The sequence below is a fragment of the Camelina sativa genome, chromosome 8 (genome assembly GCF_030686135.1).
Source record: "Camelina sativa cultivar CO46 ecotype springtype chromosome 8, ASM3068613v1".
NCBI classification, from domain to species: Eukaryota; Viridiplantae; Streptophyta; class Magnoliopsida; order Brassicales; family Brassicaceae; genus Camelina; species Camelina sativa.
In genome coordinates, this window is record NC_141887.1 from 10,742,080 (window position 1) to 10,877,896 (window position 135,817).

At 35.7% G+C, this 135,817-nt stretch overlaps 18 protein-coding genes, 1 non-coding gene and 5 pseudogenes across 35 annotated transcripts; 15 read left to right on the forward strand and 9 right to left on the reverse strand.

The window, feature by feature from the left end:
- Nucleotides 1-12,335: 12,335 nt before the first annotated feature.
- LOC109126046 (uncharacterized) lies at nucleotides 12,336-12,895 on the reverse strand. The gene has a single exon (XM_019229112.2). It carries the CDS (start codon nucleotides 12,811-12,813, stop codon nucleotides 12,547-12,549), a length of 267 nt encoding a protein of 88 aa, XP_019084657.1. The 5' UTR covers nucleotides 12,814-12,895; the 3' UTR covers nucleotides 12,336-12,546.
- A 5,614-nt stretch (nucleotides 12,896-18,509) lies between these two features.
- On the forward strand, nucleotides 18,510-20,601 carry LOC104706984 (uncharacterized). Of its 4 annotated transcripts, none has more exons than XM_087462474.1 (8): nucleotides 18,510-18,647; nucleotides 18,836-18,922; nucleotides 19,010-19,205; nucleotides 19,306-19,460; nucleotides 19,555-19,797; nucleotides 19,884-19,978; nucleotides 20,079-20,244; nucleotides 20,392-20,601. In XM_087462474.1, exons 2-8 carry the CDS (start codon nucleotides 18,851-18,853, stop codon nucleotides 20,467-20,469), a joined length of 1,005 nt encoding a protein of 334 aa, XP_087318600.1. In that variant the 5' UTR covers nucleotides 18,510-18,647; nucleotides 18,836-18,850; the 3' UTR covers nucleotides 20,470-20,601. The 4 variants fall into 4 exon arrangements, with proteins under 4 accessions (XP_087318600.1, XP_087318601.1, XP_010421528.1 ...); XM_087462475.1 differs by having other exon boundaries at nucleotides 19,567-19,797; XM_010423226.3 differs by having other exon boundaries at nucleotides 19,654-19,797.
- A 215-nt stretch (nucleotides 20,602-20,816) lies between these two features.
- On the forward strand, nucleotides 20,817-22,742 carry LOC104706986 (putative L-cysteine desulfhydrase, chloroplastic). The gene is made up of 2 exons (XM_010423227.3): nucleotides 20,817-22,342; nucleotides 22,566-22,742. Exon 1 carries the CDS (start codon nucleotides 20,925-20,927, stop codon nucleotides 22,335-22,337), a length of 1,413 nt encoding a protein of 470 aa, XP_010421529.1. The 5' UTR covers nucleotides 20,817-20,924; the 3' UTR covers nucleotides 22,338-22,342; nucleotides 22,566-22,742.
- Nucleotides 22,743-30,125: 7,383 nt separating this feature from the next.
- Nucleotides 30,126-31,112, reverse strand: LOC109125917 (uncharacterized). The gene has a single exon (XM_019228718.2). It carries the CDS (start codon nucleotides 31,110-31,112, stop codon nucleotides 30,126-30,128), a length of 987 nt encoding a protein of 328 aa, XP_019084263.2.
- A 9,060-nt stretch (nucleotides 31,113-40,172) lies between these two features.
- LOC104706987 (zinc finger CCCH domain-containing protein 3) lies at nucleotides 40,173-41,452 on the reverse strand. The gene is made up of 5 exons (XM_010423228.3): nucleotides 41,239-41,452; nucleotides 41,103-41,164; nucleotides 40,863-40,926; nucleotides 40,626-40,694; nucleotides 40,173-40,525 (listed from the first exon to the last, which is right to left on the reverse strand). The coding sequence occupies exons 1-5, from the start codon at nucleotides 41,366-41,368 to the stop codon at nucleotides 40,416-40,418; spliced, it is 435 nt and encodes a 144-aa protein (XP_010421530.2). The 5' UTR covers nucleotides 41,369-41,452; the 3' UTR covers nucleotides 40,173-40,415.
- A 119-nt stretch (nucleotides 41,453-41,571) lies between these two features.
- LOC104706988 (shaggy-related protein kinase alpha) lies at nucleotides 41,572-44,930 on the reverse strand. 2 transcript variants are annotated; one of them, XM_010423231.3, is made up of 13 exons: nucleotides 44,692-44,930; nucleotides 43,953-44,124; nucleotides 43,771-43,863; nucleotides 43,622-43,681; nucleotides 43,255-43,527; nucleotides 43,094-43,168; nucleotides 42,938-42,994; nucleotides 42,710-42,850; nucleotides 42,570-42,620; nucleotides 42,383-42,478; nucleotides 42,198-42,281; nucleotides 42,000-42,102; nucleotides 41,572-41,886 (listed from the first exon to the last, which is right to left on the reverse strand). In XM_010423231.3, exons 2-13 carry the CDS (start codon nucleotides 44,073-44,075, stop codon nucleotides 41,804-41,806), a joined length of 1,239 nt encoding a protein of 412 aa, XP_010421533.1. In that variant the 5' UTR covers nucleotides 44,076-44,124; nucleotides 44,692-44,930; the 3' UTR covers nucleotides 41,572-41,803. The 2 variants fall into 2 exon arrangements, with proteins under 2 accessions (XP_010421533.1, XP_010421531.1); XM_010423229.3 differs by having other exon boundaries at nucleotides 44,614-44,927.
- A 7,471-nt stretch (nucleotides 44,931-52,401) lies between these two features.
- LOC104706989 (nuclear envelope-associated protein 2-like) lies at nucleotides 52,402-55,067 on the reverse strand. Of its 4 annotated transcripts, none has more exons than XM_087462478.1 (6): nucleotides 54,892-55,062; nucleotides 54,508-54,710; nucleotides 54,235-54,342; nucleotides 53,062-53,523; nucleotides 52,860-52,961; nucleotides 52,402-52,773 (listed from the first exon to the last, which is right to left on the reverse strand). In XM_087462478.1, exons 2-6 carry the CDS (start codon nucleotides 54,673-54,675, stop codon nucleotides 52,606-52,608), a joined length of 1,008 nt encoding a protein of 335 aa, XP_087318604.1. In that variant the 5' UTR covers nucleotides 54,676-54,710; nucleotides 54,892-55,062; the 3' UTR covers nucleotides 52,402-52,605. The 4 variants fall into 4 exon arrangements, with proteins under 4 accessions (XP_087318604.1, XP_087318606.1, XP_087318605.1 ...); XM_087462480.1 differs by having other exon boundaries at nucleotides 54,898-55,034; XM_087462479.1 differs by having other exon boundaries at nucleotides 54,848-54,947.
- A 5,525-nt stretch (nucleotides 55,068-60,592) lies between these two features.
- LOC104706990 (serine hydroxymethyltransferase 2, mitochondrial) lies at nucleotides 60,593-64,524 on the forward strand. The gene is made up of 16 exons (XM_010423233.3): nucleotides 60,593-60,900; nucleotides 60,983-61,033; nucleotides 61,123-61,209; nucleotides 61,305-61,426; nucleotides 61,526-61,602; nucleotides 61,687-61,811; nucleotides 61,924-62,016; nucleotides 62,147-62,239; nucleotides 62,352-62,549; nucleotides 62,658-62,762; nucleotides 62,917-62,982; nucleotides 63,117-63,194; nucleotides 63,524-63,635; nucleotides 63,759-63,869; nucleotides 63,972-64,167; nucleotides 64,251-64,524. The coding sequence occupies exons 1-15, from the start codon at nucleotides 60,814-60,816 to the stop codon at nucleotides 64,118-64,120; spliced, it is 1,554 nt and encodes a 517-aa protein (XP_010421535.1). The 5' UTR covers nucleotides 60,593-60,813; the 3' UTR covers nucleotides 64,121-64,167; nucleotides 64,251-64,524.
- A 3,680-nt stretch (nucleotides 64,525-68,204) lies between these two features.
- On the forward strand, nucleotides 68,205-68,594 carry LOC109126080 (uncharacterized). Its single transcript, XM_019229159.2, has one exon. The coding sequence runs from the start codon at nucleotides 68,205-68,207 to the stop codon at nucleotides 68,409-68,411; it is 207 nt and encodes a 68-aa protein (XP_019084704.1). The 3' UTR covers nucleotides 68,412-68,594.
- LOC104706991 (uncharacterized) lies at nucleotides 68,547-70,115 on the forward strand. The gene is made up of 3 exons (XM_010423234.3): nucleotides 68,547-69,045; nucleotides 69,254-69,402; nucleotides 69,830-70,115. The coding sequence occupies exons 1-3, from the start codon at nucleotides 68,937-68,939 to the stop codon at nucleotides 69,905-69,907; spliced, it is 336 nt and encodes a 111-aa protein (XP_010421536.1). The 5' UTR covers nucleotides 68,547-68,936; the 3' UTR covers nucleotides 69,908-70,115.
- Nucleotides 70,116-70,440: 325 nt separating this feature from the next.
- LOC104709448 (cell division cycle 20.1, cofactor of APC complex pseudogene) lies at nucleotides 70,441-71,895 on the reverse strand (annotated as a pseudogene).
- A 594-nt stretch (nucleotides 71,896-72,489) lies between these two features.
- LOC104709450 (kinesin-like protein KIN-14G) lies at nucleotides 72,490-75,867 on the reverse strand. The gene is made up of 9 exons (XM_087462481.1): nucleotides 75,562-75,867; nucleotides 75,231-75,480; nucleotides 75,099-75,139; nucleotides 74,891-75,025; nucleotides 74,596-74,811; nucleotides 74,431-74,502; nucleotides 74,138-74,206; nucleotides 73,809-74,016; nucleotides 72,490-73,436 (listed from the first exon to the last, which is right to left on the reverse strand). The coding sequence occupies exons 3-8, from the start codon at nucleotides 75,117-75,119 to the stop codon at nucleotides 73,837-73,839; spliced, it is 693 nt and encodes a 230-aa protein (XP_087318607.1). The 5' UTR covers nucleotides 75,120-75,139; nucleotides 75,231-75,480; nucleotides 75,562-75,867; the 3' UTR covers nucleotides 72,490-73,436; nucleotides 73,809-73,836.
- Nucleotides 72,721-73,620, forward strand: LOC104709449 (agamous-like MADS-box protein AGL93 pseudogene; annotated as a pseudogene). Its single transcript, XR_015564182.1, has one exon. The product of XR_015564182.1 is annotated as an agamous-like MADS-box protein AGL93 pseudogene (transcript).
- A 2,484-nt stretch (nucleotides 75,868-78,351) lies between the features above and the next one.
- Nucleotides 78,352-78,828, forward strand: LOC104706993 (B3 domain-containing protein At5g26805 pseudogene; annotated as a pseudogene). The gene has a single exon (XR_015563735.1). The product of XR_015563735.1 is annotated as a B3 domain-containing protein At5g26805 pseudogene (transcript).
- Nucleotides 78,829-79,148: 320 nt separating this feature from the next.
- On the forward strand, nucleotides 79,149-83,350 carry LOC147939913 (uncharacterized). Of its 2 annotated transcripts, none has more exons than XM_087461447.1 (3): nucleotides 79,149-79,434; nucleotides 79,685-81,364; nucleotides 83,124-83,350. In XM_087461447.1, coding segments are annotated over exons 1-3 (1,686 nt in total). In that variant the 5' UTR covers nucleotides 79,149-79,429; the 3' UTR covers nucleotides 83,125-83,350. The 2 variants fall into 2 exon arrangements, with proteins under 2 accessions (XP_087317573.1, XP_087317572.1); XM_087461446.1 differs by lacking the exon at nucleotides 83,124-83,350 and adding an exon at nucleotides 82,134-82,465 and having other exon boundaries at nucleotides 79,685-82,061.
- Nucleotides 83,351-83,841: 491 nt separating this feature from the next.
- Nucleotides 83,842-89,376, forward strand: LOC104706994 (putative pectinesterase 52). Of its 3 annotated transcripts, none has more exons than XM_087460454.1 (9): nucleotides 83,842-85,303; nucleotides 85,412-85,520; nucleotides 85,627-86,052; nucleotides 86,263-86,710; nucleotides 87,269-87,425; nucleotides 87,918-88,077; nucleotides 88,194-88,424; nucleotides 88,775-89,025; nucleotides 89,109-89,376. In XM_087460454.1, the coding sequence occupies exons 4-9, from the start codon at nucleotides 86,650-86,652 to the stop codon at nucleotides 89,272-89,274; spliced, it is 1,026 nt and encodes a 341-aa protein (XP_087316580.1). In that variant the 5' UTR covers nucleotides 83,842-85,303; nucleotides 85,412-85,520; nucleotides 85,627-86,052; nucleotides 86,263-86,649; the 3' UTR covers nucleotides 89,275-89,376. The 3 variants fall into 3 exon arrangements, with proteins under 3 accessions (XP_087316580.1, XP_087316581.1, XP_010421538.2); XM_087460455.1 differs by having other exon boundaries at nucleotides 84,369-85,303; nucleotides 86,263-86,662; XM_010423236.3 differs by lacking the exons at nucleotides 83,842-85,303; nucleotides 85,412-85,520; nucleotides 85,627-86,052; nucleotides 86,263-86,710 and having other exon boundaries at nucleotides 87,037-87,425.
- A 700-nt stretch (nucleotides 89,377-90,076) lies between these two features.
- LOC104706995 (solute carrier family 40 member 3, chloroplastic) lies at nucleotides 90,077-93,693 on the forward strand. 2 transcript variants are annotated; one of them, XR_015564183.1, is made up of 12 exons: nucleotides 90,077-90,606; nucleotides 90,703-90,928; nucleotides 91,027-91,090; nucleotides 91,206-91,420; nucleotides 91,519-91,695; nucleotides 91,779-91,853; nucleotides 91,942-92,043; nucleotides 92,462-92,569; nucleotides 92,664-92,810; nucleotides 92,904-93,010; nucleotides 93,102-93,215; nucleotides 93,294-93,693. XR_015564183.1 is itself a non-coding variant. In XM_010423237.2 (12 exons), the coding sequence occupies exons 1-12, from the start codon at nucleotides 90,434-90,436 to the stop codon at nucleotides 93,588-93,590; spliced, it is 1,809 nt and encodes a 602-aa protein (XP_010421539.1). In that variant the 5' UTR covers nucleotides 90,077-90,433; the 3' UTR covers nucleotides 93,591-93,693. The 2 variants fall into 2 exon arrangements, 1 of the variants encoding a protein (XP_010421539.1); XM_010423237.2 differs by having other exon boundaries at nucleotides 92,458-92,569.
- A 158-nt stretch (nucleotides 93,694-93,851) lies between these two features.
- On the forward strand, nucleotides 93,852-98,140 carry LOC104706997 (putative RNA polymerase II subunit B1 CTD phosphatase RPAP2 homolog). 2 transcript variants are annotated; one of them, XM_010423238.3, is made up of 9 exons: nucleotides 93,852-94,185; nucleotides 94,292-94,923; nucleotides 95,012-95,227; nucleotides 95,445-95,819; nucleotides 96,059-96,691; nucleotides 96,797-96,987; nucleotides 97,068-97,331; nucleotides 97,594-97,740; nucleotides 97,828-98,140. In XM_010423238.3, the coding sequence occupies exons 1-9, from the start codon at nucleotides 94,076-94,078 to the stop codon at nucleotides 97,930-97,932; spliced, it is 2,673 nt and encodes an 890-aa protein (XP_010421540.1). In that variant the 5' UTR covers nucleotides 93,852-94,075; the 3' UTR covers nucleotides 97,933-98,140. The 2 variants fall into 2 exon arrangements, with proteins under 2 accessions (XP_010421540.1, XP_087318609.1); XM_087462483.1 differs by having other exon boundaries at nucleotides 93,922-94,185; nucleotides 95,012-95,307.
- A 219-nt stretch (nucleotides 98,141-98,359) lies between these two features.
- LOC147939914 (threonine--tRNA ligase, mitochondrial 1-like) lies at nucleotides 98,360-100,522 on the forward strand (annotated as a pseudogene). The gene is made up of 9 exons (XR_015564184.1): nucleotides 98,360-98,648; nucleotides 98,751-98,988; nucleotides 99,083-99,142; nucleotides 99,348-99,437; nucleotides 99,590-99,659; nucleotides 99,773-99,901; nucleotides 99,985-100,210; nucleotides 100,290-100,386; nucleotides 100,464-100,522. The product of XR_015564184.1 is annotated as a threonine--tRNA ligase, mitochondrial 1-like (transcript).
- An 804-nt stretch (nucleotides 100,523-101,326) lies between these two features.
- On the forward strand, nucleotides 101,327-102,855 carry LOC147939915 (threonine--tRNA ligase, mitochondrial 1-like). The gene is made up of 7 exons (XM_087462485.1): nucleotides 101,327-101,431; nucleotides 101,535-101,627; nucleotides 101,702-101,794; nucleotides 101,894-102,115; nucleotides 102,226-102,297; nucleotides 102,392-102,463; nucleotides 102,565-102,855. The coding sequence occupies exons 3-7, from the start codon at nucleotides 101,762-101,764 to the stop codon at nucleotides 102,658-102,660; spliced, it is 495 nt and encodes a 164-aa protein (XP_087318611.1). The 5' UTR covers nucleotides 101,327-101,431; nucleotides 101,535-101,627; nucleotides 101,702-101,761; the 3' UTR covers nucleotides 102,661-102,855.
- Nucleotides 102,856-103,594: 739 nt separating this feature from the next.
- Nucleotides 103,595-109,504, forward strand: LOC104706999 (protein SEMI-ROLLED LEAF 2). 2 transcript variants are annotated; one of them, XM_087462486.1, is made up of 18 exons: nucleotides 103,595-104,023; nucleotides 104,449-104,596; nucleotides 104,761-104,835; nucleotides 104,937-105,052; nucleotides 105,173-105,287; nucleotides 105,434-105,562; nucleotides 105,666-105,907; nucleotides 105,995-106,191; nucleotides 106,293-106,729; nucleotides 106,821-107,201; nucleotides 107,300-107,449; nucleotides 107,540-107,618; nucleotides 107,702-107,826; nucleotides 107,915-108,106; nucleotides 108,231-108,365; nucleotides 108,450-108,575; nucleotides 108,670-108,864; nucleotides 109,064-109,504. In XM_087462486.1, exons 2-18 carry the CDS (start codon nucleotides 104,462-104,464, stop codon nucleotides 109,187-109,189), a joined length of 2,955 nt encoding a protein of 984 aa, XP_087318612.1. In that variant the 5' UTR covers nucleotides 103,595-104,023; nucleotides 104,449-104,461; the 3' UTR covers nucleotides 109,190-109,504. The 2 variants fall into 2 exon arrangements, with proteins under 2 accessions (XP_087318612.1, XP_087318613.1); XM_087462487.1 differs by having other exon boundaries at nucleotides 103,725-104,023; nucleotides 104,457-104,596.
- Nucleotides 109,388-115,401, forward strand: LOC104707000 (lon protease homolog 1, mitochondrial). The gene is made up of 19 exons (XM_010423241.2): nucleotides 109,388-110,101; nucleotides 110,431-110,496; nucleotides 110,892-111,077; nucleotides 111,182-111,247; nucleotides 111,399-111,440; nucleotides 111,554-111,676; nucleotides 111,761-111,859; nucleotides 111,939-112,004; nucleotides 112,077-112,163; nucleotides 112,272-112,311; nucleotides 112,487-112,658; nucleotides 112,827-112,951; nucleotides 113,065-113,195; nucleotides 113,296-113,400; nucleotides 113,558-113,671; nucleotides 113,746-113,913; nucleotides 114,024-114,125; nucleotides 114,197-114,859; nucleotides 114,955-115,401. Exons 1-19 carry the CDS (start codon nucleotides 109,670-109,672, stop codon nucleotides 115,135-115,137), a joined length of 2,970 nt encoding a protein of 989 aa, XP_010421543.1. The 5' UTR covers nucleotides 109,388-109,669; the 3' UTR covers nucleotides 115,138-115,401.
- Nucleotides 115,285-119,898, reverse strand: LOC104709452 (uncharacterized). Its single transcript, XR_015564185.1, has 6 exons — nucleotides 119,265-119,898; nucleotides 118,900-119,018; nucleotides 118,441-118,499; nucleotides 116,725-118,338; nucleotides 116,446-116,557; nucleotides 115,285-116,212 (listed from the first exon to the last, which is right to left on the reverse strand). It is a non-coding gene; the product is annotated as an uncharacterized LOC104709452 (transcript).
- Nucleotides 119,899-123,515: 3,617 nt separating this feature from the next.
- On the reverse strand, nucleotides 123,516-124,501 carry LOC147939916 (uncharacterized; annotated as a pseudogene).
- Nucleotides 124,502-135,817: the final 11,316 nt, after the last annotated feature.

The following is a 135,817-nucleotide window of genomic DNA, read 5'->3' on the forward strand; positions in this document are numbered from 1 at the left end:
CAAAGATCCGGCGAGAAGCTTCGGGGAAAACACGATGCTCGGCATGTTGCATCGGTCGATGCACTTTGTGCGTCGGTCGATGCAAGTGCGAGGACGGCGCGTAAAACCTAAGGGTTTTCGTGTTATGTCGAGCATGCGTCGGTCGATGCAGTACGAGTGTCGGTCGATGCATCCCTTGTGTCGGTCGATGCATCCCCATGTGGTATCGGTCGATGCATGTGGTGTCGGTCGATGCAGAGTCTTGGTTTGTTATTTGTTGATTGTTGATTGTTGGTTGATGGTTAGAGATGTCTCTATTGCTTGTGTGTATAACCCAGTAGATGGGAGGATTGCCTTACTGAGTGTTTTTAAAATACTCATGCATTGCAATTTGTGTTTGTGATGCAGGTAAAGGCAAAGTGTGAACGTGGAATCAAGGCAATGAAGAGGAGGATGTTCTAGGGACTCGATTGAATGTTGTCTGGAATTGCTAGGTTGCTAGAGTTGGGTCTTTAGAATTTGCTAGGTTGTTGGTTCCTTGTTTCCTGTTGTTTGATATTGGAGTATGGTTATATTTGATTATTGGTTATTATTTATTGGATTATTGTTAGGATATTGGTATCTGTTATTTCCGCTGTTGGTTGTGCTTGTAGTTAGGTGGCTAGTGGATATGGGACCACTAGTTGTAGTTTATTATTATTATTATTATTTATTATTTATTATTTTTTAAAAAAACGGGTCAGATCGTTTCAGTTTGGTATCAGAGCCCTTACGGTTCTAGGTTTGGGTTCGCTATGTTTCCGTTGTGATGTTTGGGATTTGCATGTCTTGATTGATTATGTGAGTTAGTCAATTGTGTGTGGCATGCAGTCCTAGAACATCCTCTTTGAGCCTACAGTGTGATTCCACGGTGAGTATATGTTTTTATGTTATGTATAATTGCGTGCTTAGCCTTCTGTTCATGGTAGTGTAGATGGTTAGAGAGGATGCTGTTGCTGATTGCGGTTGTGTTCGTGGATGCGGACGTGGTCGTGGACGCGGACGTGGTCGTGGTCGCGGACGTGGTCGTGGTAGGGGCAGAGTCCCAGTGGTTAGTGAGACCGAGGACCAGAGTGTGACAGCTGAGGGTATTGGCGAGTCGCAGGGTGTTCAGGAGGATTCCATGAGTGTGGCCGGAGGGGGCGGTGTTGATGCTCCAGTGGTCGGTGATGCTAGGGTCCCGGGTGTGGGAGTCCCTGGTGTTGATCTTGCGGGCTTGTTAGCACAGTTGTAAGAGCGGTTGGCGGCAGTGGCACCGGCTCAGGCTCAGGTGGTGCCACCAATAGTGGCGGAGGAGCGGCAGCCAGTGGCAGAGGAGCGGCAGCCAGTGGCTGCGGATGTGGGCGGACATAATCGTTATTTGTCCATGCTCAAGGAGATGAAGGGTCTCGTGACTGTGCAGTTTTCGTGACATAGGGGTCCACCATTTGATTGGTGATGCTGAGTTGTGGTGGAGATTAGTAGCTGCAGTGCAGCGGGAGATGACTTGGGTTGACTTTGTGGGAGAGTTCAACTTCAAGTACTTTCCGAGAGAGGCGTTGGACCGGTTGGATGAGCAGTTCCTTCAGTTGTCTCAGGGGGCACGGTCAGTGCGGGAGCTAGACTTGGAGTTCAGTCGACTTCTATGTTATGGGGGTCGGGCTATGGAGTTTGAGGAGGCTCAGATCAGAAGGTTTTTGAGGGTCCTATGTGATGATTTGAGGGTTCACTATAGAGGGCAGAGTTATGATACGCGTGCAGAGCTGGTTGAGACTGCAGCAGGGATTGAGGAAGATTTCCGAGCACAGTCAGTGGCGGTTAGTCCAGCAGTTCAGCCTGGTAGGGCTCAACAGCAGGGTGGTTCTAGCAAGGGCGGTAAGCCTGCGCAGGGAACCAAGAGGAGGTGGGAGGCTACGCAGAGGCCGAGTGGTGCGAGTTGTTTCGGTTGTGGAAGCAAGGATCACAAGATTGCTAGCTGTCCCAAGAGGAGTGCTCCGACGACAGCGGCTCGTTTATGTTTTTGTGAATTCTTAGTAAGTTCAGATTTTATGTTTGTCTGTGATAAACTGTTAGGTTCTCAACGCATGAGGTTTGTGTAGAGACCTTGTTGGTGGGCGAATTTAAGTCCCATGTTATGTTTGATTCTGGAGCTTCTCATAGCTTCATTACTCCGGAGTGTGCAGAGAGCGCGGGAATCAGAGGGGATCCCGGGGAGCGTACAGGAGTTGTCAGAGTTGCGGGAGGCAAGTTCCTGAGGGTTATTGGACGAGCCAGAGGAATTGATATTCAGATCGCAGGGGAGTCATGGCCAGCGGATTTGCTTATCAGTCCAGTGGAGTTGTATGATGTGATTCTCGGGATGGATTGGTTGCATCGGCATATGGTGCATTTGGATTGCTATCGGGGTAGAGTGGAGTTTGAGCGTCCAGGAGGGAAGTTGGTTTTTCAGGGTATTAGATCGACTTCGGGGAGTCTTGTGATCTCGGCCATTTAGGCTGGGAAGATGATCGAGAAGGACCGTGAGGCTTATTTGGTTACCATATCTATGCTAGAATCAATGGAAAAGTCTATGGAAAGCGGTATTCCGGTTGTAGAGGAGTTTGAGGATGTGGTCCAGTCGTTGCAGGGGTTACCACCATCTCGGTCTGATCCTTTTACGATTGAACTGGAACCAGGGACGATGTCGTTATCCAAGGCTCCTTACAGAATGGCTCCAGCAGAGATGGCAGAGCTGAAGAAGCAGCTAGAGGATTTGTTGAGTAAGGGATTCATCCGTCCTAGTGTATCACCATGGGGAGCGCCGGTGTTGTTTGTCAAGAAGAAGGATGGGAGTGTCCGGTTGTGTATTGATGACAGGGGTTTGAACCGGGTCACTGTGAAGAACAAGTACCCTCTTCCGAGGATCGATGAGTTGTTGGATCAGTTTAGGGGTGCTACTTGGTTCTCCAAGGTAGATCTGGCGTCGGGTTATCATCAGATACCGATTGATGAGGCAGATGTGAGGAAGACTGCATTCTGAAAGAGGTATGGGCATTATGAGTTTGTGGTGATGCCTTTCGGGTTGACTAACGCACAAGCAGCGTTTATGAGTTTGATGAACAGTGTGTTTCAGGAGTTCTTGGATGTATATGTCATCATTTTCATCGACGATATCCTGGTTTATTCTAAGAGTCTTGAGGAGCATGCAGTGCATTTGAGGGCAGTTCTGGAGAATTTGCGGGAGCAGAAGTTGTTTGCTAAGTTGAGCAAGTGCAGTTTTTGGCAGCGTGAGATGGGTTTTCTGGGTCATATTGTGTCTGCAGATGGAGTTTCTGTAGATCTGGAGAAGATTCAGGCTATCAAAGATTGGCCTAGACCGTAGAATACCATAGAGATCAGGAGTTTTCTGGGATTGGCAGGTTACTACAGGAGATTTGTGCAGGGGTTTGCGAGCAGAGCACGACCTATGACTAAGTTGTTAGGAAAGGATGTTCCTTTTGTTTGGTCACAGGAGTGTAAGGATGGCTTTGCAAGCCTGAAGGAGATGTTGACTACTGCGCCAGTGTTGGCTTTGCCTGAGTAGGGAGAACCCTATGTGGTTTATACAGATGCATCTAGAGTTGGTTTGGGATGTGTGTTGATGCAGCATGGGAAGGTGATTGCCTATGCTTCGCGGCAGTTGCGAAAGCATGAGGGCAACTATCCTACTCATAATTTGGAGATCGATGCTGTAGTTTTTGCCCTGAAGATTTGGAGATCTTATATTTATGGTGCAAAAGTGCAGGTGTTTACAGATCATAAGAGCCTGAAGTATATATTCACTCAGCCCAAGCTGAACTTGAGGAAGAGGCGGTGGATGGAGCTGGTGGCGGATTATGATTTGGAGATAGCCTACCACCCTGGTAAGGCTAACTTGGTTGCAGATGCTCTGAGTCGGAAGAGGGTAGCTTCGGCTCAGGAGCAGGAGATGGAGTCTCTGGTAGGAGAGATCGGTGCGTTGAGTTTGAGTGTTGTATCTCAGGAACCGTTGGGTTTGGAGGCGGTTGATAGAGAAAATCTTCTGAGCAGGGTGCGGTTGGCTCAGGAGAAGGACTTGGGGCTGTTGAATGCCTCAAAGGATGTGGATTCAGAGTATCAGGTCTCATATAATGGTACTATCTTGGTGCACGGTCGGGTTTGTGTGCCCAAGGATGAGGAGTTGAGTCAGGAGATCCTGGCTGATGGTTGTTCGAGATTCGAGGACGAGTCTAGTTTGGTGGGGGAGAATTGTAACACCTGCGAACCGAAATCCCGGTTTAGGGATTGCATCGGTCGATGCAGGTTGTGCATCGGTCGATGCAGGGTTGAGTTTATGCGTTTTGACTTAAGTTAAACGCTGCGTTTTGGGTTAGGGAAAACCCTTAAGTCAAGTTTTTTGTCTCATTCGGCGAGTTTAGCCGTTTTTGAGAGAAAAGAAGAGAGAAAGAAGAGTTCTTGGTGTTCTTGAGTGTTCTTGGTGATTTTTTTGGAGTTGGAAGTTGTTCCTGTAGAGATCTGTAGCTGGGATCATTGTCGGAGCGTCCTAGGAAAGTTTTTCTTCCTATGTTTGGGTAGGTTTTCTTCTGTGGCAAAGGTAAGTGCAGGACAATGGCTTATCTAAGCTAGAGCTTCTCTGATCTGCTTGTTTATGTGTTGTTAGGCTTGTTAGATGGTTATTTGGGACGTTAGGAAGCTTTCTTGTGGTTTGGGATCGAGTTTTGTGGTTGCAGGAACAAAGATCCGGCGAGAAGCTTCGGGGAAAACACGATGCTCAGCATGTTGCATCGGTCGATGCACTTTGTGCGTCGGTCGATGCAAGTGCGAGGACGGCGCGTAAAACCTAAGGGTTTTCGTGTTATGTCGAGCATGCGTCGGTCGATGCAGTACGAGTGTCGGTCGATGCATGTGTAACTTGCATCGGTCGATGTATCCCTTGTGTCGGTCGATGCATCCCCATGTGGTATCGGTCGATGCATGTGGTGTCGGTCGATGCAGAGTCTTGGTTTGTTATTTGTTGATTGTTGATTGTTGGTTGATGGTTAGAGATGTCTCTATTGCTTGTGTGTATAGCCCAGTAGATGGGAGGATTGCCTTGCTGAGTGTTTTTAAAATACTCATGCATTGCAATTTGTGTTTGTGATGCAGGTAAAGGCAAAGTGTGAACGTGGAATCAAGGCAATGAAGAAGATGATGTTCTAGGGACTCGATTGAATGTTGTCTGGAATTGCTAGGTTGCTAGAGTTGGGTCTTTAGAATTTGCTAGGTTGTTGGTTCCTTGTTTCCTGTTGTTTGATATTGGAGTATTGTTATATTTGATTATTGGTTATTATTTATTGGATTATTGTTTGGATATTGGTATCTGTTATTTCAGTTGTTGGTTGTGCTTGTGGTTAGGTGGCTAGTGGGTATGGGACCACTAGTTGTAGTTTATTATTATTAGTATTATTTATTATTTATTATTTAAAAAAAACGGGTCAGGTCGTTTCACAGAATCGGTAAAGACTTTGAGTATTTTTTTTTTTCATTTGTTTGCTACATATTTTGGTGAGTAAGCTTGAAGAAAGGAAACTTGAGCCAGGTTGAAGGAGACAAGACACAAAATCTATGTCTTGTCTTGAATGTGTTTATCAACACTTAAACACCAAATCTCTATCTTGAATCTATGTTTTATAGTCACTCAAATCAAAATATGTGTAGATCATGAATCTTCTTTTTTTGCATTTGACAAGTTTTTGAAAAAAAATTCTTAAAAACCATGAGTTTTTCTTAACAATTTTTCATAAGTTCTTAAACATTGACGAATACAAAATTTAATAGAAAAATAATTGATATGAATTTTTCATGGGTTATTACCATTAGATATAGTCTAAAAGCATATACAGTAGTAGTCCCTTGTATGGGTTCTTAATAATATAAAAATAAAAAAATGAAGGAGAGAGATGATAATTGATTCTCATTTCAAAACATATGAGAACTTCTTGAGATACTCCTCTCAATTGTATTAACACTAGATTTTAATTCGCGGTACACCGCGTGAATATAGTTTTTATTATTATTTATATTTTATGTTATATTTGTTTGTTAAATATTGGATGTTTTTCATATAGAGGAATAACTAAATTTCACGGTTGTTTGTGGCTAAATTCCGAGTCAGCTCTTGACATAGACAGGTGAAGCACATGCTTGTGGCCTCCAAATAAGATAGTGAATATTCGGCTCTTTTTTCCTAAAAACTTCATTAGTTCTACTGGTTAAAAAGTAGGATATTAGTACCAAAGGTCAATGATTCAAATATTTTCTAGTCTTCTTTGTGTTTTTCAAGTTTTCTTTTTTTAAATATTAATGTATAATTGGCCCCACCAAAAAATAGGTTTGTGGCCTTAATATTTTCAGAGAAGGCTCTGGCTAAATGTTTATATTAATTTTTTAACCCGTAATATACTTCATTACCATTTGTTTGTTATATTTAGTTTTTTTGTTTAGTGTTTGAAATTCTATTTCGATTGTTAATTATTATAATAGAAAATAAAGGATCTAAATACATAGTAAGTCATTTATAAGCTATGATTAAATCACGTTTTTCTAATGGTTTAATTATTTTACACAATCTTAGTTAAATCAACTTAATTTTTATGTGTCAAATATTCTAGTATCAATAGTGTTGACAAATAATAAAATTAATATTTACCCCGTGTTAGCATAAATTTTATGATATTTTATTAATTCCAATATGTTCTCTTTATAACTCATATACTATATAACCATATTATATAGTATTTTTTTTTAAATTACATATTTATAATATTTTAAACTTTTATTAAGTTTATATATTTTAATTATAATATTTAAATAAATGTGAATTGAAGTTCGTCTTACATTAACAACTTAGATGGCTTAACTTCTATTTTTGGATTTTATGAGATTATTTATGCATAAACATTCAAGTTCGATTGGTTTATGAAACTTCCTACACTAGCTTTCGTTGGCTAGGTTATTTTTTTCATCTACTTTTTTCCAGAAATTAACTATCATTTTTTATGCGCCAATTCACCTCATATTAATAGCTAGGTGAGCAATCTAGTTATATATATATATATATATATATATATAATAAATAAATAAAAAATCTAGTTCTTGCTTTAGGAACAAGTATACGTGACGAACTCTTAAGAATTAAGATGATTCCCTAATCTAACAATTCTAAATTAATGATTCTTAAATTTTCTTTGAAATACCTTTCTTTTTACATTAAAAACAAAACAAAATAAAAAAAAAAGTAAAAAAAAAAACAAAAGAAGAGGTATTCATTTAGTTGCATTAATTGATCTAAAAGATATTTCATAATTCTAAAGTTTTCCCAAAAAAAATAGATTTGTAAACAAAATCAGAATTCTCAAAGGAAGGATTTTTCATTTTACTTTCATTTTGTATTACTAGGTTTGATTATCAAAGACCACATCATATGATAGTCTTTAACCAAAATAAAATCATCATATTACTCAAATCTCACAAAGATCTTCGAATTGAAAGATGTTTTGACGATTAAAATTAAGACGTGATCACGTGAATGGGATATTTCAACAACAATTTCAACCAAGATTTGGGCCTTCTTTTTGCTTTATACAATATGCGATAGAACATTATATTCCGATCCTTTACATTATTCATCTAATTACTAAATTCCTACGATATGGTAAATTAAATAGATACCCCAAAAAGAAACCAAATACAAGACAAAAAGTTAGAATAGAAAAATAAAAATAAAAATAAATTGAAGAAAAAAGGAAGAGAGCTTTATAGATGGTTGGTGCTAATACAAAAGACACGAAGGAAGTCATGTCTTGTCCATTTTGACAGAAAGCGTTTCAAAGCCAAATTGATGGGCTTGATTTGATTTTCAAATCATGAATCTGTTACTTCAGAACAATTTATATACAATTATTATAGCCTACTTATACCCTAGCTTGTCTTTTGTTTCTTGTAGGTCTAAGCATAAATAAACCCTACCGAAGAATCGTTAGACCCAGTGGCAGATCCAGGGTCAAAAACTATGTGGGGCACTAAGGAAGGAATTTTTTTCTTCAGCAATAGAAAACGTTGGGTGCAGATGAGTGGGTTTGAACCCAGCTAATGTAAGGCACCTTTCTCCAAATGAGCTAACAGATACTATATTGTAAAGGCTAGTTAAAAGATTATTAAAAAGGAGTGTGTGGCACGTGCCCCATCCCCTTTAGCTGTAAATCCGCCCCTGGTTAGACCAAACCATGAAATAAGAGATAGCACTATCCTTGGATAATTATGTGTCGTGGTTTAAAAAATGTGAGGTGTTTTGAACGGATGGTCGATAGCATCAATCGAGAAATTACATTACTATTTGGGTTTGTTATTGACTTGAGCACGTTAAAGAAAAGTTAAAAAACGAATAATTATCGAATCTTCAAAAAATATATAGAAAAACATGTCTTCTTCAAATGTGTTAATCTCGATATATGCTAAATATGATAGTTTGAAAAAGACACATAGTAAGTTTTATATTGTTAATGTAACTAGATAAGTACCCATGCTATAAAACTGGTTAAATTTTATTTTATAAAAAAAATTGTATATTTTCTATTTTAAAATAAAATTTTAATATGATGTATTAGTTTATGTATGTGAAGTTATTTCAGCAATATATATTCTATATCATGACTTGAATGTCATTATATATATTCTACATCATGACTTGAATGTCATTATAATACATAATTTTGTAAATTTGGTTTTTAAAAAGCGAGTTATTATATTATGAGTAATTTAATATATTGTCATACTTTTTGTTTTAATATACTTGGTTTCTTGAAATTCTTTCATACTATAGTGACATATTATTGACATTGCTATAACAAATCAATTTAGAGTGTTTATAGTTTCTAACTTTTATATCAAGTTTCAATATTTTAAAAAGATTTCAAAATAAATTATTTAAAATTTATTATATTATATAAAACTATAAAATTCAACAAAAAAATATGAAATTGAATTTAAATATTCAAATTTTGACTCGTTACTCAGTAAATTTTTTAATTCAATATATATTATTTTTAAAGAATAATATTACTAAAGCATGAATATTTTATAGATTTAACAATTTATACTTGTTTAAAAAAATTAACTTATGGTCTATCCAGAAATAAAACTATTTTTTAATTATAATAAATAATAGATAATTTATATGTTTCACAAAATAGACTCATATATAAAAATGAGAGGAAAAGTATAATGATAATTAACAAATTAATATATTAAGTTAGATATCAAAAGATTTTAATATGGATGAATAATTTAATAAAGGAAATTAATATGGTAAGTTAGATGATATCAAATGATTCTTTAGATTATTCTCTTTATGATTTTCGGAAATAAATTAAAGTTGCACCCACTATTTAATTTGTAACCAATTAATCTATAACCTATTTGTAACCAACTTATTAAAATTATATAGTCTAAAAAAACATTGTGTACTTCCGTTTTATTATATAATTAAGCACCATATTCTAAATATCATGTACTAGAGTCTCTAGACATTGACACTTTGTCTATGCAAGAGACAAAAAATCTAGGCATTACGAATATCTCTATTTAAAAGTGAATCTTAGATTGTCTTTCAAATTTAAAACAACTCGAAACCATTCATAGCTAGACACAAAAACATGAATCTCTATATTGTCGACTTGATCGTATGATCTTCAAGTTTGGACCAAACTTTAAACAAACTACAAAAGTTATCAACATTTCTTACTGTTTGCATGAACAGGCTAAATTTTTATTACAGCGATCAGTGTGATTGATTATAGTTTGGGAACTAACTACTAAGCCAAAGGACAAGATAAGCAAATGAATGTGAGTTATGTTGCTTTACTTTTGATTTTTTCATCACCGTTAAACTATGGATTTTTGAATAAGAGACCAGTTTAAACGATTAAAACGGATCCACAAAATACTACACGTTATTTTCCTCAAATATGAAATACTTGTGTTTGAATCTACGTTGTATGGAAGCATAAACCAATAGGCAGAAGTAAAACATTTCGAAAAATAATATATATTAATAAAATTAGGACATGGATACTCTTTGAAAAGATCAATATAATATTGTAATATATAGAATATAAATATTAAATATTTAACTAAAAATAAAGATTAAAATACTCAAAATTCATATATAGGATTTTATATATCATGTATTATTGTATATGTGTATTTTAAATTAAATAAATTAGTTTTTATGGTACAAAATTAAACAGTATATATATCATAAATCAAAATATTTTCAAATTATTTATTTATTAAGTTTCGAAATAAGAAATGTATAATTTTTTTGCGTTCCGTAACTTTTTTTGTGTTTCAAAAAGTTTATTTTCCGAAAACAAGAAACGAATTTTGGAATGACTTCCATGCAACCTAGGTTTGAATGTTTTGCCAAAATCTGTTAGTTTAAAATAAAAATGTTGTTTGAACGTTGTTTGGTTGTTTCAAAATAATTGTTATTTTGGAGCTTTAACATGCATTTTCATAAAATACATAATTTGACTTTAAGTAAAAGAAATACAAAAATATAGAAAACAAAATGCCAAACGTCAAGTTGTGAAAATTGTTATAATAACACTTATTATTATGAAAATGAGATAATAATTTTCATAGATAATTTCGAATATGTTGGTAATATGCTTCTCAATGACTTGTCAATTATATTTTCCCAGTTTAAGTCAATATCTTTCATTTGTTAAGAGTGGGAAACTAGCAAGAATCCAACCCAAAAATAAAGTTAACAAGTTTAAGATGTGATTGTAGTTACTATACTAAATATTCTTCTCAGTTTATATGTGGTCTTCCGTCATCTAGCATTGTGCGTTGTTGATATAATCAACAGATCGAGTAAAACTTGGCTTTACATCTTTGCATTAGGAGAATCATGCATTGTTGTTCTCTTTACTATTATATCATCAATTTATCTCGCAAATCTTTCTTTAGCCAGTTTGACAATCTAACATAATTATATTGGCCTCAAGCCATATTTTTTTCACTTTTGGTAGTATCTATTTTGGACTATTTTCCTTCTATCATTTTGTTTACATCTAAATTACTGTACTTGGTATTTGCCAATCAATATTGTTTAAAAAAAAAGAATGAGGTTGAACCGGACTATAAATAATTGTTTAATCATATACAATTAAATAATTGTTCCATAGCCAATGTAACTCCACACCGGGTTGGTATATATTTGGCCGATGTAATGGAGTGAAAAATAGATGGTTCTCATTGCTCAGGTAAAGCAAATATTAGCCAATCAACATAGAGTTATATTGGCTATGAACGAATCATTCAACAGCAAAGATACTGCAGCTAACACTTCGATGTCTTTTTTATTATTCCTATGTTACTTTTAGTAAATAGAAAGTTGAAGCTAGTATTGTTAACTTCACTCTCAAGAAAAGGTAATGAAACTACTGTTTCCATTCAACTGGTTTGTGCCGTGTGTGTTTTGTATAAAGATGATTTGTATTTATTTATCTATTATAGAGAATTGGTTTGATGAATTTATAAGCTTGCTAATTCATATATAGCAAAAAAAAAAAAGTTACTGTAAAAATCGTCTTATATACTAGCTAGTAGGTCTACAAAGATGATATCTCTTTCCAAGTTTCACAAAATAAGATTAGAAAAAGAGTTAGCAAGGATATTAAGTGACTTATTAAATTAGAAAAAGAAAAAACAAAAGGATAGTTGTAAAAAAAAAATAGGCAAAGGAATCAATGTACCTTTGTGTACAAATTACAATATTTGTTGGAACATAATATCATTGTTCTACAGCTGGCTCCAAATCTTTGTTCTTATTTAATTAATCTCACTATATATATACTCATCCTTACTTGCTATTATTACAGTGAAATTGTAATAAAGTAAAACTGATTGGTCGTACCTTCGAATCTACTCGAAAATATTTGATTCATTCCGAAATTAAGAAGAACAAAAAATTACATATTGGCTACGAAAGTCCATATAATTTTATTAGATTAAAGACTTACAGCTTTTGGGTAGGTTTAACTAAACTATTCAACCAATCGAAAAGTGTATTGTAGTGCAAGCAATGGAAATATAAATACAGCAGATAAATAAGTACATGAGTCAATGTAGTGTAAATTCTTAATTAATTTTCACTAGCTAGACTAATCATATCAACGTAAATATATTACTGCTGCCGACGGCTTGACATGTTTGTCTTGATCATATGTCGTTCAAAAATTGATGGATCATAAATGTAACGTTCCAAACTAAAACTGGTCGGTGAAAATTGCATGTAATAAACTTAAAGCTGTCGAGTTCATTTAAAAATATTAGTGTGTAAAACTACATTTAAGACATTTTATAAACAAATCATCGTAAGGATAATCATCAACACAATATAAAAGAAACGACAATATACATAGCAAACCAAACTAAATAAGCCCTAGCTAGGCCTTCTTCCATTCATCATCGTCATCACCGTCACCATCGTCACCAGGGTGATGACTAGTTATGATGAGATTGGCAAGGAGGGAGAGTTTGGCGTTCGGACTCAGAGACACGAGAGGCATGGAACTTAGCGATGAAAGCAGAAGCTTTACGGTCAATACCTGGTTCAGCCACCCAGTAACGCTTGTCCTCGTCGCTGGCCCATGCCTTTCTTGTGTAAACGACGTCGTCCCAGGATGCATCAGCTTCAACTCTATGATGAGACGACCTTCTTGCTTTAAATAAGCTGAAGAGCGAAAACTTCTTTCTGCCATGACTTCCCATGAGAGACAGAACAAGAACAGCAATTAAGATTGAAGAAAAGAACTGCAAATTTCGTGTAAGGTTGTGTTGGTCTGATGTGTTTTGGTGTGGAGAGATGGATTTTGGGGATGTATTTATAGGGTGACTGAGCCAAAAACAGCTTTATGTGGGGTTTTCATTTTTGGTCCGGTTTGGTTCGAATCTTGGTTGGTCCTTTTTAGAAGTTATCAAACCGAAATAAAGTTTGGTTTAGTTAGTGTTATTTCGTTTACGTTGTCCCACGTACTTTTTAATGTGTCGCTTGTAAGTTATTTGGAGCTATTCTTTTCTGTTTATATAGTTAACAAAATAGCTATACATATTAGGTGAATGATTATTTTTGGTTTAACATTTTTAATCTAGCTCTCGTTAGTTTCTCTTTTTTCTTATGGGCTTTTCAAACTAATTTGTTTTTTTTTCCGTTAATGGATGTATAGTTGTTTGTTTACCTCTGGTGAAACATTGTTCTTCGTCTTTATCTTTTCGAATATATATTGTTTGAATTTTTAAAGACAAACACAACTTACTATGAGTAAAATAGAAATGCTTCATAACATCGCGGAGTCATATTAACCAAAAAAAAAAGATTTGTTGAGTCATAATGTCGTCGAAAATGTAGTGTCATATAATGTTCGATATAATGTCAGAGTCAGTCTCTAGCCTAACTACATGACAACTCCTCCTCAAATGTAAATCACTATATCTCTATTATTTGATTGGTCTGTATATATCTTGTTTAATTCATTTTATTTTTTATCATTTTACATTGTTTTCAGAAAAAGAACAAAAATAATTTGTTCGTTCAATTACCTCGTTAAGTTCTTTGTATTTTGAGTGTGCTACTATTATCTCGAGGTTTGATCCTTTATATACTACATATTGCCTTGCACATATATTAGAATTAGATTTTAAATTCTTTTAAAATCAATATTTAACTGTAGATTCACCATAAAGCTGGGAAAAAACCATTAATAATAAAATATAGCGACTTCGCATAAGATAACATAACTGACTTTTCCTGGAACGTAATGTCAAATACATATATAATATATTCTACGCCCAATGGAAAAACTAAAATAATATCCCTACGTGGTTCATGTTTGTATATTAATTTGTATGTAATCCCTTTTATAATAAAACGGAAATATACAACATTATTTTGTAAATTATATAATTTTAATAAGTTGGTTACAAGGTTATACATTAATAATAAATTAATTAATTACAAATAAGTTATACTGAAAATCTTAAAGAGAATATTCTAAAAAATCATATCATCTAACTTAGCATATTAATATTTTTTATTAAATTATTCATCAAATAAAATCTTTTGATATCTAACTTAACATATTAATTTGTTAATTATCATTATACTTCACCTTTCATTTTTATATATGAGTCTATTTTGTGAAACAAATAAATTATCATATTAATTATTATAATTAAAAAATAGTTTTATTTCTGGATATACCATAAGTTGAATTTTTAAAAAAAATATAAATTGTTCAATCTATAAAATATTCAAGCTTTAGTAATATTATTCTTTAGAAATAATATCTATTGAATTAAAAATTTTACTGAGTAACGGCTCAAATTTGAATATTCAAATTCAAATTTACAAAATTATGTCTTATAATGACATTCAAGTCACGATATAGAAGATACATTGTTGAAATAACTTCACATATATAACCTAATACAACATATTAAATTTTTATTTTAAAATATAAAATATACAAAATTTTGTATAAAATAAAATTTGATCAGTGTTATACTACGGATACTTATCTAAAATCATTAACAATATAAAACTTACAAAATATGTGTGTTTTTTCAAGCCATCATATTTAGCATATGATTTTATTGCATAATGATTTATCCAAAAAAACTTTTAAAAACAATCACATAAATTATATTTTATAGAAAAATTACAATATAAATAAAATGAATTTCAACTCGTATTCTAGCACGGGTCTTAATCTAGTTTCTTATTAACTAGTCTTACATTAACAGACTCAACAGCCATTTTTCTATCTCATCAGATAATGAGCTATCTTGGTGTAATTATTTTTCCACGTTTTAATCATAATAAACAACTGTATTAAAAATATTAACGTAAAATTAAGAAGAAGATCATAGTAATGAGATATTATTCGAGTATCTGATAGGGAAGATGAAGATGAAGAAACGTGGAACCTGCTTGGTATTGAATCGGATGGTTGTTGAGATTTTATCATACAAACTCAATCTCAAAGGGTTCATTGTTAAACTTTTAAAGAGTCTTTGGTCTGTCCATTTTATTCTATTTTATCTTCCTTAATTCCTCCCAAAGGCATCCAAGTTCTCTGTTTCTTTTTTTTTGAACTTTCTTCAAACATTTTTTTAATAATGAGTGTGATCGAATCAAACAAAAGGTGTATTATAATTGTATGTTTCAATAATATCGAAAAAAGATAGAATTATTGTTATAAAAGACGAAACACAGAACTGTTTATATGTTGGTTGTATTTTGCTTTCCTATCCTAATGATGCTTCTAGATATTGCTCTCTTAAAATTTCAACGAAGTGCCAAACTCTTTACCACTCTAAGATTCTTGTCAATATTAGTAAGTCAATGTAAACAGTCAAAAGACAAATGAAAAAGAATCTGTGGAAGAATAAAAACACTAACAATTGTCATTTTTTTTTATATGACAACGAGCGCTTCTTCTTTCATTTTCCATTGTTTGTGGAATATATTCAACAGCTTCAAGCTACATTATAGTATATAAGGATTAGTAATTAAATAATATCTAGCAGAACTTTCTTTCATACAAATATACTAATCTTCTTTAGTAATCTTTTCGCCTATAAACTGTGTATTTTTAAGCTATAAATAAAGCATAAGTAATCTACCACCAAACAAAGTTTGTTATCGAATTTGGCAGGGAATATAAAAGAAAGAAATAAAGTTTGATTCGTTTGGATTTGAATGTGTTCGTCTTGATTGGTTTCACTTTTTTGGCTGATTTTTTTTTTTTAAATAAAGAAAGATAATTATAAATTACCATGGCACGGATCACACCATAAGTCCATAACCATTTAGAACTAGATGAAGCGTGTTATGAATGCCCTATTTACTCATTTCTGGGGTTAAGATACATACACAAGAAGAAGTGATTTTAATATTAGAAGTGCATCAGATTACCAAACATAGAGAGTTTACCTTATTAATTATCATTGCTGTTTAGGAAAACTAGAGACTAAGTTTAATCATAAGTAAAGTTTGACTACCAACGACGGATATAAGTGCAACAATTCTAGGAAATGATTTGTAATTTAATGTAATAATGTAATTAATTCCATATGATACATTCGACCCATATTTAATTTACAAATCATAGAAATAGTATTAAATTTGCTGTATATTTTTTATTAGTTACAATATTTCAAATAAAAGCATACTCCATTAATATATGTTTCAAGGTAAAAGGTATCCACTAAGTTCACTAGCCATTACAAAAGTAACTCATCTTTTGGCCATGACCAATCATATGAACGACTGTAAGTTTCCAACCTTTTAATTTATTTATAATAAATATCAGAAGAAAAATACAGTTTATAGGAAACATACAGTAGTAGCTTAAAAATTAAAAGAAACCCCAACTTGTGTAAGAATCATTTCCTTTATTTTTTACTTCTTTCCAATCAATTATCTTTGCAATGATCATATTATTTTAAAATTTTAGTAGATAACCTAATTTTAATACTTATTCGTAAAATTAATGTAGTGATAAATATCATAAATAAACAATATTTTTGTTCAAGATTTTCAATCAAATAACATAATATTACGTACAAAGAATATCACTAAAGTACATCTGAAAAAACATTATGTTTACGAAATGTAAAATGCAAAAACACTTCCCTACAATTTTTTTGTATGTTTAAGACTTCCCTACACTTACATTTCCCTACACTTACATTAGAATACTACATGTATTGCTCTTAATTAGTGGAAAGATGCTTGGCTCCATCGCCTTACCGGATTGCACTGACTCCATTGCTCATCTGACCACGACAAGCAGTGCCGGTTTAACTAGGAGGGCGGGTACTGCGACCGTCCCGGATACATAGATTAAAAGGACATATACGTATAAGGAAAAGAACATAAAAAAAAAGTTTGTAAGTTTAAGGAGCACAATAAAAAAATATGTAATTTAAAGGGACACAAAAAAATTATATAAACCAAAGAGACCCAAAAAAATTAATAAGTTTTCCGATAGGTTAAGAAGCATTTTTTTTTTAATTTGCCCAGGGATATGTAATATGTTTAAGCCGGCACTGACCACACAAAATACCCCTTGATGAATTCATTCTCATCCCTATGTGTTTCCAAACCAGCATATACTTTATTACTTTATATGGAGGGGGAGAAATATTTTCAGACACTAAGGTAGGTTACTTACTTAACTTGAGCCAATTTATCCGCTTTATTAACAAACTGTGTGAAATAGGATCTGTTCACTAAACTATAAGCTTCCCACAAACTTTACGGGCTACTTCGTTGTTGGTTCAAAACGAATACATAATCGCTTTAACTTTTATATTGTTCTTTAACTTTTAGATTTCCTATATGTAAATATCTTTTTGTTGAGTAAGAAATTTAACATCTATATATACATTTTTAAAGTACATTTTGGGTTTTATCCTTTTATTTGTACTTATTTACAAAGTTAATCCCTAAATATTTTTTAAAAGTAGCATTACTTCAGATTTTATTTCCTAAATATTTTACATAGCATTCCAATTAAAAAAATACAGCATAATCAATGTGGAAACATAAACTATGAGATATTTAACCACACTTATTATTGTGTATTGAAGATATTCATTTCTGAATCCTTTGCAAACAAATAAAACAACAATTTGATTCCTATTTTGTTTTCCAAAACCCATGAGATTTAATTCTTAATGTAAGTAGAATTTCGATTCACATTTATTTAAATATTATAATTAATATATATAAACTTAATAAAATTTTAAAATATTATGAATATGTAAAATTAAAAAAAAATACTATATAATATGGTTATGCAATAGATGAATTATAAAGAGGACATGTTGGAATTAATAAAATATCATTAAATTTGTACTAACACGGGTTAAATTTTATTATTTGTCAACACTATTAATATTAGAATATTTGACATATTAAAATTAAGTTGATTTAACTAAGATTGTGTAAAATAATTAAATCATTAGGAAAAATGTGACTTAATCATAGCGTATAAATGACTTACTATGTATTTAGATTCCTTATTTTTTGTTATAATAATTAATAATAAAAATAAAATTTCAAATATTAAACAAAACAAACTAAATATAACAAACAAATGTCATGATGTATATTGCAAGTTAAAAAATTAATATAAATATTTAGTCGCATAAACGGTCGAGAAATTTAGTTATTCTTCTATTTGCAAAACATCCAATATATAACAAACAAATACGATATAAAATATAAATAATAATAAAAATTATATACACGCGGTGGTTAAATCTAGTTCTCACTGAAAAATACAAAATCAAATTTTGTCACCATATCATTTTTTTTTGTATACGTGCCAAAAATTACTTGGACAGTAATCATTGTTATCAGTTTATTTATAGTTTGGTTATTCCAAATTGTTTGTTTTGGGCCCAATCATAAAAGCTCCGGGCCTGCTAAAGAAAAAAGAAAAAAAAAAAGAAAAAAAAAAAAAACTTCAACCTCGACTCGTTTGGTCTCTCTCTCTCTGCGCTGCGATCTTTCTCTCTCTAGAGACTCTGAGGAGGTAAGCTTCTTCAATCTGCATCATTAGATTTGTGTCGATTTGAGTTTGCGATAAACCCTAAATTATCAATCTTTAAGAAGCTTTACGTAGATTAATCAGTATCGATTTTTGAATCGCTGTGACGTAGAAACCCTAGTTTCGTGAATCCATCAGAGCCAGCTCTAACAAAAAATCACATTGGGTATTAGGGTTAATATAGCGATATGGATACTAGGAGGCGTGAAAGTAAGACGGAATCAAGTAGTAGAGAGAAACGGATTTATGAGAAAGATCAGGTTTATTTCACATATCTCAATTTTTACTGGTTAAGTTATTGTGTGATTTTGGTGGTTTGCTTTATCAATTTGTGTGGTTTTGTATAGATGAATCAAGAGTCTTTTATTGAGGGATTAGCAGAGGAGTTTCGATTGCCAATTACACATAGGGTTACTGAAAATGTTGATTTGGAGGATGTGGAGCAAGCGTCGTTAGATACAAAGATATCTTCGTCCAATGTAGGGTTTCGTCTTCTTCAGAAAATGGGGTGGAAAGGAAAAGGTTTAGGGAAGGAAGAGCAAGGTGTGTTTGTGTGTTTAACAAGAATTCAGAAAATTGGGTTTTGTTTAGAGTTGTTTCATCTTTTGATGATTTGTGTTGTTGTGTTGATTGATATGGTAAGGTATAACGGAGCCTATAAAGTCTGGTATGAGGGATAGAAGACTCGGTTTAGGAAAACAAGAAGAAGATGATTATTTCACTGCAGAGGAAAATATCCAAAGGAAGAAACTTGATATTGAGATTGAAGAGACTGAGGAAATCGCAAAGAAACGGGAGGTATGCGTTCAAAACATGATGCCTTTTAACTTTCGATACCCAAAAGAACAGAAAGCAGTGTATATATATGCCTCTGTTTTGACGGGATTGGTAGTATTGTAAAAAGGGAAAGAAAAACAAAATTACCTGCAGTCTTTTATTACCTGGTTGGTGGCTTTCTACTGCCCGCTTCGTGCCCATTATGACAATCCAGGTCCTAGCAGAACGTGAGCAGAAGATCCAGAGCGATGTTAAAGAAATCCGTAAAGTCTTCTATTGTGAACTCTGCAGCAAACAATATAGAACAGTGATGGAGTTTGAAGGTCACTTGAGCTCATATGATCACAACCATAAGAAGGTAAACAAAAAACTCTGATCCCCTTATCCTTTCTTTTACAGCTTTTTTCCAAAGCCTAAAGCATAGAAGTTGCTGGTGTTTTGCAGCGATTCAAAGAAATGAAAGAAATGCACGGTACAAGCAACCGTGATGATAGGAAGAAGCGAGAGCAGCAGCGTCAAGAGAGGGAAATGACTAAAATGTGCTTAACACTTTTTTTTACTTTCTCTTCCTTTTACATGTTTTGAAAGATTGTGTGTATGCGTTGGACTTAACCCCAGATTGTGTTTTGTACATCTTAGGGCTGATGCGCGTAAACAACAGCAGATACAACAGAACCAACAAGAAGACCCAGAGAATGTCCCTATTTCTACACCAGCTAAAACTACGGTTGCACCACTTACTGTCCAGGATCAGCGAAAAACATTGAAGTTTGGCTTTTCTTCTAAAAGCGGCAGTATATCAAAGGTATTACTTAGCACCTTAGTCGTTGATTTACTGGCTGAGCCTGTTAAGTGCCGGACCTAATAAATACAGTCGGGCTTTTACCTGCTTCAACATATCTTATCCTCTCAGTTACTGAAACTAGTTTTTGAATACATTTTACCTTTGTAGAGCCAACCCAAAAGCAGCATCAAGAAGCCAAAAGTAGCAATTGCATCAGTTTTTGGCAATGATAGCGACGAAGACTAAGTTCGGGAAAATTGTACTCTTATGCAGCTCTTTATTTTATGGTTCTTTACACAGATTTAAGAAAACAGAAACTGGTCTGAAAAACAACTTTACACAAACACAGTCTTAAATTTGTTACATGTGTTTACTCTCTTTACCACTATTATTATTATCAAATCAATCTGAAACTGACCGGTAAAAAAATACCGTTGAAGTGTCCACACCACCACACTCATCAGTGAACAGAACACCATTTAGCACGTGAATGAAGTCTGTTGGGTAGGTGAATCTTTCCAATCACGCGTGAGTCACGTGACCACAACAACAAAAGCCATTTTTTTTCCTGGTCACAGTTTCCAAAATGTCGTCGTGGCAACGCACTTTCACCACTTGTCTTTATCCTATTTTTTGTTTTTTAAGAGAATTAGAAAAGCTCACATTTCTTCTCTTCCAAAGCTCTCTCTCTCAATCAATCAATGGCGTCGTCTCTGTCTCCACCGGAAGAAGCTTCCTATCACCACCGTCACTCCAAACGATACTCTTCCTCCTCCTCTTCTACCAACGGCGTAGCTGTCGAGTCGGTTCCCGATTTCGTCAAACGCCCCAAAATCTCTCTTCCGAATTACATATCTCCGTCCGAGATCGAATCAGAGTTTTCGCACCACGATCCAGCCTTCACTCGGATCAACAACGGAAGCTTCGGCTGTTGTCCTTCATCAATCCTAGCTCGACAACGAGATTGGCAGCTCAGGTTCCTTCGTCAACCGGATCGATTCTTTTTCGAACAACTCAAACCCAAACTCTCAGAATCTAGATCCGTGATCAAACGTCTCATCAACGCAGAGCACGACGAAGAAGTCTCAATCGTCGATAACGCCACAACCGCAGCTGCAATCGTTTTACAACAAACCGCTTGGGCTTTCCGTGAAGGGAAGTACGATAAAGGCGACGCGGTGGTTATGCTTCACTACGCGTTTGGTTCTGTTAAGAAGTCTGTTGAAGCGTACGTTACGCGCTCCGGTGGACATGTCATCGAGGTACAGTTGCCGTTTCCGGTTATCTCGGCGGATGAGATTATAGACCAGTTTAGGATTGGTTTAGAGGCGGGTAAGGCGAACGGTAGGAGAGTTAGGTTAGCTTTGATTGATCATGTGACTTCTATGCCTAGTGTTGTGATTCCGATTAAAGAGCTTGTCAAGATTTGTAGAAGAGAAGGTGTTGACCAAGTTTTCGTTGATGCTGCTCATGGGATTGGTTGTGTTGACGTTGATATGAAGGAGATTGGTGCTGATTTCTATACAAGTAATCTTCATAAGTGGTTCTTCGCGCCGCCGTCTGTTGCTTTCTTGTATTGTAGGAAATCGAGTAGCGGTGCGAGGGATTTGCATCATCCCGTTGTGTCGGATGCGTATGGGAACGGTTTGGCGGTTGAGAGTTCGTGGGTTGGTACTAGAGATTATAGTGCTCAGTTGGTCGTGCCTTCGATTTTGGAGTTTGTGAATCGGTTTGAAGGAGGGATTGATGGTATTAAGAAGAGGAATCATGAGTCTGTGGTTGAGATGGGTCAGATGTTGGTTAAGTCTTGGGGGACTCAGTTTGGTTGTCCTCCCGAGATGTGTGCCAGTATGATCATGGTCGGGTTACCGGTTTGTTTCGGAGTGTCGAGTGATTCAGATGTTTCGAAGCTTAGAACGTTTTTGAGAGAAAGGTTCCGCATTGAAATCCCGACCTACTTCAGGCCACCTGCGGACGGGGAGATTGATCCGATCACGGGATATGTGCGTATTTCTTTTCAAGTTTATAACAAACCTGAGGATTATCATAGGCTCAGGGACGTAATTAACGGACTTGTGAGAGATGGGTTCAGATGCACGTCTCTATCTGGTTGATTAAGGTACAGTATAGATACTTTGCTTTGTTTATTGAATTCGTTTCTCTAGAAATATCATGTTCGAATTGTTATTTATTCATCAACTTAGAAATTTGAGCATTTATATATTTGTTTACATCTTATTTAGAAGCATTGTGAGGCATTTAGGAAATGTTACTAGAAACATCGTAACACTAATGTCTTCTTCATTATTGTCTTGCTTATCTCGTCTATATGTATTAACCAGGGCATCAAGCTTTTCGGGCGAATGAATCATCCTGAAAGTTATCATGGTTTAGGTACCATGGAGCTTCATGAGATTGGAAGAAATGAAGTAACCTTTCTATTTCTACAATCATATCTCTCAACATGAACTTCTTATACAGTAATCATGTATGATAAAATAAAACTAAGCTTTCTTCTATTTCCTTTGTTCGATTCGCCTGTTCAAAAGCTCCTTTTCACATGTCTCCTAAAACATTAGCAAGTCAGGGTAATAACGCAAACTGTAGTCAGTGTTATTGGTTCGTGGATGGACATGTCACGGTCGTAAAAGTTAATAATCTGTTACGTTTATTATGATTCAAATGATATCATTGGTTAAGAGGGCAACGTTGATCTAGCGAGGATATTTTAAACCGGAGACTTTTTCGACTAAGTAGTATCAGAATCGTGTGACTAAAACATTTGAAGATATATAATTTCTGAGTATAGAAACTGGTGATGAGAATAATTATTTTGGTCGTTGTGGTGATTGAAATGAATTTCAGGTGCACCTTCGTAACTCTTAACCTTTGACCTACCGAACTAACACAAATTATACAACTCAGCTATTCCTAAATCGACGTGGCGTAGCTTTAAATAATCAGTCTAATGTTATCCTCAACAGTGGAATTAGAGAAAACAAAACACCTTCCATTATCTCCTTTATTTAATAACAAAAGAAAATCATGATTGCTATTTACCCAAAAACAACTAAATACTATTATTCCCTTTAGATAAAAATAATAAAGGAAAAAAGCTTTAAAATATCTTATCTATTTTTTTTTGCATGTTTAATACCTCGTTTTTTTAGTTAGAAGAAAAATACATCATTTAATTAAAACGTGCAATTTAATACCTAAATGAATAAATTTTGTTAGTTTCATACCTAAGATTTTTTGACAAAAATAAAATTTCGTTTTTACCCTTACTATATCAATTAATAATTAATTTTAAATAATATGACATTAATATATAAGTTTATTTGATTTAAAATTAATTTTATTTAATATTTATTTTTATTACAATTTTGTTTTTACAAAATGCAAATTTTGTTTAAACAATTTAATTTAAACAATTCTATTTTTAATTTAAACAGATTTGAAGCACTTTCAAATCTGCTTTCTTTCTTCAGAATCGTGCATTAAACAAAAACATAGGAATATATGAATTCATGATTAGATAAGTTTGTACAATCGATCAATGCCATCAACAACAGACCAAGGGATTTATTAATATATTGAGTTATTAAAAAAAAAATCAAATCGGAACAGTCATCTCCGTCGCATTCCCGCCTATCTGTTCCTCATCTTCTTCTCTCAATATCTCTTCAAGAACTTCCTTTTAGATTCAGGAACCAACATAGTGAAAACAATCCCCATAAAATGTAATAGCACCAAGCATCAACAACGAGTTCCTAACTCCAATCCCAGGAGGATAACCAGCATTAGTCTTCTCCGAATTTGAACTCTGCGCCCGAAAGCTCGAACAATCGAACCCGCCTTACCAGCCGCCGTAGATATCCATGACAAGTCGATCTCAGCCTTGTCTTAGCGGGAACGGTGCTGCAGAGAGCGATTAGTGTTGAAGCTTTGGAGACGGTGAAAACTTCGTGGATAGTGTTCACCGTTTCGGCAGCGGGGATCAATCCATCCGATTGCAGTGTAGATGTCTTTTTAGAATAGGTTGCTGCTGTACTAAGCGATGTTGAGGATGAACCATGTGGTGGTTGTGCCAAGGAGATGGTGGTCGTGAGTTCGTGAGTCCGTGACGGCGAGCGAGGAGAATAAACATGAATTAGGGTATGATGAAAATAATTGTATTTTTTTGACCCTCATAGCTATTGCTGGGGCGATCAGTGGTACTTCTTCTCTCACAGTGATGCAGTGTTGTTGTTCCACTTTCGAAATTCACAATGAGATTTACTAATAACTTAGTATTATATTTTCCCCTATATATAATACCTGGTATGACTTAGCAAGTCTAAGAGTACATTATCAAATAAGATTCATAAACTAGTCCAATGTGAATTTAGTGGCGTGGAAACTTCCAGAAAACTTGTACAACTTCATGTTATATTTTTTAAAGAGCAAATACAAAGTCTTGTTCAGTTTTGAAGTTATGGTTTAATTGTAGTGAGATCCACTTTTTTATAAGTTATTTCAAACATGAAAACTTTAGCTTTAGATCAAAAGCAACTCTCATAGCCAAAATGACAGCGTAAATTTTCATCTAAATCATTTTCTATAGAGAAATAAAACTGAAAATAATATATAGTTTGTCTGTTGATTTTCAATTTTGGTACTTATGTTACTCAAGGAATAAACATCGATATTTTATTCTATAAAGTTGGGTTTTGAAAGTTAGTCATTAACCAGATTTTGACATGTGTTAAGTTAGGTTTTAAAAGAAGGGTTTATTGCACCCACACCCACTTTGGATTCAACTTGTTGCACCCACACCCACTTTACAAACTTGTTATATTCTTAAGTTTGCTGCTTAGGTGTCATTGTTAGTTGGACAATTTTGCCCCTCTCCTCTTTCTCTCCTTATTTTCTCTATTTTTCTCTTTTTGTTATTAACACTTTAAATGGTTATCATAAAACAAATTATCTATTTATTTATATACAATATGTTATGATTATATTTTTTCTACATTTTAAGATATATATTGCTATATTTTTGATGAATTTTTAGATTATAAAGTATCCATTTGTCGTTGAACATTTGCTCAATGATAAGTAGATAGTCAATTGCAGTATTGTTAATAGATAATTACTTGTGTTTATTCATACATAATAGAAGTAATACACATCAATTCAGGTGACTATGACAACATGTCCATATGGAAACATATGGGGTTATAGTGCAATTTGTGGATACGATATTTGTCCACATGGATAACTATTTGTGGATACAATATTTGTGGATACATTATTTGTCAAACTTATCCAAACGGATAACTATTTGTGGATACAATATAAGTAATGAATAACTCTCACACAACAAAACTCAAACTTTTTCCCAGATCGAACTAAAACAAATTCAATATTAAAAAGTTCACAAGACCACAATTAATCAGTAAAATCACAATAAAACTAAGAAAACCCAGATCGAATTTCATATAATCTAAAGTCATAAGGAAAAAGATCTAAAGATTTCACCTTCTCTAGATTTCCACCATTGTTGGAATGGTTTTTGAAAACTTTAGAAAAGGAATGTGAGAGAGAAAGAGAGATAAACATAAATAAGCTTTTCTCTTTCAATGGATGAGCAAAAGCAAAACAAGGAAGAAGAAGATGTATTGTTTAGTTGAATAATTGTGAGAGAGAGATAGAGAGAGACAGAGAAAAAATAGAAGAGGTTAGAAGGAGTGAGGGGTAATTTGTAATTAAACTTGAAAAAAGTATATAAGTAGTAGAAAGTGGGTGTGAGTGTTAATACTTTTGGAGAAAGTGGGTGTGGGTGCAAAATTCTCTTAAAAGAATTGATTTGGCCACCTATGTCACCAAAGTGCACTTATCTTTTCGATCAAGGGTCCTGAGAGAACTCCAGAGTTAAGCGTGCTTGATCTGGAGTAGTTTCAGGATGGGTGACCTTTCGGGAAGTGATTGTCGGAACTATGGGAGTGAGGACAAAATATAGGAAAAAATCATATGGTGATTTATAGGGGTAAGTATTTAAAACCTCCAGGACATAATAAACCGGCAGTCGGATATGGGTGGGCTAGAAGTAGATGTGGAGCCCACTGAGGAAGGTGGGCTTACGGACTGGGAGTGGACATAGAGCTCCTAAGCAAGGTGGCAATCGGGGCGTTCCAGAGACAAAGGCTACATCATGGTGTGTCAAAGACACTTCCACGAATACATTGAAAAACTTAACATTAGTTACTATCAAAATATTTTATGACGTTAGAAAAGGGTCTTTAGTTTCATTGGTTGTTGGAGCAAACTATTTTGAGATAGCTAAAAGATGTGAACATGTTCTCTCTACACATGAGGAGGGCGGAGCCGAGGTTCTATCAATGGTGGAGGAGGTTGGACGCAAGGTTCTCTCCATAAAGAAGGCGGGCGGAGCTGAGATTCTCTCTATAGTTGGTCACACACTATTGTGATGTTACATCGTTGATTAGTATACTATGTAATATATTTTTTATTCGAAATGTTTTTTGAGCCGATAATTTTAGTAATTACAAAAACTATGCAAAAGTGATAGTAAAAAGACATATAATAGTTGGCTTAATGTGTTCATACAGACATTTTCTAGGTGGTGGAAAATAATATATTTGTAACATATAGTATATTTAGGTGTAAAAATACGTTTTTAATGGTAACATACATAAAAGATTTGTAAATGAATATAAATCAGTATATTATAGCAAAAATAAAACTTATAAATAACGTTATTTATAAAACTCTCGTACATCAGAAGAGTCTTTATCTAGTATCCATATAAAAGAAGGAATTTAAATTTCAATCAGAATAAATTAACTTAAAATATTGTTGGTGAAATTTTTGTAAACGATATAAAAGACAAAAGAGAATGGTAATGGGCTTGAGTATAATATCCAAAACCTTTTAATAAAAGACTTAAACTAATGAATCCAAATTCCTTTGATTGATTAGGTACTGGCATTAAGATAAGACATCATATTGTTGAATATAGCAGCTACTGTGAAAAGGCTTAAATAAACCTGACAATAATACTCTCAAAAACTCAATCTACCCAATTCCAAAGCTTTTTGTATTTACGGGTTTCACCAGATACATATTGTAGCTATGGAATCTTAATTTCTTCATTGCGTGACGGAGATTGCAATCACCGGTCACCACCAGAATGCTTCGAGGTAACCAGCCATTTATAACTCTACCCAACATCATGAAACACATGCGAAGCTTGACAGCATCATCTTTAACCGGCTTTCCATGAAAGCGACGACACCATTTGCAATGGTATCTTTTAATTGGAGCGGAATAAAAAGTGAAACCACATTCATCAAACTCTTGTTAATATAATAATAGTTAATCATAATATTATTTTATATGTGCGGAAATTGTAATATGTGCTATTAATCTCGATTTATGATAATATTGGGCAATAAATTTGATTTCTAGATACATATAATATTTTTTTTGAGTTAAAAAAAAATGAATATGTACTCCATGAATTTAAGGTCCGGAATCACTTCAAATGTTATATAGAACTTTAAAAACTCATGTGGACCTATATTGCACAAAATATTCATCTTACGAATGAAAATTATAACCAAATCAAAACTTGTATATTGTCAATTGAACATTTTAAACAATTTATCATAAAATTAATTTACAAAACAAGATCTTTGAAGTTTTTTTAACCCAGTTCCCGAATGATTACAATCATTCACCATCTTTATGTGTTCATTCTTCGTTAGATTTCTCTTAGCTTTTCTCCCAACAATATGGAGTTTTTCTCGAAAATTAGTTTAAAATCTTTCAAGTTGGATCATATATAATATTCTAAAAACTTAATTTTGTGATAGAAGCTTGTGCTTTCATTTTAATGCAACACCTACTAAAAAGAAAAAAAAATTAGTAAAAAAAGAACTAAAATTATAGTAGTTGTACACTTATGCATTTCTTTTTTATGAACTTTCAAATTTAATTGATGAACAAAAAAAAAATATTTACAAAGAAATAGGAAAATAATTGGAAACAGCAGCTAAAATACAGAGGAATGCAGATCACAACATAGCAAATTTATGACGAGTGACTTAGTTTGTTACAAATGGCCGATGAATGTAAATCATTTGTTTTAATTTCATATAATCTTTTGAAGACCAAAAAAAACCTTAAATAACCAAATTAGAAAGAGTACATATTTAAAAAATAAATACAGATAATACCATTTACAACGAACATGTTGAAGTTTTTATTCAATGGTTAAATATGTATAGTGAGAATGTTGAATTAGGGTGCTGAAACTTGAAATGACATGTTGAAAAACGAGAAGAAGATGAATCACTGCCACATAATCCTTTAAACACCCAGAATTCAACTAATTACTCTTTTCACTACCCATATACTATCAATTTCAAATCAATGTTCTTTGCTACTCTAAAATATATCAAAATATCAATTTCAAGTTTTCTGGTAATTTTTTTTTAGTAATAAGTATCTCTATTTTTCGTCTTTGTTACTTACAAAAAATCTATATAACAATAACAATCCGAATAAATGCGACTAACAGTTGTTTTTTTTCAATCGTACATTTTGGATATTTTCTGAAAAGTCGTGATGGATCATTAAAACAGTTATTCATGAAAAGTTACAAATGTTCACTATAAAGTTGTGTTGATTGGAACATTCGTATCTTTTGAAATCTATATATATTTGTCTGTTTGAACTGTTTTCATTTTTTTAAATTTCAATCTCAAAGGTTTATATATTTTTCTAAATTATTTTCTAGCATTCATTCTTTTAAAAGTCAAGTAATTCCTCTAATTCTTGATTCAACAAAAGTTTTTTGGAACGATGAATCTAATTTACATCTTTTAGTTAATTTTAAATATAAAAATTTAATGAAAATACCTAGAGTGTTTTTCCAAGAGTTAGATGGATTACATAGTTAGTTTTTGGATTTGAATTTTCAATATATTTAAACCCAATCCGAAGAAATGTCACCAAAAGTTGTGTTTTTTCAATCGTACATTTTGGATAATTTTTTAAGAAATCTGTAAAAAAATTAAATTGTACGTTTTACAAAAAGTTGTGATTGTTCATTGTAATGGTTTTTGTAAAGTTGCAACTGTTTATTGTAGAGTTGTGTTTATTCGAATATTCGTATCTTTTGAAATCTATATGTTTGAACTGTTTTCATTTTTTTTGCCATGACACAAAATAATATAAAATTTTCATATCAACAGTTTTTACAGCTTTCTAAATTATTCTCTAGCATTCATTCTTTTAAAAGTAAAGAAACACTTCCAATTCTTGATTTAACAAAAGATTTTTGGAATTATGAATCTAATTTACAAATTTTAGTTAATTTTAAATACAAAAATTTAATGTCTATTTATAATAGCAATCGGAATAAATGCGTGAAATCTATGAAAACATTAACCTATTAGTATTATATATATATATATATATATATATATATATTTGGAAGCATTTAACTTTAATTTGGGAAAATGAGCATCATTTACATCTATTCCTTTGTTGATCAATTGTAATTAAGAGATAAAGTCACCTCTTATACTCTCATCTGTGGAGTATATTGTATATAAAACTCAAAAAAGTCAAAAACTCTTTGTAACTTTTCAATTAATGAAAGAGTTAGCTGGTTGTCATTAGGAAGAAAAAAAAACTAGAGTCTATAAATTGATTTAGGGTATTAAAAGCGTTTATTTGAAAAAAAAAGAGAGAAAAAGATGGCTTGGATCATTAATCTATATAATAATAACAATCCGAATAAATGCGACCAACAGTTGTATTTTTTTTTTTTCAACCTAAAATTAATTAAAATAAAACTTCTCTATTGGTTGCCCAAACAGGAGGAAAAGTGTTTACAAAAATGGTATCTGATAATAATAATCTAGAAGAACCTTGGAAAGGGTAAAAGGAGGCAAGGAGACACTTGGGACCTTGGAAAGGGTAAAAGGAGGCAAGGAGACACTTGGGACCTTGGAAAGGGTAAAAGGAGGCAAGGAGACACTAAGCACCTGGAACTCATCAAGAAGCGTTGAGAAAGCCGGCCATTCCTCCGGAGCTTGCACCATCGAAAGTAACTCTGCAGAATCTGTCTCGAACCTCCGACAATTAATCCTTCTGGAAAGGATACACTCCATCGCCCACAACAATGCTTCAAGCTCTGAATGGAGAGGGGATGCACTGCGACGTTGACATCTGGCGCCCATAACCAAAGTCTGATTCTCACCATCACCACACCACCATCCTAAACCTGAATGTGTTTCTGTAGCTTTCCACCAACCATCAACTTGACAATGAATTAACAACTCCGGATCATGCGAGGAATCCGTCATAACGGAATCAATCCTTGGATCTATTTGGGCTTCCTCCCACCACAATTGTTCACGTAAAGCGTGAATAATGATATCTATTGGCTCTGATTGTAACCCTTGGAAAACTTTTTTATTCCTATCCTTCCATAAGAACCAGACTAGCCACGGTATCGAACTATGAGTAACGCCTAAAGCCATAGGGGTTAAACTTTTGCCATATATGAAGTCCAAGTTTGAATAAATCGAACCAGACAGGAGCTTGTCCGTGTCTGAGCCATCAAAAATCCTCTCCCAAATCTGGCGGGAAAGAGGACACTCAAATAAAGTATGATTAATAGACTCTTCCTCTAAGTCACATCGCTTACATACCGTATCACAATTAACTCCCCAAGAAGCTAATTGCACCAGCACCAGAAGAGAGCCCGATGCGATATGCCAGAAAAAGTGTTTGATTTTAGGCGGTACCTGAAGATCCCAAGCCTTTGCCTTCAAGTCATTTAAGTTGGGACCATAATCAATTTCAGTCTTCATAGCTTGAGCTACCTTATAACCTGACTAAACCGAGTACCGACCAGATTGTGTATAATGCCACACCAATCGATCTGGTCTAAGAGATTTGCTAATAGGCAAACTCAAAATAATTTGAATATCCTCCGGATCCATATATTCCTGAAGGATAGGTACATGCCATTCTTTAGTCCGTGGATTAATCAAATGGTTTACAATTAGATTTGGGTGTAGTAGCCGTCCCCTACCATTTGCAGGTCGAGGATGTTGACCAGGGATCCAGGGGTCACGCCAAACCGAAATGTTGAACCCTGACCCAATTGTCCAACGGGCACCTTTTTCCACTAAACTTTTAGTTGAGAAAATAATTCTCCACCCAAAAGAGGGAGAATAAGGTTTTTCTGCCATCAACGGGTGTTTATTCGTGAAATATCGTCCTCTAAAAACTTCAGCAAATAAGGAATTTGGAAACTGAATTAAACGTCAATACTGTTTAGCCAATAAAGCGTCATTAAAAGTCTCCAAATCCCGAAAACCCAAACCTCCCTCAGCTTTATCTGTACACATTTTATCCCAAGCCACCTAGTGAAGCCCCCGATCTTTCCCAACAGAACTCCACCAGAAATTTGAAATCGCACTCGTCAATTTGGTTGTTAACCCTTGAGGGAGTTTAAAGCAAGACATAACATGCGTAGGAAGGGCCAAAGCCACCGACTTTAGTAGAACTTCCTTCCCACCCTTAGATAAAAAATTTGTTGTCCAACCATTCACCCGATCATTCAACCTATCTCGAACGTAACCGAAGACTTGAACTCTCGATCCGCCGAGATTCTCTGGAATTCCCAAATAGGAACCCATACCCCTTTCCTTCGAGATTCCAATGACAGATTTTACCCTGTCCTTGACCTCTGAAGACACTTTTTTACCAAACATAATAGAGGATTTATCTAAATTTACCTCATGGCTGGAGGCTTTACCATAGTTGCCTATAATATCCATAACCGTTGAACATTGTTTTTCATCCGCTTTACAAAAGAACAGACTATCATCCGCAAACAGCAAGTGAGAAATAGGGGGAATCTCGAGCAATCTTAATACCCGAGAGCTTTTCCTCCCTCTCAGCCTTTTTGATATTCGCTATCAACACTTCAGTACAGAGAATAAACAGAAAAGGGGATTAAGGATCCCCCTGTCGCAGACCCCGTTTTGGCGATATGGAGCCACGGGGTTGACCATTAATCAACACTTGGTAGGATATCGAACTCACACACCACATTATCCAAGTGATCCATCTGGAATCAAAACCTAGCCCTATGAGGACTGCCTTCAAAAAATCCCATTCAACTCGGTCATAGGCCTTACTCATATCAGTTTTGAAAGTCAAAAATTCTGAACTGCACATCCTATTGGTCTGTAAACCATGAAACATCTCTTGTGCCACCAGAATATTATTTGTGATTAACCGACCAGAAACAAAGGCCGATTGTGTTTCAGAAATAATCGAGGGCAGAATCTTTTTTAACCGGAAACAAAGAATCTTCGATATGATCTTATAACTCACATTACACAAATTAATAGGCCTGAATTCTGCCATCCTTTTAGGCATTTCAAAATTTGGAATCAGACAAATATTAGTTTCATTAATTCTGGGATCAAACTTACCAGTCCGAAAGAAATCCCTAACCAGGGAAACTAGATCCCCTTTAAGATGAGGCCATAACCTCTGAAAGAAAAGTGCGGTCATCCCATCCGATCCCGGAGTCTTCTCTGGGTGCATAGCAAATAAAGTCTTACGAACTTCGATCTCTGAGATATCCTTAGTTAGCTCCCCATTCATACGCTCTGTAACAAAAGGATTGACCGCTTGTACCATCTCTGAAATACCATAGACATCCGATTGTGCAAAAAGACTATTGAAATACTCTGACGCAATCCTCTCCATACCCGCACTCGATTCATCCCAAACATCCTCTGAATCAAACAGCCCTACAATCTTGTTCCTAACCCTCCTCTGTTTAGTGGAAGCATGAAAAAAACTAGTATTCTTATCTCCAACCCGCAACCAAAATTTACGACTTTTCTGTTGCCAATACAATTCCTCATCATAATAAGCATCTTTTAACTTCTTCTCAATAATGTGAATTTCCGCTTGCGAAATAGAATCATCTCTTTTAGCTTCCTCTAAAGCGTCTTTAGTGAAGATATAAGAGTTTTTCTATTAGGAACATTCTGCTTTCTCCACCATGAAATAGAATTCCTACAATTTTTGATCTTCTCCACAAACACCGGTATCCTAAAGTTTCTGGTACGATTCCATCCCGATTCTACGGCCCCAGAAAACCACTCTTTCCCCATCCAACACTTATCAAAACGAAATTGACGGAAGCGCCGACCTCCAGATCTTGCACAAGAGACTAAGATAGGGCGATGATCAGAACCTATCATATCCAGATAATCCACTCGCGAACAAGGAAAAAGCGAATGCCAATCTTCATTCCCTAGAGCGCGATCCAACCTACACCAGACAACCTGGTTATTACAGCGATTACCTCGCCAGGAAAGTAAATCCCCATAACACGGAAAGTCTAACATACCACACTCACGGATCATAGAGATAAAGGGAATGAAGGATGAAGCCGGTCTTATTGCACCTCCCGATTTTTCATGATTACCGACTAATTCATTAAAATCACCAATCATAAACCATGGATCCTTCCGATTTGAGCCAATTTGAATTAAGTTGTCCCAAACCTCCTGTCTACACCCGGGCACAGGATCACCATATACGAAAGAAATATAAAGGACTTGAGATCCCAAAAAGGCTTTAACATCTATCAACCGGTCATACGCATCAAGAACTTCAAGTTTTATATTATTATTATAAAAAATAGCTAAACCACCACTCGACCCACAAGGTTCAACCGTATACAAATGATGATAATGAAATTTATTCTGGAACTTTTGTAAATAAGAAAAACATCTTTTTGTTTCTGACAAAAAAAAAATATCTGGTTTATTCTGCTTCCATAAATCCTGTAAATAATTCTCTGTCAGATCCGCACCAATGCCCTGACAGTTCCAACTCATAATCTTCACGTTTGAGCCGGCGGTTTCGGGAGAGCCACCATCCCTTTCTTCTGTTTGCGGGTTCCTCCTCCCATAATGCCACCCTCTGCATTCTTCTGATTTGGCCTGACAGCCCCTCTATTCTTACCCACGTCACCTGCAGATTTCAACAACAAAGTTTTAGCTAACAACCGTTTACCCGGCGAAGCAAGAGCTACAGTATGTCGTTTATCCCCCCTACCACCCCTAGACCCAGAGCAACCAAACCTCTTAACCTTAATAACTTTAGAATTGCCCAATTCAATATCATTCATAGCCTGATTAACAATCCCCAAATCCTCAACAAAGGAAGAAGAATTAGAAACAGTACCTTGTGTAGCCTCGTCCGCGGACTCTGACACGCCCTTCTCCGTATCCGTCTTAACACCATCATCATCAGCACCAGTATCCTCAACCTGACCCGTAGCCTCACTCTCCTGGTACTCCCCATCTTCGAGTAAGTCATCAGAATTCACCGAGAAACCAGCCTCGATGTCACCACCACTCATCCCATTTGCATCCTCCATTAGTGAATCCTTCTCCCGATCCACCAAATCATCAGCCGTAGGGATGACTGATTCTTGTGCAACATTAACCTGCGAATCAACCTTTTGATTCGCCTGATACAGGGGTTTGGCCAAGCAGGACCATTCCCCTTTCTAGAGGAATGCGAACGTAACTGGTGAACCATGGAAGTACCAGCACCCTCTCTAGCCTCTGCATAACGCCCATAACCCCATTCCTGACCCAAATCTCCCTGATTCTTAGTCTGATATCTAAAGCCATTCTTTGAACTCTCACCAAAATGCATCTTATGTTGATCTCTGTCTCGAGAAGATTCTGAATTAAAGTCTAGAGACCGCTTAGCAAATTTCCTTGGATTTTCCCAGCCACCCTCAAAATGTTGAACATTCGGATTTAGCAAAGGTTGGTTCCACGAACCTCCCCTCCTCTCAGCGACGTCCCCCTGACCACGACCCCCCCTCATTCTTACTCAACTCTGGACAGACTTTTACATCATGTGTGAGCCTTAAACAATGGGTGCAATAACCGAACAACTTTTCATACTCTAGCAAGGCCACCACCTCATCACCAGTATTAAATGGGACCAGCAGATGGAAAATGAGAGGATTAAAAGCGTTGATAGTCACCAATAAACTACCAGTTTCCTCATCAACATCACGAAGTATCCCCACCTTCTTACCAATAGCTTGCAGGGTAGCAACCTCCTAGAAATGCATAGGGATCCCCGATACTTTAACCCAAAAGCTAATGGCAGAGGGATAAGTATCTGAGATGATAGGTTCCCATCGAACCAAGGATAACATCCAATTATCGAAGTGGTAAGGACCATTCCTTAACACACCTTGAAGGTCTTCCTCTGTCTCAAAGTTAAACTGAAAAGTATCCCGACCCAAATCAGCACCTTCCACCCTCTCCTCGACCCAAATCAACAGTTGTGTTTTCTCAATCGTACATTTTGGATATTTTCTGAAAAGTCGTGATGGATCATTAAAACGGTTATTTATGAAAAGTTACAACTGTTCACTTTGACGTTGTGTTGATTGGAACATCCGTATCTTTTGAAATATATATATATATATATATATATATATTTGTCAGTTTGAACTGTCTTCATTTTTTTTGCCATGACACAAAGTCAACTAAAATTTCAATCTCAATAGTTTATAAATTTTTATAATTTATTTTCTAGCATTCATTCTTTTAAAAATCAAGAAATTCCTCTAATTCTTGATTTAATAAAAGTTGTTTGGAATGATGAATCTAATTTACATATTTTAGTTAATTTTAAATATAAAAGTTTAATGGAATGAGATCTCAATCTGATCATTTAGGATTCTTCTGTCTCGTTATCTTCCCTTACCTTAGCCTCGATCCTGATTTCAATTACACGTCTGTCTCCGCCGCCGCATCTGGTAAAGAAGGAGTTGAGGTGTGTTTAGTTTCATTCAATGCCTTTCAAAATCGGAATGACGATTGCTGGAGGAAGACGATCCCGGAGACGATGATTGTTGGAGGAAGACGATGCCATAAGAAGACTGATACGACATCATAACTAGATGGAGCCACCTCATCTACCTGGAAAAGACGTCGGAGCATGTTGACGAGGATGATGGATTTGATATCACAAAATCAATATTTTTTTTATGTAAAATCTATATAATAATAACAATTCAAATAAATGCGACTAACAGTTGTGTTTTTTCAATCGTACTTTTTGAATTTTTTCTGAAAAGTCGTGATGGATCATTAAAATTGTTATTTATGAAAAGTTACAACTGCTCATCGTAAAGTTGTGTTGATTGGAACATTCATATCTTTTAAAATCTATATATATTTGTTTGTTTGAACTGTTTTCATTTATTTGGCCATGACACAAAATCAACTAAAATTTCAATATCAACGGTTTTTTTCATTTTTCTAAATTATTTTATACCATTCATTTTCTTAAAAATCAAGATATTCCTTTAATTCTTGATTTAATAAAAGATTTTTGGAACGATGAATCAAATTTACATCTTTTAATTAATTTTAAATATAAAAAAAAATTAATGTGTATTGAAACCATGATTTTGAAGGATTTTATGGGATTTATGAAATTTGGATTTTTTATAGATTTTAGGGAAGTTGATATGATTTATGGTAAAATTCTTTCAAATCCCACCTAAAACCATGAGATTTAGATTTCTGTGTTTTTAACTAAACAAATCCTCTCAAATCTTCTAGAATCCCTAAAACTTATTAAAATCCAAATCTACAAACTATTTTGAATAACAGTGGATTTTAAAGTAGATTTTTAAATTATCAGTTCAATAACAATGGATTTTAATGGACTTTTTAAAATCCATAATTGAATAACATAGGATTTGTAAATTTTACACAAATCACTTAAAATATCAAGTTGAATACACCCTCCCCCTAGAGTGTTTTTCCAAGAGTTAGATGGATTACATAGTGAGTTTTTGGATTTGACTTTTCAATATATTTAAACCCAATCCGAATAAATGCCACCAAAAATTGTGTTTTTGCAATTGTACCTTTTGAATAATTTTTAAAAAAAAATCTGTAAAAAATTTAAATTGTACGTTTTACAAAAAGTTGCGATTGTTCATTGTAATGGTTTTTGTAACTGTTCATTGTAGAGTTGTGTTTATTTGAATATTCATATCTTTTAAAATCTATATGTTTGAACTGTTTTTATTTTTTTTCCCATGACACAAAATAATACAAAATTTCAATATCAACAGTTTTTACAGCTTTCTAAATTATTCTCTAGCATTCATTCTTTTAAAAGTAAAGAAATTCTTCCAATTCTTGATTTAACCAAAAAATTTTAGAATGATGAATTTAATCTACAACTTTTAGTTAATTTTAAATATAAAAATTTAATGTCTATATATAATAGCAATCCGAATAAATACCACCAAAAGTTGTGTTTTTTCAACTGTACCTTTTGGATATATTTTTAAAAAATCTGTAGAAAAATTAAATTGTGTGTTTTACAAAAAGTTGTGATTGTTCATTATAACAGTTTTTTTTGTAAAAGTTGCAACTATTCATTGTAAAGTTGTATTTATTCGAATATTTGTATCTTTTGAAATCTAGATATATTTGTTTTTTGAACTGTTTTCATTTTTTGCCATGACACAAAATAATATAAAATTTCAATATCAACAGTATTTACACCTTTCTAAATTATTCTCTGGCATTCATTCTTTTAAAAATAAAAATATTCCTTCAATTCTTGATTTAACAAAAGATTTTTAGAATGACGAATCTAATTTACAACTTTGAGTTAATTTTAAATATAAGAATTTCATGAAAATAACTCGAGTTTTTTTTTCAAGAGTTAGATGGATTATATAGGGAATTTTTAAATTTGACTTCTTAGTATGGTCATAAAGATGTCTTCTATTTAAAAGCAGTTTATATGGATTATTAGGTGAAATCAAGTGCAAACACAACATTTGCGATTTTTCGTAGCACCTTTTCATAATTTTTTTTTAATTCAAACGATTGTATCTGTTCATTGTAAAGTTTTGACTTTTCACTATATTTTATTTATCTCTTTTCATCATAACTTTTCGGTCTAATAGGTGTGTCTATTTAAATAGTCATGTTTTTTGAACTCTCTTTATATTTGTCTCTTCATCAGTAAATAACAAGTTCGTTGAAACAAAATTTTCCATTTTATATTGAATCTAAATAATTAAATATTAATATCTACTATTCAGTGTTATTCTATAATCTAACTAAAATTTAAGAAATGATTATAGCAGTAGAGAAATTTAACACACTTAATATAGAATTTATAGTTGCAACTATTTTTACCGTAACTTTTTGTTAAAAAAATAGTTTAATATTTAAAAATAAAAATAACAATCTGAATAAATACGAATAACAGTTGCGACTTAGCTTAGTATTTTTTTGTAAGAAAAATTTTTTATTCCTTTTTAAAAAACTCAAACAGTTGTATCTGTTCATTTTAGAGTTGTGTCTTTTCACTATATTTTATTCATATTGTTTCATCACAACTTTTCGTTCTAATAGGTGTGTCTATTTAAATAGTCATGTCTTTTGAACTGTCTATATATTTTTCTTTTCATCAATAACTAACAAATCATTGTTCGTTGAAACAAATTTTTTATTTTATGTTTAATCTAAATAATTTGAATATTAATATCTAATATTCAACGTTATTTTATAATCTAACTAAAATTTTAGAAATAATTATAGCAATATAGAAATTTAATAAAACTTAATATAGAATATTTTTTGTTGCGTTGCGTCTATTTATCGTAACTTTTCGTTAGAAACTATTTTAATATTTAAAATATACATTATTTTGTTTTTAATTATAATTATTTAATAGAAAATTATATTTACTCATAACAACCATTAGTTCAATATTCTCAGTTAGGATCACTTTGTCATAATGATTTTTTTAATTGTAGCTTTACCATAATTCTTCATAAAAAAACCTTATATTTATGATACTTTAAACAATATTTTTTTGTAAAGTTGCATCTAACTATATAATATTTTTTGTTATAAGCTTACATTTTGATGATTGTGTTTTTAACAGTTTATGTTTAATGTTTATGTATTCAAACTATTTTATTATATTCAAATGATTTCATAATGTATAATTTTAAATTGTGAATTTCATTTCTTTTTTTCTAAAATACTTTCCCCGCGACATCGCGGGGGGTCTGAGTCCTAGTATAATTTAGAATAAAAATAAAAAATAAAAAAGTATTATAAATATTATACTCTTAGTTATTTCAGAATAGTCACTACTATTCAGATACTCGATCCAAGTATTTATAAATTTTTATAAGATATTTACAAGGTTTTATAAGATATTTATAAGGTTTAGAAATATGTAATCAGGAAATCAAAAACATAAAAAGAAATAAGAGTAAAAGATAAAAGTGGTGGGAGAAAGTGATTAATTTTATTAAACTAAACTACTAGAGTGTGAAAATTGAGTGTATGTTGAATTATTAAGTGGAAAAGAGAGAAGATGATGTGGAGTCTCAAAAGTAAAAAATATAGTGTTGAATTGCAAAATCATTGTTCATAGTTTTATAAAAAGTATAAAAAATGTGTCACTTAATTTGAAACTCAATTTTATTTGTCTTTTTACCTAGATTGCCCTTAAACTAAGACTAAAACCCTTGACTTCACTCATTATATAATGCTTCCAACACTTGCATTTTTCTAAATCAACCAAACACAAGGTAATTGCCTTTTGAAACTTGAAACATTGAAGCTTCATACTTAATAAAATGTTACCTTGACTGAAACTTGTTAAAACTGTGATCAAATATGCATCGAACTGCAAGATATAATTTTAAGCTTACTCTAAATAATCTTAAGCTTTAGGAGGTAATTGCTCCCACTTTGTCAGATATTTTGAAAGTTTGGTTCAGGGAATGAAGTCTTGTGAGAGTATTTTCAGACATAAGAAATGTGGTTCTCTGTTTATATAAGGCAGAGACACTCAAGCAATGAATGTGTTTAATTGCAAATGTCCAAACCGTGCCTATAAAGCATAAGTAACAACACTACCGTTGGTTGATATCCTTTCAACCCCCGAGTTCGAAAAGAGACAAAGCTATGGCCAATGGCTGAGCCTTAACGGGCAGAAAATTAGTTTTTCTTTTATGTAGAATCATCAATGTTGAATCCCTGCCACTATCCCCAGCCTATAGAGGGAAGCTGAGGATAGCCTTGCTCAGGAGGCGGTTTCAGAGATGGCGGAAGATCAAACCAACCTGTTCTTACTCTCCCGCTAACAAAATCACCTGCACAATCAAAACCTCCAACATCAGATTTCTATAAGTAGTGAATATGCTAAACGACTAAGAGAAGTTGGATGGCAAAAAACAAAACAAGAACGCATACGGTTTAAAGTACTCTCTTGGATGTGTTGGTTAATCATGTCAGCATGAGGCTGTGTATTATTGGTGAATCCTGCATTTTGAATTCAAAAAAGAAAGATGATGTTTTAAGCAAACAAACACAAGACAGAATCTAGGATGGGCGTAGTAGAGACTTCTTTAGCGCTTTAATAAGAGGCCAAAAAAAGAGACGAAACCACATGTCTAAAGCGAAGCTGGTATTTAAAGGTTTTGACCTAACCTGTGCTTCCTGTATTGTTCTGAGGGTGTAAGTATCTACAAGAGTTTCCGAATGGGCAAAAATTCTGCAAAAGACCCAATTAAGACAGGAACATAAGACTTAAAACAAAACCCACAAACAAGGCAATGTAAAGAACTTCTGATTCAACGAAAGAATAAGACTTTGCACATCCAAGAGATTGCTAGGAGGTAAGATGAACAGAGCAAAAAAAAAAAAAAATCAATTCGATTGAAGACGTACCGAGGTAATGAAGCGATTGCAGAGACCCTTCGTCCCAAAATTGGAGACTTGTGGATTAAGATCTAAGAAACGGAGATGTTAAGAAAGAGAAGCGAAGCAGAGAGAGACGAAGAGAGAAGAAAGAAGAGAGACAGACCTGAGGAAGAGCTGTACCAAAGGGCTTTAGCTCGAAGATGAGGTTTGCTCTGAAGATGGCGTTTTCTAGCGACTTGAGTGTCTTGAAACTCCTTTTCGCAGTAGTCACAGTAATATTTCCCAGACGGCATATCTTCTACAGCGATGACGGCCTCGTAATAATAATATGTATGTATATTATCACAGTTTTTGGCTTTTATCAAGTCTGGGAAGAAGTGGCTTTACAATTGGCGCATGAGGTTTCTCGAAGAAACTTGAATTTGCTACAGTGAAACAATACGACGAACATAGACTACTAGGTTTGATGTTGCAGAGGAAAGAAGAACGATACAAAAGCATACAAGTACGAAATTCTAGATAGAAAAAAATCCTTGGTGGGCTGTTACATTATAAACCAACTGACCAAGCATAGTACTGTAATAACTCTTTTTTTTTTCTCTACTCATACAACAAACAAAGGGATACATATCAGATCGTGACATATTGATACATAGAGAGGGAGAGAGAGAGGAGAGAGGCCGATTTATAGAAGTGTTGTGTTCGTTCATGCTACATTTTAGGGTTTTTCACAAACCAAGCCAAGGACACTGCTTCCTCGCATGCTCAGGTATTAACTTAGCTACCATCTCCACGGGTACACCTTTCAGCTCTGTTCCACAACAACAGGAGGCACAATCTTTAGTCCATGATCAAGAATCTCTCGATGTTTTTAAACTCTACAAGGATGGATTTTAAATGCATTAAGAAAGGAAGATGTTTTACCGTGAGGCTTGAAGTTGAAAAGCGGTGGAAGGAAACGTCCATTAGGCAGACGTGCGTTTGGATCTCTTAGCTCATCAAAGAATGGGTGGACCAATGTGTCGAGCTGTGACCAGATTCACAATTCAAGCATATAACATGTCAGACAAAAAGAAAAACTTCGAGAAGATTCACAGCAGGAACTTGACTTGTAATACTCACAGCGGCACTTCGTAGATTAGGAGAGTATTGAAGAAGTCTTGAGACCAAATCAACAGCTTCCGGAGGCATGCGTTTGTGGAAAATCTGTGAATACATGATGAGAAGATATCGTCACATTGACTTAAACTGCTACTGAAGAAGAGACATTGAACATTATGATCTGGTGTATATAATATCTAATTTACCTTGTGCCATGGATGAGCTTTAATCTGAGGGAATTTGAATTCCGTGTAGTTAGGGTTCATGCACTTGATTTCTTCCCTGGTAGGCGTTCCCAAGACCTACCCCAATGCAAAACAAACAAATACATAAACATCAAATCTTCCATCAAAATTACTGATAACAAGAACATGTTATTTTAGTTGATTATACCTTGATTATCTCTACAAGTTGATCAACACCACTCTCACCCGGGAATAAGGGCTGCCATGAACAAAGGATAGAGTTTGTCAATCACAAAATTCCAGTTCGAACAGAGTAGAAATGTTTGAATGAGATTTTAGTGTATTTACCTGTCCAAGCAAGAGTTCAGCAAGAACACATCCTGCAGACCAGACGTCAATGGCTGTCGTATACTCAGTTGCTCCAAAAATAAGTTCAGGAGCTCTGTAATACCTCGAGCAAATGTAGGAGATGTTTGGCTCTCCTTTTACCTGTTTTCATGAGTTACATTTATCAACAAGACTGAATTTAGCTTCTCCAAATAAAAATGTACTCAAGAGAAGATATATGAAACGTACCAATACTTTTGCACTTCCAAAGTCGCATAGTTTTACTTGGTGAGTGTGTGGATTTACCTGTTTCATTATAGATGAAATAAAAAGTGGCATTAAAAATAGAGGAAAAGTAAATATCGAGGTATACTGTCAGTTCTGGTTTATTAAGCTTTTTCATACCAACAAGTTTTGAGGTTTTATGTCGCGATGACACACACCAATGCACCGGTGAATGTAAGATAAAGCCCTAAAAATCTGTCAAACATAGAAAAAAAACAGATAAGTGACTGGATGAAAAAAGCCTCTGCCTCTTAAACATAATAAAATGCAATTATTGATACCTGATACGTGTAAAGTTTGACATAAATGAGAGGCATTCTCTGATTCAGGTTGTTGTAATGTTTGATAACCCGATGAACAGTTTCTGGGACGTATTCAAGAACAAGATTGAGGTAAAGCTCATCTTTTTCGGTGGTTGAGAAGAAGCAGTGTTTGAGAGACACAACATTTGGATGGTCAAGTAGCCTCATGGTTTGAAGCTCACGGTTCTTGTACCTCCTATCTTGTAGAACTTTCTTTATCGCAACAGTTTCTCCTGTCTCAAGACATTTCGCCTGAATCATATAAGAAAAAAAGGGAAACCAAGTCAGATGATTGATCATATCTTACAAAAATGTAGAGAGCTAGAGATAAACGAACAAAACTCACTTGGAACACAACACCAAAAGATCCATGTCCAACAACACGTTCCGCCATGTAGCTGATCGTCTGCATTCACATTGGAGGAAAATGAAAATCAAACAGAAAACTCTTAAAACGAATCAACTAAAACAAGTGATCAAGAAGAAGCAAGAAACCTGTTTTGGTTGGCCGTTTCTTCCACCAATGGTAGTGACTATAATGTGACCAGTCTCAGTCCCATTTCCATCTACAACCGTCGCTTCCATTTCCTAGCAATCATCACAAACCCATTTTAGATTTCTACAAAAAAACTATGAGCAGAAATCTATAACTACAATACGCATCATCGGAAACATACTTTATCGTCTCGAATCTTCATGTCATTCATTTCCTCAGGTAACTTATCAACACCAGTAGCAGCATGTGCAGTAGTAGTAGAGTCTCTTGCCCCGGGAATAGGAGCTATACCCACTGACGCCATTTTCCAGGCTACAAAATTAGTTTCTTTCTTTTTCTACAACTCTTCAAGCCTGCAACAATAACCACAAAAATGAGTCCACTGAGTTAACAAAACAAAATTTACAAATTCAATTTCAACAAAGCAAAAAAAAAAAAAAAAAAAAAGCTTCTTTCAAGGTTAAAAACAAAGATAACTTACTTAGTGATTAAAATCAGATACCCAACTTCAAAATAAGCAAATTTTAGAACACTAAAACTACGAAAAAGGAAAGTTGTTTTATTTAACGGGAAAAACAAAAAATTGCAAATTTAAAAGACCCAAGCATCATCTAAGTAAGAAGATCTAGAACTAGAAGCAGACCCACTCAAAACCAAAAATTAAAGTTCATTGTGAATCCTAGTCTATACAAGCAGATCTGAAGCTAAAAAACACCTAATTTTTTTTTTGGTAGTTTAACAAAAAAAAAAAAAAAAAAACCCCACAATTCGAGATGAGAAACACGAGCATAAAAATCAAGACTTTGAAGGAAAGAGAGAATTTTTTTGTTTTTAATACTTACGGATGAAAAACCTAAAATCTCAGATCGATGAAGATGAAGAGAAGAAAAATCTAAGATATGAAAGAGAGAGATCCGTACGATTTAAGGATTTTGTGTGTGTGGGTTTGATGATTATGAATCTCTCTCTCTCTCTCTCTCCCTCCCTCTCTAACTTTTTTTTTTTTTCTTTTTCCGGTGAGCCGAATTATGAATTTTTATTCTCTACGAGTTTAATATAGCTGGCCTTCTCGTCAAGCGTTTAATATTTTTATTTTGAGAAAAGTATATAAATTTGAAGTCTTTTTTATCTGTGATATATACCAATACAATACAACAACATTGGCCAAATGTGAAAAAATAATTAATAACAATGGGATTTCTTCGAGTTTAGTAAATGAGATTTTCAAAAAAGTTACATTGGGTTTTGTTTCTTTGCTCTTTTTGAGTTTTTGACTGTTCAAACCTTTCTTCTTCTTTTTTTTCTCTCCCCAACACAAAGAGATGAGGGTAAATGGAAAATACACATAGAACCCATTCCATTATCTGTTAATCCTTTTTTAAGGCAAAACCCACTCAAATGTACTATAGTTAGAGGGTAATTTTGACTTAAAAAATGTGTGTATGTGTGTGTTTTACACACCTATAAAAGTATAAATGATACGAAGGAGACCACAAGCTTGAAAATGGGCCGTTGGGTCAAACGAGTCGGAGAGGCAAGAAATGGAAAAAACAATCAACGACCACTTTTTTTATAAGGTGAGACTTGAGAGAGAGACCATCCCTATCTATATAACTAGTTTACCTAGCTCAATAATTCATTCAATTATTGGATTTTATCCCCTACTACATTTAATAAGAGTTAGGAAAAAGCATATGGACAATTCTTATTTTATTCCATAAATAGAAATCCAGTTATAATTATAAACAACACACAAGAGGATATGAATTTATTAATGTGGAACATGTTTGTTTCTTATAACTTACTAACAACCAAAAACAAAACAAAACAAAAAGCCCTTGTTAGTTATATATAACAAAGAACAAAAAAAAAAAAAAAAAATAGAGAAAGTAAACATTACATAGTCAATCATAATTTTCTCCTCTCACATGCATTGAAAAAACGCATGAAACACACCGTCCATAATCAAAATCTTAGACTTAAAACAGGTTCTAGTCAAAAATATTTGACATTTCAATTCAAACTTGTTAACCACGACTTCAAAATAAAGATTCATAGGCTTGATTGGTGAACACGTTTAAACGAGACCGTTAGAAAATTTTGAACGGTTGAAAAGAAGGCAGTTGAAAAAAGAGCAGTTAAAGATAGCGGATAGAAAAGATGGTACGGTTGAAGAGAGCGGTTGAATATTTAGTTTGATTGGTAACATTGTAGCGGTTGAATAGTATAAATTTTAATAAATAGTAAAAAATTAAATTAATTTAGTTTGAAAATGAAAAATTAGAGTAATAAATTATTTTTTAATTTATAATAAGATATATAAACATAGTTAAATTAAAAATATTAAAGTGCTAAAGAATTAGTTTTGTCATTATGATAATAGATTATACAGATAAAATATCATAAATTATTTAAAAATTTGTAATAAATTATAAAAATGAAATTTATTCTAAAAACTTATTAAAAAAACTGAAATCATTATCTAATTCATAATAAGAAATATTAATTAAAATTTTCTCTTATCATTACCGTTGAAATTTACATATTTATCTTTGATCAGCCCATAACATATCAGCAATTTGATTACGAATTGCTGCCATATATGCTCCATTTGTTGTTGATTCAGCCTCTTCAATCTCACTGATATCATTTTCGTCAGTTCCGTGCTGTCCATTTGGATCTCCAGTTTCACTTACTTCATCAATAAAATCATCATCCAAAATATTTGAACGTCGAATGAAATTATGAAGACCCATTGTAACAAACACAAGTCGCTTTTGTGTTTCAAGATCATACCTCGGTAGTTCTTTCACAATCCGCCACTTTTTTTTCCAAATTCCAAACGTCCGTTCGATTACTGAACGTAGAGAAGCATGCCATCTGTTGAACAATTCTTCCTTATTTCTTGGGGGTGGACCACTTTGAAATTGTTCTAAATGGTACCTCACCTCTTCTCTTCGATTTCCCCTATATGGTGCCAAGTAACCTTTTTTATTAGCATATCCCGAGTCAACAAGATAATATTTTCCTGGAGGAGGCGTAGGAAACCTTTGACTGTTTTGTTGCGCAATCGCTAATACTCTAGCATCATGCACTGAACCTGGCGCACCGTTCCATATGTATGTGAAAAGCATATCTAAATCACATATAGCCAGGCCCGGCCCGCCGCACATCCCTATGACACAAATGTATTGGCCCTCGAATTCTGTTTGAAATTTTAGTAAAAAAGTTAGGCCCAACTTATCATTTACATTGCAAATATAGGTCTCACTTTTCAAAAAAAATTAAGATTTGGTCTGAAAATTTTAATTTTTATCTATGTATTATTCCAAAAATAGGCCTCTATTCTATGAACTCTTAAGATTTTGCTTCAACTTTTAAAATTTACCTTATAAAATCCATTTAAAAAATGATAAAATCCATTTAAAAAATATTTATGTATTGGGCCTCATTTTTTACTGGACCGGCACTGCATATAGCCAATATGTTAAGGCTTGTCTCACCAAAACGGTCCCAAAAAATACGACGGTCTTCTGTTGGTGGTAGTACAGGAACATGTGTCCCATCCATTGCCCCAATGAATCCTTGGAAAAATGCCCAGTAACGACGATCAATTCGTAAACTTCGGGGATATTCTCTAAGTTGTTGAGACGATGGTGTTTTTAATTCGTCACATGCAAGTCGCTCCATCGCATTCAATACCTGATGAAACTTTCGATTTACTGTCTCTTGGTTACGACCGAAATTCCTTGCTACGGTCCGTTGAACCTCGTTATGCCCACAAGTTGATAGAAACATCCCTACACTTTCTTGAATGCTAATATTATCAGATGCTGTTAAACCATATTGAATTTCCATGACATGACATAACCTTTGGAATGCATCTCTTCGCATCCTCACAGCATGTAAGCAAGATGCATCATCACGTTCTATATGGCTTTGAATGTTCAACCATCCTAAGCCACTTTCTCGACGCATGGGTTGCCGACGAAAATATCGCTCGTGATACATCATTATAGGCTTCACAAGCTGCTCATCAATCTGCTCATCTTCGAGCATAAAAAATTCACACAATTCTTCATGACTCAAATTATTGATTCCTTTAGCCTGCAACTCCTCCATACGTGCCTGGAAAAAAAAAATTAACATATAAAGCTCAGTATATGAATCTTATAGTATGGACATATTTTAAAAGAACTTTTAAAACATAAATGTTATAACATATACAAAATGCATATTTGTCAACACAAAAAAAAAAAAAATTACAAGTCACTTTCTTCTATCCCAAGTCACTTCATCTTCTGCATCTAGCTCTGTTTTCACGTTCACAAAACAGAGCCCCTTCGTACGTTTACTTCCGCTCTGCACTATCCTCTCATTTTAAGATGGTGGGTACGCCACCATGCATCTCCCTTTAGAGCTCGTACTGATTCACACAAAAATCTCCAAACTTCTCGATTGGTAAACGTTTCAAAGCACGAAATGCTTCTTTAAAAGTCTTATAATCTTCTGCGTTATCTGGACGCAATGAAGAAACAGTAGCACGTCGTGCATCCGCCATCCCTTGGAAAGCCTCAGTAAAAGATCCTTCGAACTCTCTTCTTCTACGACTACCACGACCGCTATTAGCAGATGTTCGCAATCGAGATGCAGTACTCCTTCGAGATGCTTCAGCTCCATCAGTACTATATGGGGTTTGTCGTGATATTTGCCTACCAGACCGACCACCAACCTCTTCTTGTTGTAACACTGGACTTTCTGCATTCAACTCTTGTGAATCAAAGAATGACAAGTCTGGTTGTTGACCATCTTCATCTAGGGGCTGAGGAATATAGTCACGTGTAGCCGGGACCTCATCAGTATTGTATTCATCATTGACATCAGGATCATTGTTCTCCTCTTCTATCTCTCTTTGTGCATCTGCAACATCATACATATGTTGATCTGAGACATCATGGTTCTTAATTATACGTTGCATTATATCCCATTGTTTTGGTGGTTCGCGATGTAATGCACGTATCTTCTCACACTCCTAAAAAAAAAAAATGATTTAAGATTTTAATTAACTATAAAGGTCAAAAAAATTAACACGTTAATTAATGGGATGAGAACAAGCATACCATTTCACGGTCTACCCACCAGTCATCATCCATTGTGATTCTTCCAGAAATAGAATCTGAGGTAATTCCTGTTCGACCCATAAGATCAAGCCATGCCTTATGCTTTTTCTTTAAGGTGTCTATTTTGTTCTTCACCTTGATCCACGTAAGATTTTTACCCGTCCTCCGTTCGAGAACTGTTAATATATGCTTTCGTTGTGGGGCTTTTAAATTATTTGCAATGTAATTCACCTTTGTTATCTCAGGCTCGTATAATTCCAACAATATTTGTTCTTCTCGGTCATTCCAATGTTCTTTCTAAACACCATCATGAATAATTTTTTATGATAACTCACTAATATTATATAATGCATCAAATTTACAAGGCAATCGATATTTACTGGACCACGATTCGAAACAGATGATCTTGGACATAATGATCTCCCACGTGATGATTCTGGACGATTCTCGGAAGTCATAGCGGATGGACTTAAAATATTGATTGTGAAATAAGAACTATTTTGGAGCAAAATGAAACTGTTTTTTTTTTTTCTGGTATTCGAAGAAAACTTGTATCAAGACAATGGTGTTGTAAGAAGCACACATATATAAAGAGAAAGAGAGAAAATTTTGATTGATGTTTCTTCTCAATAATTTTTGTTTTTAAAAAAAAAGGTTAAATTTTTTTCTGAAAAGTATGAGTAAAATCACTACTTTTCTTTATTTTGTCAGATAAAAAGAATCTAATACCAAAAACAAAAACAAAATGCCAAAAAAAAAGCTGTGTATCTAGAGTGATTCATCAAACGTGGGTTTACTAGAGTGATTGAGGTTGGTGTTTGCAACCACCAAAACTAAGGTGCAACCACCTTTTCCAACCAAGATCTTCAAACAAGATGGTCAACCGCTATCTCCAAACGAGATGTTGATTGGTGATCTTAGCAGCGGTTCGTTTGCAAACGATCGTAATTAATGAAACCAATCAGAGCCATAATCTTTTTTTATGTAAAAGACTTTACGAAAAAAACAACATAGCGTCTCTGACCCATCTCTTATCATATTGAAATGAGACTAATCTTTGTCCTAGTAAAAAAAAACAAGCCAAGCCTGACTTCAAGATCTTTCATACATTCAAAACAATGGCTTCATAATTAACCTCGTTTACTTAGATTTCACCTTTTACTACTATGTTCAAGTTGACTGATAACTAACCTTGTTTCTGTTGGATATATAAGGTGCAATCTGCGGGATACAGACAATGCGTCCAAGAAAAGAAGAACAAACACTAGCCATTCTTTTAATCCTAAATGATGGAATTGCACCTGTCAACGACATTGTCTCCAACAAGCTTCCCTGCTCAACAAGAAATCACTAAGAACTACATATAAACTTCCCAACATAAGTTTGACACAAGATTCTCATGAGGAACTTGGTAAAGAGCTTAGTTATATTTTTCAAATAAATTTACTTACATATATATACTAAGGTTTTGTTCTAGGAGTACTTGCTAGTTGCTATATTTTACAAAGATAAACTTCTCTCTTCTCTCTTCTCTCTTCTCTCTTCTCGCTTCTCTCTAGAAACCCTAGTTTTCTTGCCGCCGTTTGCATCTCCGGCTTGTCCTTCCGGCGCCGGAGAGGGCTCCTCTTTGTTTTTTTAGTAGTCTAACGCCGGCGTCTCTCTTTCCCTGAGTTTGCGACTGTCCTCTGTCCGTTTATGGGTTCAAGGTAGGTGGTTTCCAAAGTAGATCTGGCGCGTGGCAACGACGAGAAGCTTATGGTGGTCGCCGGAGTTTCCTCGAGACTCGTGGGTGTGAGGACAGCTCCGATCTGGGTGTTCTCTTCGGCGGATCTGGGTTGAGTGTCTCGTCAAGCGTCGATGGCTCCGGTGGGTTTTGGCTTTGATGAGTGTCGAGGTCTGAGATCTCCTCCTTGGATGTTCTCAGAGATCGGTTTCAGGTGGTCTTCGTCATCAGTTTCGCAGATCTCCCCTTCTCCAGTCGGTTCGGTTGCTTGCTTCTTCGTGTTTGGTTTCGTCAGGTGAGTATCTTTCTGGGCTGGACTTAAGTGTAGGTCTTGGCATACAACTAGAAGGCATGGGTAAGCAGGGTTCTTTCTCCGACGGCGGTGGTGTGGGATTCCCCCATTTGATGCAGCTGTGGCGGTGTGGATTCTTTTGGATGGTGAGGAAACCCTGTGTGGTTTACTCTTGGTAGAAGACGCCAGAGGTTTCCCGAAGGTGTTTTTCTCGCAGCTCAACATTCAATTGACTGCTATGGTTCGCAGCGGAAGTCAGTGGGGGTTTGGTGGGTTTCGCTGCTCGTCTTGGAGGTCAGTTCTAGATCCCTTGGATCTAGTAGGCGGTTGCGGGTTCCGATCTTTATTTTCTGGATTGAGCAACCAGTATTTTAGAGATCGCCGCGTTTTTACTTCTTACTCCGGACCGGTTGTTGGGTTCCTTGCTTGGAGATACCAGAGATCACCATATATGGAGATGGGGGTTAGCTCTGAGTGTGTTCGGTTGCTAGGCATGGGACCGTCACCGTAGAGCCTGCTGTCGGTGGTTAGAACAGGCTGTGAGATCTATTCAGGGTCAGGTGAGACGTTGAAGGTTGAACCGAAGTTGGATTTCGAATGCTTCCGATAAGGGTTCACTTCAGTGTCTCTGCCGCAAAGGAGTGGGTCTCGCATTCGCCGGGATTACTGTTCCAATCACTGCTGCAGGTCACGTTTAATTCAGTAGGAGAAGATCTTATTTCTGTTAATGGGCCGTTTTCATGTTATTTCCATTTTGTACCTGTCCAATATTGTATGTTCCAAGGCCTTGCCCAATTAAAATTGGGAAGGCCCATTCGTAAATATAAAATATTTTGTTTAAAAAAAAAAAATATATATATATATATATATATATATATATTTTGCAAAGATGGATGGGGACAAATCACTAATTTCAGTAGGATGGGCTCTTTGCTTTATTTTGCTCTGTCAAGGCACCCAGCAATTGTTTCCTTGATCTCTGAGGAAAGCTCGTCTCCCAGGATAATCCTCTGGGGGTACTCCTCATGAGCAGATTCTTCCTTCCCATAAAATGTCTGCCAGAGAGGACCCAGCCAAACAGTGAATCCCACATCACAGCAAAACTTGATAAAACTGACGGAGGATGGCCAGTAAGTTTAGTTCAACGCTGTCCTACTGGGTGAGTAAATTTAAATGCATAAGAGACTTACTGTGAGATTAAAGTTAAAGAAGCCCTCTAGAGGTCCATCAAACCACGATTGATCACGGTCAAACAAATCAGAATTTGGAATCCCGGGCTTTGTTGACACTTGGCCACTTCAGAAGAGTTGGTTCCTTTTCAATATGTTCCTCAGTGAGTTTAGTTGGGCAGTGGGATTCGAAGAGGACAAGGTTAAAGGAATCAATAAGGTAGTAAAGATTAATTTTGATCCCTGGGAAAGACCCTTTGCTCGATTTGTGTGTTGAATCATTTGTCAAAAAGTAAATATTTCAACTTCCACCAAAAAACAAATAATTAGATTCTCCCAAAATCCAGAATTGCTTTTCTTAGAAGATAAGATTCAACACACAAACAAAAACTAATAACTTAAAAAGTGTAAGTAAGAGTTCTCTTAGCTAATCTCATAGAGTAACATGCAACATTAACTAACTATACTATCTGCAACTACTGCATTTACACACCAACAAAAAGAAAAAGAGAGTTCAAGTTACAAAGAACTCATCTTTTGGAGACTATCACTAATATCAACATCGACATTGACACGACGATCTTGAACCCTGAAGTATCCCAGAAGTTTGGTTTCTCCCCTGAAACCGATTCATTCAGCTGTTTTCCTGTAATCTGATCTCTTAGCTCTTTGATTGCCTTGTCTCGCCTCTCCCCTGCCTGCGTTTCATTCATCAATCATACAAATTAATCATTTGGTTTTCTCATAAAACAATAGCAAAGCACAATCAATCTTGGACTTTTACCCTTTGTAGCTTTCTTGTCTGGCTACGAGCTTCTTGCAGACAAAACTCCAGTTTCAGTACCTTCTTCTTGAGCTCTTGATCTGCTCTTCTTTGTCTCTCCAACTGAAAATGGTCATTTATCAGTCCAAGATTAAAAACTTTCAGACAATAAGCGAAAAACCTCGACAGAACACAAGAATAAGTACAGATATGGATGCTGAACCTGAGATTCAAGTTCCTTAGTCTTGAGTTTCCAATGAGCTGACATTAACTTTACGTCATCTTTTAGTTTAGCAATCTCTTCGTCTTTTACCGCCAGTAACTTGTTCATTCTCTCAAAGTTCTTTGGAGAAACCTCTTCCAGAAGTTTCCTGAGCTCACATTCTGTGCCTTTCCCAGACTTTGCAACGGCTTCAGTTATCTCATGCTCGATTCTCATAACTTCCTCTCTCAGCTGTTTTTGAGAAAACTCTCTTGTCCTCAAATCTCTCTGAAGGTTATCAAGCCGGTGACCGAGCTCAGTTACACGGTCTTCGTGTTCTCTTAAAGAACGTGTTTTGTCGTCAAGTTGTTCTTTTAGCACTGAGCATTGAAGCTGTGCTGATTGAGCAGGAGCAGCGCTTGTTTCTGCAATTTCCTTTGTTAAAGCTAGCTGCGATTTCAGATCGTCTACTTCTTCAAGAAACTGTTTTCCCAAAATAAGATTAAAAATGCATAAGAGAAGCCTTCTTAATATAAATAATACATTCCCTAATACCTCAATGATTCCCAATTTACGTTAGCTGAGTGTCTTAACCCATTTTATGTGCAAACCTTTCATCAGGTTAAGAATAAATAAAAAAACATTCAGAAAAACAAAATTAAGCAGCTATGCAAACGAATCCATGACAGAGCGAAACTCCTAAGTAAAAGCATTGAGTGCTCAAGAAAGTAAATGCTTCTGGAGTTGGATAGATTGAACCCTTTTGATCAGTAACTGAAACTTAACAGCTTTAAAAGAACAATATCACCCAGAGACCCACTTCCACATCTCAGGTTCTTACATTTTGAAACATTAGAAATGAGAACTAAACCCAAATTGACCAAGTTAAGATTCCAAAATCATGAAGGAACTCTTTTTGAAAAGGTCATGCTTCATTGCAGCATTTATTATAATAAATTTGAGACTGAACTCAGTCAACCTTTTCCACACTCAGCTTCATCTACTTTACCTAAGATCTAAAGGGGCCATTGATCGATCCAATAGTAACCAAAGTCTAATGATTACTTTAAAAAGTTGAGATTAAGTACCACTTCTCAGAGACTAAACTTTTCAGATACAATATCAAATTTGGAGTCTTACGTTATATACTATTATATATAGCAAAAAAAGGTTTTGAGGAAAAAATAAACAAACCTTTTCAGCAGCAGAAGTTGAAGCTTCAAGCTCACAGTTTCTATCTTCCAATCTCTTCTGCAATTTACAGATCTCCATCTCCATGTTCTTAGCTCTCTTCTCTGCTTCCTAGAGAAAACAAAATCACAAAAAGCCAAATCATTTCTAAAAATCCAAAATTGAAACTGGAGCTTTGACCCTACCAAAGCAGTAACAAATCAATAATAAGAGACTCAAACACAATGAACAGTGAGAAGAAGATTCATACTAATAATTTAATAAAAAGGGACTTACTTTTCTACAAAGGCTTTCTTTAACAAAAAAGTGTTCTTGAGAAACCAAACGGCCTCTCACTTGCTTCAGCTCAGCTGCCATAGACACAACGTTCCTCCGAAAGCTCTCTTTTTTCCCATCCAAATCTTTCAAAAGCGGATCCACCGTCGTTTTGACGGAATCTGACATCGGGTTCTTGTCCAATTCCTCATAAAAGTCTCAATCTGTTTCAAGTATTCAGATTCAAATCTCAGAACTTTGAAAATGCATGTTTAAAATTATTAAAACAAACTTAGACCATTTAAGAGCTTTTAATGAAACAAAGAATAAGATGAAATAGTATATTGTTGAGAGTTGAGACAATTAAGGATGTAGAAGTAAAAGAAAAGTATCAAAGACGGAGACTTTAACGAGGTCAAATGAAGCTGAGACTTGTGGGTTTTTGTTGCTCGGAAGTGTATGAGGAAACCAAAGTGATCATATTAATGTTATTCTTGCGTGACAGTAAGGAGAGAGAAAAATGAAACACGTAAAGGAAGCTGATACGCACAGTCAATGAATTATTTTGGCTTATTTGATGTAAAGAGAGAAAGAGATAGATATGTCCATCTGGAATAAGAAATAAAAAGAATAAAACTTGATTATCTCTTTATTTTTTCACTAATTATGGGTTTAAGAATTTATTGTTTTATAACATAAATAGGGCTTTGAAAATACTCAGAAATTAATAAAAAGGGAGTATATTAATTATAATTAGACAAATTAATAAAAGGGAGTTTACAGTTTATATATAAAATCCAAGAGTCAATTTTGTAGTGAATAAAATATGCATGTCCACTATACTTTAAATTTTGATTTTTGTTAATTTGACTACTACAATTGGAGAAGGTAGTACCCAGAAATGTGGTTCAACTTTATAAACAGAACAATAATTTGGAATATTAAAATAGCTGATTGGTTGGATTATTGTAAGAGGTGGCTGCATTCATGGGACGATGTCGACATAAGAGACAAATAATGAGACGGAGAAAACCGTGGATAGGGGAGAATGGTCTTAGGTTCGGATACGTTCAGCTTTCAAACCAAACCAGTTTCAGATCAAAAGACAACAACATAAGCCGTTTTTGTGTGCATACATACATGTACAAACGATAAGAAAAATGAGTTTGGAGTTCACTCTTAACGAAGACAAGTGATACAACTAGGGTACGATCGAAAATAATCAAAGTGAATAAAAATTTGTACATGATTACCTTTATGCTCGTCTATTAATGTTCCCATGAATTTAGAGGTTATCACTAAAATAAGTGGTTCATTAAGACTTTTTCTTTATTTGCGGTTTGCTAATACAAAGGGGAAAAAAAACATTCCTCTATCCTCTGCAATTTTTCTTCATTCCTCTCACTTTTTAAGGTCTTGTAATGAATTACGTAGTTCGAACAAATTAAACCTAGAAACCGAAATTCTAAAATATGTAAATGAATGATAAATTTCAAATTTTGTTCTGGATATTAAATTTGTAAACATATTTATTTAGTATAATATTTATTACAAACTTATATTGGTTTGAGTTCATCAAGTTTATGAAAGTTAAAAATAGTAATCGTTTCACCATAGATTTTAGATTAACATGATGGCTGATCTGGATCCAAAGTGAACCGAATTAGTGATTAGTTAGATTTCTATCAAAATCTTGAATTATCAAATCATATAAAACCGCAAAAAAAAAAATTAAAATTTTATGAAACAGATGATTTAAATAAAATTGTTAATCGGATCAAACTCGTCCACTAAGCCATCCCACAACCTGTTTAAATATTTTGAGCAGCAAAATGTCTTTGCATCTGTTCCGCTTGAATTCTTGAGATCCACGAGTAATCCAGATGCATTTCAATAAATAATTTTTCAATATATAAAATATACTTAAAGCTTAGACTTAGTTAATATTAACAAATTTCAATAAATTATTTTCCTCCATCATAACGCATCTGTTAACGCCGTGAGTCGTAAGAAATTGACTTAAACATGGGATTACATATCGTGGATCGTATTGTTCAGGAACCTTTACGCTTTCATAATTCAAGACAAAGAAATCCGAAAGTATTGTGTCGGGTCGAAAAGTCATGGAAAGGTTTAGAAATGACGGGGGAGGGGGAGGGGGGTTTGAGAAACATCTGATACAGTGTAATATATATTGAAAAGATCATAAGTGTAAAGACGGTAAAGATCATCGGGTGTCTTCTTGAATCTACATTGGTTCATCAAGTGTCATTCCACATACTTCATCACTTGGCGAAAATTCAACGCCAAAGTGGTATGTTAGAGCGGTGAGTTCAGCCGAGTGAAGCATACATACTCTTGTATTTTCATATTTGTTCATGAATCAATAAATAAATCTCTCGGACATGGGACTTGGTTGAAAGGTCAATGTGTGCACCAAATGCAAGTAGTTGAGGTAAACCCGCAAAGTAAAATAAGGCAATTTGTAGATAAGTGGAGAGAGGAGTGAGCATCCCGCCAATGTGAGTAGACTCTGTCTTGCCTTTGATGATGTTATTTTTGTACATCTCTAGATAAGTGGCTAAGACGCATCCATAGTTTACATAATCTCCAAGATCATCATCCACATGATCGCCTTCATCGTTTTCTAAATCAATATTCTCCAATAACACCTCTTTCAATCTTTGAGAGATGAAACACATCTCTGTCTTGGTTGTGGTTTACATTTCAGTTCATCTAAATAGAGCATGCACAAGCTTCATGACGTCGCGAATAACCGGATGGGAAACCTTCTTGATTTTTGCCTTGTGGCTAAAGTATTTCCCATCCGCTAGCACATCACAAAGATAATAAATCCCTTGGAACTTGAGAAACTAACTCATGGGGGACTTGTTTGCAAAACCATACGTTTCAGTAAATTCAGGGGTGAAGATTGAGTAAGCCATTAACTTGACCTTAAAATGGATGACGCCCTCTTTTGCAATGTGGACATTTGAACTCGCGAACTTATTCTATATGGTGCACAAAAAGTCAATAGTCAGATCGGGTTATGTTGGATAGTCCATGGTGGCAATCTCCTTAAGCTCCATGTTGGTGAAGAACTCATCAAATATTTCAAGTATCCCCATCTTCTCGAGTACACTTCTATCTGCAAAACGGGTGGGATGAATTTTGATATGAGAGATCGGCTTAGCTTTCTTGTCATTTACGGTCCAAGGAGATATGGGTGCACTTGGAACTTCACTTGTGTTTGCAGACCTTTGATGCTTACCGCTTGTTTTAGAACCTCCCGCCATTGTACCTTTTAAACATTCAAGATCAGTGGAAATTTTTTTAAAATACAAGTCTCAAATTGTCACAAAATAAACAAATGAGGCACAATGGAGCTAACTCAACCAATGACCATTTCAAACATTCACACTAAGAAGCAAGAAATCACAACTTCAAACCACACTTCACAACTATTCATAGTGCTCAAAATAATTCAAAATTATCAACTTGAAAAATTGGTAAACTTCTTAGTGTGAATGTGACAATTTGTGTGTAAAAACGGTCCGCAATTGGTCTGTTGCCGTTTTATTTCTGTTTTCTTTGAACAAGATAAATAAATTAAAGCCCCAAATTCTAACAAATTAAAGAAGTCTCCAGAAAATGCATATATTGTTGCTAATTAAATCGACCGCATGGGATAAAAAAATGAAAGCTTTTTTTAGTAGCTCCGAGAGGACGAACAGAGGAACAACCAAGGCTAAGTTGAAGGAAAACCCTAACCCCTAAGTAACGAAAAAATCTTTGCGTATGTATAAAAAAAATAAAACAGAGGAAAAAGAGAGTTTGAAGAGATAAACGCAGTTTTTAGGTCTTGTTTTCTTTTTTTTGTGTTCTGTAGGAGGAGGAGGGAGGAAGAAGAAGATGACGACAGAGTTAAATGGAGGGAGATTGAGTAAATAACGAAACGAGAGCCACAAAAAGATTATGATCGTCAGATTGAATGAACAAGGGCCGTTGGATTATGCTGACGTTGCTTCCCCCTCACTGATGTTGTGATTAGAAAGAAGCATGGGTCTCACTAATGTTGTGATTAGAAAGAAGCATGGGTGAGAGTAGATGGGATGATTACTTTTTTTCCATCTGACATTTTAATTTTGGGTGAATTTGTGTGATAACCAAAACAAAAAAAATAAAAAGAAGAAAAATATAGCCACCTGATGAAGTAAATTAAGTGAGTAACGATTGACCAATGTACAATAACCCCTCATGATTTTAAATTCTAATTTAATTTTATAAAAAAATTAAATAAATCTTGCAATAGTTTTAAAAAAACCATAGATTTTATTTTTTTACATAACATGATTTGAATTTAACATTATTTCAAAAAAAAAAATGACCATTTCAAACATTCACACTAATTAAGAAGAAGAAACCACAACTTCAAAATATCAACTTGAAAAATTGGTAAACTTGTCAATAATGAACGGGAATCAAACCATGAAGTAAACACAAGTCTATGGCATCACAAGAACAAGGTAAATAAATTAAAGCCCCAAATTCTAACAAATTTTACAATTTTTGTCACTTTTTTAACATATATGAACCCGTCATCAAAACTCAAAATTTCTCAACAAATCATGCAAAATACGCACCAACAATCATTACACATGGTTCACAAAGTCTATGACTAACACTAATCATGCCAATCAAGCTCTAAATCGACCCTAGACATAAATTATTTAGTTTGCAGATTTGTGCTTGCAGGTTTGGTTTTTCTAAGCTATAAATTGCAGGTATTAGTTTAATTAATTTTTAGAATTTAGCTATGGTTAATTTTTAGAATATATCTATGTGTTACGAAATCATTGCTATTTTTTTTTTTTTGCAATTATTATTAATGTATCCCACTCGTAATCGAAAAAGTAAAACCGAATAAAATCAAACCAGAACTAACTCAGATAGAAATAGTTGAACGCCTACTGTATATATGGGTGTAAATGGTAATAGCAGTCCGGGCATACAAATCCGTCTACGAACTAGACCACTGTATTTTTAGTGTGGACAACAGACCGCAACGGTCTGCTATTTGTGTGTAAAAACTAGGCCTGGGATTCTGAACCGAACCGATTTGTCCGAACCAAACCGAACCGAAATTTGGACAAATCGGTTCGGGTTATTTTAATTGATTAAACCGATCGAAATGAGTTTAATTAGGATCGGTTAACCGAGATTTTCGGTTCGGTTTTCTCAAACCGAACGGTTAACCGAAGAACAAAAAACCTTAACCTCCTAATAAAACTAGTCCTAGCCGCCGAGCATTCATCTCCATCTTCCTCATTTTTCTTCGATTACTTCATCATCATTTTCTTCTTATTCATTATCATCATAATTCTTCTTTTTTTCTTCTACTTCGATTCATACCAATCATCTTTTTCTTCTTCGATTCATCATCCTTTATAATCATAATTATTTTAAATTCTTCGATTCATTCTTCTTTGATACTTCATCCTTCATCATTATCTTATTCATCTTATATACCGTGAGCTCTCCCTTTTAGATCTCGCCACTAGTGTTCCTCAGCTCTCACCGCTGATGTTTTTCCACATATTGTTTTTTGATATCTTCGTCGTTCATCGTTCATCGTTCATCGATGGAATAGCGAAACAACAACCAAGTTTTTTTTTTTGGTTGATGGGCCTTGCATTTTTCTGTAGAAAAAGTCGGAAGCCCAATTTTCAAAATATCTTTTACTCCAACAATACTAAACCGAATACCCGAATTACAATAACCGAAATTACCGTCTCCGAACCGAACCGAACCGAAATTTTATTCGGTTAGATTCGGAACAGTTTTCAATTTCCACAATAAACCAAAAACCGATTAACCGATTGGACAGAAATCGCAGGCCTAGTAAAAACGGTCCGTAATTGGTTTGTTGCAGTTTTATTTCTGTTTTTTTTAAACTGCACTACTGCAGACTATGATTAATGAATGATAAATAAAAAACGGTTTGATCCATAGATAAATTTGTCTGTCTCAACCGCTTCAACCATTCACACCCTATATGTGGACAACAAGATTTGATTGCGTCAAGAAAACAATTTGGATCTAACCTAATATCATCAAACCAACAAAATAAAATAACACAAACGCACCGAGTCGAAAAATTAAAATACTAAAAAACAAAACAGAGGCATCTCACCAACCCCAATGCTCACATACATAAGCAGCAGAGTTGCTTTTTTTTTTTAATAATAAGCGCACACACACACTCACACTCACACACACACACACACAAACACAGGAGAGACACATAGAAAGAGATTGTGAGAAAAGATGGCGTTGGCTCTTCGTAGACTCTCCACTTCCGTCAAGAAACCGATCTCGCGTCTTTCCTCTAATGGCGATTCCCTCCGTTTCATGGTAAAAATCTTATCACAATCTGATTCTTTTACACTTTTTGTTTGATTCTGATCCATTTCTTTTTTGTTTTTTGTATACTCAGTCGTCTGTATCAGCCTCAGCTATGGCGGATTCGGAGAAATCTCGTTCCAGTGTAATCATATCAACTTAGATCAGATGCATCATCATCGTAATATATATAAATAATTTCACAAACGTCTTATCTTGTTTCCCTTTATCCAGTGGATTAAGCAACTCAACGCATCTCTAGACGAAATCGATCCCGAAGTCGCTGATATTATCGAATTAGAGAAGGCTAGACAATGGAAGGTAAAATAAAATTGTAGTGTAACTTCTTCTTCTTCTTCTTCTGGTCTTGTGTGAGGATGAATTGAGTTACACAAATCTTGATTATTGTTTTTCAGGGATTTGAGCTTATACCGTCTGAGAATTTCACATCTCTTTCGGTGATGCAAGCGGTTGGTTCTGTTATGACTAACAAGTATAGTGAAGGTTACCCTGGAGCTAGATACTATGGAGGGAATGAGTATGTTAACCTCTTCTTTTACATTTTGGTTTCAGTTTTACTGCACTTTGCTGTTAGTATATGATGTTGAAGGTTATTTGCATCTTAATCAATTACTAGGTACATTGACATGGCTGAGTCATTATGTCAACGACGTGCGTTAGAAGCTTTTCAGTTAGATCCTTCGAAATGGGGAGGTACGATTGGTAGTTAATTACATCGTACTAGAAACTAATGTTTACTGATTGTGATACTAATTATATGAGCTATTTCTCTTTTAGTCAATGTGCAGTCTTTATCAGGATCACCAGCTAACTTTCAAGTTTACACCGCATTGTTGAAGCCTCATGAAAGAATTATGGCACTTGATTTACCTCATGGTGGACATCTTTCTCATGGTTATCAGGTAAATTGGAATATAATCTTCTATAGCATGGTCTGTTTAAGGCTTGGTTTCTCAATTCTTTGTGGCATTGATATTGTGTATTTGCCATTTTGTTTTAATTGCTCATGTGCAGACTGACACGAAAAAGATATCTGCCGTATCCATCTTTTTTGAGACTATGCCATACAGATTGGATGAGAACACTGGTTACATTGATTACGATCAGGTTGGTTAGTTAATAGCTGGCTTAGCTGAATGCTCAAACGTTTCATTTTTATCATATGTAACATTGAGTAATTGAACACATTTCAAGAAACTAAATATAACACAGTTCTGAAACTAAATTTTATTTGCAGCTAGAAAAGAGCGCTGTGCTTTTCAGACCTAAACTTATTGTTGCGGGGGCAAGTGCTTATGCTCGCCTATATGACTATGCACGTATACGTAAGGTAAAATACTGTCTCAACTCCCAACTCTTGAGTGTGAAGTATAATTTCCAAAGTTGCATGGTAAATAATATGTGCATTACCCTTTTCAAGATTTTGCATGACATATTTGCAGGTCTGTGACAAGCAAAAGGCAGTTATGTTGGCTGATATGGCTCATATTAGTGGGTTGGTTGCTGCTGGCGTTATTCCTTCTCCTTTTGAGTATGCAGATGTTGTTACCACTACAACTCACAAATCGCTTCGCGGTCCCAGAGGGGCTATGATATTCTTTAGGAAGGGGTTAAAAGAGATTAACAAACAAGGGAAAGAGGTGGAATTTTAAGTTTCCATTTTGTATATGGGATGAGTAAATAAATCCCTGGTGGTGACTAATTTTCACAGTATGTGATCTTTTGTCGTTTATATCTTTACCTTGCAGGTTATGTATGACTATGAAGACAGAATAAACCAAGCTGTATTTCCTGGACTGCAAGGTGGTCCACATAATCACACAATAACGGGTCTAGCAGTTGCTCTGAAGCAGGTTCAGTCATCAAACTTTGTTTTGAATTTGTGTTCTATTGGCTAATAAGTAATATGTACAGATGAACTCCAATCACTAATGTGATTAAGTTCTAATCTAGAATTATATCGGTCTTGTTTATGATCTTCCTGACTTGTCATTTACTCTATTGTAGGCTAGAACACCTGAGTATAAGGCCTACCAGGATCAAGTTCTCCGTAATTGCTCAAGGTTTGCTGAGGTGCGTTTTATTTACTGATTGTCGGTAATTAGTTGATATGCCTTGGATATACTGCCATGTTTGGAACAGCTGGGTATAAGCCGTACTGTAACCATCTCACTTTTTTTAATAAATAAAATGGCTTGGAATTGCAGACTTTGCTTGCAAAAGGATATGATTTAGTGTCTGGAGGCACTGACAATCATTTAGTTTTGGTGAATCTGAAAAACAAGGTACTTCTCATTCTATCTTTTATTTCCTTTGATATATAGATGGAATTGTTTGCTTTGGACTTACGAGCTTGCATATGAAAGGGTGAATCCCATCGGAATTAGAGAACATAGCTAAACTCCTCAAAAGATGATTTTAGTAATGATAAAACTAAAACAGTGATGGTTTCTTGTTTCCCGTATCTGTTGTGTGATTTCATTTTTTACTGACTATATGCTGACCAGGATATAGCAAATCAAGTTAAAATGTTTGATTTTGTTCTGTGAACCTCAGTAAGCAATGCATAGTGTTAATTTTTATCTGGTAACATATATGATGTTCGATTTTACAGGGAATAGATGGATCAAGAGTGGAAAAAGTATTAGAATCAGTACATATTGCAGCAAACAAGAATACTGTTCCTGGTGATGTTTCTGCCATGGTTCCAGGTGGCATCCGTATGGGTAAGGCTCTTAAAGGAACACTGAAAGAAGTAACGTGTTAGTATGTCGAAAAAGTAGTAAATGTGCATGCTTTAGCTAGAAAAACGTATATGTTTTGATTTGTTCTTATAAATGATGTTACAGGAACACCAGCTCTCACATCAAGAGGATTCATTGAAGAAGATTTTGCAAGAGTGGCCGATTATTTTGATTTAGCCGTCAAGATAGCCTTAAAGATCAAGGCAGAGTCTCAAGGTATATAAAAAAGCTGTATGTTACTTTTTTTTTTTTTTTTTTTTGTGTGTGTTATGCTCTCTGAAAATGGGATTGTATTGGTGAATTTGTAATGTACTGTAGGAACAAAGTTGAAGGACTTTGTAGCAACAATGCAATCAAATGAGAAATTACAATCAGAGATGGCAAAGCTGCGTGAGATGGTAGAAGAGTATGCTAAGCAATTCCCAACAATTGGGTTCGAGAAAGAGACCATGAGATACAAAGAGTAGTTTCATCAAGTGGATTGACACATTTTCTCATCTCTGAGATGCTTTAGGTACCTTAAAACACTTAGCTATGCATTAGCTTATCTGTGAAACATTGAGACTTATTCTTGTCATCTTGTGTAAATGTTTGCAGAGATCATGGACCAGAGGCGCAACCGATGGTCTAAAAGTATCTCTGAAATTAAAGTTGAACTCGAAAAATGACACTCTAATGTTGGCTTTTCTTACCCTTTCTTGTTTGTTCTCATATTTATATATTTGCTTCCTCGTGTTGGTTCGTCAATTAAAGAAATTGTAACGCAACTGTATTAAGGTTGCTATGATGGATTTATGGCAACTAGATAGAGCTAGCTTTGATATTAAACAGAATTGTTTCTTAAATAAAGAAGTCTCTTTTTGCCTTCCCACTTAGAACGATGTTTCAGGTTCAGCAATGTTTCGATGCTCATCAAAACTCAAGTTGCTGAAGAATGTTATAAGAAGCTTTAGTAAAGAAAATTTCTCGGCCTTGGAAAAAAGAGTAGTCGAAGCTCATGATATGTTACTCTTCTCCCAAAGCAGAATGCTCGAAAATCCCACTGAAACCAATGCACAAATTGAGCTAGAGGCCCAGCGGAAGTGGCAGAATCTTGCAACGGCAGAGGAGTCTTTCTACAGACAGATGTCAAGTGTCTTATGGTTAAGTGATGGTGATAGCAACACAGCCTATTTCCACAGAATGGTAGCTTCAAGGAAAGCCCTCAACCATATTCATTTCATCCAAGAAGAGAATGGCCCCTTGATTGATACGCAGCAGGGTATTCGAGACCATTGTGTAGATTACTTCACAAACCTCATTGGGAGTCAGGTTGAGCCAAGTCTTCTTACTCAATCCGACGTGAATCTTCTTCTACCTTTTCGGTGTACTGAAGCTCAGAAGCAATGCCTGCAACAGCCCTTCTCTAATGAGGAAATTAAAGAAGCTTTCTTCTCAATGCCACGTAACAAATCTTGTGGTCCAGATGGGTACTCGGTAGAATTCTTCATCAGGATGTTGGCGCATAGTCGGTCCTGAGGTAACAGAGGCGGTCTTGGAGTTCTTCCGATCCGGTCAATTACTAAAACAGTGGAATGCCACCACTTTGGTCTTAATACCTAAAGTCTCGAATGCTTCAAAGGCATCTGATTTTAGACCCATCTCGTGTTTAAACACTTTGTACAAGGTCATATCAAAGCTTCTAGCACGGAGACTCCAGCAAATTCTCTCAGAAGTTATTTCATCGACTCAATCCGCTTTCATGCCAGGGAGACTTCTATCTGAAAATGTCTTATTGGCCACAGAGATTGTCCATGGATATAACAGAAAACAGATCGACCCGAGAGGGATGCTCAAAGTGGATATCAGGAAGGCTTTTGACTCTGTCAGTTGGGACTTTATCCTGTCTGCCCTCACTGCTCTCCAGCTTCCAGAGATCTTCATCAACTGGATCAAACAATGCATCACTTCGCCTACCTTCTCAGTGTGTGTGAACGGTAGTTCATGGGGCTTTTTCAAGAAAACCAAAGGGCTGAGGCAAGGTGACCCTTTGTCACCCTACCTCTTCGTGCTAGCTATGGAGGTCCTATCCTCCCTTCTAAGATCCAGGGTTGATGCAGGCTATATACATTACCACCCTAAGACCCAGGATCTCGGTATATCCCACCTGATGTTCGCCGACGATGTTATGATCTTTTTTGACGGTGGTAGCTCCTCACTTCATGGTATAAACGAAGTGCTTGATGATTTTGCCAGCTGGTCAGGACTATATATGAATAGAGACAAAACTCAGCTGTTCTTCGCAGGCCTGAATGACACAAAGTCCGCTGCTATCACAAGCTATGGTTTCCTGTGGGCTCCCTACCCATAAGATATTTGGGACTCCCACTTATGCATAGAAAGCTGCGGATCTCAGAATATGAACCCCTCATAGACAAGCTTGTGCGAAGCTTTCGATCTTGGGCTGTAAAGGCTTTAGCTTTTGCAGGAAGACTGCAACTCCTAAAATCTGTCATATCCGGTACTGTCAACTTCTGGATCTCTACGTTCATGCTTCCCAAGGGCTGCATAAAACGGATTGAATCTCTTTGTAGTCGTTTCCTCTGGTCAGGCAACATTGACATCAAAAAAGGAGCAAACGTGGCATGGACTACAGTGTGTTTACCTAAGACTGAAGGTGGTTTAGGGCTTTGGAGCTTTGTCGCTTGGAATAAGGTGTTATGCTTGAGGTTTATATGGCTCATGTTCGCTGATACAGGTTCTCTATGGGCCAACTATCACAAATTTCATTATATGCGCAATGCTACGTTTTGGTCAGTGAAAGAAGCGCCAAGCAACTCCTGGACGTGGAATTCACTACTGAAGCTGAGACCCCTGGCAGAACAATTCATCAGAACTAAGGTAGGCAACGGGCAGAAAGCTAGTTTCTGGTTTGATCATTGGACTCCTCTTAGACCTCTTATCAAGCTTCTAGGAAATGGAGGGCCTCGTGTTCTGCGCCTGCCACTAAATGCTACTGTGAGAGACGTTGTTGATGACCAAGGGTGGACTCTACCTTACCCCAGATCAAACGCAGCCCTGTCTCTACACGTGCACCTCACCACTGTTCATCTTCCAACAGCAAGCCACACTCAGGATTCGTATTACTGGGCCATCGATGGAAGCTCCAACCAGGTCTACTCTTCATCGAGCACCTGGGAGAAACTCAGACCTAGACAAGAGGAAAAGGAATGGTCGACTTCGGTTTGGTTTAAAGGAGCTATCCCAAAGTTTGCTTTTAATATGTGGCTAGTTCACCTTAACAGGTTGCCGACAAGAGAGCGACTGGTTTCCTGGGGTCTTGACATTCCCACCGTTTGCTGCATCTGCTCAAGCCAAGAGGAGTCTAGAGATCATCTTTTCCTATCCTGTTGTTTTGCTTCAGAGATTTGGAGACAAGCTCTGTCCAGACTGGATCCCCATCATCGTTTGTTCAGCTCCTGGCCAGAGCTCCTCTCTTGGATCAAATCACGCACTCGCATTGCGCCGTCGACTCTTAGGAAGGTAGTGGTCCAAGTCATTCTCTATCATCTCTGGAAGCAAAGGAACAACGTCCTGAACAATCAAGTGTCACGCCCCGCTTAAGCAATCTTCAAGCTCATCGACCGAGATGTTAAAAACATCATTACTGCAAGACAACGGAGGAGAAAATTTAGAAAATTAATGGAGTTGTGGCTGCGTTAATCCATCAATATCTTAGCTCAGCTTGTTTTCTGTATCCTTGTTTTTATCTTTTTTGCCAAGGATTCAAAAAGGTTAGGTTTTATACGTATTGTAAAACCTGATTGTTCATTTATATGATATTTACAGTTTAGCAAAAAAAAAAAAAAAACTTAGAACGATGCAGCTCTATGATTTAGTATTATTGTTCAAGAATGGCCTTAACACGAAATCTTTGGCCAGTGAGAGAAAGTTACAGAGATGAATAGCGACGGTCCAGATGATCGATCTCGTAGAAAATGTGACTTCAACTGATTCATATGAGCCAATTTTAATACTATGGCTTAACATTTTTAACTTATGGGTAAAACAAATCATCTCAAGAGTAGCACCATATAGTGTATATACAGTACCAAAAAAAAAAAAAGTTGGTTTAGTGATATTTTAGAAAATGTATTTCGATACAGATAAAAAATGTGACTACATTGTTTAGTTTCTCTTTTATACTCCAACTTGGTCTAAAAGTTTCAACCTGCCACCTTGAGGTCATTAACCACAATGATGGAAGAAACACTATTCTCATTCGCTTTTTTAGACAGATCCAAAATATATACGAGTCACAGCTGCACATCTCGGAAATGTAACATGACTAAATTGAATCTTCACCGTTAATTTCAAAAATCCAACACATCAACACATCTGTAAAATTTAAATTCGCATGGACCAGCTTAATTATTTATTTATTTTATCATACAACCGTGCCATCATCTCCGCCATAAAAGCGTATGCGTACCTTTCCGCAATTAGCTACACCTACACAAATTAATTCACTAGTCGAAACCTACAAACACAAACACACTTCACCTCAGTTCAATGGCGTCATCTACCCGGTGGTGGTGGCCGATCCATTTCACTTCATCTGGATCTGTGCCAAGGTGGCTGAGTTGGCGTCGTCCAGAGCTGAGTTTACTGTCAGTGGTGGTCGACGACGTTGTCTGGAAAGTAGTGACGGCGTTCGAGTCAGTGGCGTTGGTCTCCATGCTCTGTTTCTTCTTCCTCTTCTGTGGCTGCACCGTCTGAGTTTTGATTTCTTTTTTTTTTTACATTAACATTTTTATTTTGTGAACGGTGTTAAAACTTTAATCACCGGAAAGTTTTGAGTCACTCACCGTGTTGTTCTAGTGAGTGAGTGACGACGCAACGCAATGGCGGAGAAATTTATGTTATTACTGTTTTTTAAACAGAGGCGCGTGATGCTCACTCGAGAGTTGTTGTGATCATTTGTGTTTAGTTTTGGTTTCTTCAAAGTTAAAACAATGATTGTGTGTTATGTTTGGAAATTTAGGTTCCAAAGATCTTTGTTTTGTTCATCAACCATTCAATATCAAACGATCTATGGTTTTTATCAATTGTATCAAAAAAACAAAAAAAAAATGATTTGTTTTTGATATAACCAAAAATAAGATTAAATTGATCTAGACTAATGGGCCAAAATTGTAATGGGCTTGGCCGTTTGAACGAAAACGACGACGTATTAAGGAGCTCCATCAGAGAAACTCAAAAACCCAAAGTGTCAGTCCGAAGTGTCGATGAGAAGCTCCGACAATGGCGTGGATGCGACTGATACAGAGCGCGAGATCTGTTTTAACGACAACACCACCGTCGTCGAATCTTAACCTCTCTAGATTCTATTCCAAACCCGCTCCTTATCCCGGTAAATATTTATTTTTACTTGTTCGGATTTTTTTTTTTTTGCTTCGGTGAAATGTGAATTGGATGATTCGTTACCTTAAGGATCTTGGAAGTTTCATTTGTGTAGAGAGAGGTTCATGATTGATTGTGAATGTTGTGTTTCGTTTGAGTCAAAAAGTGTATACAGTACTGGGTTTTTTTGATTGCTTGTTGTTGTGATAATATTGTAGTGAAGGTTGGGATACCTGAGTTCTTGAGTGGGATTGGGGGAGGGGTTGAGACTCACATTGCAAAAATTGAAACTGAGATTGGTGATATTTCGAAACTGCTTGTGACTCGTACGCTTAGACTCAAGAAGTTTGGTATACCTTGCAAACATGTAAGTTCCTGAGACTCTCTCTCTCTCTAATTCTTCTCTATATTTAAGTTGTTTAGAAAAAAGCCTGATACTTAAGTTCATCATATAGGTTTGTAGCGGTTGTTAATATGTTAGGATATATAAATCTGCTACCTTGAACTTGTTTCATTATGTAATTTGGTGAAGTAACTTATTGTAATCAAGGGGAATCAAACCAAAAAGTTGACTTCTTGAACTTTTTTTGGGTACCTGTAAGTTCTGTGTTATCTAATCCTGTTTCAGTTTAGGATGTTACTTGAGAGTTTCATTGTTTCCTGTCACTTACTTAAGACATCTTTCCTGTCATGAAACATGTTATAATAGGTTTGGTGAACCACACCCATCATTTGCTGGCTCGATTTTTTCAATTCTCTAATTTACTCGATCATTATGGATTCTGATTTTGCAGAGGAAACTCATACTCAAATACAGCCACAAATACAGGCTAGGGCTATGGAAACCTAGAGCTGACGCTATAAAGGTGTGATTGATAATTTCTCTGCTCGTCGACTTCCCGTTGCTATCTCATTCTTGTTTTTTTGCTACTGAAATGAGTTCTCCTGAGAGTGATTTAGGCATAGCAGTGTTGTCCATTACTTGAATTTTTCTTCATGTATCTTCTTAGGGGTATCCCATATGGCATAACTTGAACATGAAATCGTTTCTAAGGCTAGATGGATCATGAGCATTGAGTATTTTGAAACTTTGCCAATCATAACCTTTTCTTACGGAAGAACAGAACCACTTATGACAGTTTATAATGGTCCAAGCTGAGTCGAGTCTTCCGGCAAACAAAAAGTAAAAGAACATAAACTAAAAGAGTTCAGTCTCGAATTTGGATAAGACCCATATATGGTTATTAAAATTAACCGTTACAACATTATTTGAAAGACCAACTCAAACAGAAGACTATTAATTTGACAGCTTTGGACACTTACATTAGAGATTTGCAGATGGTTTATACAAACTTGATTTCTTAACAAGTTTCAGTATCTTGGAATCTTGAAACTAAAGGCTACATTTGGAGATCTAATAACACTGCTTATAATAATTGACAACAACACTAACTAATACTCAGAATCCGTTTGATGTCAAGTGTCAAAAAGAGTCTTCACAGTTTCAACGAATATGATTAACATGAGAAAATGGCTGTGGAGCTATTTTTGGAACAGCTTTCTTGACGGTCTCTGGTATTCCAAAAACATTCCAAATCTTGAGAGTCTCGTCTGGTGCTGGTGCTGCTGAAGCCACGGTACACCCATCCGGACTCTGTGCCATATAAAGAACTCGTGATGTATGACCAGTGAGTTGAGCCATTTTCACCAGGGTACTTCCAAACTGTAAGCTGATTCTGTGTATACCCATGTGAGCTAAGCAATTCTCTTTCGTTTTTGCTCCATAACAGTGAACAAACTTGAGAGCCGGTGTCAACTGAATTCAAGCAAGCCCTAGTGAGTGTATTCCAGAACTTAATCGTCTTATCTCTGCCACCACCACCAGTTTCAAGCAAACTCGATTGGAAAGGGCACCACGCAAGAGCTTTCACAGCAGCTCTATGTTCATCAAACCTATGCAACCATTGCCTAGTTGAGTTGGAGGACAGGAGGAGGAGGCCAAGGAACGATCCCACACGTGTACCACATTGTCGTTACCACCACTTGCTAGTTGCTTTCCTGATCCTGACCATTTGAGACCACAACCCTCTTCAGTGTGACCCACGTAAGTTGCCACAATGGATGATCTCATCCGCACATCATTTTTGATGACCCGTTCGTCCATTCCTCCAGTTGTTAGAATGTGATTGTTCCATGCCAATGGTCCTACTCTTGACTGGTGACCACCTTTCAATGTTCTTATCAGTCTACCATCAGAAGAATCTCACAACTGCACTTGAGAGTTGTGAAGACCAACTGCAAGATATTTACCATCTTGCGTCCAGTTAACGCTTGTGACAGGTCCCTCCTCTTCATCAACAGTCACAAGCTCAAAAGTAAGATCAGTGGATGCATTCCGCAAGTTTACAGTGTCTCCCAAAGCCACGGCTAGAACATTAGCACTGCTCCAGTCCAACAAGTTAAGGTAGAAGTCATCGGCTATGTCAGGTAGGTCCAAGGTTCTCTCACAAGCCACAAGTCTGACGAATGTATCTACGAGGCTTTACGGATCTAGGTTCTTGTTGGTGAGGATCAGAAGAAGCAGAGTGAATAATACTAGAAAGCAGAGCTTGAGGTTTGTCTCTGAAAGCGAGAATACGACTTCTGTTCATATTCATCGTCTCAGTTAATTGTTCTATGTAGGCTTTTCTTGATGGTGAAGTTACCTCATCCTTAACTTTTCTTCCTTCAGTTAGAGCGTAATGAGCGTAGTCAAAGTCCATCGCAGCCCTATTTGGTATTAACCTATCAAAATTTCCCTTGGATCGCTTCCTGGGGAGAAAGTGCTCTTGCGTTGAAAACCAACCTGTCATATCCGTCATTACCAAACACACTCAAAAGAAACGAAATTAGAGACTAATCAAACAAAGCCTGCAAAGACAGAAGCGTTAGTCAATTCGAACACAAAGAGAATAGTTGAGTTTCGTCGATGAGAGACTAATCAAATAAAGCCTGTAGAGAAAGAAGCGTTAGTCAATTCGAACACAAAGAGAAGAGTTGAGTTTCGTCGATGAGAGATAACCAAATAAAGCCTGCAGAGAAAGAAGCGTTAGTCAACTAGAACACAGAGACAAGAGTTCAGTTTCGTCGATGAGAGATTAACCAAATAAAGCCTGCAAAGAAAGAAGTGTTAGTCAAATATTCCAATACAGAGAGAAGAGCTTAGTTTCGTCGCTGATAGACAAAGAGATTAATCAATCAAACAAAGCCTGCAAAAGACTGAAGCGTTAGTGAATTTGAACACAAAGAGAGAAGAGTTTCGTCGCTGATAAATGTGAGATGACGATCGAGAGAGTGGATAGCAATTTAGGGTTTCTTTTGTTTTCGTAGATTAATATATAGAGACTGATATATATATATACTACAAACGGTTTAGATGGATATAGTAAAATTGAAACAAACGAGAAAAGAGAAATTACAATTACAACGGTTAGATTAATAAACGCGTATTATCATATCATTTAATGAAGAGAAGATACACTTCAAAAAAACAAAAAGGAAATTAAACCTCAAATATGGAAATCTAATTCTATATGTAATACCCTGAACCGTATTTTACCCTAATTGTCAAAGTTTTTATTTTCTCTCTCTCTCAAACTAAAGCTTCTTCTTTTACTTTTTTTTCTCTGTAAACAAACAACGTACAATGGCTTCTTCTTCAATGTTGACGAAGAACAAAACAACGAAATTGTTGTCGGTGAGAAACCGAAGATGTTTCAAGAAACAACCCTCGCTCTCTTCCGTTTCAAAGAAGACAACAAATCTTCCTTTGAGAGAACATACCATGTTTAAGAAAGCCTCCGAGCTTTCGATCCTGTGCGATATCGAAGTCTGTGTTATATACTACGACCGTGACGGAGAACTCGTCAAGACATGGCCGGAAGATCAATCCAAGGTTCGAGACATGGCGGAGAGATTCAGCAAAATCCACGATAGAGAGAGACGCAAGAAAGCACAGGCCTTTCTCTGTTTCTGAATAAGAAGACCCTCAAAGACAAGAAGACCTCTTTTGATATCACGGACAACAAATTCTCTGAGAAAGTCTTGGAGATGGAGGATTCGTTAGAGAGTGCTCTACGGGTGTTACAAGATAAGCTTCTTCGGTTACAGAACCAGACAGAACCCGATCAGAACCCTGTGGTGTCTTCCGCCGGCTTCTTCACAAAAGATCCATCATTGATGAGCGGTGTGTCAAAAACAGAGCAAGACCTATCGACGCCATCATTGACTCAACAACATCAGAGCAAAGTTTCACTCTTTCTCTATAACCATGACAACGGTAGCTTCTGTCAACTCCCTCACTCTGTTTCTACCTTTGACCCATCGACGAGTTCGGCTTCACTTGGGGCGCAAGGAATTTGTCTAAGAAGCACAACTGAATTAGGTCAATGATTTATTATTTTCTATTATGTATATGATTATGAGTTTAACTATGTTAGTTTTTGTTGTGGCCGATTTAGATATAGTCATATAGGGTTTGTAAGAAGTCCACAATGTTTCCTAAGTATGAATGTATTTTTTTCTTAAGTAAAGTTTCCAACATATATATTAAGAGCTTTAATATACAGTAGACATTGAACGTTGGAAGTCCATAATTGATGCAGACAACTGACAAGCCAAGTATTCAGTAAAATAGTCGGCCCAATTTTGTGAATGGATGTAATGGAGGAAAGTTCTTCGAAAGAGAAGCAATGAACTTGAAAACTGTAGTGCAAGGGAAGCAAGTTAACTTACACTCATATTAGATGCTCTTGTTATAGTTTCAGACGGCAAAAGATGGCAAACCCATATCCTCAATAACAACTAAAAACTTTTCTTCTACAATCTGGGACGGACTGTTTTCTTCTGTTTCCTCATCTTCTCTTGCATCACACTGCTGAGACCAGCCCACTGTCTCACAGGATGATACATCTTCTGGAATAGGTTTTGAACTTGGTTTCATCTGAACAAAATTGAAATCCAGTTTCATTGCATCAATGAGCCAGATCAATCAAAACCTCAGACTGACTGTACTTGTTCACTCCAAAGAAAATAACAGCATAATTGACTTCACTTGCCCTCACCATTTCATTGTGGATTGATAACCGCTGGTGGACTTCTTCCATAACTCTGTTCAACACAGACTCTACAACCTGAAAAGTAGGAAAAGAAATCAGATTTCTCAATAAGTGTTTTCGAAATGGTGTCTAGTACTAGTCTTGCTAACAATTACTGAGCCAACGAATGGTGATAGATAAAGATCAGTCTTTTAATATGAAGCGTTTCAATTCATATTATACAGACCAATGCAAAGCTTTCATTAAGAAAGGGAACTGCAAAAAGAAAACTATAAAGGCAGAGTTTTTAAGTTGGTTACATTTGGAATATCGTCATGCTTTCTGTCTGCAATGAATGACCGAAGAAGCCCATTTATGGATCTAGAATCTCCCTGCAAAAATTAAACAGTTTTGTGAACAAACCTCACACAATCCACTGCTATAGAAACAAACATTTCCACCATGCATGAGTTTTATCCACTTACTTTGTCACAAAGATCTTGCCCAACATCAGGTTGATCAGTTCTTGATATGGAACTCATGAAGGGCTCTGAATTTTTCCTCAGGAATGGTTTTCTCAAACCAAAGTTATTCTTCATGTTGGATCCATACCTCCATGGACCATTTTCACCTTTGAGTTTCCACTCACTGTAAGATTTCAGAGCAAGAATGCAATTCACTATCCTTACAGACTTGCCTCCCTAGAAAAAAAATAACAAATCAATCAAGAAAAAAAGCTACACATCTGTATCTTATTAAATCAAACTAGTTTCTACATACCTTCTCCATATCTGAAGCTTCAAATGAAGGCAAACCCATATCCTCAATAGCAACTAAAAAGTTCCTGATGTTTTCAAAGTACTGGAAAGCTGAGAGTGCAGCTCCATCCGCAACATCATCAGGCGCTTCAACAACCTGTAAAGCAGCGCAAATTCTAGTTAGTTTAAATTAGCAACATTTGTTGCTCATGAAAGAAGGCAGAGCATACTTCTGGTCCACTTAGATCCATGATCGTCTTGGCTGATCCTCCTGATATTGTAGAAATTTTGTTGTATAAGATTCAAGTCCATGTATAAATAGATACAAATGCAACAAGTTAAGATGGTTTTGAGAATTTCACCGAGGGAGTCCTGCAGAAGCTGAGTGAGTTTACTGTTTCTGTAAGGCACATGAGAAGTCTTCTGGGAAAACGAGGAGATGACATCTCCAAGAGCCGAGAGGGACTTGTTGATGTGCTGAGCCTCCTTTAGTCTGTCACCAGTCACTTCAGATCTACTCTCTCACTTCCTGCAAGATCAACCAGATGCATAGAACCATGGAGGATAGTCCCAGATGTGAGGTCTCTGCCTTGAACATGAACAGTTACATAACTGCCAAAGAAAAGAAGAATTGGAGTTAGAGCGAGTTATGCAAGAGAGTGAATTGTATGCTTTTCTTGATGGTGAAGTTACCTCATCCTTAACCTTTCTTCCTTCAGTTAGAGTGTAATGAGCGTATGTCAACGTTTTTTTTTTGTTTTTTTTTATTATTATGTATGATTATGAAGTTAGATTATGAGACTAACTCTATTAGCAAAATGTCTCTTCTTGAGGCCGATTTAGGGGTTGTAAGAAGACCACATTTTTTTTTGAGCAATCATCTCAGAAGTCTCCTCACCAAAATTATAATCTCCTCTCTCCATCTCTATTTTTCATATCCCTATTTCATTTAAGCTAACAGAGTGAAGACCCGATTTTACTCGTCAGTTTATTTTTTCCATTATTTAGAGTTTAAATTAATTAATAAAAAAACGTAAAAAAAAAAAAACAATCAGAGCTTTCTGCTGGACATCGTTGATTCCGCCGTTGGAGATTCTTCGTCGGAGCTCTCCATTGCCGCTGTGTCTTCAGATTTTCAAGTTGTATCAAGCTTTTCTTTACAATGCAGGTGCATTCTTCAACAAACATAACAATAATTGAATTACATTGGGTTTTGGAATTTTAAAATTTTGATTGGATTTTGCTTAGCAAATTGGGTGTTTTACCATATTTTATGGATCGACTAAGCTATTAGTTGGTAAGAAATGAATTTTACGGTTGAATTGCAGTGAATTGTAGAGATTAGAACGAGTTCCTAGATTCGATTAGACTCGATCTTGAGTTACCGTGATTGGATAAAACTGGTAATACTAGTAAAAATAGTAAAATTGGTAATAATAGTAAAAATGGTAAAACTGGTAATAATATTAAAACTGGTAATACTGATCAATGTAGTACAACCAGTAAAACTAGTAGTTACTTTATTTATTTTTTGGGTTTGTTTGGCAAGATACAACTTGCGAGAAAGTTAGCATATATTTTAAGTGTGGAGGATATACAAGAAACTTGGGTTTGTTGAAATTATTTACATGTATATTTTTTGTTTTTTTTTATAATATTTTTTTCAAAATTAAACTAATTATTTTATCATACGTGAAGAAATAATAAGATAGATTATTTTCTCAAAAAAGATAAAATTTTAAAATAAATGATTTACTAATATTTTTAACAATTTAAATTAAAAATATGTTTAACATAGAGACATTTGTTAAAATATAACATGCTGATTATTTCTTTTTTAATCATAAATTAAATAAACAAAACATATAAATAAAGATTTTGTTTTATCTAGTACGTTTTTCAAACAATCAGTTGGATAATCGATAATCAAAACAATTGATATTACCTATTTTTTTTTGCAAACCATTGCAAATAATTGTGATTGGTAACATTAACTATTTTTTTTAAGTTTTAAATTACGTACTTATAGTTCCAATCAGGGCCTTAGACTTGGTTTTTTGCATTGGAACCACAACCCATTTGAGGTGACTGAATAATATTGAATGGTCGAGATAAAGTGTCCGAGGATAAGAGAAAGGGATCGCTAGAGCCACATCTTTTTTTTTTTTTTTTCTTTTGCTGCTTAACTTATATTCGACAAGGCACATTAAGCAGCTGAAAAATGATTGTGATCACACGCTGCATAAGGACAACAAAAATGTGGGAGAGAGCAGAAAGGTCTGCTGGTCAAGAATCGGTAACCAGCCAGAAACGAAAGCTAGGATAAAACTGAATATCATGAATTCAACTTCAACTATGGGTCAGACCTAGCCAATCTTTTAGGGTGTCACAGCTTGTCTCGTGCTGATGAAGACACATCACATTTCATGGTAAGATATTGTTGCCCTGTAGATATGTTGATGGAGTCTACAACCTGGTATAAATATCCGAATAATGGAAATATTGAATCACTAAATAGCAGAAAAATCAATATACCGTCAAATAGTCCCGATGTCAATATTTTTTTAGACCTTAGGTGAACTGAATTTTTTGGACTCCTTTTCACAATAATTTTTTTTGGTCCCCTTTATTCAAAGGTTTTTCTGAATTTTGGAGTGCACCCTTGGCTTTAGCCCCTCCTGCCACCCCCTTGAGTCGGGCCTGAACGTCAAAAATGTTATGCTTAATATTTATTTTATTCTTAACCGCTTAAAAAATATTAAGTGGTAGATAAATGAAGTTTCTCTAATTTAGCTATAATTTAAAACTTGCAGATAAATTGAAAAAACATTTGTTATTTTACATGTTTAATCATTCTGTAAGTGCAAGGTTTTGTAAACGATATTTATTTGTGGGAAGGTTTTTCTGAATGATATTTATTTGGCAGAACTATGTTATGAAGATGTAAATGTGAAATGTGAAAAAGTTGCATACTATTTAAGCCAATTGTGTTTTTTAAAAAATATTGGTGAGACCTAAATATTTCTCATTTTGATATGTATTTTAGACAACAAAGATACTAATATATTATTTTTTTAATTATAATTTTCCTTCTTTCAATTGAACTCACAATATTTAGTGTTATTAACTATAAACATACAAATAAGATGAGAACAAAATAGTAAATACTTTATATTTGCTAAATCTTTTTAAAAAAATAGATAAAGATCTATTTATAAAATGGAAAACATTATATTTTTTGTCAAACATAAAATACATTATATTAATATAGTGCAGTTGTGCTGTCGCAATATCACCACCCTAATTCAAATATGGTATCCATATTGATGCCTAAATAGATAAATGTCATTTTTCTTGTTGATATATATTAATGTCATTTAAACATAAAAAAAAATTTATCCAAAAATAAAATCTTATATACAAGAGAATCAACGCTCCTTCTAAGCAAGGTATCAAAAAGCTTGTCTTGTAACTAGTTTAAGCATGATCAAAACGTTGTTCTACAACTTCCTTCAAACAAAACACCAAGAAGAAAATGCTGATAGGACAGATCCTAACTATCCACTGTTTCCTCAAACAGTCGAGATCCGACCCATAACTCCTTTCCGTTGGGAAATCCTCAAAACCCTCACAATACATGAAATATTTGACGAAGGCAATCTACAACTTCCACATAAGCAAATCCAAGATACTATGATGAGATGCTTTTCGGAAAATGACATGTTGCGCACATATTTCCAGATTTGTCAGTACGATTTATTTGTGAAAGATCTTGATACAAACACTATCCATTTTGTTACATTGTGGAAACACCCACATGAAGAAAATTTTGTTATGCGTGAGTCTTGGATCAAAGAATTTGTTAAGAGGAGGGAGCTTGTGGCTGGCATGGTGGTTGGTATGTATTGGGATTTCAAGAATCACATGTTTTGTTTCTCAGTATTAGAGGGAAGTCAGTGACTCAATAGATTCAAAGTTGCTATGACATACAAATAAATATATTATGCTCAAAATGAGATCTAGCAAATATGAATTGTGTGAGACTTTTAGGAAAAAAGATGTTCAGCTATACGAGGTATGACGCAATACATGGCCACACATCTCAAGTTTAATAAAGGATGCTCAACTACATCAAGTATATGTTTGGCATGGCCACATGCACCAAGTACTTGACGTCATGTGTTTTACACCATGGACATAAAATCTCGATTCACTGGGTCCTTTCTCCCGGCAAAGACCGGCGTTGACTCATCAGAACCATAATCGGGGAAAACTAAAACCCGACCCGAGCACCTGCAACCAAAATAAAATACTCGACCCGGACCCAATTTTAATGGGCTTTTTATCTAAATTAAAAAAAAACACAGGCCCATTTTCTAATTATTCATCGATCAAAACAAGAAAATTGAAAAAGTTGTTTGAAAAAGTTTTATCGTTTTATCGAAGATATCGAAGAACTGTGAGAGCATCTTTTCAATTAGGTTTTTTAACAGAGATAATGCAGTGAAATCTTTGCTGGAAATCGGAATAAAGAAGACATTGCCTGTTGATTCTCGTCCCAATGAGGTAAAGCTGGCATTTTGCTGTTGATTTTTAACTTTTATTTTGTCGTTTTAAACAAGTGGGAAAGTGGAGTTGTTGTCGGCAAGATTCAATTCTTCTTTATATGTTACTTAGTTTATTGTCTAGTCTTGTTGTGTAGCCTTATTTTGTTTATACATTGTTAATAGGTTATTGTCGAGGTTATTTTGGGGTTCATTAGTTGTTTATAACAACTTGTCTTTGTCTTCTCTGAATTATTATTTTTTTTTTGTAGTGGAAAAATTACAGTGAAGGTGAATTGCCATTATTCTGGCCAATTCAAGACAGAAAATGGAGTGTTGAAGTACGACGATGGAGTTATTGAAGTTTTTGAGGTTGATTCAGTGACAATTTTTCAAGACATATTGCTAAAAATGCTTGGAAAAAGAGTCAACAATCTTGGGAGAATGTGGTACAAGCTACCATTTGAAGAACTTTCTGATAGGCAGCCTCTATGGGAGAATGTTGATAGCAATAAGAATAAATTGGTTTCAAAAGGACGTTGGATGGGAGAGGTGGACATCTTCTTTGAAAAGGCAGAAGAAGAACCGCTTGAAGCTGCTGGAGAAAAAGAACCGCTTGAAGCTGCTGGAGAAAAAGAAAAGGATGTTGCTGAGAAAGCCATAGAAGATGATTGTGGGGATGATAATGGGGATAGTAAATCAGATGCAGGTTTATCCGAACCTGAAGAGTCAGATCAAGAAGATGAGATTGTTGACAATGATGCTGGTATTGCAGTGGAGGACATTCAAGTTTTCAACAATGATAATTATGAAGAACAAATTCCGGATGATGATGAAGTATATCCTGCAACGGATGATGAATCTGGCGATGAAGAAGAACAAACAGAGAGATTGGTTAAGAAAGGCTTACCTGATGGAGTCTTTAGTTTGAGGCAGTTATTCAATAGTGGGAGTGAGTTTAAGAAGAACATCATCCGATATATATTGAAGACGAGACGCAATGTGGTGTATGCTAGGTGGGAGAAGGATAAGCTTGAAGCTGTTTGTAAAGCAAAAGGTTGTACTTGGAGCATATATTGTGCTATAGAGAATCCGATTGGGAAGTGGATGGTGAAGCGTTATCATAGTGAACATCTATGTCATCCAACCGGAAGGTGTGAAACGATAAAGACTCCTATAATCGCTGATCTCTTCTTAGAAGATATTAGAAGAGATCCTGAGATGAGTGGTTCGGAGATAAAAGATGAGATGAAAAGGAGGTACAACATTATTATCTCACCAAACCAGGCAAAAGTTGCAAGGAGGAAGATATTTGATAAGCTGCAAGCTGAGTGTGATGAGCAATTTTCAAGGTTAAGGGACTATGAGCTGCAACTACGGACCAGCAATCTGCACACTACAGTGGAGGTTAATACGACAACAAGGGATGATGGCAGCGAGGCATTCTCGCAAATATACATTTGCTTTGAGGCTTTGAAGAGTTCTTGGAAACAGAATTGTAGACCAATCATTGGTCTGGATGGTACACACTTGAAGAACGCTATGCAAGGGCAGCTGCTTACTGCTGTAGGAAGGGACCCTAATAACCAGATATTTCCAATAGCATGGGCTGTAGTTGATTGTGAGAACAATCCCAATTGGGAATGGTTTATTCGAAAATTAAAGGAAGACTTGAGCTTGGGGTTAGGTGAGAACATCACCTTAATTTCCGACATGCACAGAGGTTTGATTCATGGTGTTGCTACAGAGTTACCAAAGGCAGAGCATCGTGCCTGTGCACGACACATCTATGGGAACTTGAAAAGAGATCACAAGTCAGACATGTTGAAGCCTTTGTTTTGGCGAATTGCAAGCAGTTACAACAAGGCGGATTATAAAGAAAATTTGAGCATATTCAAGGAATTTGATCCCCAGGCTTGTAAGACTCTACTACGAAAGGATCCAAGTTCATGGTGTAGGGCGTTTTTCAGGGTTGGTTGTTGTTGTGCTGATACACACAACAATCACACTGAGTCATACAATAGAACCTTAAAGATCGCAAGGAGGAAGCCATTTGTCCAAATGTTAGAACTTATAAGAAGGGATGCAATGCAAAGGGTTGCCAATAGGTCTATTATTGCTGAAAAAGAAGCTGCAAAATTCACAAAAAAGGCAAGGAAAGAGCTGGAAAAATCTTGTGAAGAAGCGCAATATTGTGCATTGATTTCTAGCACCGGTGGAGAATATGAGATTGTTGAGTTCGGGATTGGATACACCCTCAACTTGAACAATCGTGAATGTGCATGCAGAAAATGGGATTTGACGGGTATACCTTGTCGTCATGCTGTGTGTGCAATCAGAGAACTCAATCTGGAAGTGGAAGACTATATATCAGATTACTACTTGAGTGAGAAATGGAAGGGAACATATAGAAGAGGTTTGAGGCCTGTTAATGGAGTTAAGTTTTGGGAAGATTCTGGTAAACCAAGAATTGTTGCACCTCCTTATAAACGACCTGCAGGGAGACCTAAGGGAAAAGCTAGGATTAAGGGGCTTAATGAATCACCACGCAAAAAAAAGTCTCAGACGAAGGTTGATCGAAAAGAAAGAATAGTGCATTGTGGTCTATGTGGTGAACAAGGACATAATTCAAGAAAGTGTCCTCATGAGGTATTGTTATCGGACATTTGATTTTTTTTTTGGCTTACATATGGTTAATTTGATAATTTTATTTTGTTTTAGTCTCAGGAGAGCCGGGCAAAGAGAAGGAAGCTTATGGTGACTCCTCTATTGAAAGCTCAAGATCAAGAGGAAATGGGAGCAGCATTGGCAGCCATGGAGCATGAAGATCAACCGGAAATTGGAGGAGCTTTGGTTGGCATGGAGCATCAAGATCAAGATGATGCTGAAGTGCAAGATGTGTCATCAACAGCACCATAAGGAAGTCAAGATGATGTTGGTTGTTGTTGTGTTCGGGTTCTTTTTGGGTGTTGTGTTTGGGTTCTTTTTGGATATTAACATACTTTAGTTGTTGTATTTCATCCTTGTGCCATCCAAACAAAAAGTTCTTTAAACCATCCGACTTTTGGTTCAATATGTTAAACGGACCAAATCCTACAAATCAACATCAATAAGAACTACTTGACAAATCCAAGTACGATGAAATACATTACATAGTAATTAACTTAACCAAGTACGATGACTCCAATTGCACAAACAAGCAAGCCTGTCAAACCCGTGATAACGAGGTGTTGACGAGACACAATTGCTTCCATATCATCAATCTTCTTCTTCTGCAACTGATTTCTCTCTAAATCCCCCTTCAGCTCCATGATTGTCGTTGATAGTTGACTTATTATCTTATTCTTCTCATTAATTTCTGCTTGAGCTTCAACCAATGCTCTTCTCGGCCAGCCTTTCACTTCTTCTTCATCAACCCAACTAAAGTACTTACAGTGACCATTACCACCTTCCTACACAAACATCAAACAATTACTTAATCAACAAAGCTACTCACCTCAACATATATCGAAATTCAAGTGATACATACCTTGTACAGCTCACACCCGAGGAACCTTCGATTTGGATTTCTTGCCGTTTTCGAGATGAACATCTTCGCCGGCAATCCACAATCACAAACTTGCCCGACTCCAGACTTGCTCCTAATGCTACTAGACGATTCCGATGTTAATTCCATCTTCACTCCGAATTGAAGTTTCTCACACGATGAAGAACCCTAATATTCAATTTTTTGTCGATTTGGGAAAAATGGGATCTGTGTTTTTTTTTAATTTAGATAAAAAGCCCATTAAAATTGGGTCCGGGTCGGGTATTTTATTTTGTTTGCAGGTGCTCGGGTCGGGTTTTAGTTTTCCTGATTATGGTTCTGATGAGTCAACACCGGTCGTTGCCGGGAGAAAGGACCCGGTGAATCGAGATTTTATGTCCATGGTGTAAAACACATGACGTCAAGTACTTGGTGCATGTGGCCATGCCAAACATATACTTGATGTAGTTGAGCATCCTTTATTAAACTTGAGATGTGTGGCCATGTATTGCGTCATACCTCGTGTAGCTGGACATCTTTTTTCCTTTTTTTGGGTTTAGTTAAAGGAAGAATCATGTTCGATTCTGTGTTTTATTGTAGTCCCGTTATATATAATTAATATGAATAATCAATGTGTATGACTTAATTTTATATGGTGTATATATACACATGATTTTCTTTTCCATTAGTATGTAATCATAAATTTCAAACCTTATACTAATAGTTGTACGTAGGCATCGAAAGATAGATATATACTGCCATGTGTGTGATTTGATTAATATTTTGTTTAATACAGCGTAGCGAGTGGTGGTAAGACAAATAGACAATGGACTGAACTAAAACATCTTATTTTATTAACTTGAATCAAACACTACGTCTACTTATCAATGAACATACAAATACAAGCAACACTGAATAGATTATTAAACATAACAAAACCTAAGGTAAGTATTTCTAACTAGAAATCAGTTAACTTCCACCTTGATTGATAGTTGTGAGCCGAGACAATCTCTAATCTTGAACGTTATTTTTGAGAATATTTATGTACCCCTTTCTCTTCATCATCGATTTGTTTGTCCATGTTCCACCATCTCTGAATAGATTATTAAACCAGGTTTTGGGGTTCAAAGGGTTTTTTGGTTGTTAGATTAATTGGAAACTGAATTTGTTCTTCTTCATATATAATTGAATCTATTTTGGCCATATATATTGATTCTGATCCCAAGTTAATTTATTTAGATATCATAAGTGTTGTTGATTGCTTAAAGAGTTTCTTTAGCCAACAACGGTTGATGTTAAGACACTTTGTGAATAATTCAGTCTTAGATTAAATGATTGCAAGATTTATATTAATTTTCATACTATATAAATATTTTTTTTTTTAGAAAAAGTTTTTCTATTAATTTCAAAAAAGAAAAGAAAAGAGATTACAAAAACTCAGCTTTAGAATTTTTGAAAGGGCTTAAGTCCAACAATTGAAACACATTATAGTAAGATCTTGAATTTGAACCTACATAGTAGGTAGCCCTAGAATAGTAATCGTTATCACTGATGGAGTGAAGAGACTACGCCAAAGAGAACCAAAAGAGGAGCATCGAAGAAGCCATGGAAGGGTTTGTATCTCGGTAGGATACTATTCGGTTCCTGATGGTGGAGTCTATCAGTCGGAGGATGAAGTCAGCAGATCTGAAGATTTTGCGATGAAGGCGATTGTTTCTCTCCTCCCACAGAGCGTATAGTGTTCCTTGCCATACCAGAAGAGTTAGTCTTTTTTGTTCCTTTGGTCCTCTTAACAAGCTCATTTGTCCAACAATTGCATCCCAAGATCGAAGCTAGTCTGCATTTGGCCGTGATCGATGTCCAAACTGAACAAGTGAATGGGCATTAGAAGAACAGATGGTCTCGGCTCTCCGAAAATGTGTTGTAGAGTAGGCACAGTGGATCGGTCTGAAGTCCCCAAACAAGTATCCGATCTCTAGTAGGGTATCTATTTAGGACCATTAACGAGGTGAGGAAGCTATGCCTTGGTATCCTTCCTTTGATCCAAACGGCTCCTCTCCATGGTACCAGAGGTGATTGTTCTTGCAGAAGGCCATAGACTTGGCCGGTTGAGAATCGATGTTGTCGTGAACCATCAAGCTCCCATTCGTTATAGTCTTCTGCATATGATAGAGTCAAAGTTGTAAGAAATATGTGAAGAGAGACTTGATTATCAGATCTGGGACTAGGAAGAAGCCATCTCCTTTCCCGACAAAGTTGGCAAAGAGTCGCTTGTTCAGAGGTCCCTGGCCTTGAGTGCCTGGGAGTGGATATGAAGTTCGAGATTCTCCCAAACAGGGACTAGTTGTCTGACCAAAACCTGCAGGTGAGCCCATTTCCCACTCGCATTTTTATCCAGTTATATGCTAAGTCTTTCAGCTTCAGGAGCTTATTTGCTAACCATGAGTAGTGTGGTCTTTGTTTCATGGTCCAGAAATTGCTCAGCGAGCCCCATAGGAATTGAAACCTATACCAAGCTACCCAAACCGAGCCTGATCTAAAAAAAAGAGTAAGATCAACTTGATAATACAAGCTGTATTCCAGTAAGTCAGATCTCTTATACCTAAGCCTCCTTGATCTTTCTTTTTTTGTTACTGCCTCCCAAGAAACTCTTGTTGTATGCTGACCGTCTGATGTTCCTTTCCATAGGAAAGCGCTACACATGGAGTTTATCTTGCAAATACACAACTTTGGGAGGACAAAACTAAAGCATCAGAAGTTAGAGATTCCTGCTATTACAATATTGATGAGTAATAGTCGGCCTGCAAAAGATAAGGATTTTGTACACCAATTATTTAACTTCCCTTTAACCTGCTGGAGTAGTGGTTGCAGTTCTGAATGGTGAGTTTTTTGGTGTAGAGAGGGACTCCTAACTATCAAATTGGGAGGGAGTCTCGTCGTGGAGCTGATTAAACTGATTTCATCCTCTGATAGTCCACCACCGAAGAAAGATGACTTTTGAATATTAATGGCAAGGCCTGATCGCTCCTCAAACTCCTGAAGGACTTGAATTACATTCTGAACTGAGCCTAGTGAACCGTCCAAGAAAATGAGCAGATCATCTGCAAAACAAAGGTGAGTAAGTTTAGTTGTACCGCAATTGTGATGATACTGGAACTTTCCTTCTTCCGCAGCCTTATTCAACATTAGAGAGAGGTTGTTCATAACAATGACAAATAAGTAAGGAGATAATGGGTCACCCTGCCTGAGCCCTATTTTTCCTTTAAAATACCCTTGAACTGTGCGTCTGTGCCATTATAACTAATTGTGGAATTTGTTGTGCAGATACAAGCTTGGAGCCATCTTATGTATTGGCCATGAATCTCTAATCCCTCAAGACAGTTGAATAGAAACTCCCAGGAAAGTTTATCGAAGGCTTTAGCTATATCTACTTTGATCACAATCCGCTTTGGACCTTGGGTTTTGTGATAACCATTTACTAATTCAGCAGCAAGGATGGTATTCTCTAATAGGAGGCGGTCTTGTACAAAAGCAGTTTGGTTGGGGATTGGTTTTAATCTTGAAACTAGGAGCTTGGAGACTACTTTGTAAAAAGTGTTCAGACATGATATATGCCGATAGTCCTTTATAGAAGAGGCGCCTGGTTTCTTTGGGATCAAAGTCTAAGATTGTTGCATTTGTTGAAGCTGGCAGAAAGGAGGAGTAGAAGAAATGGGTGATAGAGGTAATGACTTCAGCTCCCAAGATCTCCCATGTGAAACCATCAGACCAGGTGCTTTGTTATATTTGTTTTCCAACAAATTTAATGAATTAACCCACATTAATCGATTACGAGAAAAACATAGTAATAAGTTTATAATTTACCTACATTTTCTATGCTACTTTGAGAGATCTATATATAATAAGAATCCTCAAATAAGATTTATTTTAGCTGAACTTTAGGTTAATTTTTTTATTTTATACACAAGGCACACGTAATTTTATCATGTTAATTAAAGTTCCTATAAACAAAATAGAGTCAAGCCGTTCGAGTAGGCCTAAATTCACGTAATCTAGCATTTTGGGTAGTATAATATAGCAAGTTTTGATCCAAAAAATATACTCTATATTAATTAGGAAAATTAGCGTAATCTTTTTAAAGCAGAATATTTCAACCCTCACCATAATTACACTAACTTTCCATTCTCCGTTGCCTCCTTTCTTTTATCTTCTTCTACTTCTTCGTCATCTTGTTTTTCTTTTCAGATATAACATTGATAATAAATAAACATGTCTTGTTTGTTCATCTTCATCGCTTTGCTTCTGAGTTCTTGTGTCGGATCGTTGACAGCCCTTGATCAGACTTGTGGCAACAAAGTCGTGAACACTATCGTCGTCGACCAAACCGGCCGTTCAGGTAAGTTCCGTACGGTTCAAGCTGCCATTGATTCGGTTGGTGAATGGAATTCTCTATGGATCAAAATCAAAGTAAAACGAGGCGTTTACGTGTAAGTAAAGACCTACTCACTACTGTTATTAAATATATATATATTTTTTAAATCCAATTTTAGAACGCAACGTTCTCGATCGACCACAATTTTCTAGCGTTTGATTTGTTTTTGAAAGTAAGAAATTACTGTTTTTGGTGTAGAAACGATGACCTAGTAACACTTGACTTCAGCTTAGGCTTCTCCATAATTCTACATATAAAAATAATCTTTATCTAAATATTTGTCTAGGTTTTCATTTTCTTAGAGTATTGTTAATATATATATATATATATATATATATATTCAAAACATAATAAACTCTAATTAAACTTTGATGAATTTTCCCATTAATATTGAATTTGTATTGTTTTGATGTAAAGATTTAAAGACGTTTGTAAGAAGTTAGGAACTACATCAAATCTGGTCGTCCTTAATTAATCCGTCATTCAATCAATTTAACGACTGATATATAAAATTCAGTTGTGTATGATAATTAAATGTATAAAACAGAGAGAAGGTGATAATACCATACAACAAACCGTGCATAATAGTAGAAGGAGAGGGACAAAGAGTCACGACCATCACGTACAACGGTCACGAAGCAACTGACGTAAGCTCAACTTTCACTTCGTATCCACCCCATGTTGTCGTCCGAAACTTATCAATCATGGTACGTAACAGAACGGAGCACCACATTATCGTTTGACTATACTATACTTTTTTTTTCTGACGTAACAATATAATTTAGTATTTGGTACTGATACATTTTTATATGGTTGGTGGCAGAATACGTACAATCGTTTGAATAGTCTTACTACTACAGCAAATGGTATGAGTTGGGAAATAAAGCCAGCAGTAGCCGTTTCGGTTTATGGCGATAAATCTGCGTTTTACAACTGCGATTTCTTGGGGTTACAAGACACAGTGTGGGATAATCAAGGAAAACATCATTTCAAAAATTGTTACATCGAAGGTGCTATGGATTTCATTTTTGGAACTGGCCAATCTATTTACGAGGTATGTGTACATAATGATCTCTCTATATTATACACTTGGATTTCAATGGCAAACACGAAAACCGTACTTGATCACTATTTACACAAAGAAACTGTTACATTGACATTTTAAAGACCTTTTGTTAATTAGCAAACGTCCTAGAAAGGCGGCACAGCTGCACCCTGTAGTAAAGTCAACTAGCTGTTCTAGAAACAGTAATATGATCAGTCATTTATAAGAAAAGAAAAACTTTGTTAAAAATTTACGATTCAACAAGTTGATGATTTTGAGACCAAAGATTAAGAAGATGTATGTGAAACAGCGTATACATTTTAACTAAAGAACATATAAAATGTTTGATTGATTGACAGGACTGTCAAATAAACGCAACGGCAGGAGCATTGGCATCACAAGTGGCGGTTGGGTACATAACGGCACAAGGAAGACAAAGTCAGTTGGACCCAAGTGGGTTCGTGTTCCTACGTGGTAGTGTATCAGGTAGCACCAGTGTCTATCTTGGACGAGCCTATGGTCCATTCAGCCGAGTCATTTTCATCCAAACCGATCTCTCTTCTGTCGTCCACCCCAAGGGTTGGTTCCCTTGGCACCAAGGTGGCCACATGTAAGCACATCTATAATATTCCATTTAATTTTATGTGATGATGATATATGCAAACTATATATTAATTTTTTTTTTTGGTTTAGATCGAGTTTCACGTATGCAGAAGTTGAGTGTAAAGGAGCAGGATCGGATCTATCTGGAAGAGTTCCTTGGATTGACAAACTTCATTCTTTTGACACTAAACGACGATTCTCTGTCTCTAATTTCATCGACCAAGATGGATGGATTTCCAATATTCCTCGTTTTTAATTGTTTATGAATCTTGTATTTTGTATTTTTATTTTCTCTTCTTGTTGAATATTATTATTGTGTTTGAACTTTGAACTATAAAAGACTTTTTATTTTCTTACATAATTTCATTTACCTTGTAAGACTAGTCTTGGACAAATTATTCAAACCAAACTGAACTGACTGATTCGCTTCTGGAGACATTTTTTTGATTGCTCTTTTTTAATTCGGTTTTGGTATCTTACCAAAAAAGAAAAAAGAACCTTCAGTTTTTGGTTCGGTTCATAATATTACCCGAGAAATCCAAATAGTTATTATTATTGGTTCATTTTATTTTCGAGTTTGATTCTTTATATTTTAGTACTCAACCACTTTTCATCAAAATTGTACTAAAAACTAAAAATTAGCCAAATTTTTTATACGAATACCAATTTTCACTAAAATTGAACCACAAATTTATAGAAGTAAACAAATAACATCATGGAATTTTTTTTTAATTAATGTGTGATTGAAATTTTTATATTTATTTATAAAACTAAACAACATAACCGGAAAGCCCAAAACCAGAATTCCCATGATACGGAACTGTTAGTTACGGTTCAAAATTCAATCATAAGCAAACTTTTATATACCTTACTAACCGATTTGATCATAATCGAATCAGAATCACTCGAAACCCAAACAATCCGAACCGATTTTATTATCGGTTTAACTTAACTCCTTTCCTCCAAAAATCGACCCCAACCAATCCGAACCAACAAACCCAATGGCCATGGATGACTGTGGATGATTTGGTTAGCCAGGTGGCTATGCATTAGTGGTTATAAACTAATCTACGTGGCTTAATCTCCCTTACACAAAAACTCTCTCTGCTTTTTTTCACGCCCCCCCCCCCCCACTTGAGTTGAGCTCTTCCGCTTAACGGCGTGCTTCGCGACGAACCGCCATAGATAAGGTTCTCTCTCTTTTTTCATTTTCCCCCCTCAGGTTGAATAAAATTATGTGGTGGCGATTAAGTTAGCCATAGGAGGCGCGGAAAAAAAAAAAAAAATACCCAGAGAGACGAGTTTGTTTGATTTTCTTTGAGTCTTGGAGACGACGAACAGTACGAATTAATTACAACTCCTTCAATTGCTTGAAGAAGAAAGCTTAGGAGAAGAGGAGAGAATCAAATCCCGGAATGGTTGCTTCCATGGCTCTGGTCAGGCACCACTCTCCGTCGTTCGATTTCCCGTTTCATTTCCCGGTCGACAGGAGCCGTTTTTTATCGCCGGTGGCATTTTCTACAGTTCGTCATCGCTTCCCTTCTTGTAGATGGTTAAGTCTCACCTCATCACCTTCATATTCTCGCAGGTTCAAATTCTTGTTTCGGAAAACTCCTGGAATTCAAACAGTTTTGTGATTTTGATCTCTGATGCTGATTGTGAAATTTTCTGTACTCGTGATTAGGTTGAACAGCTTTAGTTCAAGGTGTTCGATTATAAACACTGATGTATGTCACGATTTTGTCACTACTACTGATGATGATGACATCAACGAGGATTTGCCTACCACTACTCCAACTGAGGATCATTCTATTCCCATTGTTCATCTCGATACCAATCTCGCGGTTACTGAATCTCTCAGCTTACTAACCGAGTGTACTTACGTAGATACCGTTTTGACAGCATTGCCCGTATGTTCAGTTCATCCCCTTTTTGGTCAAGAACCAAGAGTTTCTGCAGTGTTGCTTGAGCTAATCAATCTTTGGTGGTTTCTTGTTCTTGGTTTTAGGTCTTGTCTGAGGAGGAGCAGACTGCCATTGCAGCCACTCCAGCTCACCCTGAAGGATTATATGGTTGGAGCTCTCTCTCTCACTAGTTTTCTGAATTGAACTTGCTGAGCAAATGAGATTATAATGTTTTCATTTTTGGCATTTATCAACATGATGACATTTACTTGGTTTTTATCAGTCTTATATGCAAGTTGTTTGGTCGGAAATTTGGTTGAGCAACTTTGGAATTTTGCTTGGCCGTCCGCCATTGCGATGCTACATCCGAGTTTACTACCTGTGGCAGTCATGGGCTTTGTCACTAAACTGGTGATCATTGCTGGGGGTCCAGTGGTTGGAAAGTTTATGGATTATAGTCCGAGGGTTCCTACATATATCTCGTTGAATGTCGTTCAGGTAAAATCTTTTTAAAAAAAGACTTAGTGGTTACTTTCCTGCAACATCTGTCTTCAGATATTGCATGTCATAAACATATTTTATATCTATATGTTCAGGCAGCCGCTCAAGTGCTATCTGCAGGAATGATAATTCATGCATACACTGTTCCTTCCACATCGGCATCATCAATTCTTCTGCAGCCTTGGTTCTTTGCGTTGGTATTCGCAGGGGCCATTGACAGCCTATGTGGAATAGCATCTGGAGTCGCCATAGAACGTGATTGGGTTGTATTGGTATGCTTTCTTTGTGATGCCATTGAATACCTGTTTTCGTCAGGGGAAACACCTACTGAAGTAATTAACTTATCATTTGGTAGTTGGCGGGAATAAACAGACCAATCGCTCTTGCACAAGCAAATGCTGTTCTCCACAGGATTGATCTACTTTGTGAGGTATTGTAATCCTCTTAATAGATTTTATGTTCTTTCTGATCTTTTGATTCCAGTATTAACCAAATGACAAAATTTTAACCTTAAACAGATTGCTGGGACGATGTTATTTGGCATCCTCCTATCCAAATATGACCCTGTGACCTGCTTAAAGTTTGCTGCCACACTAATGATTGGTTCTTTACCAACCATGGTAAGTAGCAATTCCCTATAAACTTTTGGTTACTCTTCTTTTCAAGACTGGAAAGTATGGTCATTGAAGCTAAATACGAAAACACAAAGCTGCTGTTTTGTTTGAAGCTGAACTATGTAGAATGGGATCATTCCTGTTCTTCATGGGTTAAGTGTGAAACTCTATTTTCTTAATCATAAAAGGCGGTCTCTTTTTGTTTAGGTTTTGGATAATTATCCGAGGCTACCTATATTTGAGCTTTTAGCCTAGATCCGGTATTATCAATGTTTTTAACTAGAGAAATGTCTTGTCATCAACATTGGAGTGATGCTGTTGTGCTTCAGATCCTAGAAACAATTCCATTTGAGCATTACCAATTTTACTGGGACTTCATTCCGTCTTGCACTTCTAATAGACAAAATCTTTTTTCTCCAGACAGCTCTTATATGGCTGACCAACAAGTTCTCCTCTGGTGTTCTGGACCGTCCGAAATGCTCTCAGAGCAGCTGTGCTGCTGAAGGAGCTCGTTCTGATACCGACAGTATTTGTAAGAAGACCTTATTACTTGAAAATGTTTGGATAAGCATATTATATGACTCGAGCATTTAGATATCACAAATACCATTTGCTTTGTTTATCAGTTGATATTGGCATGGAAACTATCAAGCTCGGATGGAAAGAGTATATTCAACAGCCAGTTCTTCCCGCTAGCCTCGCATATGTCCTTCTCTACTTCAACATTGTCCTCACCCCAGGCAGCTTGATGACTGCATTTCTAACACAACGATGTATGCTACATTAACTTGGTCCCTCACTTTTCTTTAGTGAAACTTTATGGGATATTACTCAACAGAATTTACACCAAACTGTCTCTTCAACAGGTGTGAATCCATCAGTTATTGGGGGTTTCAGTGGATTATGCGCTGTTATGGGCGTGGCCGCAACCTTCTTATCAGCAAACTTGGTCAAACGATTTGGCATTCTAAAGGTTGAACTTTGTTTCCGCCATTTAGTCTCTTGAGCATGTGTTGCGTTCAAGTTGGTTAATGTTATTGCGATTGCATTTTAAAACGATGCAGGCAGGTGCAGTAGGATTATTTTTCCAAGCTTCACTCCTTGCTGTTGCTGTTACTGTTTATTGTAGCTCTTCTCTATCCCAAACAAGCCCACTCTTCTTCTTCTTGTCCATGATTGTAAGTTCCTACTCCTCTCTCTATTTTTAACCAGTAAGATTACAGTTATGGGTTGACTGAAAGGGAAACAAAATGCAGGTATTATCGAGGCTAGGTCACATGTCTTACGGTCTTGTGGGAGCTCAGATTCTCCAAACCGGAATTCCATCGTCCAAGGCCAATCTCATCGGTGCAACAGAGATCTCAGTGGCGAGTCTAGCTGAATCGCTGATGCTCGGAGTAGCCATAGTGGCAAATGACGCTTCCCATTTCGGGTTTCTTGCGGTTCTGTCTCTTTTATCAGTTGTTGCAGCCTCTTTGATATTCTGCAGATTGCTGAGAAATCCCACTGATGAACAAAGACGACTCTTCTCCTTCGACCCTCTCTCACATTGATTTGGAGTTTTTACATTGAAATGTTTTGTATAGTAGTTTCTTTTTCACTGTATAAATTCTTTATTTAAAGTATAAAGAGAAAAAAAACCATGAGTTCTTCTGACTTTGGTGTATAAATTTTAAACTTCAAATTTGAGAAAAATCGAAAGAGGATTAGGCGACCTGATTTGAATGAAGACTTAACCGGTTGCACCATTATTATATTTCTAAACCGAGAACTAACGGGATAATATCACAATCAATTTCAAAAACCGGAAAATCGAAATCACCCAATTTAGGTCGGCTTGGTTCGATTTTGTTTTACCACCCTTCCCTGACGAAAAGAAAAAACCTAGAGGTCATTTAGAACAGAGAGAACATAAACCTTTGCCAAACGACTCGCTCGCTTTTCGTTTGTTATACAACTTCTTCTTCCTCTTCTTCTTCGTCTCTACCAGCTCTCGTATCGTCTTCGTCTGCGTTTTCTGTTTTGTACTGTTCCATCAATGGAAGCTAATCATCCAAAGGATGAAGCGTATCTTTCCGCAGTCATCCCCAAACGTACCAAGCAGATTCAAGCCAATCAACTCGAGTCTCTACCACACAATCCAATCAAGTAAATACGACGCGTATTTTCATATGTATCACTGCGATTAGTATCTCCAAGGTTTCAATTTGTTTCTGGAAGATTGATTTTGAATTTTGGTGTTGTTTGTGTTTAGGATGACATCGCCAGATGGGAATGTGAAAGAAGGAAACAAACGAGAGACAACTCCAATAGATGATCAAGTAATCGCCATTAACGATGCGGTTCACAAGCTTCAGCTCGCTATGCTCGACGGTATCACTGATCAGAACCAGCTCTTCGCGGCGGGGAAGTTAATTTCTCGATTAGACTACGAAGATGTCGTCACTGAACGAACCATCGCTAAGCTCTGTGGTTATCCTCTTTGCCAGAGATTTCTCCCTTCCGATGTTTCTAGAAGAGGAAAGTATCGGATTTCGTTGAAGGAGCATAAGGTTTACGATTTACAGGAGACGGGAAAGTTTTGCTCCGCGGGTTGTTTAATTGATAGCAAAACGTTTTCGGGGACTTTGCAAGATGCTCGTACCTCGGAGTTTGATACGGTGAAGTTGAATGAGATTTTGGCGTTGTTTGGTGATCCGGAAGTGAAAGGTTCTTTGGATGTGAATAAGGCCTTAGATTTGTCTAAGCTTGTAATTCGGGAGAATTTTGAAGCGAGTGGTGGAGAATTGTCTTTAGAGCAGTGGATGGGTCCTTCTAATGCTGTTGAAGGTTATGTTCCTTTGGATCAAAGTGATTGCAAATCAAGAAATTGCAAAGACATAAGTGGTAAGTTCGATAATGAACTATGGAGTGAAAAGATTGTTCAGTTACCAAATGATTGATCAATGTATAATATAAGTTTTGGTTTTGGCAGATTCCAAGGCTACTCAAAAGAATCAAGAGAAGCATGAGAACCCGCCTTTTAGCGAGATGGATTTCACTAGCACAGTAATTATGCCTGATGAATATAGTGTTTCAAAGCTTCTACCGCAAACCAAACAAGCTTCTCCTGTTGGGGAATCTGATGATGGCAAAGGGAAAACAGTTATGAGAGTGCAAACTGTAGTTCCTCCCACACAAAAGAAATCAAGTAAGCACTAAGGAGCTGTTAAGAGTAGGCTTTACGACCAGCATAATGTAACCATAAATATTACTTAATCTTTCTTAAAGGTATTTTGTTGGTATCATGAGCCTGAGATCATGTGATGGTTATTGGGTTATTTCTGCTGATGCTTGGGGCAGTAAATACTGTTTTCAATGCTCTCTATTTATCAGGATGATCTTGAGTGTGTACTGTGCATTTGCAGGGTTTCGTCGTGAAAAAAAAAAGGAAAAGAAGACGTTTGGGGTTGATGGGATCGATTTTGCGAGCTTTGGGTTTGATGGGATGGGTTGTGTGAGCTCTGGTACTGGAAGTGATGGACACAGCGTTGAATATAGTGTGTCTAAGCAACCACCATGCTCAACAGAAGACCCTATGGGTGGTCAATTAAAAAAGGATCATAAGACTTTGGATGGAAAAAGTTCTCTAACAGGATCCTCTTCTGCATCTAAGAATAAAAGTTTGAAGCTTCCAACACAAGCCAAACAAGCTACTCATGGAGGGGAATCAGAGGATGGCAAAATGAAAACAGTTATGACAAATTTTGGACAAACTGCAGTTCCCCCCAGGAAAGAATTGGGTAAGAGCACTTAGGAAGCTATAAAGATAGTTTGGCCTTAAATTCAAGAAATCGCTGAGAAATAATCTGTAATTCTGTATATGTTACCTTTTTTTTCATTTTGAAGTACTCATCTGGTATAATAAATGAGTTTCTTTATTCCTTGGGTGTCTGAGTTGTTCTAATTATTGTTAGGGTGTTTTTGTGCCTGTGTGACTCTGTTTGTCTGTCTAATATTGAAGTTTATTGTGCATATGCAGGTTTTTGTAATGATCCTGAAATAGAGAAGGACATTAAGAATTTCTGGTTTGATGAGATGGGTCTTGCGAGTTCGGCAATTATGAGTGATGGGTACGGCGTAGAATATAGTGTGTCTAAGCAGCCACAATGTTCGATGGAAGATTCTCTTAGTTGCAATCTAAAAGGAGGTCTTCAGACTGTGGACGGAAAAAGTACTCTATCAGGATCCTCTTCTGGTTCTAATACGAAGGGCTCGAGGACAAAACCAGAAAAATCAGGAAAGAAAAAGATTTCTATTGAATACCATGCTAATTCTTATGAAGATGGTGAAGAATACCTTGCAGCTGATTTGTCCGAAATACACAAAGTTCAGGATGTGTGTTCATCAAGTGAAACCGTTACAAAGTCATGCCTTAAAACTTCTGGTTGTAAGAAGCTTAGCCGTTCAGTTACTTGGGCCGACCAGAATGATGGCTGTGGTGATCTTTGTGAGGTTAGAAACAATGATATCGCCGCAGGTCCTAGCCTGTCTTCTACTGATACAAAGGATGTCAATAGTTTATCACGCCTTGCATTAGCAGAAGCCTGTGCTACAGCATTAAGCCAGGCTGCCGAAGCTGTATCTTCAGGAGATACAGATGCAAGTGATGCCAGTAAGTCCATAGGGGGTGTTACTTATGTAATGACACACTTTGGTGTCCATACGTTGTGGACTTGCATGAGTTACTAAATTGTGCACTTTGACATGTTTCATATAGCTGCAAAAGCTGGAATAGTTTTGTTACCAAGTACACATCAACTTGATGAAGAGGTTACTGAGGAACATATCGAAGACGAAGAGGAATCAACTCTTCTGAAGTGGCCAAATAAACCCGGTATTCCAGATTCTGATTTGTTTGACCGTGATCAATCGTGGTTTGATGGACCTCCCGAGGGCTTCAATCTCACAGTAAGTCTCTTATGCATTTAAATTTACTCGCCCATTAGGACTCCGTTGAACTAAACTCACTGGTCCTTCTCCTTCCTCAGTTATCAAGTTTTGCTGTGATGTGGGATTCACTGTTTGGCTGGGTATCATCGTCCTCTCTGGCATACATATATGGGAAGGAAGAGTCTGCTCATGAGGAGTTCTTATCAGTTAACGGGAAGGAGTACCCTCGGAGGATGATCTTGGGAGACGGGCTTTCCTCAGAGATCAAGCAGACAATTGCTGGGTACCTTGCCAGAGCTTTACCCAGAGTCGCCACTTATCTCAGGCTGCCAATAGCGATATCCGAATTAGAAAAGGGACTGGTACTTTTCCAAATTCTTTTTCTGTTATTAGTCTACTAATAAACCAAAATAGCCAATCCTAGTGAAATTAGTGATTTGTTCCCTGTCTATCTTTGTAAAATGTAGCAATTAATCCTAGAACAAAACCTTAGTTTTAAAGTATGGAATCATATTTGAAAATGTAAACTCTTTATCAAGTTTCTCATGAGAATATTGTGAAACTTATGCTTGGAAGTTTATATATAGTTCTCAGTGATATTGGTTGTGATTTGTTGTTGAGCAGGGAAGCTTGTTGGAAACAATGTCGTTGACAGGGGCAGTTCCATCATTTAAGATTAAAGAATGGCTTGTGATAGTTCTTCTTTTCTTGGACGCATTGTCTGTATCACGTATCCCTCGGATTGCACCTTATATATCTAACAGAGACAAGGTTAGTTACAGTCAAGTTGAACATAGTAGTAAAAGGTGAAATCTAAGTGAACTTAATCTGTTGATTATGTTTGTGAAAAAATATCAGATTTTGGAAGGAAGTGGAATAGGAAACGAAGAGTATGAGACAATGAAGGATATCCTGTTACCACTAGGCCGCGTTCCTCAATTTGCTACCCGAAGCGGAGCGTAGACAAAACCAAGGATTTGGTAGAAGAAATCAACTTAAGAACTATGAAAATAGAGGAGTCTATAATTTTGAAAGTCATTGATGTGAGTAAGATCTTCAAGTCACTAGAACAGAGATTTGTCGCTATTTCTATATGATAAAATCGTTTAGAGACGTTGTGTTGTTCCTTTTGTAAAAGTTTGTTATATAAAAACATCATCACTTTCTTGTTTTCCTCTCCAATACACATAGAATACAAGTTTTTGAATGGTAAAAGTAAAGCTAACTCTCTTGAAAACCTTCTTACTAACTAAACCGGTTGCACTCTAATTGTTTTTCTAAACCGAGAATTAAATGAGATAATTTCACGAATTCAAAAACCGGAAAACCGAAGTCACCCAATTTTAGGTCGGTTTGGTTCGATTTTGTTTTCTACTGATGGCGAAAAAAAAACCCTAGAGGAGGAGGTCACACAGATAACATAAACCTTTGCAACGGCTTTTGATGCTCCTTCGTCTTACGGCTCGCTCTATTCGTCGTTACACCTCTTCTTCTTCTTCGTCTCTACCAGCTCTCTTCTCCTCTGCGTCGTCGTTTTGTACTGTTCCGTCAATGGCAGCTAATCATCCAAAGGATAAGGCGTATCTTTCCGCCGTCATCCCGAAACGTATCAAGATTTTCGAGCATATCCAAGCCAATCAACTCGAGAAGCTCAAGTCCCTACCGCACGATCCGATCAAGTAAATACGATTTGCATATGTGCTACTCTGATTTGTGTGTCTTAAGGTTTTCAATTTGTTCGTTGAAGATTGATTTTGATTTCTGGCGTTGTGTGTGTTTAGGATTACGTTGCCAGATGGGAATGTGAAAGAAGGGAGGAAATGGGAGACAACTCCGATGGATATTGCTGCTCAGATTTCAAAGGGTTTGGCAAATTCTGCGCTAATTTCAGCGGTCGATGATGTTCTCTGGGATATGAGTAGGCCACTTGAAGGTGACTGTAAGCTTGAGCTTTTCAAGTTTGATAGCGATAAAGGTCGCGATACTCTCTGGCATTCTAGTGCTCACATTCTTGGTCAGGTATAAGAGTTTTATCTTTTATCTGACTTTCGAAAAAGTTTTGCTAGTGGTGAACGATTCGTTTATGGTAGATGTGGGTGTGATCTTGTTGTAGGCTCTCGAACAGGAGTATGGGTGTCAACTATGCATAAGACCATGTACAACGAGAGGAGAGGTAAAAGCAGCTTGTTTGTATTGTTACTTGTTTGTATGTCATGTTCCATCATTTGTGAAATTCGGTTTCTATGTTAAGATATTTCCTTGGCCCTAGGAATAGAGAAAAAAAAAGGTGGAAATCATTGGTCTTGTTGTTTGTATTTGAATTAAGTGCTGTGCAAATGTGGCTATCGCTGATGTTAGTAATGGATTTGTTATTGCAGGGTTTCTACTATGATGGATTTTATGGTGACTTGGGCTTGAACGAAAATCACTTTCCTAAAATCGAAGCAGGTGCTGCAAAAGCTGCTAAGGTATTGTTTCTTCTTTACTCTGAAATTTTATTCGATTATCTTGAAGGTTTCTTACAATATATGTTGTAATATAGGTTGTTCGTTTCTCAGACCTTTTAACGAAAATTGCATGATATGTCACCCGCCGTCATATTTTTCTATTTACATCTCAGGAAGCACAACCATTTGAAAGGATTGAAGTGACAAAGGATCAGGCACTCGAGTTCAGAGAATAATTTTAAGGTGGGTTAAGCTGTGGATAAATATCATTGAATTTTGTTATGCTTCCTTAACTTTACGCTTATTTCTGTCCTCTTATGTTGTTTGGACTCATTATTCTACTGATAATCATCTAGGTTGAAATCATCAATGATTTGCCTGCGGACAAGACCATTACTGTCTACTGATGTGGCCCCTTGGTGGATTTGTGTCGTGGACCGCACATACCAAACACTTCTTTCGTGAAAGCGTTCAAGTGTTTGAGGGTGATTTGCTACTGTATCTCTAAGAGCTACATATGTACATATTATAGTTTGTTTTCTTATGCTGACAAATGTAATTTTCTTAGGCTTCATCAGCTTACTGGAGGGGTAGCAAAGACCGTGAGAGCTTGCAGAGAGTATATGGGATATCTTATCCTGATCAGAAGCTACGCTGTTTCATAAGTATGAATAATATCTATTATCTTTGACTTGGTCGTTACAGAAATATCTTCAATTTCTAGAAGAAGCCAAAAAGTATGACCACAGACTATTGGGCCAAAAGCAGGAACTCTTCTTTAGTCATCACCTCAGGTATTTCATTGCTAATATACTGTGTTTTCCTCTTTGTGTTTCACTGCACATACATATATTCACCATCCTTGAGCTTCAGCCCTGGAAGTTATTTCTTTCTTCCACTCGGCACTCGTGTATATAACAAGTTGATGGACTTCATTAAGAAGCAATACTGGCAAAGGGGCTACACAGAGGTTTTCCTTAGCTCTCTCATCTCATATATTTAATATACTTGTTGAGTGGGGATCGCTAAATAACCTTGCACTGGCAGGTCATTTGACCAAATATGTACAACATGAGTCTGTGGGACACATCCGGACATGCTGCAAACTACAAGGATAATATGTTTACGTTTGATGTAAGAGGACATGGAAACCTTAAGAGTCTCTTTGACTCTGTTACTTTAGCAAAGCAGCTCTCTAAGTTATATTCTGCGTATGAATGACTTATCAGAATGTTCCTTATGTAGATTGAGAAGCAAGAGTTCGGGCTGAAACCTATGAATTGTCCTGGTCACTGCTTGATATTCCAACATAGGGTTCGCTCATATAGAGGTATGACTCTGTTCCTTCTTTGCTATTTGATATCACCAAAAACAGATCTATGAATAATATTAGTTGTAGAAATTAAAGTTCACTCCATGAAATTCTGTCAAAACTTGTGGATTACACAGTGCTGACTTTTTCAATGACAGGAGACTTGTTCCAAAGTGTAATTTGTATTTTGTTATCTTCAAGGACTATGGCTAATGTTTCCCCTTTATAAATCTTACTAAAGAAGTTGTCTGTCATTTATCTGGACTGACGCCATCTTTTGGCTGCTTATATTATCTGATCTGTAGAGTTACCTATTAGACTGGCTGACTTTGGAGTGTTACACCGCAATGAGGCAAGTGGAGCACTTAGTGGGTTGACTCGTGTCCGACGGTTCCAGCAGGTAGATTTTGTATCCTTGTTTACTATAGTTTATTATCATTTTTCCCTTTCCACGATGCATGTTTGATACTTAATATAATGTTCGCATACTTTTTCAGGATAATGCACACATATTCTGTACAACGGAACAGGTTTGTGATATATGTGTCTTATCTGGTACTGTCGGAGCTCCTTTTCTCCCAGTTTTTTTGTTATAGTTAATGTCATCTATTTGCAGGTTAAGGAAGAAGTGCAGGGTGTGTTGGAGTTCATTGACTATGTGTACAAAATTTTTGGGTTTACCTATGAGCTAAAACTTTCAACGGTACCATATTTGATGATTTATATACCAGTGCATCTACCAAATCTTATAGTCTTAGCGTGACATGTTTCTATAACCATTATTTGCATGTTAATTTAAATTTCAGAGGCCAGAGAAGCACCTTGGTGATGTGGAAACATGGGATAAAGCTGAAGCGGATCTCAAAGAAGCTATAGAAGCTTTTGGAAAGCCATTAGTGGTATTGGCACTTGTTGAATACTCTTTTCTATTCACAAAAGTCTGCATTCATTCTAATGTGTGCTGTTTTGGCAGTTGAACGAAGGAGATGGTGCATTTTATGGCCGAAAGATAGACATCACAGTTTCTGATGCGATGAATAGGAAATTCCAGTGTGCTACTTTACAGGTTATGCTCTGAAACTTTTTTTTAGTTTTTCTGTTCTATGCATTCCATTGCTGTAATCAGTGCAGGAGTTGATTGTATGTTTCTTGTCGCCTCTATCAGCTTGATTTTCAACTTCCGGATCGCTTCAAATTGGAATACGCAGCTGAGGACGAAGCGAAGAGGGTTAAACCTGTAATGATACATAGAGCCGTGTTGGGATCTGTGGAACGTATGTTTGCCATATTGTTGGAGCATTACAAAGGAAAATGGCCTTTCTGGATTAGTCCGCGCCAAGCCATAGTTTGCCCTATATCAGAGAAATCTCAGAAATATGCAGAAAAGGTTAAGTTTGTGGCTTTGCCTGTACTCTTTTAGTTAGCGCCTGTGGTTCGTATTAACTTATCTGCAGCATCTAATCTCTAGCGTGTCTTTTGGCACATTCATTCAAACAGGTACAAAAGGAAATTCATGATGCTGGGTTCTATGTGGATGCCGACTTAACAGACAGAAAGATCGATAAAAAGGTAACAATTGACTGGTTGTTCCCATTGTTGTTCTCTGGTTGGCTGGTGATTCTTAATATTGACTTGAGTAATGATGATTGTGGTGTGTCTGTAGGTGCGTGAAGCTCAGCTTGCGCAGTACAACTACATTCTGGTCGTGGGTGAAACTGAAGCAGCTACTGGACAGGTTAGACGGCCATCCATATTTAGAGTCTCTCGAGTTTAATTAATTTTGTTTTGTGTGAAGACATTTAAGACCAATTGTTTGTTGGACCTTCACATTTTCAGGTGAGTGTTCGTCTGAGAGACAGTGCAGCCCACTCGGTGAAGAGCATTGAGGATTTGCTGGAAGAATTTAAGGCCAAGACTGCCGAATTTGTATGAGATCCAACTCCTGAAACTGAAGGCATGATAGGATGTGTTTTTGCTTTTGCAAATTAGAGTCGGACCAGATTTTAAGTCTTTTTATTTTTTTCATCAAACCATATTAGGCCTAAACCATATTAAACTTTCGATTACTTTCAGCGACATTATTCTGTTTGCTCTCCTTAAAATTCAAATTTAAGATACTTGGAAAAATAACCAAGCCGATGTTAGAAAACTAAGAACATTCGCACTTGCAGAGATTATTGTATCCTTGAATTGCGGTTCTCAAATCCGTGGATTTAACAAATCCAGTGGAGTTAACCACAAAAAGAATCATGCACTTTTGAATGCTATTCGAGGCCACCGTTGAGCACCCTGATAATCTTGTGTAGATCTTGCTCACAAAGCTCTACGCGATGGTATCAAATTCTTGGTGAAGGAATATGGTGTGAAAACTAACAAGGCAACAAATGGGGAATTCAGGAAAGCCAAAGAAGCTCTTAAGAATGCAGAAGGATTGCTTATGTGATTCTGTTGCCATAAATTTTTGCTGAGCTTTAGAAGAGTTTTACTCTTATTAAGTCATTGTTTCTGACCTTTGTACACATATTTGTTTAAACTCTAATCAAGGTATCATTATCATCATCTCCACCACCACCATATGACTTTACTAACTCACATTTTCTTTTGACAGAAACTATAGTGTAGCTTCTATTTATTTAAAGATTCTAAAGATTCGCAATATTTTAGAAACATTCTTCAATTATTATTATATGGAACCAGGGTTATTGTTTTTAAAATAAAATAAAAATATGGAATAAGGTTGTGTTGCCCAAAAAATCCTAGTCCAACAAGATTTAACACCAAATATCATCCGGAAGGACGGACCGGAGTCACCGGACCATTGTGTATTTCATCAGTTTCAGGCCCTCAGGGTCAGGAGGACTTAGGTCGGACCGGATTCGGGTCATTCGTCATTCTAACTTCAACAACTTTTTTTTAATAAGCAAAAAAAAAAAAAAACCAAAATTGTTCGAATTTTTGTTGTCAACAAAGACAACAACCAACTTGTTTAGCTTCTGTTTTTTTTTTAATTGATGGAGCATTCTGACACAAGACAGAAGTACTATAGGCTAGTTCTGCTTTTTCTCTAGTGAAAAAGAGAGAGAGAGAAAAGAAAAAAAAATACATTAAAATCTGTGACAACATCTCTCACGTGCTCTCTCTCTCTCTCTAATTGCAGCAGTTTGTATCCAAATCCACGCGCCTTTTCCCTCTCTCTCTCTCTCTCTCTCTCTCTCTCTCATTAGATTAATCAAAGCTTTGAAACCAGTTTCCAGTTTCACTTCGCCTCTCCTCAGATCCGTCCCCTGGAAGCTCTGTACGTGTCTTCAAATCTCTCTTCTTTAGTTTCCTTTCATGATTTCTCGATTACCTTGGAGATTAAGCTAAATTTTTTGGGTTAGGGTTTCTTTTTAGAAATCGGGTAATGCACATTTGTGTTTTTTTTTGTCTCTCCTTCGTTTCCAAACGCATACCCAGTTTTGTTGTTCTGAACCTCTGACATATTTTTCGTCTTTTGTTTTTATATCCTCGATTTTAAAGTTTTGAATTTTGAATTTGAAAAAAAGTATTAGGTTTCTTCAATTTTTTTACTCAGAAAGTTTTTTTTTTCTTTTTCTTTTTTGCTCTTCTCCTTTGTTTTGTCTTGGTTTAGTAACTTTGGCTCCTCTAGGGTTTACAAAAAAATTGAAGCTTTCTATGTTCTCTTCTTTTAATGTTCTAACACCATCTTCTTCTGTGAAGGTTTGCAGAGAGAATGGGGTTTATCTCTAGGAATGTTTTCCCGGCGTGTGAGAGTATGTGTATTTGCTGTCCAGCTCTCAGGTCGAGATCTCGCCAGCCCGTCAAGCGTTACAAGAAATTGCTTGGTGAGATCTTCCCTAAATCCCCTGTAAGTGTGTGTCCTCCTTGAAGCTCACTTCGTTATAAAGTTTCCACTTTTCACTTGTGATTTGGTAACATCTTTGCTTCAGACTATCTGGTATAGGTTTTGATTTGAGAGTTTGTAAACGTGCTTGAGATATTTTTAACTTACTCTGTATGAATGTTCTGTAGGATGGTGCACCAAATGAAAGGAAGATTGTCAAATTGTGCGAGTATGCTGCCAAGAACCCGATCCGTATCCCTAAGGTATAGTTTTGGTTTTTGAATCTTACTACTTAGTTGGTGAGGAGGAGTCTTGTGTTTAAGTTCTGTTCAGCATACATTATTCTGTTTTGTGGCTGTCACAGATCGCTAAGTTTCTTGAAGAGAGGTGTTACAAGGACCTTCGATCTGAACAGATGAAGTTCATTAATATTGTTACCGAGGCTTACAACAAAATGCTTTGCCATTGCAAGGATCAGATGTAAGCTTTCTAATATCTGGCAGTTTTAGGAAAGCAAAATTAGTAATGCAAATTCGTAGCCTGTTTTGTTACTTCGATGATTCTTAAACACTTGCCTGTTTTGTTTTCCTCTTATTTAAGGGCTTATTTTGCTACAAGTTTGCTGAATGTGGTTACGGAACTACTTGAAAATTCAAAGCTGGACACACCGACCATTCTTGGATGCCAAACATTGACGAGGTTCATTTACAGTCAGGTAAAATGTTAATTGCAGAACATTAGGAGAACTATGCATACTGAGGCTTTGACTGATTTAACAATTCAGAATGTTCATGGCTTCTACACTTATGCTAGTCAATGTTGAAAACGTGAAATTTCTCACTCTTCATCTGCTATGAACAGGTTGATGGAACTTATACTCACAGCATTGAAAAATTTACACTCAAAGTTTGTGCATTGGCTCGTGAAGAAGGTGACGAACATCAAAAGCTGTGTCTAAGAGCATCTGGTCTGCAATGCCTTTCAGCGATGGTACTAGAACTAGTTCTTTTAGTCTTCCAAATTCAGTCAATCTTACTCCCAAAAGTTTCTGTCCGGTTTTAACAAGTTTTTATTATATTTGCTTCTTCACCAGGTGTGGTTTATGGGAGAGTTTTCGCATATATTTGCTGCTGTTGATGAGATTGTACATGCCACTCTTGACAATTACGAGGCAAACATGATTGTTCAGACCAACGAAGACAGAGAAGAGCAAAATTGTAACTGGGTAAATGAAGTGATTAGATGTGAAGGCCGAGGGACAGCAGTTTGGAATAGCCCTAGCTACTTGATTGTCAGACCAAGAACAGCAAGAAAAGATCCGACTCTGTTGACCAAGTAACTCACTTAATCCTCTGTTTGTTGCCATGATATCTTTGTATTTTTCTCTTTGCTAAGTGCCTCTTTCTCTTTTAATTGTTTTAGAGAAGAAACTGAGATGCCCAAAGTTTGGGCACAGATATGTCTTCAGAGGATGGTTGACCTGGCTAAAGAAAGCACAACTCTGCGGCAAATCTTGGATCCTATGTTCAGCTATTTCAATTCTAGACGCCAATGGACTCCCCCAAATGGGCTGGCCATGATAGTTCTCTCTGATGCAGTATACTTGATGGAAACCTCTGGTATCTTCTTTATGTCTTGTCTTGTTTTCTTAGAATATTGGGTTTTTGTCTAGACACCTTTTTGTATAAACCTCATAGCTGTGTTTCTTTATATATATTAGGGAGTCAGCAATTGGTGTTGTCGACTGTTGTACGTCATCTTGACAATAAGCATGTTGCCAATGACCCTGAGCTCAAGGCTTATATCATACAAGTTGCTGGTTGTCTAGCAAAGCTGATCAGGACCAGCTCGTATCTTAGGGACATAAGTTTTGTTAATGACTTGTGTCGGCACCTGAGGAAAAGCTTTCAGGCAACAGCTAGATCAATTGGTGATGAGGAACTCAACTTGAACGTGATGCTTCAAAATTCTATTGAAGATTGTCTGCGGGAGATAGCCATAGGAATTGTTAATACACAGCCCCTATTCGATATGATGGCTGTTTCAGTCGAGGAACTTCCTTCTTCAGGAATTGTTTCACGCGCAGCGGTTGGATCGCTGTTGATACTTGCTCATGCAATGTCTTCAGCATTATCTCCATCTATGCGTTCACAACAGGTGAACTATAGTTTTTTTTTTTTTTTTGTTTCTTCGTAGTTTCTAACATCATCTTTACAGATTATTTAATACTTATTTTAATTTTATACAGGTTTTCCCAGATGGACTTCTTGATGCGCTTCTAAAAGCAATGCTGCATCCAAATGTCGAAACCCGTGTAGGAGCGCATGAAATATTTTCAGTAATACTGTTGCAAAGTTCTGGTCAGTCTCAGGCTGGACTTGCATCAGTGAGAGCTTCTGGCTATCTTAATGAATCAAGAAACTGGAGGAGTGATACAACATCTGCCTTCACATCTATTACTGCTCGATTAGACAAGCTCAGGAAGGAGAAGGATGGTGCCAAGATTGAGAAGAACGGTTATAATAATAATACTCACGAAGATCTTAAGAACTACAAATCGTCCCCAAACTTTCACAAGTTGAATTCCATAATCGATAGGACTGCTGGATTTATTAATCTAGCTGATATGGTAACATTTTTTTCTTTGCTTACAATTGGATGTTATGTGCTATAGGACCATCACATGTTTATGTTTATGCAATTGTGTGATACTGTCTGGTGATGCAGTTACCATCAATGATGAAGTTTACAGAAGATCAAATCGGGCAATTGTTATCTGCATTTTGGATACAATCGACTCTTCCTGATATCTTACCTTCCAACATTGAAGCTATTGCTCATTCTATCAGCTTGGTGCTTCTTTCCTTGCGATTGAAGGTCAACATAAAGTTTCTCCTCTTTTCTGGCTCTTAATGTTTCACTTTCATGATGCCATACTTAACCTCTCATGATCATTTTTTATTGCAGAATCCTGATGACGGGCTTGTTGTTCGAGCCTTCCAGCTGCTCTTCTCATTGAGGAATCTTTCTTTGGATCTTAATAACGGTTTTGATTCATGATAATACTCTCTTAAATTGATCAAAGTTTTAGAAATGGCTTATGAGCAACCAAACTTTCTTCATTGCCAGGCACATTACCCACAGTTTGCAAGCGGTTGATCCTTGTTTTATCCACAAGTACGCTGATGTTCGCTGCCAAAATATATCAGATCCCTCATATTTGTGAAATGCTGAAGACTCAAGTTCCTGGTGATGTGAGTTCTCAAATGTGTTGTTTCAGTTATTATTTTCATCCATGGAGATTGTGTAACATAACTTGATTATGTGCTCTATTTTTTTCAGGTGGATCCCTATCTATTCATTGGCGATGACTTACAACTTCACGTAAGACCACAGGCGAATATGAAAGATTTTGGGTCCTTAGGTGATAGCCAGATGGCTACTTCAATGCTGTTTGAGATGCGAAGCAAAGTAGAACTGTCCAACACTATTATAACCAATATCGTCGCCAAAAATCTACATAAGATTTCTAAGGTAATTCTTGTATTTTCTGTTTCTCAGTGAGCATTAGCTCTGATCAATGGCTTTAGGAACCAGAAAAAAGTATAAACCTGGTGATTCTTGTGCTGATTTGCTTTTTATATATTTTCTTGTTAAGCTTGAGGAAGCTGATGTGAAGATGCAACTCTCGGAGCCATTCACACCTGATGATGCCTTTATGTTTGGATCACGGCCAAATGTTGAACCTCAACCAAACCAAAGTATCTCTAAGGAATCGCTATCCTTCGATGAGGTAAACTATTCTCTGAAGACCCATATTCGTTGGGATTTTGATGATAAAAGGAACTGTAAACACTTGTGTTTCTTTTTATCACAGGACATACCTGCAGGTTCAATGGCTGAGGACGAAGTGACGAGTGAACTCTCTGTGCGTTTTCCCCCAAGAGGATCTCCTTCACCATCTATTCCCCAAGTTATCAGCATTGGCCAGCTTATGGAATCTGTAAGTGTAGACCACATTCGGCATAAAGAAGAAACTGGCTGATAAATATATCTGTGTTGTCTGTCTTATGATTGGTTTGTGATTTGTTGTCTAGGCACTTGAGGTGGCTGGTCAAGTGGTTGTGTCATCTGTCTCTACTTCACCGCTTCCTTATGACACAATGACTAACCGCTGTGAAACTTTTGGGACTGGTACTAGACAGAAGCTCTCAAGGTGGTTGGCTACTGAGAACCGCCAGATGAATGGTCTCTACAGAAACTCACCAGAGGAATCATATGCACTTGAGAAGGTACGTAACAGTGAGTAGGATATATTTTTTTGCCTACCAAACCTACTTATAGTAAACAGATTAGAACTACAAACTGTTAAAACTTGCTGTGGTCCTCAATAATAGTGAGAAAGGTCTTAACTTTATGATACCATCTGGTGAAGAGAAAGGTTTGAAACGTTATTATACGAGGCTTAGACGTTGATACGCTGTGTTACAGGTAGTAGAAGATGGGAACATCTATGGGAGAGAATCTGGAGTGTTGCAGGATTCATGGTCCATGATGAGACTACCTCCAGCTAGTCCGTTTGACAATTTCCTCAAAGCAGCAGGAGCCGGAAGATGATTCAACTAACTTGATGATATATATAAATCTTTGTAGAAAGTGTGTAATCTTGTTGTTGTTATTGGGTTTGTAGAGAGCTAACTATCTAGGCACAAGCACGATGCTTCTCTGTTTCAAAACAGACACAGACACATGTCACATGTGGTAGTGAAATCTAGAATCAGTAGTAGTAGTAAGGAATGCCGTTAGGACAAGAATGTTACTGTTGTTGTTATGATCCATCCATTAGAGAACGAACCAATGCTCTATCTACTAGTATAATGTATCAGATTCTCTATATTAAACTCATCATCAAACAAAATCGATGATTTAAAAGTTCATATCTTTTACTAATGACGGTGAACTAGACTGGCCCGGTTTAGGTTCCAATGAACCGACATTAAAAACGACGGCGTATTTGTCGTAAAGCAAAATGGTGGTGTTGTTCTCTCTCTCTCTCTCTCTGCCTTTAAAATTGGGGTTTTGCTTCGTCGGGGGTTTATGAAGGGCTTTGATAGTAATCTTCGTCTACAGGCTTCTTCTTCTCCAGAATTCTCCAATGGTTTCTTGCCTAAAAGGCAAAACTTTATAAACCTCAATCTCAGAAATTGCTATCACAGATCTTTCTCTCCCACCATGTTAAAGCTCTTCACTTCTTCCGCTTCTCGAGTCCATCATTTGACTCCGGCAATTAGGGTCGGGTCTACTACCCCTGTGGAGTCTCCATTGTTCAAAGCGTTGAGTCAGCTTACTGGGTGGAACCGGCGATCTGCTTCTTTAGGTCAACGTGTTTTCTTCTGCTCCGAGCCTACCGATGGAGAGGTGGCGGCTGAGGCTGAAGCTAAGGCGGTCGAGTCCGATTCTGAAGGTTCTGACTCAAAATCGTCGTCTGCGATTGTGCCCACTAACCCTAGGCCCGAGGATTGTTTAACGGTTAGTTTAATTTTTGTAGGATTATGGCTTTGGTCTTTCTAATCGCAATGTATATATATGCTTTGATGGATCGTTGGCAGTTCAACTCTAGAGGCAAAATCTTATCCTTGCTGAAATGATAACAAAGTTTTAAACGTTGGTCTTATGAGATGCTTTTCATCTTTGTTGAAGCTTGTGATATTGTATGCTGTTCCATGGTGGTTTTGTATTGCTTTTTTTGAATTTGGATTTGGTGGTTTTTAGTTATTAGTCAGAGCAAAACCAGAGGCTTTTGTTTGTGACTAATATACATTTCAGTTAGACTTCTGATTTGTGTTGTTAAATTGCAGGTTCTAGCATTGCCGGTGCCGCATAGGCCTCTTTTTCCTGGTTTTTACATGCCAATCTATGTCAAGGTATGTCAATTCATCCTTTTCTGGCCATTCAACATTTTGTTAAGATGTTTATCCCCAAAAATTTCATTGAATTCTCTCTATGGTGGACTGTATCTAGCCTTAGAACTAGACTCAGTAGACCCAGCATCACCAATTACCAAAGTTGACACCTCAGGTTCTTTGAAATCTGCTGGTTATTTTTCTAGTATATATAAATATTTTAGCGGCATTTGATGCATTATTAACTACCTCATTGTTTCTTATATTATAATCTTTCCTGTTTGGTTCATTTGATGAATGTGGGCAAACTTGCTAGAACTATTTCTCTCTAACTATAGTGGTAACATTAACTTTATAGCTTGGGAGATGCGCATTTTTTTGCCTCTGACCGCCATGTGCTTTTTTCTGGTGTGCAGGATCCTAAAGTACTCGCAGCCTTACAGGAGAGCAGAAGACGACAAGCTCCATATGCAGGAGCTTTCCTTCTGAAGGATGACCCATCAGCTGATTCATCTTCAAGCACTGATGCAGAAAAAAATATAAATGAGCTAAAAGGGAAAGAGTTACTTAACCGGCTTCACGAAGTTGGCACACTTGCTCAGGTAGTGTTGCTGCTACTTCTCTTTAATGTCTGTTTCTTATCTGTGTGATCAAAACCAAATAGCATAACTAGCATTACATTACAATTTCCTTGCTGATTTTCCAGATTTCAAGTATCCAAGGTGACCAAGTTATCCTTGTTGGTCATAGGCGACTTCGCATAACAGAGATGGTAAGTCGGTAGAGTAACAGGGTTTTTCATACATGGTAGAATTTCAGTTAAGAAAGAATTCAAAGTTCAAATGCCTAGCGATTACACCTTTTGTGTCCTTTGGTTGATCGAGTTACTTTTTATTAAGGGAGAATTTTTTTTCTTTATACAGGTGAGTGAGGAACCACTTACCGTCAAAGTCGATCATCTTAAGGTATAATTATGCTTTTATGCTTTTCCTCTTATGATATGAGACTTCTGTTTGATTTTTCCTTTTTCTTTTTGAAATTATTAAGTCAGGAACCTTTTTTCTTGTTCTCTGTGCAGGATAACCCATTTGACATGGACGATGATGTCATCAAGGCAACATCCTTTGAAGTTATTTCAACGCTTAGGGATGTACTTAAGACAAGTTCACTATGGAGAGATCACGTTCAGACATATACCCAGGCATGTTCTCTTCATAATTTTCACATGTGCAGGTAAAAACTTTCAGGACACCTGTCTTAGTAGATTTCTTTCAAACTTGTGTAGCATATAGGTGATTTCACGTATCCACGATTAGCCGATTTTGGAGCTGCGATATGTGGTGCAAATAGGCACCAAGCTCAAGAAGTTCTTGAAGAACTGGATGTAAGTAGTTACACTATTCTTGTAGTTGTATGGGTTTCCATTCTTGTTCAATCTCTCATCTCTACCTTTATTGACCCAGGTTCACAAACGTCTGCGGTTGACGCTGGAATTGATGAAAAAAGAAATGGAAATTAGCAAGATTCAGGTACTATTTCTGGGGCTACTTATCCGCTAGCTGTTTGAATGAAATATGATTCAAATCTTTTGAGCCATATAGGAAACCATAGCAAAAGCAATTGAAGAAAAAATTAGCGGTGAGCAACGCCGGTACTTACTAAATGAGCAGCTCAAGGCTATAAAGAAGGTATGTTTCATCCCGCTTCACAAATTTTGCTTGTATTTTTCGTCAACTCAACATAATGTCAGTGGTTTATATCATATTTGGTTTATTCATTTAAGTGATCCAATGCAGGAGCTTGGTGTGGAGACCGATGATAAATCTGCACTTTCTGGTCGGTACTAACTTAGTATCTTCAATTTTATGTATTCATTTATATCACCGTTAGAGATTTATAATTTCACTGCCTTATGCATTCATGAGGCGTCAGTGTCTTTGGTATGAGTTCAGAGACCAGTATACTTTTATTTGTAAGACAATTGCACCTGATATTCTGTTTATTACTGCAGCAAAGTTTAAGGAAAGGATTGAGCCTAACAAGGAAAAAATTCCAGCGCATGTTTTACAAGTCATAGAAGAAGAGCTTACAAAACTGCAGCTGTTAGAGGCGAGTTCAAGCGAGTTTAACGTGACCCGTAACTACCTAGATTGGTTGACCATATTACCATGGGGAAATTTCAGGTATTTTACTCTTGCTTTATCTTGTAACTTTATTATTTAAGTAAAGCAGCAGCTAGTATTTATAAGGGACTAACAAAGAGAGGGATGAGCATCCGTGCTCGTCACATGGCACCATATGTATTTGCTTTGTGTTCACTGATTGAGGAATCTATTTTATTAAATTTGCAGTGATGAAAATTTTGATGTTGTGCGGGCACAAAAAATTCTGGACGAGGATCACTATGGGTTATCTGACGTAAAGGAAAGAATACTGGAATTTATTGCAGTTGGAAGACTTAGAGGCACTTCACAAGGTATGATACTTGCACAGTAGTTGTGGCCCCTTTCTGATTGATTTTGAATGATAAAAAAGAACTTGTCCTGGTCTATAAGCCTGCAACTAAAATTTGAGTGTATGTGTCACCAGGGAAAATCATCTGCCTCTCCGGCCCTCCTGGAGTAGGTAAAACTAGTATTGGTCGTTCTATCGCACGCGCTCTTAATCGCAAGTTTTTCCGGTTCTCTGTTGGAGGGTTAGCAGATGTCGCTGAGATCAAGGTATAACTCATTTTTTTCTTTACTTGCAAAGTTTAGTCAAATGATTTTGATTAAATTCTGTCATAGAAACAATAAATCATTCTCGTAATAACGTGTTTAGGGGCATCGTCGAACATATGTTGGCGCCATGCCTGGAAAGATGGTGCAATGTCTAAAGAGTGTAGGGACATCAAATCCTCTTGTTCTAATCGATGAGATTGATAAGGTAATATATCTTTACTATTGTGAGTTTGTGACTAGCTTCCTGAAGTTGGTAGTCACACATATGTACCTTCTTTTATGCCATCGATACAATACTGTTCATCATTAGTTAAGAAAGTCAAGTTTCTCTGCAATAAAAGTGTTATATTGTTCCTTGGCAGCTTGGGAAAGGCCATGCTGGTGACCCAGCCAGTGCTTTGTTGGAGCTTCTGGATCCAGAGCAAAATGCAAATTTTTTGGACCACTATCTCGACGTTACTATTGACCTATCAAAGGTTATTAATGTGGATACCATTTTGTTTCATATGGTTCTAGGATGCCTGTGAATTGCTGATCCATTTCCCTACAGGTTTTATTTGTGTGCACAGCAAATGTGATAGACATGATTCCAAATCCTCTGCTAGACAGAATGGAGGTGATTTCTATTGCTGGGTATATTACTGATGAGAAAGTTCATATCGCAAGAGACTATTTGGAAAAAACTGCACGTGGAGATTGTGGCGTCAAACCTGAACAGGTCTCACTTTAATCTTATTCTCCAACTGTGTCTGCTTCTAACTTCGGGTAGTAATTGTCAATGAATCACATACTTTTAGGATTTGCTCAAATTGTTCATACTATCTGCAGGTTGAGGTGAGTGATGCAGCTCTTCTTTCCTTGATAGAAAATTACTGCAGAGAAGCAGGTGTCAGGAATCTCCAGAAACAGATCGAGAAGATTTACCGTAAGGTAAGTTTTGCTACAAGACTCTGAATGGTTTCCTTAAGCCCCCAAAATCTAACATCATTTTTCTTTTGTAGATTGCTCTTAAATTAGTGCGTGCAGGAGCGGTCGCTGAAGAGCCTGCAGTTGCAATTGATCCCGAAGAAGCTGAAATTGTGGCCGAAGTCGGCGTAGAATCCCCAGAGAACCATACTGACAAAGAAATCCCTGTGTCCTCTGATTCTTCATTGGAAGAATCAAATGAAGAGGCTCAATCCGAGAAGATGGCGATTGAAAAGGTAATGATTGATGAATCAAACCTTGCTGATTATGTAGGAAAACCGGTATTCCATGCAGAGAAGCTATATGAGCAGACACCGGTAGGTGTTGTGATGGGTCTAGCTTGGACATCAATGGGTGGTTCAACATTGTACATAGAGACAACTGTTGTGGAGGACGGGGAAGGTAAAGGTGGCCTGAATATAACGGGTCAGCTCGGTGATGTGATGAAAGAAAGCGCACAAATTGCTCACACAGTCGCTAGAAAGATAATGCTAGAGAAAGAACCAGAGAATCAGTTCTTTGCAAACTCCAAGCTTCATCTCCATGTCCCTGCAGGAGCCACCCCCAAGGACGGTCCAAGTGCAGGCTGCACCATGATCACATCTTTATTATCACTTGCCACGAAGAAACCAGTTAGAAAGGATCTTGCAATGACCGGAGAAGTTACACTAACTGGAAGAATTCTTCCTATTGGTGGGGTAAGTTAGCAACTCCAGACGTCTCTCACTCTGTTAATTCTTTATTTTTGACATTTTACCGAATTGCTGCAAGTTTCTTACACAAAATCTCTCAGGTGAAGGAGAAAACTATAGCGGCTAGGCGAAGTGAGATTAAAACAATAATATTTCCGGAGGCAAACCGAAGAGACTTTGATGAGCTGGCGGAGAATGTGAAAGAAGGGCTTGAAGTTCACTTTGTGGATGATTATGGAAAGATCTTTGAGCTCGCCTTTGGCTATGACAAACAAGAAGACTGAAACAACAACAGACGAGTCAAATTCACCCTCGTCATCATTTGTTGTCTCCCATCTAAACAACAAGACCATTCTTATTCATTCACTTTTCTTTTTCATTCAAGAAGAAAGTTATTTGTGTAACACTTAAGTCTATCAACTGTTGGTATCTTGGCGGAAGCAAGATTTACTCATACTTAATAACAGACTATTACATTAGAACGAAAGAAGGAGAATTATCCTATTATTTGCATTTTTTTTTCATTCAATAAAAGTGGAAACATAAAAGAAGGAATGCTCATATTATACATCGTGTGAGAGAATGCTCCTCGATATCGGCTACTTACACTTCATCTCGATTCTCATGTCAGAGAAACTATCAGAAGAAGCATCTAAAAACAAACACCAGAAGAATCTAGAATACCGAGAGAAGATCAGGGCTCTACTAAAGCAGAAACTAACCCTTCCCTTTGCCTCCATGTTCTTCTTTGAGTACCTGAGACAAGATCATTAACTAAATCATCAACTAACGTAGATACTATCTCTCCCTCAATGTCAATGCCTTCTTCATACGTCTCTTTCTCGAAATCAAGCCATCTCCCTTCGAAACTGCTCATCTCTTTGTCAACAAGCTCATCCATCATCATCTCTCTCATCTTCTTTAACCCATGAATCTCTCTGTTCAGTTCTTCTGCTAACCAATCTCTTTGTTCAAACAAAAACCCGCCCTTGCCTAATAGCCCCTTGCAGCTACCCATAAACATCCGCTCGCACTTGAGCGCTAAGCACTTATTGACAAAATCAAACAGTGTCTTTCTGTTGATTTTGGCTGCTGTTGCTTCTCCTCGGCCTTCCATTTCATCAAAGAGGCTCGCAGGTAAAATGTCAGTGGCCATTCCCAGAGCAAATTCTTTCACCAACAGTTGGTCAGACCTGAGGATCTCGGATATGTACCCAAGCTCCCAGTCGAGCCTTTCTTCACCTTCTGAACAACTCAGTGTTATTACAGATTCTGAGAGCTCGGACTCGTCTTGTAATTGGTGCGACTCATTTGATGAAAACCAGGTGGGTTCTTGGTCTGATGAGGACTGTATTGTCCCTGTAAAGCCCAAAGCGTTAGACAGGATCAAAGTAGCCGCAAATCTAGCTTTCATGTAAGCCATCAGTTCCTATTGAGTGCAAACAGTGTTTTCGCACAATACATGTATCTTAGGGATTCAAGTTTTGCAGGCTGAAATGTTGACTTTATAATATGTATTGATCTTATTGATTCGGTGGGACTTGGGAGAAAGAAAACTAAACATTTTTTTGTAAAGTATTGAGAAAACAAACCGTATTCTGCGGACTGTCTGCAATCTAAGAAACCCTTGCTGCAGGAGCTTCTGAGATCATCTGCTTCAGTTACAGTGCTAATGCTGCTAACTTCGAGCTCTTCTGCTTGTATCTTTATTTTCAGAAGAAATTATACAAAACATAATTAGTTAGAAAGCCTTAAATAACCTAAATATATATACAAGTAGAAACAGTGCCGGTCTAAAACTATAGAATGCAAAATATGACTAATAAGAATTTGCATACTTAATCTCTTAGATGCATTAGGAAGGAACTAACCTGGAATTTTTGTTTGTCATAGAATGAAGTGCAGTCAGAAACAGATTCACTCTCCGATAAAACTTTATCCAGACCGTTTTGAGTCGACTTTTCATATTCTGATGCAGATGAAATCATCCCGTTCACCTCATCCTTTGGAATGGACCATGAAGACTCTTCTTCGGTCAGGCTACAGCTAGAAGACTCAAGCTTAGAAGTCAGCTCTCTGAGCTTTTGCTCCAACAAAACATTTAAGGAATCGCCGCCAATCACTTTGAAACTAACTGCAGATTCTGTGTCTTGATCAATTCCTTGGGAGGAAGATAGTGAATCAGATGATAAGCCTTTGATGGGGGATGAGAATGTGAACGAAATCACATCCATTTCCTTTTTCCGATCATTTTTGCCTTTGCTCAAGCCACCATCAATGGTGATGTTACATTTGATCAAATTTTCACTCCTTTTGGTCCGTTTATCATCAGAGATTCCAGATTTTTGCATCCCATTAGGGAGCTTTTTGCTCCGGGGAAGAGTCTTTTTGCGTGACAAAGATAAAGAAGTATTCTTTTCCATCGCGGCCGTTGTTAAACCCGAGTGCTTTGATAACGATCCACTTTCCACTGGACACTTGTTTACAACTTTGTTATTTACTTTGCTGCTTTTTTGGTTCGAAACAGAGGTCGTTGAAGGTTGGTTGTCTCTGCAGTTCTGTTTCTGGTTATTCTGCTTAAGCATACTCTTTCCCATGCTGATGGGAGCTCCTCTAAGACCATTCTGGCTTTTGACTATACACTTTTTAGCTTCTGCCTTCTCCTTTTGGTTTGCAGAGTTTCTGGTGACACTTACGGGCGTTGTACTGGCTTTTGCTTGTGCGGATACATAAGATGATGGCTTCATTTTACCCTTCAAACCATCAGAACTGATTTTTCCCATGAACTTACTAGTTGACGGCGTCATGAGTGATGTTGAGGTTCTCTTCTCGTTCTGCTTTCCTCTTTGGTACTTAAGGTTAAAGTTATCATTGGAGACTTGACGGCTAGACATTTTCTGTGCAGCTTCTAATTTCTCTCTTAAATCTTGAATCCTCATAGGAACTGATGAAGGAGAATTAGATGGCGAAAACCGCGTTCTAGCAACCATCCTAGGACTTGGGTCAATTATTCTTGAAGCCGCTTCCATTACATAAATAGGGTTCCTGGATGGGACAAACCCAGGACTCCGGATAGGAGACAGGTGTCTATTGTTGGTAACACATATTGGTTTAGCCGACCTGGGGGGAAAAGTCTCAGATTGAAACCGCTCAATCGGTTGGTTGCGCCCATTATTTGTTCTTGAATCCAAACGGTCCCAGGAAATACCATCATAGTCAGTACGGAGATTTACATAACCAAGATTCTCATATGCATCCCATCTGTTGGTGTTTCGTGAAGGTCTGAGGAAAAACGGATCAAGATCGGGATTGAACCGAGGTTCCTGGACATTTGGTACCGGTAGAGACTCTAAACCCATAAGCCTCGCAACCACACTTGGGGCTCTTGTCCCCTGTCCATCATCACTGGTAACAGAAGATGCACAACAGCTCGAGTCACTTATCGGGTTGTAACTTGAACTCTTTCCAGTCTCATCAACCTCAACCTGTACAAAAGATAACATCAAACCAAATTTGTTCCTTTCATCCGCTAAACTAAGACTAAAGCCACTTGACAAAAACAAGGGAATAGTATTGAGATAACTCACAAGAGAAACCTTCGACTTCAAGAGGTTTTGAGCAGTCTGTTTTATCTGCTTTGATTCTTCTGGTACAAAAACAAGAAGAAGAAGGAACTTGAGATTACTTACTAGAATCGAAACAAAGATCGAATCATACTTTCTTATATACACAGCATTATAAAACAAATGAATCAAAACTTGTTATTAAACAATAACCAATTCTTCCAAACAAGAAGTACATCGTCTTAGACCAACTATTTCTGAATGTCACAGAATTCACAAGAACTGAACCAAACATTTCTAACTATTTGTAAGCATTTACAAAAACAAGAACAGCATTGTCTGTAATCATAATAAAATCTCATTCAAACAAGAAGTACATTGTCTTAGACCAAACATTTCTACATGCCACAGGATTCACAAGAACTTAACCAAATCTTTAAAACTATTTTCTGAGCATTACAAAGGCAAATACTGCAGACTCACCTGAGAGTTCCGAGCTGCTGGAAGAGAAGAGCTTCTTACGAGATTTCCCAGGCCAATCGATTAAATTAAAAAAACCTCCTCTGGATCGTTTCCTTTCAACAACTTCCATTTTATTTCATCTACAGATAAACAATCACTAGAATCACTTCCCTGGGATGTAACTAGCAAGATGCAGCAACATATAATCTTGATTCCAAAACAGCACATAACCAAACGAAACCGCACCAAGAAAAACCGCATAAACCTCAATAATTCACCCCAACTCTTAGCTGAACTAAAAGAAGATTAAGACAGTTCAATTCTAATCTAACATTCAGATAAGGCCACCACAGGATAATACAGATCAAACATGAACCCAATATTACCTATCGTTTAACTTCAGATGCCAAAGGCGTCAACTTTAACTTATGGGCTCATCCCATTTGAGTTAATTCCAGACACCCTTGTGGGGAAATCAACCGAATTCGAAGATTTTGAGACGCTAACAGAAAAATGTGACAACGGGAAACAAAAACCCAGAAATGCTGCGGACTGTTCACGCACAAAATCGATTAAAAATCTAAACTTTAGCGTCTAACCAGAAGATCTATCTAGCCCTAAAAGCTAGCAAACAACACTAAGGGGTAGGGGGTGGTCTTGTGTTCCTCAAACACAGTAATTGAGAGAATTGAAATTGATGAAAAGGTTTTAAAACACCAATGAATCTTAGAAGAAAGAGAGATTCTTGAGAAATGGGTCAGATCAGGGAAAAGGTTAAATCAAACGAGGACGAAGTAAAGATAGTTTTTTTAAGATTTGGGATTTGTGATTTGGGATTGGGGTAGAGAAGACAGACCAATAGATGTGCAGACGCAGCAGAGAACTCTGAACAAAAAAAAAAAAAAAAAAAAAAAAAAAAAAAAAAAAAACAGATACTTCAGTATGGATTGATGTGACAAGAGAAGAGAGCGAAGGAGTGAGAGATATGAGAGAGAAACAGAATCTTTGAATTTTCCAGTCTCTCACTCCACCTCTGAAACAAATATTAATAAACTTTTTTATGTTTATTTTTATAATTTTGTTGTCTCGAATTTATTGTTTACACCTTTCAAGTAAAATTATAAATAAAAAAGTTACTTACATATTAATGATCTAAATAAATGGTTATAGCAGATAAAACTATATGAGTGTAAATGGTAACCGCTAAATCTAGCTGAAATTCGACTGAATTATTAAATATGGTTAAATTTCGTTGAATTTAGCTGAACTTTAAAAAAATATAATATAACTAAACTTATACAAATATTACTTACAGAAATTTGTTGTGAATCATAGTAGTTAAATGAATAATTGTAAATATTTAATTTGAAATTTTATATCTTTAGTAAGCTTCCTAACATAACAATTATATTAAAAAATAAGTTGTTGCAAATAATAATTCTTTGTTTAGTTTTTCGTATAAAAAATAAAATATATTAAATTAATAAATAATCCTACTATAATAATTGAGAAGTATATTTATAAAAATAACATTTAAAGTGTAAAAAATTACATTGGAATGCCATTAAAAATAGTAAAAAAATAGTTAGGGGAGGTATTGGTTTAGAATTTAGAAAGAATTTTAATGACTTTAAAAGTTAGGTAAAATATGTTGTTATTCAATCAAGACTTTTAAAAACGCTTTAAAAATTTGGTGTTATTGGTTGTGGATTTGTAAAAAGTTATCTAAAATCTTGATAAATCTAGTGTTATTGGATTAAGAGTTTTATAAAGTCATTAAAAGTTTTATGTTATTCAAGTAAAACAAAAGAATCTCGGATTGTTAATGAATTCAAATTTTATGTTATTGGTTTAGGATTTTATATCATTTCTTTCATAACAAAAGTCATGAAAACTCTTTCATCAAATAGAAAGATTTTACAAGATTAGAAAAAACAAATCATCAAGATTTTAAAAAACTTCCTAAACAATCTCTTAGAATCCTTCATTTTTAACTTTCAATTTTCTATGATTCTAACAATCAGCAAGAACATAAAGTCATTAAAATTCTTTCTAAATCCTAAACCAATACCTCCCCCTTAGGATCCTTAAGGATAATTAAGACAATTTAACTAGGATAAATAAAAAATTAGTATATTAAAAATAAGATATTTAGAAATATCCATTCAGTTAAACAACTAAGATTTTTACAGATTTTATAAAGATTTTTTTGGTAATTCTGCAGCAATAATCTGATTGTACTAGGTTGGATGAATTACTAATAATAAATAACAAAAAAAATATTTCAAATTTAATTCAAATAAAATCTTGAGGCCCACAGTTTAACGTGGGTTAATACCTAGTAGAATGTAATGGAACCACTGTGATAAAACATCAAAAATTTCACAACAATTCCATAAATACAAATGATGTAATGGTATTTATTTCAATTCCTTAATAATTCCACATATACATGTTATAATTTACAATCTATATCGTTTTTTATATAAATTGTAATCTGTAGCAGTGTGTGAAAAAAAAAAAAAAGGAATTTGTGGACCATTATAAGATAATGGGAAAATGTTGAATGATCATGTGGAGACAGATTAGGCTATAGATATGTTTGTAGTAGCAAAATGAGAAATGGACATGATACATACGTTCCTACTTTTCAGTTATAGAAAAAGGCAAAAACTTTATAGTAAACAGTGCAGAGGTCTAAATAATATGCCAAATCGTAATAGTTTACTTGCTACTATATGCTATGGATTTTGGGAACCACAAAATGGGTTTACTGGCTCCATTTCTCTAAGTATATAAATTTTTTTAATACATTACTATCTCATTTTCATTATTTTTATTACAAATCAATGTACTCAAAGTTACAATTTTTTATATTTATATTTTTTTTTTAATTTATTGTTGTCGACCACTTTCTAAATGTTGTAATTTTGTTTGTTGTTTGTTGTTTGTTGTAATTTATTGTTGTCGACCACCGTAAATAGACATCGCTATGAGTATGGATGGTAATGTTTGATGTCAAAAAAACAAAAAAAACAGTAACGTTTCAAAAATCATTAAAAAAAATACATGGTAATCTTAATCTAATAGTTTAGGATAATCTTATTGATATGACTATTCTGTCTACTCATATTTACATACTGTATATATTGTAGTATGTTGTTTAGAAAAAAAAAAATATATATATATATATATAATTCCAATAGTTGGACCGATAATATTAATGCAATTGGAGTTATTAGGGTGTTGTTAAGAACATCACACGTCCTTCATTCCTTCGGATCACCTTATCAAGAATGTTGTGTAAAATCATATTGTAAGCAAACAAATATGTAAACATGGTTGGGGCACAGATAAATTTGTATATATTTAAGCTTTTGAAATAATTCGGCACATCAAATTAAATTCATGTAAAGACTTAACATCACATCCTCCGTATTGATTTTTAAAAGAAACTTTATTTTTTCAGATTAATTAATGTTCTCACTTTTCTAGATTAATTAGTTTTTTTTATCTAATAAGTATTTGAATTTTAAAGTTTATTTTATCTTTGAGTTTTTTTTTATGTGAATATGAAAATTGTGTTCTTTAGAAAAAACAAATTAATGTATGTAAAAAACATTTAAATGTCATAGGGTTATTATATACATTACTATTATTCTTGAAAGTTTTCACATTTTGATATATCTATATATACATTTTTAGAGACATTTATAAAATAAATTTTGAAGTTGGCACTTATTTACAGGCATGCCATTAACATTAAATAATTAATTTAATAAATAAATTAACTCTACTTATATTTGATTTTTTTATAGAAACTAAGTGTTTTAAGAGGTAACAAACATAATTATAAATGCATACATATTTTATTTCCTTATTTTATGAGAAGGTGAGTGAAAATGTATTGTTTTTTAAAAATTTGAAAAACTGATTTGTGTTGTGAAAGTAGAGATACTCGAAGGATGTATTCTCTTGTATTATTAATGATTCAATCGAATAGTACATTATATAGTAAAGGATAAATCCCTAAGTACAATGGGATTCCTAAACCGACTTAGAATAAGAGAAAAGGGCCAATGAGCCTTGTGGACTTGGACATATGAATGAGCCAGTGGCTAATGCGGGTATAGTCTCTAAGACCTTCTTATGGCCTTGGGTGATTTCAGTAATATATATGAACTCTTGGTTTCCTTCACCCTTAGTTTCAACATGTAGACCATTCAAACGAATGTCTTTAAAACTCAATAAGCTTCTCTTTGAGCTGGGTGAATATAAGGCATCACTTATTTCAAGATGTGTGCCTGGCCGTAGCCTTCAATTAAACTTGTCATACCCGCTATTGTGCTAATATTGACATTTTTTAAAATGAGATTTTACAAAATATCTCATATCCTTCAAAATTGTGTGGCTTAATCCACTATCCACCACAAGTATGTTCTTGTCTTCAGCCATTTCTTAATATGGACAAGAATTATGTTTTAGACATAAAGAATAAAACAAAAAAATAGATATATTGAAGGAAATAAAATAATTGAATTTAAACTAAAATTATAATTCAAAATAATAATCCAATAAAATTCAAAGCACAAAACATGAAAATTAAATCAAGACAATGTTTAAATTTAATAATCCTCTCATAGACAATCCGAAGTCTCATAATCCAATTGGTCATCATTCTCATGGTCGAAATCTACTTCACCATCGAGATGAACCATGTTAGCTTCTGGATTCTTTTTCAAACTCTCTTGATAGAGATCAATAAGATGCTTAGGTGTCATGCACGTCTTAGCCCAATGATTTGCCATACCACATCGGTGACAAACCGATTTAGTCTTGTGTTGCGGTTTGAAAATTCCGCGGCCTTTACCACGGCCACGACCAAAGTCGGATCAGTTCCCACGGCCATAACCATGATAGTGGTTTCCTTGGTAATTGCCACGGCCACGACCGTGATATTTGTCTCTATGGACGTAGTTGGACTCTTTAGTTTCTTTAGGCTCTTTCTTGGCCATATCACCTTGTGAGCTTCTGGTAATGGAGTAGAACCAGGAGGCCTCACTGCATTGTTCATCAACAATAGCTCATTGTTTTGCTCAGCAAGTAGCAAACAAGAGATAAGACTTGCATATGTCTTAAAACCCTTTTCACGATATTGTTGCTGAAGTAGTATGTTATTGGTGTGAAAGGTTGAGAATGTCTTCTCTAGCAAGTCCTCCTCAGTAACCTCCTTACCACATAGTTTTAAGATCGAAACTATCTTAAATAGCTCTGAATTATACTCATCCACGGATTTAAAATCCTGGATCCTTAGGTTTTTCCAATCGAATTGAGCCTTTGGTAGGAGCACCGTCTTTTGGTGTCCATATCTGTTTTTCAACTCTGTCCAAAGGTCAAGGGGATTCTCAATAGTAAGGTACTGGTTCTTGAGACTCTCAGCAAGATGATGGCGTATATGCAAAATTGCCTTGTATCTATTCTTTTCAGTGCAATTATTATCATCCTCAATGCATTCGCATAGGTCCTTTGATTTCAGGTTGATCTTAGTGTCCAATGCCCATTGTAAGTAGTTGTCTCCAGAGACATTAAGGGCAGCATATTGGAGATTGTTGAGCTTTGCCATCTACACAATACAAAACATGCATCTGATCATTAGCATGCGGTATTTAAGACCGAACCATGCAATTAAATTAAACTAGGCCATGCGGTATTTGAGACCAAACATGCCATCAAATTAAACTAGGCCATGCAGTATTTGAGACCGAAACATGCCATGCCTTTATCCATAATTTTGTGGTTGATATGCATGAAAACAATCCTATATTATAGTCTAGTATGAACAGGAAAATATGCACATAATTTCAAGTTTTAGAAGTTTTCCTATTCTCTAGATAAGATTTCCTTTTTTATTTGAATAGGATAATGACAAGAATTTTAGGGGATAGATTTTCTATTAGGGTTCCGATTTTAGGCTTTGATTTTAAACAAACAATCAATAATAATCGGATTAAAACATAGAACAAACAGTTTAATATTTTTCTCTATGAGTTTCGATTTTAGGTTTCTAGTTTTAAGGTTTACATGCAAACGATTTTCAAGCAAGCAATCAATCATAACCGGATTTTAAACATGGCACAATAAGTTTAATTGCAAACAATCTAAGCAATCTTAAAACCTCATAGCAATCGAATTTTAAAGTTTTAGGGTTTTAGGGTTTCAAAGCTTAGGGTTTTGTTTGTTGATTGTTTACTTGTAGATTTTTTAGGATTCTTATAGAATTAAGGACCAGATTCAATTCATATGTTATGATAAGGTTTGATTGTTTACCTTAACACCTTTTGGGGTTGACTGTAATTGATCTGGGAGCTAAAGACCTCAGATGTAACTTCGAGCTTGATCACGAACTAGCAGCGAATCTCGGACTGGTCACGAACAAGCAACGATCACGAACTGGTCTCGAGTTTGAACTACCGCCGAGCTTCAAACGAACAAGAGATGGTGTGCGGAGGTTTAGGGTTTTAGGGTTAGGGGATTTTTCTCAGTTTGAGCTTAGAGCAAACTCATGCTGATAACGTGTTGTGAAAGTAGAGATACTCGAAGGATGTATTCTCTTGTATTTTTAATGATTCAATTGAATAGTACATTATATATTAAAAGATAAAGCCCTAAGTACAATGGGATTCCTAAACCGACTTAGAATAAGAGAAGAGGGCCAATGGGCCTTGTGGACTTGGACATATGAATAGGCCGGTTATGGAGATCCACTCCACTCCAAGTGATTTACAACAATTTGATAATAAATGACTTTTAGCCCCACTTACTATATTTTACTTTCACGGGAGTTTTTGCAGATTAAAAATCTTTGATCATGTTGCGTGATCCGCCTAGCATGGCGGATTTGGACTATAGAACCAACCTTAAAACTATTAGTTTATTTTATATACTATAGATTTGTAGTCATAGTTTGGAAAATTAATTTATAAATTATTTAGTATATGAACTACAAAATATTACACATACTACATCACATTCTTAATATTCCAAAAAAAAAAAAAAATTGTGTACACATAAAAATATACACTAACATACCATATAGACATATACCTCTGTTTAATTATAGAAACAAAAACCAAGTGTTTTAAAATTTTATATTCTATCCAATAACAAATTTAATGTAATTAGGTTATAAATTGTATAAAACATAAGAAAAAGAAAAAACTTTCCAGAAAATTATAAATTAATTAGATAAAATTTAATTAATTGGGAATTTGAAAATTAAATAAAATAAAAATCATTATTTAAAATACATTAATTTATAATTTAGTCTCGCGATGTACCGCGAGTGAAAACCTTGTCTTTATATACATTTTTGGAGACATGAAGTTTACAATTATTTACAGGCATGTCATTAACAATAAACATTTTTAATTTTAATTTATAAAAAGAAATTTAAAACCAAGTTTTTGTGCAGAACAAAATTCCTAAAATACCTCCTTAATCAATCAACGACTAATTACAATATCTCATTAAATATTTGTTTTGTAAAATTCCTAAATATTTCCTAAAATATCTCCTTAATTCATTACAATATTTAATGCTAACAATAAAAATGTATGTGCAAATCCCAAATTAATCTTTACGTCAATACATATTTGTCCATTTTATCTTCAAAAATAAAGAAAAATAAAAAGAATTATCATATTTCATAACTTATTTCTGAATCATATGTAAACTATTCTAAAATTAAGATATTTTAAAGATAACGTATACTTGATTAGCAAGATTTTTGGTACTATATTTTTTTGCATTTTCGTTATTTGGATTTTGAAAAACGTGCATGTTGTACTTAAGCAAAGAAGAAAAATGGTGTTTGGATATCTAGCGGGATTGGTTTGGGTATTAATATAAATTAAAAGTTATATTATTAACTGTTAGTAAATCATCAGTTCATTATTTTGTTAACACTCTCGACGTTTGAATATTAGGTATATCTAATTAAGTTTATTAAATTACAATTATGTAAAATAAACAAACAGTACTACGGTATACCATATGTTATATTCTGAATTTAACAATTTAAACCGGTAAACCTATATAATATATAGATATAAGGGGATATATATATATATTTAAAATTTACAAAACATTAGTCATATATATAGTTAATTTATTAAAAAAATTACATTTTTATTTTACTTTTCAAAATATAGTCTCGCGGTACACCGCGGATTAAAACCTAGTGCATAAGTAAAAAGTATATCTCTGTTTGAGGTGGCTCTATTATTTACAAATATGCAAAACTACGAAAAAGTGAACTAGATTGAACCAAAATAAGATCGAAATATATGCACACAAATATAAAACCAAAACATGGTGATTGTACTAATATGAAATGGAAGAAACTTCTCAAGCTTCCTCTATAGCTGCTGATTTTCAGGTTTGAAGTTCGGGATGGGAAATCAGTCTCGTTTTAGTTTGACAATTGGCTTAACATTGGTAGTCTTATGCAGATTACAGGTGAAGGTTGGAACCTCATATCCGTTGGCGGCATGGGCCTGAAAGTTACAAAGGCTACTTCTCCTCAACATAAATATGGAACCAGATCCGAAGGTCAAAGCAAGCAGTTTCTTGGCACAAGGTGGTCTGGTTTTCACAGTGTGTCCCACGTTATGCGTTCATCACTTGCCTTGCCGTCCATGATAAGCTCTCAACTGGTGCTCGAATGAGGATTTGGGGTCAAGTATAGTCTTGTCCGCTATGTGGTGACTGGTTAGACCAACGAAAATCACATACCTTTATGATATGGAGTTATCTTGCTAGAAATATTTTGGGATCAAGAATCAACCCTGACTAAGAAATTGGAATAGATCATACCTAACTCTCGCAAGACTTGTTTTTCAAGCATGCATCTATTATATTTGGCAAGAACGTAAAGGAAGGATCCACGGTAAGCCATGGCACTCTCCGTTGATGCCATTGACAAGACAATAAAAGCTAGACTTGCGTCTCTCACGCCACACACGGAAGCAAACGAATCAGATCTTCGCACCCGTTGGTCCACTAGTTTAATAAATCTCCCAAGCATGTCATAGTCGTTCTTGTCTCTGTAACTTCCATTGCTCTATTTTTATAATGCTCGCCTCCAACCATTGTATATTTTTCTTTTTGTTGATTAAAAATGATAACATTCCAACAAAAAAAATGAAATGAAATGAAAATCATATTTTATTCAAATCCAAATACGGTCAAATTGATCATTGGTTGGTTAACTTCATTTTAAGTGAAAATAAATTTTAATAATATGAGATATATATATATATATATATATATATAATTATTATCAATCAAAATAATATCTTAATCATGAAATTAAAAGAAAATTGAGTCTTAGTTAAACCTTTTCATTCAAATTACGGACCATCAAATGAAAAACGACCGACCCGTTTTTTTTAATAGTAAATAAGAAATAATAATCTAAACTAGTGGTCTCATATCCACTATTCACTTAACCACAACCAATCCAAACAGCTAAAATAACCAAACAATACTATTGCACCAATTATCAATAAATAATAGACCAATAAACCATAACAATAATAGTTCAACCAAATCATAAAACATAACATCAGCAACCTAGCAATGCTCTACTGACTTAACTCTAGCAACCTAACAGAAGCCAGACAACACATCAATGCACCACTAGAACATCCTCCTATTCATTGTCTTGATTCCACGATCACACTTTGACTTTATCTGCACCACAACATATTTGAGATGCGTGAGTATTTTATTAACACTAGTGAGACAATCCTCCCATCTACTGGACTATACACACAATCAGCTGAGATATCTCTAACCATGAAACAACAATCAATAACCAAGCAACAAACCAGACAACTGCATCGACCGACACCAACCCATACATCGACCGACACCAACTAGGATCGCATCAACCAACACAAGCATGCATCGACCGACACCAACTGGGGTCGCATCGAACGACACAAGCATGCACCGACCGATGCAAGGTTCATTTGGATCGACCGATACTCATATTGCATCAACCGACGCATGCTCGACATTGCAAGAAATTTCTAATTGCATCGATCGACGCCTCCACATGGCATCGACCAATGCTCCTAGGTCAAACCGCACTGTCCTCGCATTGCATCGACCGACACACAAAGTGCATCAACCGATGCACATGCCGAGCATCGTTTTCCCCGAAGCTTCTCGCCGAATCTCCGTCCCTAAACCACCAAAACACACAAAACAAAGCCACAAAAAGCTTCCCACAGCCTCTTGCGACTCAACAACATTCTAACAAGCCAAATAAACACATAAACAAGCAGATCAGAGAAAATATCAAGCTCATATAAGCCATGGTCATGCACTCACCTTTGCCATAGAAGATTCTGAATCTCAAACAAGAAGATCTACACTCCTAGGAAGCTCCTATAACGATCCCAGCTACAGATCTCTACAAGAACAGCCTCAAACTCCCAAAATCTCACCAAAAACCTCAAGAACAGTGGAGAATAAAACATTTTCTCTCTTCTTTTCTCTCAAAAGCGGCTAAAACTCGACCAACCCTCGAGTTTCCCCCTTTAATGAACGATTTTCAGGGTTTTTCCTAACTCCAAAACGCAACGTTTAACTTAAACTCGTTCGCGAAAACCAACATTGCATTGATCGACACCACCCTTGCATCAATCGATGCACATCCTAAACCGGGATTTCGGTTCGCGGATGTTACACTTGATAGCACTAAATTCAAATATCAGTTTTATATCAATTAAAAATCAGAAATTGTTAAATAAGAAATCAAGAAAAAAAAAATTTAATTAAATAAAAAATATATATATATATATATATATATATTTGTTTTTTGCACAATATATATATATATATATATATTTGTATAATGAAAATTGGAAATATAAAAATTTATAGCAAGGAAAATTGAAAGTTACACACTAAAACATTTGATATATAGAATTAGCACTCAAAATCTACAACCAAAATATTTCACTACTGGAAGAAAAAAAAATTTTGACAAGGTATAGAATTATTAAAATTTCTTTGCACACTTTTAAAAATTATCTTTACTATATTTTCTAATATCTACTTTTTTTTTGTTCAAGATAAATTTTCTAATATTTTTATGTCGATGTCATGATCATACTAATTAAGTACTTGAGCAACAAGATTAAATCTTAGTTCAGAAACTTCTTGGATGCTTGGTTCACTAGCTAACATATCTTCTTAAATTAACAAGTAATTATAATGTAGATCTATAACAAGTTAACAACAATACGATAGTCTGACTCATGCTCTCGAAGAAGAAACATTTCTCGATCGATTTATAAAACAATTAACGAGGTATGATCTTTGAAAACATTTATTACCCAAACACGTTCGATATTTAATATTTCTAAGGAAACCTTTGGATTCAAATGTTTTTTTTTTGGGTGGTATCAGTGTATATTTTTGTGGTGATTTAACAGTATAAAAATATGAACTCCAACATTAAAACGTTTCTTATGATGTGAAATTTACAACTAACAACTACAATTTTAAACTTAAAAAAAAAAACCCTTTAAGACTCATTTAATCTCTCTTTTTTTGTGTGCAAACAGACCCATTTAATCTCTCTTTTTTGTGTGCAAACAGACCCATTTAATCTCTCTCTTCCACTGTAAACTTCATAAAGGGAACTAATTACATATATGTTCTTATGATATGCGATGAAAGACACATGTGTACAATATCAAAAAGATTTGTAACAATATATACTTTTTGCTAAAAGAATACAACAAATAAATATAAAAGTATGTTAAACAAAGACATATATAAAATAAATGTATGAAAGAGTTGCGTATAGTGATTGGGGAATGAAAAGGCTCGATCAAACAAAACTTAGAGATATGCATCATATCAATCAACATTTAGTTTGACTATTCGGCCTCTATTAGCTTCCTTACGGTTTTCCTCGAACTTGGAAGGAAATTTTCTATTTATTATAAACCAAACAAATTATTTCATTAACGCCAAATTTTCTATAGCCATCTAGAAAGAAAAAACAAATATCCTATGTGATCGTAGATATGCCAATTGGGGGTAGGGCAACCCAAGACTGATCATGTCCGCACTACTACTATATGGTACTTCTATCTAATTAACTTTATTAGACATTATCATTGTGACTATTTTGAATGATTCTGATTCATATATATATATATATATATATGTGTGTATAATGTAGTAGATGGTGACATGCTAAAATGTTTGGTTTTACTAATATCGAGTTTTTGTAAACATGAAAAAAAAAAAGACGAAAAAGGGATTATATTTTATTTGTAATAACACGAACAAATTAGGCTAATGACAACCCAACCCCAAAAGCTAATACAGTAAAACCTCTATAAATTAATACTCTATAAATTAATAATCACTATAAATTAATAAATTTTGCTGGTCCCAAGTTGGGCCAGTGTAAAAATTAACAATATTCGATAAGATAATAAGATAATAATTTTTTTGAAATCTCAATGTAAAATATGGTCCCAATAATATCATAAATTAATAATCATGTAAATATATATATATACTGATATAATAGTGTATGTTTCTCCTAAAACTCATTTCTATAGAACATTTGTAATGTTGTATTTTCAAACTATAATGATATCTCTAAAATATTTTATAACATGTCATACAAATAATTAAATTTTAAAGTTTTAATTTTTAGATATGCATCATTTACAATTTGATAATTAGACAGATTAATAAAATATGAGAATTAATATTATTATTATTCATAAATTTGAATTTATGTATGTCATGTGTATAAGTCAATTTGTTTATAATATTTGTAATTTATTGTCAATAATGCTTTATAAATATTACAAGTTCAATTCCTAAACCATAAAATTTATAACATCCGAAAGTTTAATCTTATTTTGCTATAATTGTTCCAATTCATAATTTTTTAAAAAATAAACAATTAAAAATATATCTAAAAATTAATAATTATTAATTTACAGTGTAAATTAATAATTATTAATTTATAGATAAATTAATATCACTATAAATTAATAAAATGTCTTGATCCCAACATTATTAATTTATAGAGGTTTTACTGTACATGTTGTTAACGGTTTGATATTTTATAAATTCTCAACCTTCAAAAACTAACACTGTTATTGGCCGAAAAAAATCTACGTGTAGACTTATTCCCCTATTTAAAAATTAAACTTTGTCGTTTTTTTTAGATAACGGGTTGTGTCATTTTATTTGGTTAAAGACTTAAAGACATTGTCCATCAGCATAACGCGTAGATGTAGGAAAAACATGTTTTTTTTTTCTTTCTGAAAAGATGTAGAAAAACATGTTACATTATTATTCTGCATCTATCGTTCCAATCTTTAGAACATCGATATTTTATGTTGAATGTTTTTGTTCTTGTTAAATATTTATCTTGAGTGTTAATATTTGATCATAAATAAATAACTGAAAAACGCGTTACGGCATCATCACCTCTAAGGCGTGGCTTTTTTGGGATACTACTAGTTGACGATCTAGCATGCATGTCAACGCCTCTTTTGCCTGGTTTATAAATGTTCAAATATGTAAAATATTGTTATATTTCATTATTCTTTTACCTACCTATACCAAATTAAGGCTGTTCAGGTAAAAATTCCATTAGAGTTTTAATTGACTAGTAATGGAAAAAATTTCTTAATATATATATATATATATATAATTTTTATAATAATTAGACGTTACGAACACGAAAATTTGGTGAGTTATCCAACCAAGGTATATTTTTCACTATCAAAAAAGAAGACAATCATTTTGAAATCTACATTCATTCGAAAAACACTTGAAAATATTTAAAACACTCGAGTGTTTTGCAATTATAATAAAACAAATCACCAAGTCGTCATTACCATGCATAAAAGTTTAGATATTGTCCTAATCATTTTGGATGTTTATTGTTTCATGTGTTTTTGTCTAGTATAGATTGAGTAATAGTTTTTTTTGTCTCTAATACCAAACAATAAGTAAAAGAAGCTAAAATCATACTTTTCTGTAAAGGAAACTAAAATGATAGGAAGAGATACTCTATTTATTATCAAAATAAAGCGAGACATCCTACAGTAAGAAAATACTAGGATACTATACCGGCAATAATATCAGTTGGAACTAGATCAGTGCATGAGTAGGGTTTGATCATGCCACGGTAGCACCATAAGAGATTACTACTAGTATTATTTCTTAGATCTAGTCAATGATTAAGAAACGGACAAAAGCTTTTTTTAAGTAATAATTCTAAACCGCGTAGATTGTAACATTTGATTACGATGCAATTCTTGAACTTAAATGCAGGCTCATAACTGACCACAAACTGAACTTAAGGGAGTTTGGTGTTTTCTTAATATCAACAAAATCAATGATGGAAATCATTAATTAAAATCTCTGAGAAATGGTTGAAATTTATAACGGAAGACAGATATATCTACGTTTTTTACCAAGTTTATAGAGTCCATTATTGTATTAGACACTTTTTAAAAAATAATTAGAAAAGTAGGCAGTTTTTGTTAAAAATTTGAAGACTATGCACTTTTTAGTTTTTTTGTGAGATAGAGAATTTGTGAGAGAGTATAAGACAAAAACAAATAAAAAAACAAATATATCCATGACTATGTGTCATAAAAGAGAGAGTTTATTTGTGGTCTCAATTGTAAAGGAAATGAGAGATGTAATTTTGTGTATGTGGGACCCGATTTTGAGGTATTGGTTAAATAATTAATGTTTCATGGTCCACTTAAATTAAGAAAATTCTTTCAAATAACATTAAATAATTTTTATTTTCAAACTTAGCAATTTTATTTTTTTTAAAAACAGGGTTTAGTTTTAAAACTAAATCCTAAACTTTAGATACTAAAATCCTATCCCTAAAATTATACATTAAATGTAAAATAAATAACCCAAACCTAAAAAAAATATTTCCAAAAAATATTTTAAGATATTGTAATTTGTCAAATAATGTTATTTTGGTATACCATATAGGTTAAGTGTACAATATGAGTTTAGTGTACATACTGGATTTGGTTTACCATATATGTTTATTGTACCATTTGGTTTTAGTATACAATGTAGGTTTGGTGTGCAATATGAGTCTAGTGTAACATCTAGGTCTGGTGTACCATTTGAGTCTAGTATACCATCTACGTCTGGTGTACCATCTGACTCTGGTGTACCATCTGACTCTGGTGTACCATCTGACGCTGGTGTACCATTTGGGTTTAGTGTATCATTTGGGTCTGGTGTACCATATGAATATGGTGTACTATCTACATTTGGTGTACCATCTGAATATGGTGTATCATTTGGGTCTGGTGTACCATCTACATTTGGTGTACTATCTACGTTTGGTGTATCACCTAGGTCTAGTGTATCATCTGGCTATGGTGTACCATCTGACTCTGGTGTACCATCTGACTCTGGTGTATCATCTGGGTCTGGTGTACCATCTGAATCTGGTATACCATCTGAATCTGGTATACCATCTGAATCTGGTGTACCATTTGTGTCTGGTGTACCATCTGAATTTGGTGTATCATCTAGATCTAATATAACATCTAGGTTTAGTGTACCATTTGGATTTGGTTTATCATCTAAGTTTGGTGTACCATATTGGTTTAGTGTACTATCTAATTAATATTTCAAAATGAAAACCCTATAATTTATATACCAAACTATTTCCCTTCAAAACTATACCCTAAATGTATAATAGAGAACTCAAACCTAAAAAAAATCTAAAAACTAACTTAAAATATTGTAATGTGCGAAATAATGTAATTCTGGTGTACAATCTGGGTTGGGTGTACCTAGGTCTGGGCAAAAAAACAGGATCCAAAAACCCGAACCGGAACCGACCCGAAAATATGGACCCGAATCCGAACCCGGAATCGGTAGAATACCCTATTGGGTCATAATCTCCTAAACCCGAAGAACCGGAACCGAACCCGAAACCGAACCGAGAACCGAATGGGTACCCGACAAACCCAAAATAAAATAATATACATAAAATACTAGTTATATTTTTTTATTTATAATATAGTTATTCAAAGTTACAACTTAAAATTCAAAAATATTAGTTCTTCCTAGATCAAAATACTCAAAATAACCAAAATTATATTGAAATGTTTAGCTATATTTAAAAAAAAAAAACAAAATTTTTAAAAATATTATTTTAATATTAACATTAAAATTTCCAGGTAATCGGATAAAATTCAGGTTATCGGGTTAAATTTCGGGTAATTGGGTACAAAAAACTCAAACCCGGATGATACCCGATTTTTTCGGGTATTTATAGGTTCTGAAATTTTAGATCCGAGCCGACCTGAACCCGGTAAGACCCGAACCGAACCCGAACATATATTTTCTGTTTACCCTATTGGTTCCTAAACTCCTCTACCCAAAAAAACCCGAACCCGATCGGTTCCTACCCGAACCCGAATGCCCAGGGCTAGGTGTACCATCTGAGTTTAGTGTACTATCTGGGTATACTATTTGGGTTTGGTGTACCATCTAAATAAATTTTCAAAACTAAACCCTACACTCTAAATACTAAATCTTATCCCATAAAACTATACACTAAATATAAAATAGAGAACACAAACCTAAAAAAAAATTAAAAACGAACTTAAAATATTTTAATGGGTGAAATATTGTTATTCTGGTGTACAATCTGGGTTTAGTGTATCATCTGGGGGTTGGATGTACCACCTAAGTTTAGTGTACCATTTGGGTTTGGTGTACCATCTACATTAATTTTCAAAACTAAACCCTACACTATAAATACTAAAGCATATTTTTTCAAAACTATAACCTAAATATAAAATAGAGAACTGAAAACTAAAAAAAATAA

What these genes read in the sequence shown, in the direction of transcription:
- LOC109126046 (XM_019229112.2), bottom strand. Translation starts at nt 12,813, where the DNA reads ATGGGAAGTCATGGCAGAAAGAAGTTTTCGCTCTTCAGCTTATTTAAA.
- LOC104706984 (XM_087462474.1), top strand. Translation starts at nt 18,851, where the DNA reads ATGGATACTAGGAGGCGTGAAAGTAAGACGGAATCAAGTAGTAGAGAG. An exon ending in AAATCGCAAAGAAACGGGAG is followed by an intron (nt 19,461 to 19,554) that starts GTATGCGTTCAA and finishes CGGGATTGGTAG; the next exon opens with TATTGTAAAAAGGGAAAGAA. An exon ending in GAGAGGGAAATGACTAAAAT is followed by an intron (nt 19,979 to 20,078) that starts GTGCTTAACACT and finishes TGTACATCTTAG; the next exon opens with GGCTGATGCGCGTAAACAAC.
- LOC104706986 (XM_010423227.3), top strand. Translation starts at nt 20,925, where the DNA reads ATGGCGTCGTCTCTGTCTCCACCGGAAGAAGCTTCCTATCACCACCGT.
- LOC109125917 (XM_019228718.2), bottom strand. Translation starts at nt 31,112, where the DNA reads ATGAAGACTGAAATTGATTATGGTCCCAACTTAAATGACTTGAAGGCA.
- LOC104706987 (XM_010423228.3), bottom strand. Translation starts at nt 41,368, where the DNA reads ATGCCGTCTGGGAAATATTACTGTGACTACTGCGAAAAGGAGTTTCAA. An exon ending in TTGGTACAGCTCTTCCTCAG is followed by an intron (nt 41,165 to 41,238) that starts GTCTGTCTCTCT and finishes TCCGTTTCTTAG; the next exon opens with ATCTTAATCCACAAGTCTCC. An exon ending in CCAAGAGAGTACTTTAAACC is followed by an intron (nt 40,526 to 40,625) that starts GTATGCGTTCTT and finishes TTGATTGTGCAG; the next exon opens with GTGATTTTGTTAGCGGGAGA.
- LOC104706988 (XM_010423231.3), bottom strand. Translation starts at nt 44,075, where the DNA reads ATGGCGTCAGTGGGTATAGCTCCTATTCCCGGGGCAAGAGACTCTACT. An exon ending in TGAAGATTCGAGACGATAAA is followed by an intron (nt 43,864 to 43,952) that starts GTATGTTTCCGA and finishes GATGATTGCTAG; the next exon opens with GAAATGGAAGCGACGGTTGT. An exon ending in AACTTGTAGAGATAATCAAG is followed by an intron (nt 42,479 to 42,569) that starts GTATAATCAACT and finishes GCATTGGGGTAG; the next exon opens with GTCTTGGGAACGCCTACCAG.
- LOC104706989 (XM_010423232.3), bottom strand. Translation starts at nt 54,675, where the DNA reads ATGTCAGATTCCGTCAAAACGACGGTGGATCCGCTTTTGAAAGATTTG. An exon ending in AAGAAAGCCTTTGTAGAAAA is followed by an intron (nt 54,343 to 54,507) that starts GTAAGTCCCTTT and finishes TGTTTTCTCTAG; the next exon opens with GAAGCAGAGAAGAGAGCTAA. An exon ending in AGACAAGAAAGCTACAAAGG is followed by an intron (nt 52,774 to 52,859) that starts GTAAAAGTCCAA and finishes AATGAAACGCAG; the next exon opens with GCAGGGGAGAGGCGAGACAA.
- LOC104706990 (XM_010423233.3), top strand. Translation starts at nt 60,814, where the DNA reads ATGGCGTTGGCTCTTCGTAGACTCTCCACTTCCGTCAAGAAACCGATC. An exon ending in AGATACTATGGAGGGAATGA is followed by an intron (nt 61,427 to 61,525) that starts GTATGTTAACCT and finishes ATCAATTACTAG; the next exon opens with GTACATTGACATGGCTGAGT. An exon ending in TCCAGGTGGCATCCGTATGG is followed by an intron (nt 63,636 to 63,758) that starts GTAAGGCTCTTA and finishes ATGATGTTACAG; the next exon opens with GAACACCAGCTCTCACATCA.
- LOC109126080 (XM_019229159.2), top strand. Translation starts at nt 68,205, where the DNA reads ATGGCGTCATCTACCCGGTGGTGGTGGCCGATCCATTTCACTTCATCT.
- LOC104706991 (XM_010423234.3), top strand. Translation starts at nt 68,937, where the DNA reads ATGGCGTGGATGCGACTGATACAGAGCGCGAGATCTGTTTTAACGACA. An exon ending in CAAACCCGCTCCTTATCCCG is followed by an intron (nt 69,046 to 69,253) that starts GTAAATATTTAT and finishes ATAATATTGTAG; the next exon opens with TGAAGGTTGGGATACCTGAG. An exon ending in TTGGTATACCTTGCAAACAT is followed by an intron (nt 69,403 to 69,829) that starts GTAAGTTCCTGA and finishes CTGATTTTGCAG; the next exon opens with AGGAAACTCATACTCAAATA.
- LOC104709450 (XM_087462481.1), bottom strand. Translation starts at nt 75,119, where the DNA reads ATGGATCTAAGTGGACCAGAA. An exon ending in TGGATCTAAGTGGACCAGAA is followed by an intron (nt 75,026 to 75,098) that starts GTATGCTCTGCC and finishes GCTGCTTTACAG; the next exon opens with GTTGTTGAAGCGCCTGATGA. An exon ending in TATCAATCCACAATGAAATG is followed by an intron (nt 74,017 to 74,137) that starts GTGAGGGCAAGT and finishes AATTTTGTTCAG; the next exon opens with ATGAAACCAAGTTCAAAACC.
- LOC147939913 (XM_087461446.1), top strand. An exon ending in CAAGAAAGTGTCCTCATGAG is followed by an intron (nt 82,062 to 82,133) that starts GTATTGTTATCG and finishes ATTTTGTTTTAG; the next exon opens with TCTCAGGAGAGCCGGGCAAA.
- LOC104706994 (XM_087460454.1), top strand. Translation starts at nt 86,650, where the DNA reads ATGGGTGATAGAGGTAATGACTTCAGCTCCCAAGATCTCCCATGTGAA. An exon ending in GTAAAACGAGGCGTTTACGT is followed by an intron (nt 87,426 to 87,917) that starts GTAAGTAAAGAC and finishes TGTATAAAACAG; the next exon opens with AGAGAAGGTGATAATACCAT. An exon ending in TCCGAAACTTATCAATCATG is followed by an intron (nt 88,078 to 88,193) that starts GTACGTAACAGA and finishes GGTTGGTGGCAG; the next exon opens with AATACGTACAATCGTTTGAA.
- LOC104706995 (XM_010423237.2), top strand. Translation starts at nt 90,434, where the DNA reads ATGGTTGCTTCCATGGCTCTGGTCAGGCACCACTCTCCGTCGTTCGAT. An exon ending in AACGTGATTGGGTTGTATTG is followed by an intron (nt 91,696 to 91,778) that starts GTATGCTTTCTT and finishes ATCATTTGGTAG; the next exon opens with TTGGCGGGAATAAACAGACC. An exon ending in TCTTCTTCTTGTCCATGATT is followed by an intron (nt 93,216 to 93,293) that starts GTAAGTTCCTAC and finishes AACAAAATGCAG; the next exon opens with GTATTATCGAGGCTAGGTCA.
- LOC104706997 (XM_010423238.3), top strand. Translation starts at nt 94,076, where the DNA reads ATGGAAGCTAATCATCCAAAGGATGAAGCGTATCTTTCCGCAGTCATC. An exon ending in TCCCACACAAAAGAAATCAA is followed by an intron (nt 95,228 to 95,444) that starts GTAAGCACTAAG and finishes GTGCATTTGCAG; the next exon opens with GGTTTCGTCGTGAAAAAAAA. An exon ending in TACAGATGCAAGTGATGCCA is followed by an intron (nt 96,692 to 96,796) that starts GTAAGTCCATAG and finishes TGTTTCATATAG; the next exon opens with CTGCAAAAGCTGGAATAGTT.
- LOC147939915 (XM_087462485.1), top strand. Translation starts at nt 101,762, where the DNA reads ATGAATAGGAAATTCCAGTGTGCTACTTTACAG. An exon ending in TCCAGTGTGCTACTTTACAG is followed by an intron (nt 101,795 to 101,893) that starts GTTATGCTCTGA and finishes CGCCTCTATCAG; the next exon opens with CTTGATTTTCAACTTCCGGA. An exon ending in ACAGAAAGATCGATAAAAAG is followed by an intron (nt 102,298 to 102,391) that starts GTAACAATTGAC and finishes GTGTGTCTGTAG; the next exon opens with GTGCGTGAAGCTCAGCTTGC.
- LOC104706999 (XM_087462486.1), top strand. Translation starts at nt 104,462, where the DNA reads ATGGGGTTTATCTCTAGGAATGTTTTCCCGGCGTGTGAGAGTATGTGT. An exon ending in ATACTTGATGGAAACCTCTG is followed by an intron (nt 106,192 to 106,292) that starts GTATCTTCTTTA and finishes TATATATATTAG; the next exon opens with GGAGTCAGCAATTGGTGTTG. An exon ending in TTCTTTGGATCTTAATAACG is followed by an intron (nt 107,619 to 107,701) that starts GTTTTGATTCAT and finishes CTTCATTGCCAG; the next exon opens with GCACATTACCCACAGTTTGC.
- LOC104707000 (XM_010423241.2), top strand. Translation starts at nt 109,670, where the DNA reads ATGAAGGGCTTTGATAGTAATCTTCGTCTACAGGCTTCTTCTTCTCCA. An exon ending in GGCCCGAGGATTGTTTAACG is followed by an intron (nt 110,102 to 110,430) that starts GTTAGTTTAATT and finishes GTTAAATTGCAG; the next exon opens with GTTCTAGCATTGCCGGTGCC. An exon ending in TTACCATGGGGAAATTTCAG is followed by an intron (nt 112,659 to 112,826) that starts GTATTTTACTCT and finishes TTAAATTTGCAG; the next exon opens with TGATGAAAATTTTGATGTTG.